This window comes from Anopheles gambiae, chromosome 2 (assembly GCF_943734735.2).
Source record: "Anopheles gambiae chromosome 2, idAnoGambNW_F1_1, whole genome shotgun sequence".
Taxonomy (NCBI): Eukaryota; Metazoa; Arthropoda; class Insecta; order Diptera; family Culicidae; genus Anopheles; species Anopheles gambiae.
The window spans coordinates 101,591,721-101,704,429 of NC_064601.1; the positions used below are offsets into that span (position 1 = coordinate 101,591,721).

At 44.5% G+C, this 112,709-nt stretch overlaps 4 protein-coding genes across 9 annotated transcripts in view; 3 read left to right on the forward strand and 1 right to left on the reverse strand.

The window, feature by feature from the left end:
- Window positions 1-2,562, forward strand: part of LOC1277084 (retinoblastoma-like protein 1) — a 16,883-nt gene extending 14,321 nt beyond the window's left edge. For both annotated transcript variants that reach the window (XM_061642777.1, XM_061642778.1), the window contains one exon: window positions 1-2,562. This exon is cut by the window's left edge and continues 764 nt beyond it. The gene's annotated coding sequence lies outside the window, so the exon portion shown is untranslated.
- Window positions 2,563-9,684: 7,122 nt separating this feature from the next.
- On the forward strand, window positions 9,685-78,964 carry LOC1277085 (synaptic vesicle membrane protein VAT-1 homolog-like). Its single transcript, XM_061648001.1, has 8 exons — window positions 9,685-10,444; window positions 32,588-32,985; window positions 69,276-69,405; window positions 71,306-71,521; window positions 75,715-75,860; window positions 76,020-76,179; window positions 76,281-76,827; window positions 76,930-78,964. The coding sequence occupies exons 2-8, from the start codon at window positions 32,657-32,659 to the stop codon at window positions 76,947-76,949; spliced, it is 1,548 nt and encodes a 515-aa protein (XP_061503985.1). The 5' UTR covers window positions 9,685-10,444; window positions 32,588-32,656; the 3' UTR covers window positions 76,950-78,964.
- Window positions 78,965-85,027: 6,063 nt separating this feature from the next.
- Window positions 85,028-106,003, forward strand: LOC1277086 (unconventional myosin-Va). Of its 4 annotated transcripts, none has more exons than XM_061642915.1 (10): window positions 85,028-86,228; window positions 96,365-97,661; window positions 97,734-98,296; window positions 98,508-98,528; window positions 98,704-98,817; window positions 98,897-99,333; window positions 99,401-100,569; window positions 102,517-103,624; window positions 103,705-104,341; window positions 104,427-106,003. In XM_061642915.1, exons 1-10 carry the CDS (start codon window positions 86,202-86,204, stop codon window positions 104,658-104,660), a joined length of 5,607 nt encoding a protein of 1,868 aa, XP_061498899.1. In that variant the 5' UTR covers window positions 85,028-86,201; the 3' UTR covers window positions 104,661-106,003. The 4 variants fall into 4 exon arrangements, with proteins under 4 accessions (XP_061498899.1, XP_061498903.1, XP_061498902.1 ...); XM_061642919.1 differs by having other exon boundaries at window positions 99,401-100,368; XM_061642918.1 differs by having other exon boundaries at window positions 97,734-98,275.
- Window positions 106,004-107,337: 1,334 nt separating this feature from the next.
- LOC3290175 (homeobox protein Hox-D1) lies at window positions 107,338-109,165 on the reverse strand. 2 transcript variants are annotated; one of them, XM_557160.3, is made up of 3 exons: window positions 109,007-109,165; window positions 107,997-108,246; window positions 107,338-107,925 (listed from the first exon to the last, which is right to left on the reverse strand). In XM_557160.3, the coding sequence occupies exons 1-3, from the start codon at window positions 109,022-109,024 to the stop codon at window positions 107,876-107,878; spliced, it is 318 nt and encodes a 105-aa protein (XP_557160.2). In that variant the 5' UTR covers window positions 109,025-109,165; the 3' UTR covers window positions 107,338-107,875. The 2 variants fall into 2 exon arrangements, with proteins under 2 accessions (XP_557160.2, XP_001688882.1); XM_001688830.2 differs by having other exon boundaries at window positions 107,994-108,246.
- Window positions 109,166-112,709: the final 3,544 nt, after the last annotated feature.

The following is a 112,709-nucleotide window of genomic DNA, read 5'->3' on the forward strand; positions in this document are numbered from 1 at the left end:
TTTATAAAATGAACTACCCTTTAAGTTTTATCCTTTCGCGGTCATCGCGGCATTGGAGGGCGTGTGTGTGTGTATGTGTCTTGTTCCACTGCAATTCAAACGAACAATTACGACCAGATTGAAGGCAGACTAAGACTAATGTGTTTAAAATAACCGCTCCCTGTCTAAGTTAAACGTAGGCATTTGGGTGGCATTTAGCGGAGATTAAAGTAAAGCACCCCTCGGTGTTAATTGCTCGACTTTTTTTGTTAAGCTTAAACATTATTGAACTAAGAAGGCAAATGAGTGGCTTCCCTCCATCTACTGACGTTTGCTTTTCGCTCCCTGCGTCATTCGCGTCCACGCGCAATTCCGTCCAATTCTCATCCATTCCCGGATCCCACACACTGGCGACAAGTTTTGGTGGATCTCAAAGTTCGGTGTCTTTCATGTAATAATGTGATCTTCTTTTATTTCCAATTTAAACAAACAAACAAACAAAAAAAGCGTATTCTCTCGGTTTGGGTTTTGCTTTAAATTAGGTTGTTGCCCTCCTGTTGGTACAAATCGTTTAAACGCACCTTATGTGTGTGTGTCTGTGTGTGTATGTAGGTACACACGTATCCACTGTGTGTATATGTATGTGTATTAGAGTGTGTTTGTGTATTTTTTAATAAGTATATGCGAGCGGGGGACAGTGCACACTTTCCCGAACCACCGCACCTTATACACCAATATCTTGTAGACTTTTAGTAGCAAATCTTTAATAACAGCGAAAACCCCCCGACGACCAACGTATGTGCGTCCACCCCCCCCCCTTTATATCCCCTCTTTAGTGTGTAGTGTGTTTAATGTATATTTATTTAAAACAAAGCAAAAGAAAAACAAACGAAAACCTTCAAACAATTTACCACCGGATGTGTCGTGTGGGGAGCGTTTCTCCTCGCTCCCTCCACCACAACGCAAAGATCTCTTATGTGAACGCACCCGGCTATTATGATGGTGTAGCGGAGGACGGGTCTCTTTTGTTGCGATGATGATAATGATGATGGAAAACGATGATCTGGGGTTACACGTGTTTATTCCACCGGTAGGCTAATAGATGAAAAGCTTTGTATGAAGATATCCGTTCTTGCAACACAAGTTCAGTGCGGCGAAAAGGGAAAAGGAAAGGGGCAGTAGTGTGTCTCACCTTCCCCGACAGCTTGGCGAAGACTGCAGTCGATTTTAATCAGCACAACTACTGCTGGGGAAAAGCTACATTGTTGTAGCTTAACCTTTTTAGTAGAGATCACCATTCAGGGGCTCAGGAGGAAAGTACGGCCCTCCCCTCCACGCCTAGGGAAACGATCCTCGTTACGGATCGCTAGCTTTGCTGGGTGTGGGCGTGTTTGGGTTCGTATTCGTTTTTACTTGGCCTCTTTATTCTTGACACTTGTTTTTGGCATTTGGAACTGTTTGGATTTGGTTATCGGTAGCGAGAAAACAGCGAAATTATCGTGTATGTAGTACGTACCGCCATTACCCAATTAACCGAAAATAGATGCAATCCAGGATGATGAGAGTTGGACACACGTGGACGTTTAAAGAGTTGACCTGCGTAGGGATGGGAATGAAATGTAAAGGCTTTCAAGCGTGAAATACGGCGTGGAATAGAAATTTCCAATTATAATGTGAAAAATTGATCCTCTCTCATTGCAAGTTACCATAGCCACGAACCATCACTTTCCCATTGGATTGATCGTCAAACGTGATCGCGTGATATTGGTCCCCGACACGATTAGAGCGACACGCGACACCGTTTGTTTAATCAAAAAATCTTATCTGATCGTCTGCGAAAGGACATCATACCAGCAAAGTCTTTACAAAGAATGTGCCTCTATGTCGCTATTCCACTATCAGTCTGCACACAGTTTCCCTCCGCCTCGTGACACATGTACTACAACGGACAAACGACACAGCTAAATTAGAAGCTATTGTTTTTATGTAAGGTTTATGTGTCTTGCAAGCAAAAATACACATCCTTGCCCGCCCACCCTTTCTAGCTGTGTAAACAACACACAGCTGCAAACGTTTATTTTTAAGTGCTACTTGCAAGCATAAAACTGATCAACTCATCATTATTTTATTAGCATGATTTAGTGGGACAACACATTTGTTGCACCATTTTTGTTCATTATTCTAAACCCCAAACCTCTCTTTGTCGCCCTCCTTTGTCTGACTAACTGCTGTCCTCATAACGAAACGAAAAAAGGAAGAAATCCCAAATCGTACTCCTCGATACCACCATACGGCTAATTGTGATTTTGTGTTTTTAATGTTAGGCTTTTCGGTTTAAACTCCCTAAAATGCTTTCCCTCACCTCACACCCATACGCACACGGCCCTTCCCCATCCCTCATTAATTTTAGTGTCGTGTGTCTGTGTGTGTGTGAGTGTGTTTCGTTTCCCATGCGTTAATGTGCGTTATTATATGTAGCTTCCTTTCTAATTCTCTTTTTTTTTAAAGGCCAATGTAATAGTCATTTATAACCGTTAAACACTTATTGAGAATAAATATATCTATATTATATACACACACAAATGAAGCATGTAAACAACGGGTGAGCCTTTAAAAAGTTGCTGAAATTTGGTAATGTGTTGCAAAAAAATGAAAGAAAACATAAACAAATTTTAATCGCTTCTTTAAAGTGATCGTGATCGTGTGCTCGATCGTGCCGCAAAAGGACCAATTATTTCTTTGTTTTGTTTTTTTATTATTATGATTACATGCAACCAAATATTTGTAAAGTACACACAGCAAATGCACGAACGCGTGCCACGATTTGAAAAATGCCGGGGACTTGGGGTGGTGGCCGCGTGGTAAATGTTTATATAATTCGAAAAGGCAAAGCAACTGTGTACGTGCGTGTTCCCTTACAAAAGGCACAAAAGTGCAAACATTCTTGAATGGTAAATAGTTGTAAATGTAGCACGCACAGACACACACGCAAGTCATTCAAACGGAGCAAACAAACAAACAAACAAACAGAACCTTCTTGGGAGCTCACTTCTTACTTGCCTTAATATTAGCCTGCACCTTTTGATGTAGAATCGGAGAGAGAGAGTGCACAGAATGCATACAGGCATTTGATGATGCTTTATGCTAGCCCCTTACTCGCTGATCGGTCGGTCCTCATGGACGCCTTGGATTCGTTCCGCATAATTAAGTGCTGCCAGCGTGTTCGGTTGGGACGGTCCGAGCAATAGTAATGAGTCACAGACGTCGCGGCGCACCAGAGTCTATGGTGCAATTGGGGCTGCAGCAGTGGGGGGGCTGCTATACGTGCCTCTCTATGTACCCCTCCCCCCTCCCCCTACGCTGAAAGTCACCCCCTCCCGGGCGGTTGCAATTCTGGTGCGGTGGGTGTGGGTGCATGATGATAAAATGCAGGTCATTCTTTCAGTTTAGAGTCCGATAAAAACCCCGACCCCGACGACAATGGGGGGGTTTGGAGGGTTGTAAGCGGCATTCCTGGGCATTAAATCATTACACTCGATGCATCTCCGATATGACGGCAAGCCGTGGAAACGCCGAAGGAAATGAAATGAAACGTAAAGTACAAAATCATGTTCTGTTCGTGCACACGGCGGGGGTTCGTTGCTTAGTTTGTTTTGTTTTTTGTTTAATTCAATTTCCTTTCCGATTGCAGAGGGATGATGTTTGCCTGCTCTGGGCTGGGAGTTGCACTTCCGGCTGGTGCAACTGCAAACGGGGAAACGATTCCGACGTGCAAGTGCCACAGTTGGGCGCTGAGGGAGGCAAAGCGGAAGAGGAAGAAATGGAGTTAGAAACAGGGAAAAAAAGGAACGGTAAATGTGATAAGAACACAACAAAAAGAAAACAGGAAAGAGTGGCCTGTATGTCCCGGACGTGTGCAATGATATTGAAATTCCAATCATTCCGGTGCAACTTTTCTGGTGTTTATCTTTCGCTTCCAGCTGTTTTATTTGCTCCGAAACCACCGATTTGTAATGTAGAAGCAAAAGGAGATGAAGGATGTGCACAAATTCCTGGTTCGATTACTTCTGTCCCATCCCCCATCTTGACTGACCGTACACAGGAGTCAAGGAGTGCTGTGCATCATTTTCATACTTATTTTTGATGTCACGCTACACTAAAAATGCATGAAAGCCCATCATAGTAGGCATATTCGGTCGCAGGACAGCGAGATACTTTAACATTATCGTAATAGGCGACGGTCCAATGTTTATATTGACAGGGAAGCGTGACACGATTGACAGGTTGTTTTGTAAGTAATTTAGGCCGAAGAAGACGAAAAAAAGAAACGAATTTGACCAACAATCAGCGACCCTTGAATCGTTTTGTCTACCCATTTAACACACACACACACACACACACCCGTGGCCTGGAAAGGAAGAAGAACCTTTTTGTGTTAACCGTAGGTGTAGGCCCTTCCCCATACATATCTGTTTGCATTCCTGCATTCCCTTTCGATATCGCCTTAACAGACAAGAACCGGTCGTGGAAGTGTGTTCTTCCCGTGCGGCACGTGCTCTTCCCTACGCAAGGAAGGGGGTCGCTGCGGGGTTGCTTGAAGCGGAAGTAAACGAAAACCAATTTCGCCTCAACTTCCTGGTGCTGTGTATTGTGTACCGTGTACCGCTTTATCTGGTGTGTGTTATCCGGAAAACAAGTCCAAGTCGTCCCCGGTGAAGAAGTAGGGCAGTCGTGTGTCTGTCGCCACGGAACATTTGTGGGGGTTTGCCGCATATCGTAGGAAATTATTCTTGGGCGAGAGAGCTGGTGAGCTGGAGAAATGATGTTTAATCAAGGATGTGCATGAGCCCTTACAGGGTTTCCCACGATTTATTGGTCAGTTCCCATGATTTTTTGGTGCGTTCCCACGATTTTTTGATCGTATCCCATAGATTTTTGGTTCATTCTCATAACTTATTGGTATTTTCCGATTGCATATCAATACAATTGGACCAAAAAAATCTGAGAATCGACCAAAAAATCGTGAGAACGCACCAAAAAAATATGGGAACCCACCAAAAATTGATGGGAACCAACCAATAAATCGTGGGAAACCCTGTAATCTGGAGCTGAGTTTTACTTACAATTTTGGAGGTGAGTTGGTGTTTTGGTTGTTTGCCGGTCGTACGGTGTCATCCTAATGACGTACAGTGGCGGTCACCGTAAATCTTATAGATCAGATATGAGCTAACTCTCAAACTTCCTGCACACTTCTTTCAACCTCGTATCGAAATACCGTCTTCACGCATCGATAAGGATGCTTAGCGGATATTCTGGTGCAAAAAACCAGCCCGACATCTAAACCAATCATGGAAAACCAAGCATATCCATGTTCTTACTTTTTGGAGCTAAGGTCCTAAATTTAGGTTATCTAATACGCACATGAAGTACCGATGAAACTTACTGACTACCACTAATGAATATCCCAATGACTTCAATTTCAGCACCATGGAATGGAGACTGTCCTTTTTTGACAATCATGCATGGTTTTGCAAGACTTTTTAAGTTATCACCCTGAGGTTTGGTAGGAGCATAGCTAAGCAGTGTCCTCTACCAAGTGCAAAGGCAATGTCCAGAGAAGAGGTCTGAGGAATTCTCCATAAAGTCGCAAAGTCCGAAGATATGGGTTGTTGGAAGATCGGTGGCCGCCACTGTATCTTTAATTACCAAACTGAACGATCTTCTCGAATTAAGTGCTCTGTGTTAAGCCTTTGTTCAATGTTCTTTGTTTCGGTATCCTTTTAGACTTTGTCAGACATGTTTTAGTTCCTCAAGCATCCTGAAATATAGCAAGAATCATTGGAGCAACGTCCTTTATGATACAAGTGTTAGTGGACTAGTAGTGAATCAAGCAGACAGAATCCCTCTCCAATATCCTTATTTCGATGACTATTCACTATCGGTGGCTTCAAACTGGGACTTCCTGGGTGAGTCATATTCTGTGCGGCAATTAACATTTGAGTCATCCTTCGGCCGTCATCGTCGTCGCCAGGGTTGCTGTGAAGCTGGAAAAGCCATTTTTCATGGCCTGCTACTACTGGTGACTGACACATCTGTGTTGGCCTGTTGCCATCCTGTTGCCTGTACGCAGTTGGCAGTCAAAGTGTCACTCGTGTGATAAATATTCCAGTCACTCAAATTAGGCGTAGTACAAGTATCCTCCCAGGATAATGCGTAAGACACCGAAGGGAGAAAGAAATTTACTGAAGTTTCTGTGGACTGGACGGATCATCATCATGATGTGTGCCGGTAGAGGGAGAGGAAGCGGACGCAGAATGTTGACGGGTACATGTTGCTTCCGCTGTTTGCAAGGCTCTGCGACTTCGGAGAGTGTTAACGGGGAAAATCGATAGCGCCGGATGAAAGTTTGCCGGCTTGTTGCTCGCGGACAATTTTGCGGTAAGTTGAGTGGAGACAGGGAGGGGGGGGGGTCACTTTGTCGGTAGAGAACACACAAATACGTGTATAAAATTGCAATCACTTTTCTTCCTTTCTCGTTTCCACATAGGGCTCCCCCCACTACCAGAACGTCCTTCGGCATGACGTTTATGCGTTTTTGCTTCCATTTCATCGCCTACTTCGCTCTTCCACTCCCACCGAACGGGGTGATGTCGCTACCGATTTTTATGGTTGCCTTATTTTCCATCCGCCTACCATCACCACCGTCTCGTGCTTGTTTGGAGGCTCTTCTGCTGCATCTGTGCCATTGCCGATTTGTGTTGTTGTCTCCCCAATCGGATCGGTTTTGTCCACGCGGAACTACATGCAAACCCAACGCGGTAGGCCACACCCAAGCGCACTATTTTCTTTTTTGTTTGTTTCACCCCAAACGGGGGACATATGGTGCCGTGCTCCAACCGCGTGCGTGCGTGTGTTGTCATCGGTATGTGTCGCTTTCGCCTGATTCGAGCATCCCGCACAAACACACGCAGGCGAAACCTCCACTCGAGTCCTTTCGCTCGAAGGGAAAAAGGATCTAAAGGGAAGCGAAGGGTGATGAATAATTCATGGCGCATGATAATATTATAGGGCACGAGAGAGAGAAAGAGAAGAAGAGGGGGGGGGGTTGGAGGTCATTGCTGCCTTCTGCGCCCGCAAAACGGTAGCGCAAAAATGTGGGGAAGTATTCGAAATTCGAGCAAAAAAGCAAGACGCACTGATGACGAAGTGACTTGTTTTTGTGTTTCTTCTTGCAGGCAGAACACATCTCCCGAAGGAGTACTAATCTGGGCTTAAGACGCATTGGAAGCAGCATGGAAAACTTCCCTTGCAAAAAAAGTGACCACGAAATGTCAGTTTCAAGCAAATTTCGGTTTTGCCTCACAGAAGTTGCAAACCGGCAAAACGACCACATGGAAAAACAAAATAAGTATCCCTCACTCCCCCTTGTCGCCTCCAGCAAGGGCCACAAAATGGGATGGTGGGGATGGGGATGAGGAGTGTCCTCTTACCTACACCAACCTGCGATGGCTGGCTTCACTGGCTGGCCACGTGTACAGTCCAGATGGCTGGCTGGGTGTCGGTTTTGCGCCCCTTTTCGCGCGCTGTCGCTCGTACTGCGCAGACTCACACTCTTCTGCCGTCGCCACCGTCGGGGCACGTTGGTCTGTGTGTGTTTCCGGCTTTTCCACGATGCCGGCCGTCGCCGCCGCCCGTTTCGGTGGGGAGGGAGGCTGTCGCGGGATGCGTTTTAGTGACGTGTCTGGACGATCGACCCCGAAGATAAGACCCGCGGGGGATTGGGTCTCTCTCTTTTACGCTTAAAGTAGACTAGCTACTGGGGAATGGGGATGGGATACTTCCAGCACACACCCCTGTCGTCGTTTGTCTGTCTGGTCTGACCCGGGTCTGAGGAGGGGGGTTACGGGTAGCTTGTCTTGTCTGTTCGTTTCTCCAATCGCCCAATTGCATCCGAAAAGGGGTTTGGCACGTGTGGGGAAAGGAGGGTGCAAAATTCAATCCAGAATTAGTGTGAAGTTCAACGGGAAGTACTTGGTAGCGTGTGTGTGTATGCGTGGTGCGTTACTGATGCCTTGCGCAAGCACCTACCAGGAAATGCAACTACTTTCTGGGTAGTGGTGGTGGTGGTGTGTGTGTGTGTGTGTATGTGAGCTGAAATGTGTTTGTTTGTTCACAAGTTTTACATCACATTAAGGTAATAAAAATGAGATGATGAAATTTGCAATTCAAACGACACTCACAGAGACACAGGCACTCCGTGTGCGCGAGGCTGTGTAGTGGAATTGCACTGCGAGGCTACTTTTTTTGGAGAATAATTTCATTTTTTATATTTTTGATATTATTATTAAGTAAGAATTTTTAAACATATTTTTAGATTGTTTTTGCAAAAATAATTTTAATTTTATTTTTTTTCTTTGAATAGTTAATTTTTTGATCTCGTTCGTTTTTGTAATGTTTTTCAATTCGAGCACTTTGATTGCATTGTAAGTTTTCCTTACAGAACATGAAGAAACGTACAGAACGCTTCAAAACGTGTGTAAGTTACGCTTAATGACTAAAATGTTGTTAATTATTTGGGTCAAAATACATTATTCTGTATATTTTCTTGTTCAACGTGTTGCTTTATTTTTTTATATTTTTTTGTCACATTGCGTTATTTAGTGCTTTTGAGGTGCAATTATTTTTCATCGCACAGTTCAATTTCCAATTTTTCAAGTTCCCACTTTTGATCTCATTATAGTCCTGCATCACTTGTATAGAAAAAAGGTGTATTAAATTGTACATTGAATATTGTTTTAATATTGAACACCTATGTAATATGTTCATTAGTTTATTTAGTTATAATTTGTTTTTTCCCATCAATACATTGATTTATTCGCCTCTTACAAATGAATAAATTTTAAAATGCCGACAACGAACGCCTTTCCGCCTTAACATCAGTTTTCGAACACATATTTCGAGCTGTTTTTATCGACTCTGCCCAACGTTCAGCATTATCGCTTGCACTTTGTCCACTGGGCGCTCTTAACTGCGTCTGTGTGCGTTGTACCGGGCAAGCGAACAAAGCCGTACGCGTAAAAGAGAAGGGAGAGACGCTGTACCTCTCATTCCTACCGTCCGTATTTGACAGCCGCGGTCGGTCGAACAAAGCCAAAGCTTGGAGAAGTTAAAAAAACGCTCACAAAAAGGCACTGCAGCGACGAACAACTGTTTGATTCCATATGGCACTTCATCCACAGTTTTGTAATGCCTTTTGGGTGAATCATTTTGTGGCGAAAAATAGTCAAATGTGTGATTGTTTTGATGTCATCATTGAGTTGCCGGCGATTTAAATCCATATGCCCTCTCCCTTCCACTGCACTAGCGACCGTTGGAAGCGAATGGATTGCTCAGTATGGGTGCAACGCTATACACGCACACACACGCACATCTGCAATGCCTTTCTTTTTTTTCACACACTCGCCCCTAGCCAAGCGGCTTCGTTCTCTCTTTCTAGCACTGCGCAGTTGTGTGGTACGCTGTACGTTACGCGCTGCTCTTCGTGTGCGTGTGTGTGCGTATCTCGTGTAAGAAAGAGACACATAGCAAGCATTGCAGCTGGCAGAGGAAAGAAAGAGAGTGCACAGTTCTCTCTCTCCCCTACACGCCTATGTGTATGTGTGTGTGTGTGTGCGCTAGAGCACGTCCGTTCACGTCGTTCGCATTTCGCACCTCACCGTCGGTCTCACTTCTCACGAAACATCCTTAGCGTTCGGTTGTGTGTCCGTGCGTCTCCGGCCATTTTTGTCCCAAGCAAGTAAGCCACACCAAGGCAAAGCAAAGCACAGTGTTCAGTTCACTCCTGCGGCTAGTCGGGTAGAGGTCACAGTCGTCAATTCCAATTGTAGCGGCCGTGTGTCCAGTCCGTTTTTGTTTGTTACGTGTGTGTACACATCTCACCTCGCAAGCAGAACCCGCGCCGTATTCATCCCCGCGGCAGCGCTCACTCGAGAAAGCAACAGAATTAAAAAAATAATCTCAAACCGGTAAGGGATCATCTCGGTTCCTTTGTTCCCCGCGCGGCCAGCCAGTGTGTGCGTCACTCGAGAGTGCGTGTTCTCTTTCTGTGTGCGCGTGTGTGTGTTTAGTCTCCGGTGGAGAAGGCCTGGAAAATTTGTAGTGCGAAGGAATTCAGCTTGGAAACAGTGCTAAAAAGCCAATGCAATTGTGATCACCTGTGTGTGTGCGTGTTAGAAGCTTGGAAAGATCCTCTCAACACATCAGTGTGCACGTGTGTGTGTGTGTTTGTTTGAAGGTACTGAAAGGAAGAGTTCGCCCGTCCCCGTATCCGTAGTTCGGAGCACAAAAAAAACGCACCACAAAACAGGAAGAAAAGCTGCACAAGTGTCCATCTTATTTTGGACCTGGCCATCTTGCTCTGAAGGTATCCCACCCGCTCCCCTGTGCGCAGGATAAAAAAGAACAGGTAGGTTTCGTTGCAAAATTGTGATTTAAAACAAAACCCAAGAAAAAAAACTGGGGAATTAATAGAAAATAGGAAAATGGCACATCCATGCATGTGTGTACTTTGATCGGTGGTGTGTGCGGTGTAACGATAAAATTTGCCGTGCTAACATATTGCAACAACCAAACATGTCCTGACATCCGATTTGCAAAGTGTGAGCGAAAGAGAGAGAGCGAGACACGTCAAAGCAAGCCGGCCGCTTCAGTGAGAGGAGTTTCGAGTGGCTTTTTTGTCGTTGTGAAATTGCTCGTTTTTTAATGAATTTTGCAATTAGAAAAAAAAGTTAAAATCTGATTTGAAAAACGAAAAGCGGACTTTTTATATACCAAATATTCCAATAAGTCTATTTCTCTCAACACGTGTGATGAGACGGAGCCAGCGCAGCTCACAAGAAGGCCCTCACAAAACGGTCGCGGTTTCGCCTCTCTTTCATCTCATTTTAGATACAGAATTAAAGCAAATAAAATGCCATAAATCTAATCAATTTCAAATGTGTCACCCGAGCCACAGCTTAGAAGAAGAAAAATAAAAAGAGGAAGAATACAAACACACACATGGTCCAGAGCACAGCGAAGATTGTTCTCGTTAGTTCTGTTCTGTGCTCTGTTCGTGTCACACACATGGTGGTGGGCCCATTATCTTCACTTTTACTTGCGCGCTTCGGTGGATGATCCGGACGAGTCTGTCTCTAAAAAGATCTCAGAACCGTTCCCAGTCTCTGGCGCACTGCGCGGAGCCGAGAAAGCGAACAAGAAGCACTTGTTCTCTCTCTTTCCGATTCACACTTGCGAGCGGTCTTGGGCTGCTGCGCGACCTCTCTTTTCAATGCTTACTTTTCTTGCGTGTGTCCATCCTTCCGCGCTTCTTCTGCTTCCCACACACACACACACACATTCGCGCAGGACAATCGGGTGGCCCTTCCCCCCACCTCCTTTTCAACTCCCCAACCTCTTGCGATCGGTCAATTGATGGCGTCGATTCAAATCGCTTTTCGAACGGTTTCGCTCTCCTTTTTGACCTTCTTCCTTCTTCTTCTTCTTTAACCCCTTTGCCGTTTTCCCGTGGCACAAATGTGTCAACGCAACACACACACACACACACACGGGAGTCACACGCCGTGTGCATGTGTTATCGGTTGGTCCGTTTTCTTCGCTTCGTCCGATTGCGTGTGTGTGCCCTTCCGCGCCGTGGCCGCTGCCCCACGCATAATCACCGCTTTTTTTAATGGCCGTTACACGTTACGGCGCTTTTCGAAACGAAAGAGCAGTAAAGGAGGATGGGACAACACACGCGCACACGACAGAGAGGGAAGAAATTTGAAAAAAGGGATCAGAAAACGGTCGTTTGGAGTGTTTTTTTTTGTTCGTTCCTTACTAGACGGTTTGAGTGCATGATTGAGAACGAACGGTCGTTATTTTGGATTTTGAAATGGGTAAATGAGAGGGAACGAGACTGCGAGAGAGTGATAGAGAGAGTGAAATCGAGGGAGTGCGAACCCTTTTTGCAAAAGGAAGGGAAACAAGCGCCTCCACGCTTTTAATTGTTTCAAAATGGACAGTTTCGAAACGTTAACGTTTCTTTCTATTCTTCCCCATCCCCATTGCCGTTCCACTCCCGGCTTACCTTCTTTCGCTATTTGATTTGCGCAAATCAATCCGCCAGGGGTGGGTGCACACACACACCCCTGTTGTTTCGCGGGGCATTTTTGTCCTTCTGGGCATGTTTGTATTTGTAATCGAAAGGGTAAAACCCCGTCGAGGGCGAAGGGAAGAAAGGGACACTCGATGCGCGGCATTAGTGTGTGTGTGTGTGTGTGTGTGTGTGTGTTTACCGCATGCACGCAAACCGCGTGTGCGTGTGCCTGCTTAGACGCATCGGAAAGGAGGCGGGTGGGGGGGGGGGGAATAGGCATTGGGAGGGTGTGAAAATGGAACGGATAAACAAAAATGGCTCGAGAAGCGCGCTGAAACGGCAAAGGTGTGTAGTAGGCAGCGGAATGGGGCAAATAATGCACGAAGAAGAAGAAAAAGAAGAAGAGGATCAATTTTTCATACTCCATACGGTGTGCCTTTGTAACCACCTCCCCCCACCCTCCACACCATCCCCCATGCTATGAACCCTTTCGATATCATACGCACACACATACACGCACACACATACATGCTGCTGCTGTTGGTTGTGTAGCGCGCGCGTCTGCTTTGTCGCTCTGCTTGCGCGATGGTGGTGAGTCATAATTATTTCATTCTGAACCACTCTCTTCCCCCTGCCACCACCCCTCTTCCCTCCCATGACGCTTGTTGCCCGGCCCGGCCGCTTTGTAACCCTTTGGCTGTGCTTCTTCGTTCGAGATCTCGAGGGTGGGGTCTGGGAAAGGAAAAGAAGGGTTCAGGCAATCTGTAGGCCTTTAAATGTAAGTGTGTGTGTGTGTGTGTGTGTGTGTGTGTGTGTGTGTGTGTGTGTGTGTGTGTGTGTGTGTGTGTGTGTGTGTGTGTGTGTGTGTGTGTGTGTGTGTGTGTGTGTGTGTGTGTATGTGTGTGTGTGTGTGTGTGGGTGTGTGTGTGTGTGTGTGTGTGTGTGTGTGTGTGTGTGTGTGTGTGTGTGTGTGTGTGTGTGTGTGTGTGTGTGTGTGTGTGTGTGTGTGTGTGTGTGTGTGTGTGTGTGTGTGTGTGTGTGTGTGTGTGTGTGTGTGTGTGTGTGTGTGTGTGTGTATGTGTTTGCGTATATTTGCATTTCTTTTTGTTACTGCTAAAAGTCGATTTTGTTGCGAATGTGTGTGCAATAGTCCGGTGGAAAAGTGAGGTTTTGTTTGTAGCGAATTCACCTTTTACTTGCTTTTCCGATTGGTCCGATTGGATTTTGAAAAGGTTTTTGAGAGGTTGAAAGCCAAGACAGCGTACCATATGGAACGGGCAAATTGGAGACGAAATTAGATAAGATAATTTAAAATTATCGAATAAGAAATTAGATAATTAAAAATTTCTGTTGGAATATAAAGGGGCTTCCATTTCAGTGTCAAAACTCAATTATTCCTGTTCATTTGCGTTAGGGATTATTATGACCTCAAAGAGCTAATTCTGATCATCCAGATCGTTGTGCTGGTGCATCAAGATGATTTTCTTCCTGAACTGAACCCAAAATTTGGCTTATAGAATATTTAACAAAAAAATACAAAAAATAATTTAAATGTCATGTGAACGCGTTCTTCCACTGCAAAACAAGCTCGCTTACAGTAACAAATATTTATTGTTCCACATCTCACCCGCCCTTTAAACTGTCTATTTGTGCTGCGTCATACTGCAGACAAACGACGAAAGTCTTCTTTTGTGCTGGTTTACACATATTTCCCTTCAAACTTCAAGAAAAAGCAAATTTGTCTTCCCTGTCTTCGAGCGCGCGTTATCAGTAAGTTATTACCGGGCTGGTAGGGCCGTGTATATGCGCTTTGCCGCCACCTTTTCGGTTCACCTTTGTTTTTGTTCGTCTTTGGCCTGCGCGTCTGCTGTTTGGCGCAGAATTGTTTGATTTGCTCTGCCTGCTTGTGTGGCGTGGCTTCTAGGTGTTGTTTCGGTTGTTGTTGGCCGTACGTTGTTTTCTCTTTGCTGCAAAAAAAAACACACACACACACATTTCGTTCCATCTCGCTGAACAACAAACACAACAGAGAGATACTTACATGCTTCCAAAACGCTTAATGTGTGCCCGGTGCATACACACACACATATATACATTTAATAAACACAACTCTCACTTCTCTTGTACTATCAACACCGAAAACAAAAACATTTAAAAAAAATGGTTCAATTTCGCCAAACAACAATAATGAAGAAACGTGTTTGTGAGTGTGAGTCGGCACACCAATGTGTGCATTTGTGGAGTTCCCTTTTTCTCTGCCCTTATCATCTGCATCCATTCCAACGAAATTGCCACGAGAACATTCTTTGTTTTTGGGGTTTTTTTTCAAAACGACCACCCAATAATAACAACAAACCACTCCACGTCGTTGCACCCCGAATGACCTTTCAAGGCGTCTTTCTCCGGTGCATTTTTTATCTCTCCGACAGGAGGGAGCGTACAAGCGAAGTTAAGAGGACGCAAGAATAATTTGCACAAGGCGTGTTCTTATCGAGGGAGGCAAACTGTGCTATTTTTCTACTCGCCTTGGATTTCAGAACTTGCCCTGCTTTCCTTCGCTTTGTTTTTTTTTTTATCTTTCCCTTGCACAAGGCCTCAAGAAAGAACGATGTGCGGAGTGGTCGGGTTTTGTTGGTGTGTAAATATATTTTTGTTTTGATTGCTTTGTTTCTTTACGGGCACTGTTGTTGTTTGTGCGAATAATTGTGGCAGCCGCCGCCGACGCCGGGTGATAAGGCCATGTCTCTTCCCCGGGCTTAGCTTGTTTGCATTGCTGAGCCCCCTGACCAAGGCGACTGGAAGTGCAATTTACCCAGTTGCAATGTTGCATTGTAAATTTTGGGCTGTGTTAGATGTGTCTCTCATTGCAACGAAATTGAGGCAATTAAGCAACATTAATCTTAATGTTCGGATATTCCTTTTTTATGACTTGTTGATAATGTCTTCATCATAATCTTCTTAAACTACTTTGTAGTCAGTAACATCGTCACGGCTTAGCTCTACGCAATTCCATTCCATCGCCAGCTTGCATCTATTGCACAACAAACCCCGATGAGATGACCTCGTCGACAACACGCCAGCTGTTCTTCCAGAGCGAACAGGCATCGGGAGAATCTTTCATCATTAACCCGACCGGAAACGGTCAATCGAGTATGAATGAATTCGCACAAGCATGTTTAACAAACACGCTCGCTCGGCGAACGTATAGAACGTACGTGATGAACGACGGGTTTTAAATGCTTCACTTCAAATGCTTGGGTTGATTTTGGACCTATTGCTGGCTTTGTGTTAGCTGTTAAACTCTACCCAAATGCTGTAGAAGAAAGCAGAAGGATCTGTTCTGCGCCCGTGGGCCATTTGGCTGTTGATATTCTTCCCTGCCTCTTGTTGCTATCAATTCGTAACGTTCGATCATTGGTCGTTGTGCAAAAACTAAAGGTTGATCATGTTGGGGATCGTACCACGCGGTTTTTTTTGCAAAGGGTCCCCGTGCGAACCCAAGAAAGCGCGTACTCTTTGCTTCCTCGCAACGCCCTGCAGACGAAGCTGCTTCTCGCGTTGTGTGGTGTCGAGAACAGATAACTTCCGGGCATTAATTTTAATGTCTTCAACCCGTTTTGTCCCGTAAAATAGTGTGGCCAGTCGATCAGAGTACACTCGCCTCGTCGCCTTCTTCGTTCACCGTGCCCCACGATGGGATTTTGCCATTCCACACGGTGGGTTACCCCTTTAGCTCTCTAGCTTTTGTTTCTTTCCTATTCGTTCTCTATTATTTATTTCGCCATTTGTCTTAACCATGCTTTGCGCGCAGGGTCTCTCCACCGTTAGCACTTACCCGTTTTATTCCTATTCCGTGCTCCGTGCCTTTTGCTAGACCATTCGTACCCGGCTTTTTGTTTTGTTTTCATTTTTAAACATTATTCTTTCCTCGCCGGCAACAAATCTTAGATCCTAGATCATATCCCTCGAGGGTCGATTCATTCCGTGTGGAGCTTGTCCGTCTCTTTTTTGACAACCGTTGGGTGTTTCTAAAGCGTTAGAATAACTCTTTTTCACAAGAGTACAATCCGATCACGTGACTCTTGTGGCTAGTGTGTGCCGTAGGGGTTTTTTTATATTGTTATTATACCATCATCACACCGGAAGTGGGAATGTATGTTTCGCCACGCCAACAATATTCTCCAGGGCCGGTGGCGTCACAATTGTTCGATTTGAATGTGATGAGGAAGTACGAGCCATTGCCGGAAGTTGATACCGATTACGGCGCGGACTTGCAAATCGTCGTCTAGGTTACGAAAGATGGATAGGCAGTCAGCATTGTTTGCTGGAACGAACTTCGGAGAGGTGTGGAATTAGGGAATCCGGTGTAAAATTTTACCTAAAACTTAAATGTTCGAATTCGCGATGGGTTTTCTGTTAGTTAGGGTGTGACATTAAAATACACTCACAGATATAAAGATCTTTATAAGAATCTGCTTGAGAGCATCAAAAGAATCTGATGTCTGCAAATAATTCGCGAAATAATCGCAAACAACGCGTTTTTAACGTCATAATGAAATGGGAGCACAATTCTGGCACTAAATTAAGCAATTCCACCTTACTTAGGGAGCTAATTTCCTAAGCCGCCCCCCCTTCGCCCTCGTAACCACTTATCTCAAACGGCAGTCAAATCACATTTCGCAGCTTAATTGGATGTTCACCACGCGTGCAGAGAGATTGGATTACGGCCAAGAACACGAAGCAGAAGCGGTTTGGAAAATGCCGTAACCACCATCACCCCCTCCCCTCCCCCCCGGCCGACTTCTCCCCCACTTTGTGTGCATTTTCGCATGACGATCACTTACAAATTGCTGTGCGGTGTTTATTCTCTCACAGTGGTTTTCTCAGTTCCGTGAAACGTGTTCCCTGCTCCTCTGGTTCTGGTGAGAACACGGACATGGATCAAATTTCGAAATGTAGTTTCCGGTGGGTTTTGTTGGTTCCTGTGTTGCAGACAGGCTTCTCTTTGCTGCTGTGGTACGGTTGCCCCTCGGGAGCTCTACCGCATGCTTCCACCATCCATGGTTTCAGTTGCAGAGAGGCTCCGCGAAGCAAAGCGTTCGTCGTCGTACACGTGACTTTGCTTTCAATTTTTAAAGTCTGCCATTTAAAGTTGGCTTATGGGGGAGAGGGAAACACTAGAGGAAGAAGATGCGAGAGAACGAGTTGTCTCCGGTTCGTTCAACTTCCGGGTGTGTTGCACTGCAGCGAGAGTTGGGCACCATATGGAAGACGTTATGGGTGCAAAACTGTCAATAAGGTTGCAGAGCTTGGTTGCAATGTACAGCGACATATCCCTCCCAAGCTCGTTTATTGGATTTTGCAAAGCAAAACTGCGGAACAACTGTTGTTATAGGAAATATTAAAACGATATTTCTCGAGCAATTTCAGTTACTTCCTGCATTGGATAAAGCCATGCATATGTTGTCCATTATGTATATTTTTTCGTGCGTTTCTCCTCTTGACAAACGGTTGCGCCTGAGCACACACAACTGCAACTGTAGCTCTCTCGATTTTGTGCATCTCATTTCACATTTCACCATCATAAATCAAACCCTGGGTACCATTCTTTTCCCTAGCTTTTGCTCTGTACATTGCATCGTTTCGTGTATACGTGAGTGCGAATGATGTGTCCAGTCGGCAGTTCCCCCAGCAGTAGAGGTCCTACTTTCAGGACCAGGAGAGGACTACGAAAAATGGGTGTGTGCTCTGGTTATTGCATGAGAGTGCTCTCACCCAACACAGTCCGCGCGCGTGTGTGTGTTTGCGCCTGGAAGTAGATTTATGGCGATAGCAAGTGGAAAACAACGTGAACCTCACCTCCTCACGCATTTTCTGGTTTGGTTTGGTTGGGCGGATGGGAAAAGAGGCTGGACGAGGAAGGACTGCACGTTCGCTGCAACGATGATCAATTTTGTCCGCGTGGGAAGTTGACAATCGAAGTTCAAGTGTGTTGTCATGCGCGGCCGGAGTGAATTATTTCATTACCATATTTATTGGAGATAGTTATTCAGAGCATTGAACATTGGGAGACTTCCTTTTTTCATATTTTCACACCGGGAGTTTGAATATCTCCGATGTACTAATGATTATTTCCTGAACATTTGCCTCAAACTTCCTGAAATGTCAACAATTCCAAGCATAAGTCGCAAAACATATGCTCTGCAATTAAATCCTGTGAAACGCAATTCCAAAATTTCAAAAACATGTCCTTGATAGCGCAGTGGCTGGTCAAATTCGCATCAATTACGCCTACACGCCAATCACGCGTGTCCATTCACTTCGTCCAGAGCATCTCCCTGGTCATGTCCGTCGATGGCGCCAATGTTGAGTAGAGCAGCAGCAGATATCAAACAACAAACACCACCAACAGGCTTCTCTTACCTTCAGTAAGAGCTCCAAACCTGTACCATATGGTGTGAGCGGAAGAACCGGGGGTTTTGGGGTTGGGTAGTGCCAGGATGGATCCATCTCGGCGTCCATTTTCGCATCCTAAAAAGCTTGCCCTGTGTGCAAAAGTGGTTGGCAATCGTCGTTGTGCGACTGCGCTGGCTGCTGTCGTCTGGGGGGAGTCCTGTCCAACAGCGGGGGGAAGGCAGGGGAGTTCATTTCATCGCCCACGCTACTGAGAAGGGCACGTGCGCACACATACACACATACAGGAAACGTTGCTGCCCTGTGTCTCTCCAACCTACGCGCGAAATCCTTCGATTGCCATTCGGTGTAGTGTCCGGCCCCTCTCGCTGTCCTCCCAGGCTTGAAAGAGGGAGAGCGAGAGAGATTGATTGGGACCAAGCGCGCCCATGGAACATGGAATTGAAAATTATCCTTCGGGAATAATGCGGTTCAATTAGAGCTGTTGGAGCCGAGCACGGCGGAGCGAAAGAAGTGCAAACGTCAACGGGAAGGGGTAGCAGCAGCATAGCATCAGCGCTCTGCTTGGAATTACCACCGTCCATTAGCTCGGACGTGCAGCAGTCTTGTTTGTTGCTGCCTGTATTGGTATCCGTTGGGCTTGGCACTACGAAAAGACGCCAATCAATCAAAAAGGTGGAGGAGCTCATTGGAGTTAAGTTAAGCAGCAGCTTTCAAGGTAATGGCTGAAGTCAACATATGGTAGGACATTAGTGGTGCGATAGTCAGGCAAAGGAGCTTATCAAATTAGATCATACATATGAAGAGATGTATAGCAATCGTTAAGAAAGGCTTAGATTTTGTTCTCCAAATGTATGTTCTTGGTGAAGATCTTATATTTTAACGCTTGTCTTCGCACTGTGTTTTTCAAACTTAAAGAACATATCATAGATGTCGCTGTTTAATAATACTGGGACATTTATTAGGATCTGGATCCTCTGTTTTATCGTCCATTTATCAAAGCTTTATTAATATGAAGTAAATAAAAAACTAAGATTACGTTTAGACATACATGAAATGTATTCACTGATTAATAGGCTACATAATTTTGTGCTTCTTTTGATTGGTACCGTCGTTGTTCTTCAACCGAGAGCGTCTCTATTGATAAAAGAGCATAATAAGCGTTACACTCGGTTACGGTCGCACAGTGTCATTCGTAAGACACGGTTCATCAACAAGACGGATTAGGGTTGTTGTTCTCAAACGTACCGAGGTGTTTTCATTTGCGCGCTCTGTTTGGGTCATAAAAAAGAAGTTTCCGAGGGTTTTTAAAGTATATTTCTACAATCGATGTTACAATAAACACTTTTTGAAACCAGCTAAAAAAATGTGCTAAAAAAACTAAAAAAAATATTTGAAAAAAGGTTTAGAACTCTTCGTATAACCAGCGAGGGTATGCTTCATAGTATCTGTTGAAGTATATTGTGCTGAATCTCTGTTTGTAGAAGATAGATATCGAATTGAATTTATCTTCAGTTCAATTTAAGATATGTCTTTTGCAAGGTGGCTACCTTTCGTACGGCATTTGATAGAAACTCCCTGGAGATGCCAACCCTTACTCCATCTCTTCCATTCTCTTCATAAAGGTTCCATTTCTTGGATCCAGTGTCACTGGAATGGATATGTGTCGTCGATGAAATATTTTGCGTACGAATGCCATTCCATCCGGCAATAATAATGCAACCAACCCATCATTTGCCCCGAATGTCTTACCATCGGTGGCAGCTTCCATCAGCAGAGCACAATCGATTGCCATTGACGGGGGATGGGATCGCTCGAGCCTCTCCTTGGCTTTCTGCAGTGTGAGAGAGAAGCGATCCCTTTCTATAAGAATGTCCACCGTTGTTTTGTGTGAGCGTCTTCTTCGCTGGCAGTGTGGAACGCAATTGGAAGATTTATCGGTGGTGGCTGTGTGTTTTTTTTTCGCTCTCCTTCTCCTCAACCCCCCCATATAATGGCGAAATATTTAGGTCACTTAAGGCATTAAGAAGACTGAGCTGAACGGGAGAATAAAAACAAAAGAGGCAGCAGCAACTGAAACAACAACAAAAAAAGAGTTGTGCTCCAAAAGCATTCTGTGCTGGAAAATCAATCCCCATGAGAAGTGTTGTGGTGTGCGCGCAGCAAAGAGAAAGAAAGGGAGGGGGGTACTTTCGGGTGGTAAAGGATGATTGAAATTAATATATCGTCCAGACGCGTCCAGACCGATCTCGCAACGGCAGTGGGTTTGGGATTTTTGGATCACACCCTATATCCCCTCTCTCGGGCGTGTTTTTCTGCATCTTGCTGCGGCTGCGGAGTAGTTTAACCCCGAAACAAGTGAACCGTCTGTCTGTGTTCCGCTGGTCCATTTGGTCAGTGCCATCAGAGATCTCACATCCCCATTGGCACTGGAAGATCGTATGTGTTCGGTTTGGGTACGGTTTGCGTTCTTGTGCGCGCGCGCGCCTTACTCTTTGCATTTTTTTGCCCTCTTTAATGACTGCAATAAATTGTATTATATTGCTTTTTATCATCATACGTTGGCGGGGGCTGCTGCTGCAACAGTGCTGAGACGAGTGAAAGTACACAAGTACCAGTAGACGACGATGTGTGAAGCGTTACAATTCGGGGGGGGGGGGGGGGGGGGATGGGACAGATGTCAAGAACGTCTGGAGCCTGTCTTCCCCCTGTCCAGTGGGCGCGCGCATTTGTGGATGATTTTTATTTGGTAGGCAGCAAGTGACATATTATCAAGCGGTGGAAACCGGAGCAGACAATTGTAGTCCAGTGCTTTCTTTTTAATTTTATGCTTTTGGGCAAAAGGAAAGTTTTGTTTGTGTTGTGAAAAAAATGTTAAAATTATTAAATGGATTAAAAAAATTTAATAAAAATTATATAAAATACATAAATAAAGTACATAACTAAAAGAAAATACCTGAAATAGAATTAACTAATGGAATAGAACAGAAATGAATCAAGAAAATGGTAAAATAAACAACGATATAACAAAATAAAACAATAACAATGAAATACGTAACATGAAAATACAATAAAACATATACAAAAGGTACAAATGGAAACAGAAAATGGTACAACTAACATTGCTAACAACATAACTAAGCAGCAACCTCAACGAACCATGCATTAACAATCAAAATTTGTAACCTATCGCTTGTAAATTGCTTGCCGGAAACCTTAATAACAGCAATAAATGGGTGCGAAAATGCGAAAATTTCCATGTGAGAGCATATGCTGATGAGAAGCGAACACATCCTCCCTACAGGCACATCCCTCTTTGCATCCCCTTTTTTCGCTTCCTTTCTCTTTTTTGCTGTTTCGTTGTGCTGTGTATGTGTGTGTTGATTGGTGAAAAATGTGCACTGACACAAACGATCGCGAAGACAGGCGGTTGGGCATGAACGGAAAAACTGAACGAATGATGCTACAAATGGCGTTCCTTCGTTGTGTGTTTCCTGTTTCCTCATAGGGGATTTTCTTTTATTTTTCTTCTGGGAACATATTTCTCAAAACTCCCATGAAGCACCAGCACACACACACCATTGCTGCGTTGCGTTTAATAAATTTCATTAATTCCTGTCGCACTTGCTGTGGCGCTGGCTGGGCCGCCTGCCTCCTCCTGGATGCCTTTTTGCGCTCTTTGGCTTTGGCTCTGGTTGCACTGGTGCTAAAGGGTCTTTCATTCTGCTGCTTCACCCGATTGGTGCTGCAAAATATGTGCAAACGTGCAAGATGAGAAATGAGAAATAGGGTTAAGATTTCATCGCCACTGCACGGAGTAAAAAAGTAAAACTAGTGTGGTAAAAGAAAAGAAGCTTGGAGGCGATGCGTTGGAAGATCTGTTTAATGGTATTTTGCTTTCGTGGTGTGTTCTTGCTCTCGGCTGCTGGACTATCCAAATTAAATGGTGAATAGTGTAGACTGTAGAGTACAGAGTGTGACAAAATTAGACTGAATTAACGCTAAAACTTGTGAGAAAGAAAGAGAAGATAGTTAAAAGATTATACAGAAAATGTGTGGATACAATTATTTTATATTTCTTTCGAATGGTACTGACGTTGTTAAAAAACATTAAATGTTTCTGATGTCCTATCATTTAAATATCTTGGTAGTATCTGCTGCAAATCTACCACATCCTTCTGCCGCCATTTTCATCCTTTCTCCTGCACTTTCGCTACCCGCTGCGCAAACGATTTGTCTTAATTTTCCATTATCATTACTTTGGTCAATAGTTTCAATTAATTTTCACAATAAAAGCACAGCGGACAGCGTCTGGACTTGAACCAACACATTTGTCCGAGCGATTATGGCGATTTGTGTAAAGGGGGAGGCACGCAAAAGAGGGAGCCCAGTGAACGATTTTCTCGGCAGATGTAAGGGGCCAGATCCGTGTCGTGTCCATGGTAAGCGGATGCGCTTGAGAATGGGGCGGCAGGATTGCGCGTGGGAGGTAATCGAGGGTAAACTCCCACTTACCTTGGGCAGGGGGGGGGGGGGGGAGCAAAAGCCGCCGGTGGTACCGAGCGCGCAGACCGAGATCGTGCCCGAAAGCAGTAATAAAGAAATTTTACAATAAAAGTCAGCAATTATCGTCGTTTCCCGCTGTAAAACACATTACACCATTCACCTAAAACCTCTCCACTCTTTCTCTCCCGGGGGTGCACATTGCCGCGAGGCTGCGCTTCTGTTGCTGCTGCAGTTGGCTGCTGCTGCTGCTGCGCTGTTATTGCGCCGCGTACCTCATATCCGGCGCGCGCAAATATCACGAACGACGATCGCGGTAACGTTTTCGCTGTGTTTTGCGCGAGACTTGGGTGCGCGTTGATGGGGGTTTGGAAGGGTCGATCACAGTCCGTGGTGGGAAGGGAACAAGAGAGGGATGCTTTTTCATATTTTTCTCTGTCTTTGCTGGCGTGTTTTTCTTTGCCATTCTCGCCCATGATCTATGAACGCGTGGCTACATGGCGTGGGGTGTTGTGTTGTGCCTCGCGAGAGCAGCACGAGTGTTTATTGGAGGAAATGATAATGTTGTTTGAAGGTGGTAGAAGAGGAATGGTTTGCGAACAACGGAAAAGGAGGCGTGCGTGATCGCGATCTGGCTTTGATCTTGGCATATAGAGGCTTTGGATGTAAATTAAAACGTCATTTTGTTCAGCAAGTAAATTGCAAGACACGGCATACAAAGAATAATCGGTATTGATTTAAGGCAAGACATAAAAATCATGCCAAACTACAAGTCACAACTGTAGTTCATCAAATTTTTCCAGAATTGGTCAATGATGATCAATAACAAACGATTACATTCAAAATCTTAATTCAAATTCGTGTGAATCAATTGGTGACTCAATAGATGATTCTGATTCGATTCCAATCATTACTGTTCAAGTGTTTTATTAATCGATTTATTCCGATAAGAAACAACGTTAGCGACCATAACACGGCACTGTGACTGTGTCATCAGACAGAATTGATAGAAATATTTATTGAGTCAAATGTTTGACCACGATTCGTATGACATCAATGATTCACTCTGGAATTGGTTCCATGAAAATAGAGCTCCCACCATCACATCACCTCCCTTAGTTGGTCAACTGTGAGTCTGAGAAAGATGAGTCGTTTGGTAAATGTGATTCATTAGTCAAATTAAAATAGAATCATAAATTGAACTGAGTGATATGCGAATCGTTTTTAAATATTTACATTTCACTTTATAGCTCCATTACCAACTGCACGACTATCAAACGCATTATTCTGGGAGAATCAAACGACGGCTTGCGCCCTCCCTTTAATAAACCATAACTCTCATTCCGCAAACGAAAATACAGCGATAAAAGCGATAAATTTCGTCTCAATTATGCCTCTATTTGTGCTGCGTTGTCGGTTCGTCTCCTGCACTCGCCTCTCGGTATAATCGCTTGTCCGTAGAATCCTTTCAATGTGTGGTATTCGTAGGCCAGCTCTCCCGAACACCCCCGTGCACGATGCTTCTATCGCTCACGATTCCTGTTTGAACTATTCCCCGTCGTAGGTCCTCCTAGTAGGCAATACAGGGTTTTCCAGGAGTTCTCATAGCTGTGGGACACTTTATTGCTTCTTTCTTACATGAAATGAACTTATTCTATTGGGAATTGGACTCTCTAGCACCCTTTGTTGGACAACTCCTATAGGAATTTCCAACAAGCCTGTCCCGAAAAGGGTGCCATAGCGTTTAATTTCCAACGTATTCACTTCCAAATGGGATAGAGTCTAGGAAGTGTCCCACAACTCTGAGAACCCCTGGAAAACCCTTTAATGGACAGCAAAGGCGCGCACCGTCAAACGGCGACCGCCAGCTGCTCCTTCGTCATCGGATAAAGCAAAAACCGCAAAGCAAATGGAGAATAAATTTAACGTCACTTGTGTCACAGCACAGAGAGAAATGGGCGTTGGTGGTTGGTGGTGCCCAAGAACCTCAAAGGCAATAGAGAGCGAAACGTTTTGGCTGGTTCGGCGTGTGTGGTTGTTGATGCATCAAAAAGGAGCAGAACTTAATTGGTTGTTAATGAATCACTCGTTCGCTCTTAATGGCGTATAATTCAAGGGATCGCGCTCGTTTGGAGGGATGATTTAAGGGTGGCAAAGTTTGTGCTGTCTTATGGATCGTGCAATTCATCCGTAGCTTTTATTTGCATTTAACTCTTGTACAGAAAATTAATTTTTTTGCTTTTCTATATGGAAACACATTTCTCTTTGTACGAGACTCTATTCATTGAAGCCATTTTTTTTTTAAATAATTTCCCGTTAATAATTTGGATACATTTAAACCTGCCAACTGAAACAAAAACCGTCTGCAAAAACCGTTAAAACCCCACAGACAACAGAGGAATTCTCCAACTCGAACGGCCTCAAACATCTGGGCCCCCTCCGCGAGAAAGTGAGCGCGCAGTTTCGTCCCGTTGTGCCCCCCCCCCCCCCTCCAATGAGCATCATTTTCTCGATCGTCGATCTCTTCGCGAATTTCCTTTTTCCTGCTCGAAGCGTGCTTTCTTTCTGCCGATGCTTTGTGCAATTTTCTTTGCGCGAATTAGCGCGCGTTTTGCGGTACCCCCCGTTTCCATGCCGGAGTCAGTCAGTGAGTAGTGTGGTGTGGTATGTTATGCTCTGTGTAGGATAGACATTTTGGAACACATCCTCCACACATGTGGATGGTGTGGATCGAGTCTTGTACCACAATAAAAATAGCAAACATTGAGCTCTTCTTTCTCTCCGGGTTTTTTTGTTTTGCTGCCCTGCCTGCTTGCTTGTTGGTAATTTTGGTAAATTTAAATTGCCTTCACTTCATTCACCGGTTCGCCCTTTTCTTTACTGGATCCGTTTTTTGTGTATGAAAAAAACCCCCCTTTGGTGCACACGTGTGTATGTGAGGGGGCTTGTTAATCATTTTCCCAGTACCAAATTGTGCAAATATGTGCGTGTGTGTGTGTGTGTGTGTGTGCTACCTTTCGACAAGTGTGGTTGACCGTTAGAACCGTCATGTCATGGGCAGGCGTTGCCCGCTTTTTTCCCATGCTCTCAACTGCGAGTTTTGGCTCTGCCCAAGGTGGTTTGATTTTTATGCTCTCGTGAGTTTTCCCACCTTCCACTCCCGCTCTGTGGTCTTTAATCATCCGGTTTTGGGGCTGTGGCGTGCATGTTTTGGCGCATGGGGGGGGGGGGGGATCCTCTGGAGTGGTAGGATGGTCTTGCTGTTGTTTTACGCTGACCTCTTCTCTCATCATACATCGGTGGTGTCTCTGTTTCCCGCTTGGGGCGAGAGTTCATCATCATGATGAACCGTTCTCCCCCTTCCTCTGCTTGTGTGCGGTAAGCGGTGTTTGCTATTTCATATGTACAATGTGATTCTCGTCTCATGGTTTAGCCTTTTTATGCCTTTTCCCTGTCCCTGCGCGCCTGCGTTTATGTTCGATGTGAACGGTTTTGGTGTTTTTTTTCTTTTGTCAAATAGTTGGCAGTTTTTGCTGCCTTTTCCCCCCTCCCCATTCCTTTGCTGTGGCTCGAAACCGAAACCAGAAGAGAAAACCAAAGGATTTTGCGGTTTTGTTGGACTGTCGTTGTTGTGGCTGTGTGATTTTTGTCTTAATTTTTGCTCTACAAATTCTTCAAGCACAACACAACAGGTTAAGAATCCAAAAACTTTCTTGTTTGCTGAAAAGTGCAGAGTGGAGCTTTCTAATGCTTTCCGGTGGTTTTGGACTCTTTCGGGCGTCTTAGATTGTGCTGCTGGGAAAAAGGTAAATGTTTTGCAAAAAACCCCAAAAGTCCCCATCAAAGAGTCATCGAACATAATATGCATGGGAAAAAAATGGAACTGGAAAACCCAATTGATGATCGGTTACATTTTATCGCATGGATCGTCTGTTACGTTTTTTTCTTCCATTTCGTGACGGTTCAATAGATTTGGATGTATATATATTTTTTTCTCCCGTCTCTTTATCATGGATGTGTATCATTAAGCAGGAGGAGCAATTTATTGAAACAGCAAAAAACCATCAACTCTCCCGAGAACATTGTTTTTTGGTGGGAAAAAATTGGACCACAAAAAAACCGCTCTCAAATGCTTCATCGCCTCTCAATCTCCCCTCCCTTCTGTGTTTGATATTGATGAAGCGTACGATCGTCGTCCCCAAGCAACATTAATGGCTTAATTATTTCGATCATATTTTGGGATGATTGATGCGACGACGAACCAACCCCCGATCGAGCATTTCCGACTCTCCTCTGTGTGTGGTTTTTGTTGCTGCTTTTGTAACGTTTTCGTTTTTCACTACAGTAATGGACAATTTTTTGTGAACATGATTACTCTAAACAATTCTCTATTGATTTTTTTAAATACTGAGTTGAACGTTTAATCTTCATTGGAATCTAATGTGTTTCTTATTATGTTGAATTTATTTTAACATTAATTTAAAAATGATCTGGATTTCATGTCATGAAATTCACCGCAGAGAAACTGATGTAAAAATAACTCCAATTTTGACATCGAGAGAACAGTTTTCATACCCCATACCCTAGTGGGATTTTAAAATACAATCACGTTCTCGCAAATTTCAATTCGACTCTCCACGCAAATCAAAGGTGTGTAATGTGTGAGAAATAGTACGACGTGGAATATATTTTCAAAACGTGAGCTCCTTCTTCTCCCTCCCGAGATTGCTCCAATAGACGCACAGCGTAAGGATTACGGATAGGAAAATCGAAAGTTCCTATCCCCAAAAAGGATGGCAAAAATCGCACGCATCGCGCTTTGCATCTATAATAATGCTGTGCCGGAATGTTTAGCACGTTTTACGTAACGGCCAAGATAAGAATGTCGTTTGGAACGGAATGATGAGCAAATATGAGGCAGTGGGGATTTACGTGAGCATTTTTACCAATTTTTGTTCCCTTCTTTTTTTCCGTTGGACTTCCGAAACTTGAAACTTTTTATACCAAACCAGATAATGTTCTATTTTGGCATAAGGAGCTTTAATTAACGAAACCTATGTATAACTATTTAAAAATGATATATGAGAAATACTGTATTAAGACGATACTTTTGTCTCTTAACTTTAAAAGCATCGGAATTAAGCTAAAACGAGAAATTTCCACAGTAACAAAGTTAGGTGAGGCTCAGCTTTCCACCTTCTCGCTCGTTCCAGCTTGCGGTTTGTGGACCATCCGCGGCATGATGCGTGTGCGTGTCGATTTCTTTTTTCCAATTTTCCTGCCCAACTACAAAAAAAAACACTAAAACATTTGCGCCGATTTTCTCTCCCGTACGTTAACAACATTCCAATAGATTCCATCTCGCTGCCATTGCTCGCTCTTGCAGTGGTGTTTTGGTGGTGGTGGTGGTGGTAGTTGGCTTTCCATCATCTACTAGGTAGTAGCTCACTGTTGGAGTACCAAAAACAGACAAAGCAAAGAGCTGCAATTGGTACAAACTAAGTAGATATTTTATTAGTTTTCACTCACCCTGTGGGCTGAGTGGTGGAAAATGTGTGGCACATCACTAGTATCTGTGTTATAGTTTTTGTTAGTAGATTCCTTTTCACCAAAATCTGGTCATGAAGCCAGTTTGTAACTTGTTGTTGTGCAAAAGATTGGAAGCTTTGCCTGTTTTTCAACTTCAGGGTCTTTTTCGACGCAACAGTATTCCAACACGATCGCGTCACCATCACCAACCCTTACTTTACCCGTCCGAGTTGGGATGTTTTTGTTTTCCGGTCCACAACCACCCCCAACACTTGTGGATGTGTGTGTGTCCTTGTATCTTCAATTTTGGAGTGAGAACGCTTTTCCCTGCACTACCTCACGAGAGAGCACACAAGTTTTTACATCACGAACAGCAGCAGTCCCCGTTACAGTTGACGAGCTCCCGAACTGAACCGTGACCGAGATGATAGGCGGGAGGAGGTGAGGTGTGTGTGTGTGATGTGTGTAAAAACAAAAACAAAAGCTTTCGTCGATACGCACCACGCGCCCCCCCGCGCTTATCGACATTGACTTTGAAAATGAAAACGAGTCCATGGCGGGTGCCTCTTCCCTCCCACTTCGTTTCTCCAGCCTTTTGGTGGGGATGGAGCTGTCCGTTGTGTGCCGTTTTCGCTTCGTACTTCCAAGGTATTGTCGAAAAGTTCGTAATATATCTGTGTGTGATACTTTGTGTGTATCTCATCGATAATGCTGCTGTGTGGTGTGTCCGAAACATGTTCCGAAATCACTTGTTCGTTGAGCAGTTTTGTCGGTTGCTTAAACGATTGGACCAACGATACATGAAAATCAATTGGATATCGGAAAAGGTCCTCGATCGAGATGGAGGTGTGGGATCAATTTTCGTGACAGCTTTCAAGTATCAACTTACCTCACAGGAGAGTGTTGTGCAAAGGCTGGAAATGAATTTTCACTCTGAGCATTGGTCGTTGAAAAACAACTTCATCATATTGATAGAGCTTTCCATGAGTTGTTGACAATTTGCGGATGTATTGGAATTGGATCATGAAAGTTGGTTTTTTTATAAATTCAATTGGAAGCTAGAAATCAATTGAGCACTGTTCTCGACAGCTTCTGACAGGTGTGCTTGGGACTATGGCGTCTGACGTGTGGTTTGAGCATTTCAAGTGCTCGTTCGTGTACACCAACAGCAATTCTTTGCCAGGAATTCGTTCTAGTACAAATATGCAATAACTTCCGGAGTTATTTACTGTAAATAACTTATAATAACTTATTGCTGCCTAGAAGAATGTTCCTTAATACAGATTCCAGTAACTATTGGAATTGATTCCAACTGTTGCCTCATCGCACAAGTGTTGTTGTCCGTCGGATGTACTTCTTGGCCACAGTACCCAGATGTTTTAGTAACATCACAAACGCGTGAATAATTGAATTGCTGCAGACAGCGCTAAAACAACTTACCCGTACTACAGCATCCCTGTCTTCAAAGACCAATCCAAAATAACAGGCAAAAAAAGATAAAAAGAACTTTCGTCCCCATTTACCTCAGCAACGGAGAAGCCCCCGCGCAATCCAACAGAGGAATGCCTGAAAGTAAAATAAGTAAAGTGCAAATTTGCATAATTTCGGGAGTGGAGCAGAGCGGCCAATGGTGCGTTAATAACGCCCAAACGTTCAGGACATTCGTTCCGTGCGCCCCTGCGCGTAACTTACCTGCATCCATCTCCTCCTTGGTCATTACTTTGGCCCTACCGATGTCTCTCTCCAGTTGGCTTCGCCCTGCTGCTCAATTACCTTCAAATTACATTGCATTTTAGCCGGACGGGAATGGTGGTACACCATGTTGATATTCCGGGATAGCCTATGGCACGACCGTTTCATGGATGGCACAAAGTTCAGTGCGGGGTTGGTTTGGTGGTACGGTGATGATGGTGATGATTTTGTACAATTTTCTGTACGAACAAGCTTCCATTTTTGGAGTTCGCGGTGTGGCGTTGACGGTGAATGGTGGTTTGTGGTTATCACACACAGAAAGTGCAGCGAAAGAATCTGTCAACTACTCTGTCTTTGGGAGGTTGCCACTGTCGTTATGCCGAAGGTGGTGTACCAGAAGTAGGAAGCCGCTCATTGCGCAAACGTCAATTGCAGAGGACCACACCGGGTGCGTTCTAGCAGCAGACTCTCTGCTCCTTGGTGGCGCTCCTTTCCATCTAAGCATAACGGTAATGACCGGTTGTAGTCCTCGGTCGTGGTCTTCTGGTCCTATCGCAACAAGCGTTCAGGCGGTGGATATTCAATTATCGGTGTGGCACAACCATCACTTTTTCAAGACCGACCGGGGGAAGGTCCTGAAGCGAAAACCCAATTACGTTACATTGTAGTCCTATTACGATCGACTTTGGCGTTTGTTCATTTGCATCGTCTAATGACATTGTGTCAGGATGACATCCGGGGCATGTTTTTGGTAGGAAACATGTGTTGAGATATTTTGGGAAATTGGCATCTTAGGATCATTGCGATGAGTTAAGTTTGGAGTTGATAAAGAAAAGATCTTTGATAGAAGAACAGTGAGGGAATGAAATTATGTTGTCTTCTAAAATGAAAGCTAACAACGAACGTTAGAGGTGCCTATCGCTTTCAAGATGTTGCCAAGCACAGGAATACATCGAAAAGTGTGAAGATGCTGGAATGATGTACATTGAGAAATTGGGAAGTGTACCTTCCAGAATTGATCGATAAAGAAGAGCAATCACCATCAATTTTCTTTACGTGGTGAAGGGACGAGAAGCGACAAATATTTTCGGTAGCTCCCGGACATCACCATTAAAGGAAGAAGTGTCGCGCTTCTCGTGATGTACAGATAGTGATTGTAAGCAGATATTTGCTCGAGATATCTCTCTCTCGCTCTCTTCAAGTCCCTCTTAAACGACACTTTATGGACATAAGAACTTTTTTATTTGGTTCCTTTTTGTTGCTGTTCGTCCTGTGAAATAAAACTTCTCATTTTGTGAACGATGGTGGTACTTTGCTACTGTCTCTTCTTGCTGTTGCTCATGTTCCAAGACACTGCTGCTTTCCCCCCAACAACACTCCTAGCAGGAACAATCACTCCGGCAAAAAAGCAGCAGCAGATCATTTTTAATGAGCTACCGTTTTGCCTTCCGTCTTCCGCCTTTTTTCATGGTGTGTGGTGCATTTGAAGACACCGTGAAAACTTGGTCATAGTTTTCCGTCGTGCTCTTCCCGTACGCTTTGATTGTCTCATTTGGTATTGTGGTGGAGAGTCGTTTTTTTGTGTACGCCTTTAGATGAGGAACGCCAGAACAGCAGGATATAATACATCTTCACATCTACGTGCACGCGCGCGCGCTCTCGCTCGTAAGTTGTACAGGTGCCTGTGCATGATACACAAGATCTGGTAGAAGTGGAAGCAGCGCAACTCCGGCAGCATCTACCGAAGAACGACGGAATCGGTTGCTTTGTCTTGTCGTTTATAAATATTTACATCGGCCGCGGAAAATGTGGAGAAGGGAAGGAAGGCGATGTAGAATACTGAGGTTGTGAGATGTAGCGTCATAGCGAGAGCAGCATCAGCAGCAGCCTCCATTTGGCATCTTTAGGATCTTGTTCGTGGCGTTGTTCATTTCCCATTCCTTCAGAACGTTTCGGTTGCGATGGAATATCTTGGCATCAAATACACACACACACACACACACACCGGAAAATGGACGCACTTTTCCATGTTCCTGGAATACGTTACGAAGTAAATTTTAATTTCCATGTACGCTCACACGTTGATAATATTGGTCTTTGTTGGATGCTTTCTGTATTCTGATATTCTGATGTATTTCTTGGACATAATTTATTGGTTGAAAAGGTTCAAAACTGTCTCCTTGCTGCCTGCCAGGTAGCGCAGCTTTTCCAATCTTAACCATTGATTAATAGACATTAATTAAAATAAGGACGCCATAATAACACAGTGCTCTCTTCCGATACGAGCTCCGCTCTAACCCTTTTTTTTGTCTCGATGCTTCTTTCATTCCACAGCCAAGCAAGCCCCCCCGGCCCACGCGTGTACCTTTTCGCTAAGCTCGCTTTCAACGCATAATCAGCAAGATGACTGAAACCACAGAAGCACCAGTCGTTGCACAGACCGCCGAAACGAAGACCCCGTCGCCCACGAACGAGACGGCCGTCGTCACGCCGGCCGAGAACGGGCATGCCGAGGGTGGAGATGCCAAGACGGCAGTCGCCGGCGAAGAACAGACCAACGGCGGTGCGACCCCGGACGAGAAGGCGAAGGCCGAGGAGAAGAAGGAAGACCCACCGAAGGAGATGCGCGCCGTCGTGCTGACCGGTTTCGGTGGTTTCAAGAACGTGAAGATCCTGAAAAAGCCCGAACCGTCGCCCCAGGCCGGCGAGGTGCTGATCCGCGTCAAGGCATGGTAAGTCACACACAGAGCCCCCAAGCAAGGCAACAATTGAACGAACTGAATCAAAGGGAAGGGATCGTTAATTAAGGACTGGTGTGTGGTGTGGTGTGCTCCGTTAACTGATTCCAATGGATGTTGAGCATATTTTGTGGCCTTTTTTCGAGATGGCCTGCGATGGCGATCCTAAGATCCTAAGGGGTACTATACAGACACGAGGCATTAGAAGTGTGTATAATGTTGTTCAACATGTTTTGGGTTTTCTGGAGCAGAACCCAACCCGAAAAAGCCTCTAATTCCCGAGTGAATTCCAGCATTTTTTTTGCACTTCTTTTGCATTTTTCCTTGGGTGCAAAATTATATACCCAAGGGAATGGGAAATGATGTGCGACACTGCTGCTTCCCTGGTCCCGTTTGCTTGTTTATTGAGACATGATACAGGCCCTGGTTCTAGACACTAAATTGGACATCGGCTTATCGGCCCTATTCTATCTCGACATCGCTGAAGCGTGAATTTGATGATTTTTGAGTGTCGAATTTACGAGCACCGAAGGGTTTCTTTTCCGCATTGTGCTTTGTGTTGTTCCACTTGATCAGTTTTACCCCGATCGCTGACTGATCTAGATGATTGGAAGCACTTGAGGGAGTTGGGTTGGAGATGTTGTGATGATGATGCATTGTGTGGAGAGTTGGTCCGTAACTCGAGCAAATAGTAGTCTGCGGTGGAAGTATCTGTTTGATTTTGTCTGAAGATATGAACAAGCGGGGAAAGATTTGGCAAATGTCTGGAAACATTAATCAAATTTTAGGACTTGATCACCGAACCCAGTATCTAGAAATAGTTACCCAAACTGTCAGAATTTGTATATCCCCAGTAATATTGCTTGGAATGACATGCTTGTGCCAAAAGAAGGCACTCTTCCAATTGCTATGGCTTCCTCCTGGGAAAAGGTTCTCGAGAATTCATAACCCATCTCATCACTGATAGAGTTATCGGATGTCGGGAGGTTTTTTTTGGGTGTGCGTGTATGCTCTCCAAAATTTGTCATACGCACCAAGAATCCATAATCGTAAATCATGTTTTTATCACTTCGGAAACGAAGCGCGCAGGTTGCTTGCGTTGGCCTTTGGGCTGGAGACACACACACGGACAATATTCCCTGCCCTGGATGATATAAACTTTTCGCCAACAAAAAAAAAACCCCTTCATTGCTCGACATCTTGAAGAGCAAGCCGAACAAAAAGGGCACGGCGCGCGGAGCATGTGTGTGCGTCTTTTCTTAGCATCCCTCTTTTACCGCTTCATTTGTGTGCCCTCTGGTACTACCGGTTGGGAGAACGATGTGTGTACGACAACTACGCGAAGAAGTGACAAGCCTCTGATGTGCGCTTGGTTTATGATACAGTTTTCTTTCCTTTCGGGTGTGCAAACATTTATGATTCATGTTTTATGTCGAACGAAAGAAAAAAGGGACACCACGGCAATGCACAACAGCAGGCGGACAAGTAAAAAGTTGGTACGCTTAAGATTTTGAACTCTCTGTGTGACGTTCTGAACTCTGTCTTTGCCTCTGATATTCTTCGGTGGGATGGGAGCAGCGTTTGTGCGTATTGGAAAGGATTCTCTGAACAGGATGTTGGCGGTTAAAACAAGTTGCCCCGAACGGTTGGGCGGTTACATCGACGAACGACAGGGGAGGAAAGAATGTCCAAAGTCTTCCCAAGGGAAAGAAGGCGATAACAAGCAGAAGTAGAACTGATGTGTGTGTGTGCGTACACATACCCTTTTGGCGTGGGGTGGAAAAAGTGTAAACGCAACGCTATCGGCAACACGTGCACTGCACATGTGAGCTTGACTCCGTTGCGGAGGTTTTGAGGTTTTGGGTCTTGCTTGGGAAGGCTCGTTTCCCTTTTTGGTGGTGCTTCTCTTTGCATCTTGTTTGGACGATTTTGGTACGGCCGGCCTGTGCGCCATCTTTAAAAACGAAGTCTTTGGGCGAAAATTTGGGCCGCGAAGAGGAGGAAGGGTTAGGAATTTTGGTGGGAGGAAGAGACGCTTGCAATGTGAAGCATTTTAGCAGACGTTTTATGAGTGACACTGATTTCTCGCGCGCAAATTCAAATGTCTGCAAATGTATAATTATCGTGTTTGGCCGCAGGAATAGTTCCAAAAACTGAACTCTGTCCAACAGTTTTGTTTTGTAGATACCAAAAAAATTGAGATCATTTTGCATGCCTCTCCAGTATGCTCGAAATCGAATTAACGAGTTCGATTTCAAATTGGCCTTAAATAACCGCAATCATTATCAAATTAACGGGCGCGCGTTATTGGTGGGCCCAGAGATACCCCCGCTTTGGCGTGTAAATCGATCCGCCGGTCGAGATATCAAGTGATTTATATCTGTGCCTTAACCTCGCGCGATTGTTGACAAGTGAAGTGATTTCACATCACGAGGTTGATTTCCTCTTTACCCCAGGATAGCCTCGAGCTCAAAAAACACATATCAGAGTATATGAGATCGGAGGGTTGAGATGCATGCATGGGGTTCTCGCTTCACATTCTCAGATGACTGCAGTTCGTCAATTGAGATGATGCGCCTTGCGCCATAATGATAGCTTGCTAGCAAATGCAACAGCAAGTCAGAATCTCATGTGGAAGGCGTTAGCGCTCACAAAGCCAGACAGGCAAGACGACGTTGAATCTGTCAGCTCTGTGTTGTGTGTGACTTGCGGTGGTGGTGGGCAGGTTTTTTTGTTCGTTTCGCGGGACGTTTTCAATTTTTTGACAGCCGAAAACGAAACCAAAAAATGCAACCGACTCGTGTTTGTTGCGGGGGCTGGGTGGGATGGAAACGGAAACGATCTTGATCTTGAGAAAACCGTTTTATTGAATGCAAGAAAAGAACGCACGTACCCCGTCATGCAAAGATGACGGCAACTCGGGGGAGAGCGTTCATTTTCCCTGAATGATTGTTGAGGCTTGGCTGTCGTCTTTTGCTTGTTTGTGTTAGTTTTTGTTTGTTGGTTGTGAGGTTGCGATAGTTGTGAGGGTGTGATAGAAGGGGGGAAAATGTGTGTTATGCATCACAGTGACAGGAAAGAGGTTTCAGTTTCCTCCTCTTTGATATGTTATACTTCAAACTTTCATTTAAGGACACCAATACACCTAAGGACTTGGAGATGTTGGTTTTTTCTTAATTGGAAATGAAGAAATCGATTACTTACACTTAGTCCATCGGGTCTCACTTACCCTTGACGTCCAATTTCTCACTCTTCTCAGGGGAATTGATTTCTCCTCGAAAGGTTCGTGTAGCGATACCATCTATCCCAAAATTGTTTGAAGGTGTTTGTACAGATTTGTAAACGAAGCACCGTATCATTAAACTGAAATGATTCAGTTGAGTTTACCCATGGTGTTTATTGGTTATCAAAATTCATTGGGACACATCCAATAGGGAGTTTACATTTTATACGCCGCATGATTCCTATTTTTTGCTGTTGCTCTTGTTGTAGCTTTTATGTGTTTACTGTGTTCACTTTTATGACCCGTACAAAAATGGTCTTTTTACACATTTGAAATGAAGATTTACTGCTAAACATGACGATCCATTGATGAAAGCTTCTTCTCCGTGAGGTGAAAGTGAAAAATTGATTTATTATGGAAATGTACATACGACAGCTATTTTTGTGTAAGGGCGGGCGCGCTGATGAGTAATGGGAAACGCTCAACCGTACCTTAACGATTGGAAAAAAAACTCTAAAAACGCCTTTTTTTGCTTGTTAAATGGAACCCATTTGACACTGAGGAAAAATAAAATTGTAACGCAATTTACCGTTCACGGCTCTATAACCCGTAGCACAAGTGGTAACGATCGACGGTAACGCGCGCGAGCGGGAAGCCATTATTTCCGGTGATAAAGTCCATCTCGAGCCCCGGGTGATTTCATGGGTACAACTGAAAGCGAACAAAAAAAAAAATATTGAAGCTTTAGCCACGTTTATCATTTACCGGTGCATTATTTCGCTTCCAAGTGGCCTTCTGTGTGTGAATCATTGATTTAGAGACACCACCCGATATGACGCGCCAGCGTTGCTGAACGGTTGTATCTCGCTGCTTCACACCCCACAGGGTGTGTGTTTGTCGTGTTTGGCGTGTCGACGATGCAATTAGGCGTTGCAATATTTCGAGCGCAAGTGTGTGACTGCAACGGATTTCTTCGGTCCTCCAGGGTGAACTGCAAGCTAGCATAGCAGACCCACTTTATAGCCGCGACCGCAGATTGAGTATCGACAAGCAAGTGCAGAGCAAACAATGCCCGCAAGTGCCTCCTATTGTGTTGCGGGAAGGAACATGTCTTTGCAATCCACCAAATAAATCACTGCAGCTGCGGAGTGAGGAGTCGTTAAGGTATTGTGTAATTGAGAACGACAATCGACGGAGGGGGCAACGCGGTGCATACCGAATGCTATGGACGCAGCATTATCGAACGAGTGTCGCGTGCGATTGCTCATCAGCTCAGCTTGAGAAGCTGTCTATATTGTCATCGACAAGCGTTTTAATATTCCACTCATATGCAGGGCGTGCGCGAGCTTCGTTGAGCCTAGCAAGAATTATGGTGGCGACGTTCGGGTAGTAGACAAATGCACACTTGGTTCCGGCGTTGGAATGTTAGGAATGTAGAACTCTTCCTTGTTTGTCAGCCAACGGTAAGGAATGTCGGTTGAAGAGCAGTTTAGGCGGTGGTTGATGATTAATTTAATATTGTGTTTTCGAGGTTTGTGCTATTTTTTTGACGCATGATTAACCTTAAGATACTCTAGAATCCAACTTCAACAATATTATGTATCCAACAAGAATTCCATGGAATGAAGAAGTAACTCTACTGTCATTAGCTAGAAAATCAACTTCCATAAGTTGCAATCTTTTTTTGCACATCACTTACAACGCAGACTGTGTTGTACGGCCAAGGACGCGCCCTAATGGACCGTTACATCGCACGCATAATCAACACACCGCCCCCGGGAGTCTTCACGCTCCTCACCATGCTGTCCATCTTCCGAGAGCTCAGAAGTCGTCGGATCAGATTAGTGTCCGGTGCGCTACATGCAGCCTACTGGGTAAGCTTGCTCTGGGTACGCTTCCTTCTGCACAATGTGATGTCTGGGCAATGCTCTCCTCTTCCCAAGTCGGACACTGGATTAGTCTCGTCCCAAGACATTTACTGGTGCCGTGACCAGGATTGACCGGCAAACTCTTCCCCGGGCGGGGACCGGCTTTGTGTATAATTGAATCAAATCAATCAATTATCACCGACCCGCGGCTCCGATATAGCGGCAGCTGAGATTGGATTACCATCATCATCGTCGTCGTCGTCACAGGGGAGTAGAGGCTGATGTATATGGGATTAAAGTCTTTGTCTCGGGACAAGTGACGAAGCTTACGGTCGGCGGCTCTGGTTCTCTTTTCTGATTACGTTTTGCTCTTGGTGTAAGGGTGTGACCTAGACCTTTAGGGATTTGTTTCGTTAATTGTTTCGTGTTTGCGTTTTTCAATTCGTTTAAGAAACAAAGAAATGCCATGGAAAGTTTTTACTGGCTCTGTTCGGTTTGTTGTACAATAGTTTGAGCGGGTACGGAGCGGCGGTTAGTTCGAAAAGCGATAAGCGCAAAGCGTAATCAAACATTCGTCATGTCCCCTCCTTCCATAGCCGCTGAGCGCGAATGATTCATGGTGGTTCTTGATAAGGAACTTACTCACGTTGTTGCACACACAAAAAATAGCTGCAACGCGTCAGCGGCAATGCACCATTAGCGAGATAAATATAACGTACAACGACTGCGCCACGCTACTGTTTAGAACCTTTCATTGAATGATTCTCGGAATGATCATGAATGAAATGCGACGCAATAGCGTTTTACGCTCAAGAGAGGTCCCAAGCCGCAGGAATTAGACAAATCTGGCATACTGAGCTGGAATGAGCGAGCAGCAACTCACTGAATGTGAGTTAAATCATTTAATCTATTAGACAGGCTAATCTCGACGAGTGATGTAACTCCCAATGCCGCCCTATAGCTCTGTCTGGGTAAATTAAATGATTATTGTGTTAAGTAAATTCTGCGAAAGTTTTATATAGATCAGTTACTTAGCTTTCTACAGCTACCAGTAGCTCCACCCTATGAATCAAACCCATCTTGAGTTCAGGAACTGTTTGAAAAGTTGAAGAATTATTCACATTTAACTCTCTGATATCTCTGATGTCGACTGATATCTGAATCACAGTGAATTAATCATTTCATGAGTTGAATAACTGTTTCAAAAGATAAGCCACGATGATTGTTTTAACTCTTGTCATTATAAATACTGACTAGCAAATCACCTAGAGTAGTTATGCATTCAGCTTATAGAAAATTGGTTGAATATTAAAATTATTCTAGTTCATTTGCTGTAAAACTGACGCTTTGACTTGAGTGGTTATGCTTGTGGTACATCAGCTTCAAATTTCAACGATGTGTTTGTTCCTCCTGCATCATTCTGCACCTCTCGGAGCATTATGAAGCCTCGGCGTACTTAGCCATTGGTGGATGCTTTGCTTTTCCAACAGCCACAAATCTCTCATCAGTTTCTGCGTGTTATTTGAGCCGGGTTTGCTGGGATCTCCTGCTCCCTTAGATCGTTCGTACCTCATCGATGGATTGTGCGGCAAACATGTGCTGTCCTTTTTATTGTGCCTGTGCCACCATTGCCGGGAGTGGATGACTATTTGTCAAACCATACTGGTGTGCCCTCACCGTTGTACGCTTCCGCGTCCTGAAATGCATCGCTCGGATGTGGGTATGGTTTGATTAATTGCCTATCACACAATTGATGATAAACCACCACCGGCGTTTGGCGAACGGCACGCGGGGGCATTCGTTAGAGCCAAAAGCCTCCGTGCACAGGCGTCAGGGAGATGATACCCGCAGTGAGCTATCGGCTGGCCACAAATTTGTTATTAGTCAAAGTTCGGTCCCGCTTTTGCTGGTGGGCACTTCCTCTGCTTGTGATTCCTAGTTCCCCTTGTACGTTTCTTGTTCTTCCATTCTGTCCATCCTCATGTCCCGCTTTTCTCACCCTACACACCCTCCGGTTTTGGTGTGGCGTGAAAATCATTAACCGGATCTGCTTACCAGGCGGAACCAACCATTAGTGCGATTGTGTATGTTGTCCGGACGGAAACGATCGTGCTGCGAAGGAGATGACACTTCTTAATGCCCCTCCATATAGATATAGACACGGGCAACAGAGTCTTCGGGTTTTTAGATGCCGCCTGCGTCCCTGGACCGGAGTGATAATGTTGATCCCGATGAGGAGGGATGATAATAAATAATCGTAATGATGATGGGCTGGTATGAGCTTTCCCGGTTCTTTCTCTTGTAGTAACTGGTAGGCACAGGATTGTGAATAGTTTGTGTGTGGTATGCTTCTTCCATTATGCAACAGTATCCGGAATCTGATTGGATCCTTTACTGTGTGTTCTATTCATTAATAATGTTTGTTCCTAAAAGCGGTGTGTTTGGGAATTTTGAAAGCTGACGACAAATATTGAATTCTTTAACCAAGAAACTTAGTTGTCTGAGTAATTTATCATGTGTTGTAGGTATTATTATACAGTTAGGAATTTATGACTAATGTATAATTGCGATTCATGTTGTTTCAGTTTCATATTTAACTATTAATGTCATTTAGTTACATATTGTACTAAGATTTGTGATGAAGAAAATTGTAAAATTGATGCTTAGTCCATAGTCTTACTAGAACTTTCATTATCAGGCATTAATTAAATGGTTCGAAAGATTGTAGCAGCGAAAAAGAAACAACTGTTGATACATTTTTTTTTGTGCCAGCTCAACTCAGCACAACAATCCTCCAGCGCCAATGTGATGAGTCGTTAACTCATCGCTTTCGTTGTCTTAAGTTTGTTGTTGCCAGTCTGGTGAAAAGGTTAAGGTTATCGTTTCGGCCTCTTCGTAAGCCTGTCATTTAAGATTAACTAATTGGTAGCCAATTTCAAGATGTTTTTGCTTTCTTTTTTTAATAAGTTTGATTTATGAAACGAATGAAACGGACTAGAAAGGGGTACCGGCGTCGCCCTAAAACCTTATCGCGCAGTTGGTATGTGGTTCATTTCGAGGAGTTAATTGTGGTTTTTTGCTTGGTGATATGGGTCATTAAAAAAAAATATATTGCACATTGCTGTAGATTTTTTGTTCATGCTCTGCATTTTCCTACACCCCAATTTAGGCACAAAAGGGTAATGATTTATGTGCAATCTTTTTGAAAAGGTCGATTTTGCGAACTGCTAAGCCCCTTCCTGCAACGGGGTTTGGCGCCTGGAGATTTAGGCCCTCTCCGAGGACTTTGCCCGAAAATTGCAAAGTTGTTCTAATTGTTTTATCCTTCGCGGAACTTTAATGGGATTTTTTGTGGTTGGTATTTCGCGCATCCTATCGCTTTTATTTCGCGTGGATCTGGAAAGCGATTCAAAAAAAAAAAAAAAAGAGGGATAGCATAATATGTTATTGACCACACTTACTTTCTCCACGGTGATTTCTAGCTCTGCGCCCGCTAGGCATCATAAACTTCGGGAAAAAGGTGAGGTTAACAGTCGATTGTTTGTGCGGTCCTTTATTATTAGTTTTTGCGCTCCAGGAAATCCTTGTTTCAGAGCACACGAGTTCCTCGTACCAAAGAACTTGTATTTGTCTTTGTGTTCGGTCTTTGCTGCAAAGCGACTGCGAACAACACAGAAAATAACCCTCATGAAAAACAAAACACACTTTGTCTGGGCTGGCAGAGTAATTTAATTATATCGATCTCTAGAGAGATTTCGGTCCGTTAACTCGAGTATTAGCCGACAACAGGGTGGTGGTGGTGTGAAGCTGTCGGCGTGTGTGTACGGTCGCCGCCCATTCGCTCTACCAATCGTCCGTGACCAACAGCCAGCGCGGAGGAATGGGGCTAACCTAGGGAGGCAGTCGAAGGGACAGAATTGGGAAAATTATTAGATTCTCACTCCAGACGTGATGGGTGTGTGAGGCAGGGGAAAAAATACATTAGGGTCAGGTTCAAGGCCAGTCTGGGTCTGAATCTGATAGGATATAGCATGTAAATTTTCCATTGCGGATGTCGCGCCCGGACGGAGCGAAGGTCTCTCGCAGTGGATACAGTGGTGCAAATATTTATAGCAGTAAGCAAGAAATCCCAGAAAAAAATACAAAGCACAAAATTGCTTTATGCGTGTTCAAATATTAAGGGTTTTCCTTTGGTGTAAGCTACCATGTATAGTGTGGGTCTGCTCCTCGAGCACGGCCACTGAATGGGAGATCAGCAAAACCCCGTTGCGAACGAGAATCCCAAAACGTGCCAGTGTGTTATGTCTAGCGCACCACATATGTCGCCCCAGCAATGATGTGGAACAATTTATTTGTCTCGGTATTTTGGTTGCTATTTTGCCTCTCGTATGTGCAACCTTTTTGGTGTGTGTGTGTGTGTGTGTGTTTGGGTCGTTTGATTTGCAGGACGCACGTACACACAGACCCCGAGGAATCCTTTTTGCGGTACAAGGGGAGGTGTCCCCTGCGCCCTCCCGAAAAGAGAACACAATTTTCCCCAACCAACCTATTCGGGGTCGAGTGTGTGTCGTACCTAATTTTCGCCCTTTGTTTTATTTGGGGGTAATCCTTTCGTGTGGTGTGTGTCGTCGTGGTGTTGGTGGTGGTGGAATGTGTTGATCTTATAATTCGGTCGATTGGGTTTGGAATGGAAAAGCGTATCCAAAAGCAATTTATTTGATGATTTGGGTGTGCGTGTCAGTATGTTGACCTTCCGTTGGGTGGGGAATGATGTACTATTTTGCTATTTCCATGTTGAATGTTGAGGTTATGAGAAGCATTTTTTTAATATGTTTGTTGTTATATTTTGAAACGAAAGAAGTGCATTTGAGTTATTCAACTTTGGATTTGGAAGGAGTGTAGCAGTATAAAGGGCTAATGGGCTAAAGTCCTCAGTTGGTTGGAAATAAAGAATACAATTCGAATTCGGTTGGATTCTGTGAGGGGATTTTAACGTGTGTCATAGTTTTTGATACGACAACCCCATATACTGATCGATTACTACGATATGTTGGTGAGGTTGGACTAAACGTAAGGTGTGCTTGAAGTCATCAAGGTCTTGTCAACTCTTGGTTAATGGCAGCTTAGAATTTTTCACTGTGGGCCAGTGGAATGTTCATCAAACCAGTCGTATTTTCCACATCCAGAATTGACAGTTCCGTTTTGTCCTATTGGATTTTGACATTTGCATTGTCTGATTCAATTTGCCAAATTCCTTATAGTGAAACTAGTTGGTTTTGTAAAATTCCTATCATTGGTTGTAATCACAATAGGCATCAAAACATGCCATTGCTAAATATCGGAGTCATTTAGGACTTATTCATAATTAGAACAGTTTAATTTGATTTTTGTTCTACTCTATATATTGTTATTTGTTGCTAAGATTAAACAAATTTTACTTTCTCTTTACATTGGGTTGAATACTGTCCACAAATGTTCCAAAATTGGCATCCAACTCCTAAAAGCTGAACGCCATGCCTAATGGTCAAGCTACATATGCATTATCAGATAATTTATTTTATCTAATTACTATTTTTATGTTCAAAAACGCGCTCCCCGCACCTGCACCAACCCTTTTTTCCCTCTTGGCGATGTACTTTCCCAACCCCTCGTGCCGCACATTACCGTTCCATGGCTCTTGGCTCTTGTAACACCGCAAAATTTTTCCCCTCGTTAGCGTTGTGTTACGCACGGAAAAGCGCACGAACCATCCGTGCAGCAGAGGAAAACGGTATGAAGGGTGGAAAAAAAGTGTTGGCGCTCTCTGGTGGAGAAATTTTGATAACTAATAACCAAACCAGCCAGCAGCTTCTGCAGTGTGAGGCATGGTGGCAGTGTAGGTAGCGGCTGTTTCGTTCGAGAGAGGTTAGTTTTCACTTTCCGTGTAGCCGCTGCCAAAGGAGGTTGATGAGGCTCGGCACAGAAAAAAACCGCCGTACTATATCGTCTCTGTTCGCGCGTGTGTGTATATTCGCCCTCGTTATTTGGGTTCGGCTCGTTCGCTTGGCGGGCTTGCGGTTTGCTTGCAACACAGAGAGAAATGTTGTGAAATCATCATCCTTCATCTTTTCGTCCGCCAATCTGGCCGTGCGGGGGGGAGCATACGCGAACGAAGAGGAGAAGCCGACTGATTGTAGTTGCGTTTCACTGCAATACCCCCGCCTCATCTCGCTGATAATAGCATCCCCCATAATCCTCTCTCCCTCTTCGCAGCAACAGACACAAAGTCCAACATTTTTCACGCTTCGCCATACAACAGCGTTTTTTCCGTTTTTCCGCTCTACAAATGTACAGCAGCAGGCACTGCAAAAACAAAACGGTGAGGAGTACAGGTGGGGTAAATTGCGATGAGTTTTCGTTGTTTTTTTCGGTTCCAGTTTTTTTTCTCGTCTTCTTATTTGTTATGTGTTTTTTTTTCAATTTTCTGCAATTTTTCGACACGAGTGTGTGAACGAGAGGAACGAAGCCGAGTTGGTGTGTTTTGGTGTGGTTTTGGTGTGGTTTTGGCGTTGCAGCATTTTTGTTTGCTTACTCCTAAAGTAATGCGGGTTTTCCCTTCAACAGAGTCGAGCTTTTCCAATGCTAAGGGGAGGGTTTTGTACGCCTTTACGAGTGCGCTAGTAAATGGTGCACTATGACCGAGCGTTTAGAGGATGAAACCATCCAAACACGGGTGGAATTTAGACAACATTTAGAAGGCGAATTTGCTTCCCATCCCTCATTTTTGCTACGATTTAGAACTGACGGAAACAAAATTGAATGATAATAAATCATGAAATCAATAAATAAATAGTTATTGTATTGATAAAATATTGGAAATTAAATAAATACCTTCCCTAGCTCTTTAAATGTTGATCCAAGCGGTAATTAATAATTCTCAAAATTAATCATCATCTTCTTAACCTATTTTCCCCAATCTATCTGCCGCTACGGATTAGTTTGTGATGGCTTTTAATAATCGGAAACCCTCCCCGAACGGAACCCACCCAAGAAAAGATAGAGAGCGGAAAACTCTAACGCGCCACCGTAGTGGGGCACTATACTATGATAATAAAATTAGATCATCATTAGTGAGCCTGTGTGTGTGTGTGCTCGCTGTGACGATCGGTGCGATAATTGGGCGAATCTTCGCGGCGAGAGGATGGTGTTAAAATTGGGCTTAACTAAATTATGCATTCCCATCTCCTCTAGTGTGCCGAAAATTTGTAAGTCGAAGTAGCGAAGTTGTGCCGTGCCCCACCGGAAAGTTTTTGAGGAGTCCGCCACGGGGTTGTAAAACAAATCGAGCCACTTAGTGTGTGGCGGCTTAGGCTCGTCCCGCTCGAATGTGAATCACGTGCATCATTTTCTCCTCTAGACACCGTCGTTAGATGATGAGTCGTTGTCATAATGTATTCTGTAAGCGCAGCGAGTAGGAAATTTCGCACGTACCGCACAAAGTGATTCAGCAGCCGGCAGTGTGTTTATTACCGGATGATTCAAATGTCACTGGAGGAGGAGGAGGAGGAGAAGGGTACTGTGTAATAAAATATAAAACGTCGGGGACGGTGGCGCCCAACGGATGACGGATTCAATTGGTTAATGATATTCTTTGAATAGAATCGGAAGTATTTGTCACCGTTTGGATGACCAACTCCAAAGCCGATGACACACCAGCTTATCAACAGTTGCCGATGAATACCGTCCGGAAGTTGATGAAACAATATTTTTGGTATGAGTTTGTGTTGATATGATACATATTGAACTATCGAAAAGAGTCATGCTTTAACCGTCATGTCCTCTTCAGAAATAGCTTAGACTCCACCAATCGTCCAGACAAGTCCTACTAATGTCCTTTGCCACCGAACGATGCTTATCTTTCCTTGGAAAAGATTTTGCTTTATGGCGGGCCTCCCTTTATGTTCACGTTTTTATCATTCCCAACCTTGGCACCGTTGATGACTTTCCGCTGTCGTGCCGGTATTGTCCTCGTGACGGATTAATACCAGTTGCGTCTCGAGTTGCCATTTGGGGCCGCCATATCGTCCTAATTCGAGGCATCCGTGATTGGCTGTGTTATTTGGCAGCATGTTTTCCTTTTTGGTCTGAAAAGATTCCTATTGTCCTCTGCAAAAACCGTACATGACACTGGCTTTCTTATGGGTGAAATGTGATACCAGGAGAGCTTCTTTTTTTTTTTTTTTGGTTCGCCCTTGTGGCCAGTTCCATGAAAGCAAAAGCTGAAATGAAACATGTGGGAAAAGTTTTCTTCTATCCCTATCGCTCTTGGATCGCTCGTAGAAGAAAATACGAGTGGGGCCCCCACCTCCAGTGCTTGGTCTGGTGTGCGTGTGCGATGTTTCGTGCATTATGTTCGGCTAAAAGAAAGTAGCGTGTCAGTGCATGTGTGTGTGTGTCTGCCGGGGGTTTCCACGTCAGTTTGCCGTAATTGGTTCGCCACGGTAATAAAGCTAATGCGATACAAGAACGCAATAATGCCGGAAGGATAGGTTTGCTCTCTGCGGTGTGGTGTGTCTCGCACCGAAAGGGGTAGTGGCTTGGGGGACTGGGAGCGGACGAAAACATAACCTTTTGGTATTTAACTTTCCGACACACAGACAAACGTTGACAGGATGGTGTGGTTGGTGGAGGCTCCATTTTCGGTGGCGTTCGCGCTGACTTTGTTCGTTTTTATGATTCAAAGCGTGTTCTGTGTCTTATGAGTGGTTGTGGCGATGGAATGGGCTGTGAAGACGTATTTTTGCAAAGCTAATATCTTTTGTTTTGCTCTGCTTGGAAATGGTGTCTCTAGCGAAAGGAAGCTAATCCTTTTCCACTTATGCTCAGCCATCGGTTATTACGGAAAAACTTAAATACAATACATATAATTCATTGCGGACATAATCCTTCAGATAGCAATACTGCATAATGGGTCTTCTTAGGGCATAATAGCAAATTTTGAACATCGAGTAAAGTTTCTATTTTTCCTGTCTAAATTTAATAATTGAGATCATGGTGCATGGGTACTTGTTTGGAATACTTTTTAATGTAACATGTGAGTTATGAGTATCCAACCATAAAAATCCTGGTGAATTCCCCAAAATTGACTGTTTTTTGCTGATTCTATGACTATGACCACTATTGGAAGATGTCTCTATGCTATACCTAAAAAGACTAGAATATTGAAGTTTATGCAATATCCAAATGCTCTAATCTAAATGCTCTCTCTGCGTGGCGAATTATTCGCCAACAGAAGCAACAGACTTCCTGTAGTTGATTTGCTGCCAGCGTAAAGACAACGTGATCAATCCTACAAGTGGTCCTTCCCAACGTCAAACCCCCTAGTTGCCATCTTCTATTTTCGTTATCTTTCGCAACCGTGTACTCTGGTGGCCGATGTTGTTTGCCACTGGCATGCTTATTAAACGTGAACTTCCGACAGTTCAATCTTCTTGTTTTTTTTCTTCGGTTGCTTCTCTTATTGCTGTGCCTGTGATGATGTCCACAGCTAGCTGCTCCCATATATTCCCTGTGGAATCCCCCCTTGAGAGATGGGACGGAAATGGGCACGAATTGCTTTTGAACCGCATCGGTGTTTGGGTGACCAGGAGCGGAAATCTGTCATCGTCCAGATTACGCGAGGGGGCTAAAGGGCGTGGGACTCTCCAATTGGTCCGGAAGTTGTGTCAAAATCATCGCGGGACCAAACAAAAAACGAAACGTGCCTGTAAGATGGGGAGAGGGGACGGGTGTTCTTGTGATAAGAAAAACCCTAACGTCCCGCGAGTGCTGATAGAAAGAGGGAGTTGCGGGATCGTGAAATCGAACACGTAATGAAAGCTGAAGTCAGGAGAAAAGGAGGAGCGCAATAGGAAGAAGTCGTCGGATCAGATGTTTAGTCCGCCAACGCACTTATTTCCCCTCTGGCCTGATGGAATGGGAAGGACAAAGAGACTAACTTTGTAAAAGCCGGACCACTTCTGGAAGGTGTCCGAGACTCGCTTCCGGGGCTAACTGGCGGACGTATGCTTTCTTTCACTTCCGCCGGATCTCTTAGTGTGTGAGTCGAACCTCTAGAGAAGGCTCTTCTTCTCCTCGGGTCAAACGTATTGCCCCTGAGAGTCGTCTGCGATCCCGGGCAGCAGCTACGGCAGCCGATAGAAAAATGGGAATAATTGAATTAAATTGATTTCTTCCATTGCTTTGGTTTCGTCGCATGTCCGAGATCCGGGTGGCAATAATGACATACCGCCAGGCACTCCTTTCTTCCCGTTGCATGTGTCAGCGATCTCTACAGACGATGGTTGTGTGTGTGTGTGTGTGTGGTGCATTACATTCCTTTTGGCAGATTGGATGTGGAGGCATTAGATGAAAGTGGGTAGGATTTTTCCTGTTGCGCTTCTGGGCTTCTGGGTAGCCAATGGGGGGAAAACAACTAAGCGCACAGTACGTTTCAATGGGATCTGCCGACCCGCGGGCCGTGCTGTGTTCTCCTTTTGAGCTAATAAATCTGAAGATTATATATCCGCCGGTTGGCAGTGACGGCGGCAGCCTCTGGTGTGTGTGCGCTTGCGCCCAACAAAGATGCTGGTGGTGGCGGAATACACTTTAAGCCGAGCTGAGGGACGAAAGGAAAGGCAAAGCGGTCGGCTCGCTGTTCGGATGGAATTAAAGAAATGCTTCAACACATCCCATTTGGGATCCCGCGCAAGTGCTTTTCCCTGCTGTATGTCATAACTGGTCTTTTCAAAGTGATCTTTTAGCATTGCACTAGATTCTGTCCGGGAAGGCACGATTGTGCTGCGCTCTTGAACTTCTCCACTCTATTGACTGGGTAATTCTTTTTTGCAAGCGTTTCATCGTCAGCAGCTGGATGTATAATTTCCAACCTTTATTCAATTTACGTCTGAAGAAGGCTACTAATGGTGCGCTAACAAAGATGTGACGGGCAAGAAGTCGTTGATACTATCGTGGACCTATTAGCGTGGGAATCGCTAATGTACGTTGTCGTTATATGGGGTTTGGTCCGAATGTTCAAAGGAACATATTTTATTCATGCTTTCTTTGTCAATAAATAAAACGGACTTATTAGGACTTTGTTAGCCTATCCAAATTTTGAAATATCTCTATAACAAAACTGAAAGATACTTAACAAAACTCGTTACAGATCTGAAGACGATATTGATTGCCCAATTTCGTGCAAAACGAGATAAATCGAGATTGCATTCTTATTGAATCCGGTTCGAAGGACTAAAATTTTCTTGTGTGCGGTGATGCTAATCAACGAAATGGCCTGAGGTGCATTTAATTTAGATCGATAGAGCGTCCATCAGACCAGTGAAAGATTCCGATAAAGGACTGCCTGTACATCCGCTATCGGTCCCAACAATCAACGCCAATCCCTAGGTTTTGAAAAAAATCTGAAAAAAGGCAAAAAGAAAGATTATATCCCACGTACACGAGACCCAAAATTTAGGATTTCTGTCTGTGTCCTTTTCTTGTTGGTTTTCTTTCTTCTCCCGCCTGTTCAGAAAGCAGGCTACGAAAAAAAGGTTCTTTTCTGGAGGGTGAAGGTTAAATCCGCTTGTTTATGCCCTAAAACTCGTCCACACGACACCTACGGTGGGCCCATCCTGAGATGCAAGATAACGTTACACGGCGCGGCGGGATTGTGTTGTGCCGTCTTCGTATGTCTGGGTAATCGGGGCGATCGTGCCATCGAATGTGAAGCAATGCCGACAAGAAAATAAGCATTTTAGCCCCTTCGGGGGTTCATTGGTGGAACCAGATTCGAACCAGATAGGTTGAAAAGGATGCATAACACTAACACACACAAAAAAACAAAATAGAAAGGAAAGAGAAACTAATCCCCAACATCTAATCCTTCACATGGGCCCATTCGTTTGAAATATCCGGTCAAGTAGAGGATGGACAAAAACAGGGCAAAGTTTCTGAGCTCGTGTGAACTCCATCTTCGTCCACGTCCTGGTGTGGACGTGCGCGTGGGAGTTAGCGTTTTTGACGCAGACCTCGCTGGTAATTATTCCTCTCAGACTCTGTCAGTGCTGGTGTTTCAACTCTTGGTTCTGTCTAATGCTTCTGCAGCAACAAGTAGAATTAATGTGTCCAGTAACTTAGGATGCGAAGGCGTCGTCGGCTGCTCTACCGTCATGTTGAGCCACCGAACGTGTGCTGGATTATTTTCCCAATTTCATCCCCATTGCTGCAATGATGCGTGTGACAGAGCGAACAGTAGCGTGAAGTCGGATATATACACGCTACATTCCGCAGACGTCCAAAATGCGTACGTTTCCGTCTGAGATTTTTTTTCCAGTTCGCCAATGTCAAGAGTGGTCCGAATGAACAAGGACGACGAATGTGCAGACAAAGAGCAGATGGGCAAAAAGGGCCAACATTTGAGATGGGTTTACGCTTTTCATGGTAGTTCCGCCTGATTTGACCGTAACACGCGGGGCTGTATCCGATTTATCTGGATGAATTTTATAGGTATTTTATGCATCGGTACATGTCTCCTCGATATGTGGCGTGGCTGACGGTCGTGCGAGAAATAATGTTTATTTTTGACCGCTTTTTTTCCTTTTTTTATTTTGTTACTGCTGTTCTTAAGCCCCAACCGTCGGGCATTACCTCTCGACCATCATCGTTATCATGAACCATTTTCGATGTGTGTTGCTCGCGCTGCCGCAACCAATTTCGTGAAAAATGTGATTATTCGTCTGCCGCCTTCAGGTGTGTTCGGAATGTGCTATTTCTGACTCTGGCAAGATAAGAAAGATAAATAGCCTATGATACGCACACTATGGTTTTTGGGTGTGCTGTTTGAACCGTGTGAGGGGCAAGGCTTCTCGCGTCCGCGAGAATATGGGTTGATGTTTGTTTAGGACGTTAAAGAGGATTACGACAGTTCTACTGGTTTTCGGGTTATTTTCTTTCGGGCAGATGCAGATGGACGGTTGATGGATTTATGACCATAATGGCGCATTGATATATTTTTGCACGTTTTATATGCGTGGAATGATATTTTTGCACGTTTTATTAAATTGAATATCCGGGATATTAGAAAATATATACAAGGAAACCACTTCAATCGCGTACGTTGCCGCCGCATTGCCCACGCGGTTAAATCAAATTTGGAATTATGCGACAATGATGAGTTTAGGTGTGTCTATAGTTCCGTAGAATGTATTATTAATTTTTGAGAATCGCATTGGTGCTAACGTTCGTGTGGAGATGTTAATGTGAAATAGGATTACATATTGTTACATCACTCCATGTTTACCTTTCAGTGCGAAATTAAATTCTTCGCTCACATATTTGAACTTCCGCGGGGATGATTTTATTCTACGGAAGTGACATTATATCGTTTTGCAGAAATTACGTAACCTTGTTGGAACTTCTTGCTACCGTGGAATGGTTGGTATTTCGTGATGAAATTTTGCTCTTTAAGATGTTTGCTTACATAAGGCACCTTTGCGTTACATGCTTGACGGACCACGTAGCACGCTGAAGCTTCCTGTATTGTAAGATGTTGGTGCTCAAGTAAAGCCAACGAAGAAAAGCCCTTCGTCCTTAACATTGTGCGTGGTGCCATGTGCGTGTCTCGAGTGTGGCGTTTTTGGTAGATGGGCACCACATAAATCATAATGATTATGATGATGATGATGCGGACGTTTACGATGACATCCTGATGGCATCCACAACACTGCGGGATGCGAGCTCTGGCGATAATAGGTGTCTTAGCTCATCACTATGAGCATCGTACTCTACGGATTCTGGCTTTAAATATCAAACACGTTTCACAAAAACGTGACAAATCGAGCGTACGGGGTTAGTGCGTAGGCAGGACATAATCAAGATGCTCCTCTGCGCTGTGAATGGCAAGGAAGCTCCATTCTGGCCCAGCCCTTCAATAATAACACTTTTTTGCACGCAATTTTAATGTTCCCGTACCTCGGGAAAACCACACATATGCGGCGCAGCGACGGCCCTGTGGTTGCTGATGGGTTTCCGTTCCGAGCCTACCTCCCCCCCCCCCCAAGCGTTATCGGGATGAAGTCATCCGTCTGTGAATATTTGACGCACGTAATCGATTTTTTCCTCTTGAACAGACAATTGCCAGCTGGGTTTTCGAGGTTTTGTGATTTTTTCTCCCTCTCGCTCATGGGCTATGTTTTTTTGATGGTAATCTTTTCATATCAGCATGTGTGTCTAACTCCGAAAGAAGGGGATACACAGAAAGTGGTGAAATTTTTTTCTCATTTCATTGAATTGTGCTTCCAACATTTGGTGAACGCCTTTTCTCATATGTATTATATTGAAGTTGCTCCCCCAAAGATTCCTGCTCACATGCTTTACAAATCAAATATTTGATTAGTCAACACGGCTGGTTTTTGGTATGTCGTCATGTGGCGTATGCGGATCTATTGGCACTGCTGATTAAATGTGACACGACACAGCAATGATGGATTAAAGAATGGGAGAATTGAGGAAGAACTCACGTGGGCATTAGTATCGAAAATTGCAAAAATGTCATCAAAGCTACTAACGAAGATACGGGAAACTTCGCCTATTGTTAAGGGATAAAATAATGGTCCTTAATGGAACTTAATGGAAGTAATGGAACCCGATATCTCGAAAAAAGTGGAAAAAGTCCTTTTTCCACAATTACATGTCTCTAATACCTCATTTCTTTTTACAATATCATTAGGGTCTTATGCTCACAATAATTCCTTCTATTACTTAAAACTATTTTCTAATCATGTTTTCTTTTTCTTTCCTTTTAGGTAAGTTTTCCCCAACGGCAAACTATTTTCAGTTGGATATATGAGCAAACCCATCAAGGACCGATGTAACTAAAAACCTGTGCAAGCTCCGAACGCACTGGAACGGAACATAACGAGCAAACACAGTAAAAAGGACCTTCCAACAAACGTCAAGGTGAACGCGTCACGCGTCGGCAATGCCTATGTGACCGCTAGTGGTGGTGTGTGTGTCCTGAGTGTGAAATGTCGAGGCACTTTGTTGAACCCTCAAACGCGCCGCTCACCTTCACCACTGTACGACCCGGGAACCATTTCAGCTGTCAAAAGGTCACTGCCCTCACATTTGTGCTATGTGTGGGTAGGAGAAGAGCGAGAGCGAACACACAGCGGGACCCCCTAGGGCATGTTTCTTTGTTTGCTCGCGGAACCAGCACCGGTAATAGGATGTTTGCGTTTCAAATGGGAATTTAAATGGAAAAAGGACATTCGGCTGCGTCCAGGTGTTGCTGCCGGCGCGGGGTTGCTTGTTTTTGGGCGAACCAATTAGATGCGGGAGGGAGGGTATATTTTATATTTTTCTAAGGACATCAGGTCACGAGGGTGATAGCAAATAGGGGTTGATGCGGACGTGTTGAATTAGACGTGGTTCAGGTTGATGTGGATTTTTTTATGATTGAAGGACACAAATGTTGAAATCATTTATTAATCGATCAAAGGCTATTGAGTTGCGTATTAATAATTACGGATTCCGAGAACTGTTTAATGATCGAATTGGGCAGGGGAAATTGTTTTTGATAACAAATCAAAAGGGCTAAACGCATCAAATTAAATTTGAGCATTTTCTGCTAAAAGTATTACATTTAAATTTAGATTCGCATGTTATCCTACTACTTTTCTTGGCAACATTTTCTTTGGACTAAACTTATCAAACCAACGCAGAAAACTATTTCTAACGTCCTTCAAAAAACATTACTTGCCAAGTCGTTACTTCTCAAAGTCAGCGCGTATCCTTGTCAAAAGCTATAAGCCTTCCAAACACGGCAGACATTCACGACCATTCCAAAGAAGCAAACGAAAGACAGAAGAACGGAGCAACCGTCCCCAGAGATATGCTGTTGAGACGTTTTCCTGCCGAGCCAGTGTTCGCAGGACATTTTACCGACGTCTCCAGTTTTACACTCCCCATCCGAATCGCCACCCCGTTACAAAAGGGTTGTCAAACGAGCAATGTCCGTGTGGCGCACGGGACCGGAAAAAAACTGACAAAAGCTATAAACTCCATTTGTGGTGAATTTTGTCTGCACAGGGCAGAGCCGGCCAGTGCGACGGGCTATGATGCTACGGGCGGAAATGATTTTTGCTACGTTTTCTTCTTCTGGTCCTTGGTTCCGAAAGGATTTGAAGTGTATGGAGGAGGTAGAAATTGCGGGGTTGGTAGAAAACATCTAGCAAGTGCAGACGTTTGCCGGGAAGATTGTTTCTTGCCCAGCGCGCGCGTTGCGACGCTGCTGGGCGCGAGGAGTCTCGTGTTATGGTAAGAATTATACCCCTGGTTGTGTGTGTGTGTGTTTATGGGAAAAGGAAAAAGGGAGGCTAGTTGTCTGTGAAGCGCAGTCTGCAAAAGTGAAATGACTTTTGGCCGTATCCTTTGCGTCTCGGGTTTCGCTATCGATCCGTTTTGGGGCGGCAATTACGGCCCAAAGGAAGACTTTAAAGCGAGTCCGTCACACAACTGTGTTCCTCCAAAATACAGAGTGTCTGGTGAGAACAAATTCGTCTCCCAGGAAGGCTGAAATAGTTTCACAGGTTCGCTTGTGAATGTAGTCCGCGTTGGGGAAAGAAAGTCTCTCATGCTGCATATCTTTGCAGCATTGGAAAACATTGGATCCCTATTTTTGCTTCATGCATTGCAGGCACATCTGTAAAACCTTCCAGCTCGACACAGTTTAGTTCTATTTCTCCAAACATTACCCAGTGGGGAAAGGCGATTTCGTAGCATGAGCTCTCAGACTTCTTCCTGGTAGCCCGGATATCATACTGTGATATCCAACTGCTCGCAAAACGATCTAGTACAACTTTCCTAACATTGTTGTTTAGATGTAATTTAACGTCGCCTGCAAAACGATTGCGAGAACACACCACCGCAACACAATGGTCCCTACCCCGAGACCGTACCCGCAAACTATACCCTAGTTCAAAAGGAACGCGAACGCTTTGGATGTGCCGCGAACCTCGCTCTTTAGCTCTTTAATTGCCGCTGCGCGACTAGTTTGTTGACGATGGGGAGGTAGCGAGCCGCCCGTTCTTCCCCCCCTGCTGGGTGTGTTCGCTTTCCGATTTAACCCCCGGAGTGTGTGTGTGTGTGTGGGGGCCCCGCAACATCCATCGGAAGCAAGGCATTCGCGGTGTCGTGTAAGTAGCCGCCCGAACCAGCAGAAGCAGCAGCAGGATTTCCGGACCGATGCGTCCCGGGGAACGCTGAACGCGCATTAATGATGTTTACTTGGTAATTTTAAAGCACTTTTTATTGGCCGGGTGAAATGCGCTGCTCTTTTGGCTCTCTAATGCTCGCGCGTCCGCGACGTGGTGAACTCTGGAGGCAACATTTTCGCCATCGAGACGCGTTTAAAGGATGCGTGTGCAAGGTGTTGGGGAGAGTTTTTGGACCGTGTGTGCCAATGGGATATGGTGCACATTGCTCCAGGGTGACGCGATTATGATGTTGACTTGTCCGTAAATCCCCAGCCGGAGACGTGTCTTCTCCTTCGAGCGCTGAATACAATGCCCCGGGAGTTGTGCGGGTGTCGGTTGAGGTTTTTTTTTGTTGCGCTGAACGCATTGTCAGTGCGTTTAATGTATTCTGTTTATAGTCGAATAGTAGGGAGGGTGGATAGTTTTGTTTGCTGAACGCAAGAATGCAATGTGTACGTCATTAAATCCTCCCGGTCCAGATGCAAACATACGTGTGTATACGCGGGCAACAATGTTACGGTCACTCGAACGTGTATTTCCAGCACAATGTATGGATCGAGTCGCGTTGGCAAATGTTAGGTTTGGGGTTTAACTGGAGGCTTAAAGTAATAACGGCACTCAATGTGAATTTTAACATTTTTAAATGTTTTGTTCAGTTTTGTAATGTCTTCTGGTACATTTGACACTTTGATGTAGGTACACTATACAAAATGGCAATTTATTCACAAGATATCACACAAATATCCTAAACAATTGTGCCATAAGGCATCACAGCTAGAATATGTTATATTGTTGCACTTTGGAAGTTCATAATAATCATTGGGACATCATCGGGGACTATTGAAAGTTGGGAACTTTTATTAAAATTTAACATTTAACAGCTTGGTAATGTGTTAAGCTTGATTTCAATATTCCTAAATGCCTAAATAACAAAAAAAAAATCAACTATAAAAAGTATTTATAACACACGAATCGGACAGGATGTTTGAATTGTATATTTAATTTACAACCACTTCGTACCAGGTACGGATGTTACCCATTAAAATACTTCATGGAAAATCGACGACCTGCTCCTCCTTGCTCAGCGGACTTGGGTGTCAAAATAACAAACAAAACCAACCCAAGGTCAATAAAGTCACCACAGTGTGAGACGTGGAGGACGTAACAGTAGCGAATTTCTCAGTATTTTGGAAGTATTCCGAGCACTCGCTACCGTTCGGATGATACCGACACCACACACAAAAAAACACATATTTTGGAGTTAGAGGGCAGATAATAAAAGTAAACCTTAACCTCCAGCCGGTGTGGTTTTCCTTGTTTTTCTCGCCTGAGGATGCTGTCTGGCAGACGCGCCCCGGTACATGGGATGATTGCTGTGTGCGTAAATTTGCACCGTGTATCCTGATTCTGATCCTTGCCGCTGGTTCCACGAAGAGCTTCAACCACCGTTCGCTGGCCGGCTGCTACGCCGGCAATGAATTTGTTAGCAGTGGTTTAGTGTGCGCAAAGCGAGCAATCGTTCGAAATGAAGTAAGATAGAATTTTATGTCGTTTAGGCCTTCAGAAAGCGGGGTGGGTGTATCGCATGATGCACAAAAAAGAAGAGCAGGAATGAACAATAAAGTTGAGAAACCGAGAGGATGAGAGGCGCCACCTTTGCGGACTTAATCGGGAGCTGCTCCCAGCTAGGCCAGAGGAGGGTGGGGAAGATAAGGTGAGGGACAGAAAAGTGTTAAGGAAAAATTAATGAGACCATTCCGGGAGTCGTCGTCGTCGGGGTGGAATTGAAATGCGAGAACATAAAGCGAGAAATGCCCATAAAACCCGGTGCAGAGCGCAAATTCAACCGGCACACGAACGCGCCCGCCCGGGGTGTGTAGGCTGGAACATAAAACATGACAGTATGGTAACGGGAGACCCCGGGGGCAACTGGCAGCAGTCGGTGAAGACACAATGCTGCTTCAAAGCTGCACAGGTTCGTTAGATATTTAACTAACCGATAGAGGGCGTCTGTGTGTGCGTTATGGCTCAAAGTTTTTTGGTGGATGTGCCGGTCGATCGAGGTGTTTTGTTTTTTCCTGTTGTTTTTGTCCGCATTTGAGCCGTCAGGGTGGAAGCTATTTTATTTTAAGCTGGAAGTGCTCTATTAAAGAAGACTTCTAAAATCGTGATTAGAGCTTAAAAAGCAAGAACTGATTCTTAAAAAAGGCCTGTTGAAAAGTCCTACTTCTGAAGAACACTTGGACTATTTTAATGCCTACAGAGTTTAAAAGGAACATTTTATCAATGTTTTTTTCTTTCTCTTACTCTGCTACCTTGTTATTCAGCATAACTGATTGGACATCACGAATAATCGTACCATCATTAAATTTCTGAATTAACATTTGCGAACTTGCCTCTGCCATCCGAAAAGTGTGCTCTTCAAACAATGAGCGCAATCAGGCACAGGCTGACAAAACAAAACAGCGAGCAAAAAGCACACGGCGACTCCCTGCTCACGGTACAATATTTATAATTCATTTTTCATTCCCTTGTCCCCTGTCCCCTCTTCCTGTCTGGGAAAATATTACTCCTTTGCGCTGCTACTAGCAGCGAGGAAATACCCATGCAGAAGAGAACCCGTAATCCGGGCGGGTAGCTAGCAACGTGTGTTAAAGTCGTCCTGATGATTGTATCTTGCAATCAGGAGGACGGTTTCAGTCCGTCCGTGCTCCAACCTCCAGCGCGCTCCACCGTTACTCCCGTGGGAAATGCATCCATCCGAATGCACTTGCCGTGAACCGTGAAACCGTAGCGCGCTCACTCTACCTCTAGCGTTCGTCATCTACGGGAAGGAAGGATACGGTGTCTCGAGGACTCGAAGGAAGCGAAAAATCGACAGCGAAAAATTGCACAGCTTCCGGGCTGCTGATCTTTCTCTCTCCTCTCCCCTTCTATTTCTCGCTGTATCGGAGGTCGTGTCTAGCGTCGTTGCGAGAAATAATTGAGTGTAGACTGTGTGTCTGCCTGCACCGATCTCTGGAAATTAAAGATGTCTATCGGGGAGTGGTTGGGAATGTCGTTGACAAGTACTGCACTTCCTTCCGAACTGCTGGAACGTTGAACTCTGTGCATCCTGGCGGTGGATCAGGCTTCAACTCGTTTCAATATAATCCTTCTCTTCCAGGTACGAAACATCGTTCTCGTATTCAGAAATAAGCTCGAACGAAATCGATGCTCCGTTCGGGCTCATTCGTTGTTTAAATTGAATGAAGTTTTGCACTCCAGTTAGCATAAAAAACCTGCTTTAAGCGATTGGTTAAGAGTATTGCTAGTTGCTGCTAGAACGCAACGTTCTGTTGAACGGACAAACAATAGAATGGAACAAGTTGTAGATAAAGTGAAGGATGCAATCTTCTCACTCATCATCTCATCATCTTCGTTCTGGCCGATTGATTGAATCGTTTTACCTCAACTTGGTAATTGAAGTGCTTCTCTCATGAACTAACTGCATAGATACACAAGATACACAGTAAGTATCGTATGCAAATACTTCAACTCGTGCAAGTATCAATTAGTTAATTAATCATAGTTGACCGCCTCCCCATACACAGACGACAGAGGAGCATAATTGAGTGCAACTCTCAAACGGAGCAATGTGTCTCTTGGTTTGTGTTCAATATTCATAGTGCCTCGTTTTTCGCTCTGTGTGTACCTCCCAAGATGCAACCCAATTGATGGAGAATTGATCATGGTACATCGTTTATTATTATTATGATGCGTGCCAACCCAACCCCACCGCATCAATATAGCGTCTGCTTGGGCAATGATTCATCAATAATAAGACACATGACCACTCTTTTGCTTGTACCCGCGGTGCAACATTGTAGCGCAGTTCTTAAACGGCATGAGCTGAAGCGGAAGTTATTGACAGGTTCGCTTCCTTTGCAAATGTCTGTAAAAGTGTTGCAATCACCAATGTTGTAGCAGCATTAAAAGCGTATAAAAGAGTATAAGCAGGTCAGCAAATGTTCGCGCTTGACGTTGATTGGGAATTGGGTTGAGAAAAGAGTTGTTACCATAGCACTGCTGTGTGGGCTGATGGAAACTTATTGAAAAAGGAAAAAGAATGCATTCTATTCTTTCTTCGATTCAAATGACAGCAGTATGGAACATGGTCTGTCAGCTCAAAAGTCGTTGGGAGATAACATAGTTTAGGAGGAGAGAATATTATTTTCATATTTCAAAAGCAAACTCACCTCCTCCCGTCGTTCAGTTTTCTCTCGTCGAAGTCTGTAGAACTGAAGATTTCGCATTTTTTTAGTAATATATTTTTGCGCATATCAGCCATTTTTCTTCCTAGACCCCACCCAGCCCTCGTGTGTTCAATATTCCTCGATTTTTGTTTCATTCAAGGGAGGATGTTTCGTTCTACGTTGTTTTTTTTTATACTGTCGAATGCTCTTATACACTTTGTTATCCTTCAGCCAGGTCCATGTTTGATGGAATGGAGTTGGCAATATTTGTTTCTACAGTCACGCCTCATTCTTCGTTGATTTCCTTTTTGCTTTGCCTCGAGCAAGGAAATATCCTGTTTAGTACTGTTCGAACTCCTCCGCGCCGCAAACTTCGATCACTGATTGAAGGGTCGTCAAAAGGGTCGTGGTGTGAGTGCAATGTAAACTTCCGCAATAGATCTACTACCACCCACAAGTCTTCACGCCCTGTCAGAAGAGCTTCATCTCATATCCCACCCGCAGGAGTTGAAGTTATCTTATTCCATCTTATGATGTGTTCCGCACCAGCACCGCGCCTCATTGACTGGTTGTGGCTAGGAATAACGAGCGTGAGGATTTTCGAGTAGATTCTACGGACTATCTGGAGGTATTGCTCCCCGGTATCATTTCCGGCGGGATTTACCTTGTTTGGGAATCAATCAAACCCAATTCTCGACGTAGGGTTAGAAGTGTCAATAGACTCACAGCACACAACACGATAACAATTTGGTCGGCATTGGTTGGGAGGGCTAAATTTACGGGGCTTGTGTGTTGTTATTTTACGACCAGTTAGGGCAAGAAATTGGTTGTGTGAGAAGTAGAGCGTTACTGTTCGGTTGGAAACTGATGTTTGGAGATGATATTATTGACTTATTGCACATGCTTTAGGTCCGAAAATATGCTACCTTTTATGAAGAATGTATACTGCCACATCGCAAGAAATGGGAATGAAAATAGAACATCAAAGTGTGATCCTTTTAGTAATTGATTATTGCATTCTACAAAAAATGGCAATATCATTAATTCGAAAAGTTTTCGCATTAAGGTTTTATCAGACTTCCAAATAAGTTTGTAGAAAAAAAAACCTAAATAATCTTCGCCGGGATGAGATTCGGTTTTGCGTAGGCAATGCATGGTTAATGGACTTTCCCTCTTTCCCTCTTAGTCGTCTGTCTGTTTAAAAAGTACGTGCTTTTTCGCTAATTGCACTTTCTTTCTTACCCCTCAATATGTTCACTTCCGGTTGCTGGTCCCGAGAGTACCTGTCCATTGGGCTAAAGGCTCCATTTTCCACCTAAAAGAAGTGCCTTTGCCCTCTGGTGCCCTTTTTGCAGGTGGAAAAGGAAAAGAAAAACGATACTTTCGAGAAGTGGGAAAATTGTCCTTCGCCGTTTTGTACCGTGCCGGTGTGTCTCTTCCTTGCCTGTCCCTACTTTCCTCTGCTTTGGGATAACATCTTACGCGGTTTTCTTGCGTCCCCTTGCTGCTCATTTGGGATAGTAACTTCCGTTCGTTGAATGTTCGTCGCTCCCTCGCCTAGCAACAAATGTTCCTTGCGCTAATTAACAGCACTCTGTGTGTGTGTGTGTGTGCGTTGCTCTTATATTGGGTGAAAGAAAATTAATTAAAAACTCTCTTCTTTTTTTATACTAAAAACGATCCAACTGCTGGGGAGACACAGGCTCTCCCACTCCACAGGAGCACCTTCTACAGGGGGGCTTCCCTTTTTGTGACAAATTATCTGCTGGCAATGGAGGTTTCCCCACCATTATTCGTCCCTCAATGCGCGCCGCGAGACAACCGTTCGCGGTGGAGGAAAAACGTCATCGAAAGAGATAAAAGTTTTGCCCTAACAATGCCTAGCGACACCGTAAACGTTCAAATAATGGAGCCCCCCCCATCCTATTAGGCCCCTTCTTCTTGCTGTGTGCGTTGACGCGGCCACTTCCTTGCGTGTCACATTGTGTGACACCGTGACACAAAGTGGGGGAAGAGTGTAGTAGTAGTCGTGCCTAGGAGCCGCGCGCTTTTATTACACGTTTTATGACGCCACACTCCTCCAGTCGGTCGGTGAAGAAGCGACCCACAAGGGGCTCGGCGTGTGCGGCGTCTGCATATCTTGTTGAGTCAAATTTTACGAGCGCTTATTCCTCATCCTTCGCGTCACCCGTAACTGTCAGGGAGGTTTTTTTTTTGTTTTGTTTTGGGAGGCCCAAACACCCATTTCCATTCGAAATTTGCGTCGGGAGTAATCCGCTTCCGGCTACCAGAAAACGCAAGTCGGCTCCACCGATGCCGACGACGACCACCTGTAACTTCCGGCTGGATAATCCTGCCTTCTTTGGGGGTTGGGACGAGTTTTCCTCTGTTTCTGTGTGGCTGTGTGTGCAGTGTGTTTATTTTTATAGCTTTCCCAATTGTGTCATAAAAATCGTGCGCGCCCTCTACCGTCGTCATTGTATTCACCTCCCCACCCCCCGGGGAAATGGAAGTGGGAAAGTCTGCCCTTGTGTCTTCCGCTAGACGCCGGCGTGGAATGAATTTTCCATTCCGGTTCGAAGCCTCGATGGATCAACTAACGTTAATGGGGATATAGATTTTTTCTGCTTCTTTCGCTTGCCACGGCGAATGTCGTAACTATTGATGAGGTCTAGATTTGCTGCAAACAGATCGAATGCTGGAATGCGCTCTTGTGGAAGACGAGAGGAAATTGATAACGATTATAGTTGTTGCTTCGCCGCATCATCAATGGCACACACCGTGGAGTGGGGAAGGGAGGAGTGATGGAAGTAGTTGTCGTCGAGATTGTTTGGCAAATGATTATTGCGAGGAACTATCAGCGTTGGAAGATTATGGCTAGCTTATTTTTATTAAATCGTTTTAGCAAAAAAAAAATGGTAAAAATTGAAGTTTGTATTATAGTTGGTTGTCTGGCGTCTGTTTCACAACATGGTTTTGACACGCCTAGAACTAGAAAGCCTGAGCATTGTTTTTTTTCTTTTCTTAGAAATGCTTGGTTAATTTGGAAGAAATGGAAAAAAATGAAGTTTACAGGGTTTTCCAAGTCATTTTCGAATGTGCACATAATTAATCAATGTCTCTAATATGTTTTCCAACAGCTGTCAAATGGTGTATTTGCCCCATAATGAAATTTCAATTTTTACACATAATTTTCAACACATCACAAATAACTGTCAAACTCAATCCAGTTTGTGATGTGTTGAAAATCATACTGAAGAAATTGAAAATTGTGATGATGGAAATGAAATATCATATTGATGTGGATTAACATCTTGCACGCGGTGAATAACAACGTTTACATTCGAAACTGACTTGGAAAGCCCTGTATTGTTTGCTATCTTACCATTTGTGATTAGTTGTCTGGTGCATTTCTCATTACATGTCTATAACATCGTTTATATATACAGGGTTTACGAGTCAACAACATTTTTCATTGCTTGCGAGATGATTTTCAACAAATGTCATATGTTGTATTGCGTCACAAACATTGTTCAGTTCTTTCGCATGATTTTCAACACGTCACAAGCTGGACTGAGTTTTACAGTTCTTTGTGATGTGTTGAAAATCATGTGGAAGAATTGAAATTATATTGTGATGCAAATGTTACACGCGTGACAGCTATTGAAAAACTGTATCTTGCAAGCGGTGAATAATGCTGTGTACATTGGAGACTTATCTCGGAAAACCCGGTAAGGAATAGGGTCAGATTCTATTATAACTTCGATTTCCTTGAGTCGTTCGTTACCTTACATTTTGTAGATGTAGAATTCCAATTTGAATATGATTTACATAGATAACTTTAATTTGACAACTATGACCATGAGCCCAATGAATCTGCTCGTTATTTTCATTTAAAAAATATTTGTTCACTATAGAATCCTCGCGATACTTAATTCTTGATATTATTGTCTACCAAAGTCCAACGAAACCTTCCCGAGAGTTTTGATTGCTTGATAGAATGTGAACCAGTCATTACCCGAAACCGGAAACAAACAGACGACGCTCAACGAATGGAAATAAGTTCCTGTTTATTCCGTTTTTTGAAAATTGGTCACCGTGTTGTGTATCTCCACAGTTGTTCCTCCAACAAGTTGATGAATAAAATTACTACCTTTTTTGTTTAGTAGTTTTCGGCGAAAACGTTACGCATTTCACCGTTAATTGTATGCAACGTCGCAAAGTCGTTTGCATTAATACACTCGGCAAAACGGTGGAATACATAATTTCTTGCAATTGCTTCTTCTTCTCGTCTTCGATCGTGTCGTTTGGCACCATTTTCCAAAACCTCCTTCTCCCCCTGTTGTGTTCCTTCCTGTTGCAGTGCTGGGCGACAATTTCCTTATCCTGGAGGGGAAACAAAAGGAGGAAATTACGCTTGTACGTTCGTCGCTTGACGCTCCTTTCTTGAACGAGCAGAAGAGGAAGGATTCGTTGAGGTGTGGGAACCTAATCCCTTAAGTAAATATAATTTCTTCCATCGTTCGTTCGTTCGTTCGGTACGCATCGCCTGGTTTGTCCTCCAGCGCGGGGCGACATTTCAGCAAAATATGTAAACGTCTTCCTACTTCTTTCGTCGCTTGTTCAAGCATTTTACTCCTTCCGGGTTTGATGTAGCTCCCTGTGTAGTACGGCCTGTTGTCACCACATTGCTTCAGTTTTTCATTCCACAGTGGTGCAGAGAACTGGAAGGATTTCGAACCATAATGATTCACTGAACGTCGTCGAGTCTGCGCGGGGGAAAGGGAAACAATTAATGAGAGGCAAGCCGAGGCCACGTTCCTGTGCCACGGATAGCAAACTTCCTGGTTGTGGTCCTCTCCATCTGACTGAAGTTTCGTTTGTGCAAGAAATTTCCTGCCCCAGGACGGCTGCCCCCCAGCTCCAGGCAATGTATGCGAACAATGGCATTTTCTTAGTCTCGCCAAGGGTTTTCATCCCCCCTTATTTCTACTACCGGAAGAAAATGGACCGTTGCCAAGTTTTTACCATTGTGTTCAGCTTTATTTCTTCTGAAAGTGAGAGGGGGGGTTCAGTGAATGAAAAAAGTGTGCGTCTGTGTGGTCCCCTTTTTCTTCGATTTGTCAATCGTGTCTGTGAAGGGGGGAAAGGTACAGTTTCGATCACAAAATGAACGGTTCTTTTGTGTGGTGGGTGTGATGGGTTTGGGTAGACAAACTGTGTCACCAACATACCACACTGGAAAGAGAGGGGGGAGAAACCACTTCCCAGTGACTGACATTCGAGTGGTCCTGTGTGTCGTCCTGTCTTCCGAATCTTCCCGGCCGCCTTGATCCTTACTTCTAAAGGGACAAAGTAAATAAGCAGTGGAATCGTTCCGGAGCCGTTTATTGAGGTTAGATGCCTTTTTTTCGTCAGTATGTCTGGAAGTGTTAAGCGTTGATTAAAATTCTATTGGACTACATTCTTGCTGTTAATCGGTTAGGGTCTTCATCGGAGAAAACGAAAATAGACACTTGAGGATAGCGGTGTGGTCCTCCTCCACTCTAAGCTATTTATGTTGAAATTGGTTGGCTTGGAGCGGCCTGGACTTCATTCAAGTTAGATGAAAACGTGTCAAAATGAGTTTCGCACTGATGAGAATCGCGTTCCAGTGGCAGGAGGGTGGAATGTAAATTTGCTTTCACTTCATCCTTGTGCCACCGTGCGAAATGATCCTTGAAATGGATGCTGCACAGTGTTTGTCAGGAGAAAAACTAATATTGGAATAGGTCTGTTTTAGGAATCGTACATCCGAATCGTTTTTCAAACATTTCAGACCAAAAAAATCTTATTTCTTTCTTACTCAACTACTCTGGACTGGAATAAATTTGTGCCACAATCGATTGGCAGCGTTCTGGTAACGCAGTAACGCTTCAAGTACAAAACGCTCCAGACCGGAGTATTTTTACGTACAACACCCAACTCAACTATTATTAGGACGTAATGAAGAGCGAAATTTTATTAATTGGTCCTGCTCTTAATGCCTCAGCCTTCGGAGACGACAACGAATAGTAAAAGAAGTGCTCGAGAGAGGCAGTCCTACTTTACTCGGCATGGAAACACTTCACAACAGCACAAGCGCTTGTTTCGGGGAAATGGCGATAATTGAGCGACATTTTTCATTCCGACTGTTGCTCCGAATCCCAAAAGGATCCGCGCGCGCTTGACTATGGAAATGTGTTCCACTTGTTGGACCGCGCGGGCCCCAAGTACCTATGGTAGCGATGGATGGATGGATCGATGGTTTGTGTCTCTGTTCCTACCAATAAACATGCCTCATCGAACTTCACGGCTGGTAGTGGTGTTACTCTCTGCCAGAGCGAAGGAACTGGGGTCTATTATTTAGTCCGTAATGGAAATGGAACGGAAAATTAATGAGTGTAATTTGAGAAGAAGTTCTTAGATGCGAGTAGTTGAGCTTGGGGGCGAATGGTGTAACGGGAGGCACTGTTGGGTTTTAATGGTTTCGTTTTTTGGAGTAAATACTCCAATGCTTTCTTAATATTTTGTCTTCAAAGCGATTCTGGTTGTTATTTCATTTTTTTGCTGGAGTTTTATGGATTTGGTCGTTTACTCTCAATACACTTATTAAACTTAGCATAATTTTTATGTATTTTTGATTAAAATGTCCTCTTTTTATTTGAGAATGAAAGTTTACGGTGTGTTATCTACATCTACTACAAAACGACCTGAAATATACAATTGATATTCTTATTAGACAAATTATAATTCTGTTGTTAAAATGTAAGCCCCTCGATCGCACTATCGCATCCAGCTTCAATATTTTTACGATAATGGGGGCCTTCACGATTCTAGTTAGTTTTTTGTATGGAGTTTGACAGTTGGAGGCTGAAATCATGTAAACACTCCATACAAAACCACACAAAAAACTAGCCTGCAATTTTCAGTCTAGATTATTCTAGCCTCAAAGCTAGAATTAGATTCGAGTACCTGCTCGAAAATACGGTATTGTTTACATTTATCCCTAGGTGCATTAAAGAGATCAGGTGGTGGAATTTAGAATCAAAGTGTATGTCATAGCATTTTTTTATAACCAAATTTGAACATCAGTTTTTGACAGAACCAGTGGAAACTTTTGCTACAAAGAGCTTTCTGGAGGCTTAACGAAAACTCAAAACACTCTTACAATCTTCATTCAGAAGCAGAAGCGATAAAAATCAGCCTTCTAAATTCATACACCTTGGGATAAGCACACCTGTATATTATACTCACTTAGATAGCTGCTCGAAAATTGCTATACAATGCAAACAGCTGACAGGCTGAAATTTCAGCCTACGAACTTCAAAAGGAAAGGGCCCCAATAATGGTGATCAAACGAATGTTAATTTAAAATATGTCACGGCTTCTTCTTGTGCAGAACACTTAAAATTAAGCCTCACAAATTATGCTGCTATGAAGGTCGTAGATTTATGATAAGCAAAGAGATATTTTTGATATCTCTGCTGACGAGGACATCATCGAGTAGGCACGAGTCATTCTATCCTATTTCAACAGTTTATTTATAGACTATCTTTCCGTCAGTAATCAATGTCAAACTGTGTAAAAAGAAAGGCTTAGCCTTAATACCCTTTCCTTCCTATAAAGATACATACACCCAGAGCATTCGCGTTGAAACTTTTCCGTTGTCACCATCATGTGGTGGTAATGTGTGGTAATTTAGATAGAGCCCAATAAATCCTGCGGTTTTCGGGAACGATCAACATGTGGCGGCAACCACCAGCGCACCACCACCATCAAACACATTAACCGACACTAATCGCGCACGAATAATTACTGGTGCCTATAATTCACCGTCTTAACGAAAGGCGACTTTATCAGCGAACGTTCGGCGTTGTGACCTCCTTCCTCTTCCTCCCGCGCTGTTAAAAGTTAGAACCCCTTTTTCACACCGGGCCGGAACCGTTCTCATCGCGTTAGTTGGAAAAATATAGCACCAGCAGCGAGTGATGTAAACCTTACGATAAAACTCCCTTCCGATGTGGTATGTGTGTGTGTGTATAGGGAAGTGCTGTTTATTGTGTCGACGGCGAAGACTTTTCCAGCAAAGACGTGGAATGCCACGATCACGGCCAGCGCGCAGGTTCAATTGCTTTCCGGGGTCGGGTCTGGTACGTGTCAACGCATTTTCCCTCGCGCACAAACGCGTTCGGTGTGACAGTCTGCCACGGCTGCACTCGATTGATGGGATTTTAGAGACGGTAAAGTCTCTCCACAATATGAGAAACGTGAGGGACGGTTGCGTTGTAAATTTAGCTACGCTCGCGCTCGAGGGAAACATCGACGAAGGGTGCAACACTTGTCAGGCTCAAAATTTCCTCAGACCCGTTTTTTGAAGGGCTCTGGATGAATGAATCGCTGCGCTCTCTGCTCTTAGTGTAGTGTATGTGTTGTGTCGCATAGCTTAATTCTTCAGCGCAACCGGGGCGAAACTACTCCGCCGTAAACTCGGGGTTACGGTGTGAGGGGCAATAAAGGGCCCAAACAAACAAGGGGGACTCTAGAATGGGGAGGGACGAAAGGCAGCATTTATCTACAAACAAACACATCATCGTCCATATTGCCCCCGTGGAAAATCGGTTCTTAATTTAGAGATTTTTCTCATTAGGGAGTAATTGTCCCTTTTTTTCTCGCCTACACAATGCCCATCGGGTTTTCCCGCTGTTTCAACTTGGAAGATGACGTGAGCATGTGGTTTTATGGTGGGGGAATAGTTGCCTCGAAGGAAAGCATGCCTTAGATGTGAGGGGAAAGGTTTATTGTAGTTGGGGTGCAGTCCCACTCAACTGTCTGGAGTAAAGTTCTGAACAGGTTCAGATATTCAAATGCCTTCAGTGTGCGGCAAGAAAGTAATGAATGAGAGGGAAAAGTGTGATTGCATTGCCGCCTTCTTCAATTTAATTCAATTTTATGTACGTTGTGTGGTGCGCTGGTATGTAGAAACACCATACTTCTTCATGCACAGACATCTTTATCGAAACTGTGTTGGGTCCTTGAGCTTAAGTCTAGCTAAATTGTGTTCTTCAGTGTGCCGGAAAAGTTGTGGTAAAAATCAAACAAACAAGACTGCACATCACAAACAGTTCAGTTGTACGATTGTGCATCCTTCTGTAACTTTGTAACATGCATCGCTAGCTTCAGTTTGAGTGGTTTCTTGCGGGATGGGAAATAAACTTCGAGAAGAACACATACCATTGTCCTTGGTGTACCGTTGTCGATACCATTCCTTCCAGTACATTAGTTATCGTAAAGGAGGAATGATTGTTGGGAACAGTAACGATCTACTTGAACTCTTAGCGCAAGATGTTGGGGTTGTAGTTTGTAGTATAAGACTCTGATATTAGGTTATTGAACGCGGGGAGTAATATCCATATTATTCATCACATGACTTCTTTTCGTCAAAAGCTCGTAAAATATTCCTTTACATTTTTGACAATGACATTTCCCAGACGAAAGTTTTACTCACACAATCATCCTCCCTTTTGGAACCGAATGCAGAACCCATAAGGTTAAGCGTATGCTGATCACATTCCCATGCGAAGTAGACAGATTCCAGAAGAATTCGGTTTGACGGCAGCTACTAACGTGTGTGTATGTTTTTTTTCCTGTTTTTTCTCTTTTCCAGTGGACTGAACTTCCAGGATCTGATGGTGCGACTCGGTGCGATCGATTCGCCGCCAAAAACTCCTACCATCCTCGGTTTCGAGTGTGCCGGCGAGATTGAAGCCGTCGGTGAAGAGGTCGAAGGATTCAAGGTAAGTTTCGTGACGGTTATTCCTTCCGTTTCGGGAGGTTGTTTTTTTTTTGTTTGGTTCCAGAGGCTTTGATTGATAGAGAAGGTGGAGGAAGGAGTCTAAAAATTAAATTATTGTTCAGTTCAAACTCCTGCATGGTTATGGTTTTTTTTTTGCAGTTGGAAGAAGGATCAGAAAGTTGTATCTTCGTATGCCACGACGAATGATTTATTTAAATCGGTTTGTTTGGGAAATGTTTTTTTTCCACTTTTTTTGCTTCGTTTGGATTGCTGTTGGAAATTGTTTTCTTTTTTTAAATATCCATTTCGCCTAACTTTGCGTTCGGGAAGGCAGTTTTTACCAATCACCATGTCTGTCTCTGGGCCTGTAAAAATAAAGCTTACTCCCCTAGACGCCGGAAGACCAGGTACAGCAGCAATCCAAACCTATGATTATCCTTCCTCGATGGTGGGTAACCTTCCCTTCTTCTATGCGATCGGTTGGACGTGTTGTGTGCCGGTCGTTAAATCAACTACCGGTCGGTCCGCTCGTGTAGAGCTTTGTACGTGAAAAATAGACCAACCAACCATACACACAAAAGCATGAAGAGAGTAGTACGTGCACATTACTCAACCTACGGATCCGTCCATCGGGCAAAAGTACAAGTGGCAGCAGCAGAAAGTGAATCAGTTGATTACGAATTGTGGTCACGTTTCCACTTCAACTCGGAGAGAAATTCAGGAAAAAACAGCGAAAAAAGAACCGAAGGAATAAGCGGCGTCCTCTCTCACATCCTATCAGTTCGAATTTCCATCATCATCATCATGATCATTGTTGGCGCTACCATGAAATTGAGGAGTGGGAGGTGGCGGAGTCTATCCAGGTGGTCAAAGTATCATTATAATCAACATCCTGAATCTGGTCTCCGTGTGGCCCCCCGGACGTTGCGAGGTGGAAAACTTCAGTCCCAACAACAACCAACCACCGTGAGACGACGACACATGGTGAAAGTTCAGAGACTTCACTTCAGAGCACTTTTCTTTTCGTTTCTTTTCCGGAACTCGGTTCCGTAACTACTGCCAAGAACATACGTGTACGTGCGTCCTAGAGGGCTTCCACGGAACACAGCGAAAAAGCTTTGTTTCTTGCGTTTTTGCTGATCATGTTTGACATCTGCGGAAGAATATGGTTTGTTGGAATTGAATTTCGGAGTTGCATCTGGTTCCGACTTTTCGGGCCAAATGAATTACCGACGATGTTCAATGGTCATCGACCGAATGGGTGTAAATTTTGATGCTTTTCCTATTGGAAGTTCATCTTGTTTACAGCAAAAAAACTTTCGGATCGGAAAATTCCCACCGACAAGTTTGGGATACTTTTGACCCCTCAGAGTCATTTGTGAGCTGATCATGATCATTCGATTATTTCTTCGTATTTTTCCCGCAAACAGAAACCTGCTCCAACTATTTTCAAACCACAAGTTAAATCAAATATCGATTCGATTGGTGGATGTGTGTGTGGAGTGCTCACAGACGGAACGTTTTGCTGTCCGGTGATGTATGGCGGCAACGTTCGGTCTGTTCGGTCAAAGTTCCAACCAATCAATAATACATGTACTTAGTGTTATTGTGGCACTCACTGCGTCATTGTGTGTGAGTGTAAGTAGATGATGAGAAAAAGTTGCAGATGGTTGGAATAATCGTACAAGAAGAGCAAAAGTTTTCGCTCGGGGAAGGATCCTTTCGCTCGGTAGAGCTGCTCAAGACGAGAAGGGCCCATGGGCCAAAGTTGTTGAAAGCATCGCGCTCAATTTTAATAATTTCCATTTGCCATACTTCAATGAGCATTCGTTTGTACCGCTTTCTTTCGACGACTTGTACCTATTCTTATCCTTTTCTATCTCTTCTGTTCACGTTCACAGGTTGGCGATCGTGTGGTGGCCCTGCCGGAATTCCGGGCCTGGTCCGAGCTGGTGGCCGTCCCGACCAAGTACGTCTATCACATTCCGGACGAGATGACATTCCAGGACGCGGCCGCCATCGTGATGAACTATCTGGTCGCCTACATTCTCATCTTCGATCTGGTGTCGCTGCGCGAGGGCAAGTCGATTCTGCTGCATTCCGTCGGCGGTGGTGTGGTAAGTAAAGCATCCCACAAGGATGTGAGAGCACCACCAACATAGGGTGGAAGAATATTTCGTCTTTTCTTAAGCCAAAGTGTATTTTATCGTTCAAGAGAGAAAGAGAAGTAGATGCGGATATATACGGTTGCCTTTGAGGCTACGTCACTACGCCTTAACAGTTCTTATGGTATTGGAGGAGCAGTTTTGCCGATTGTTAAGCTGTTGCTGACCGTCCAGCGGGGGTTGGTTGGTGGTTCAATACAGTTTCCAGCCCAAAAGATATCCATCAGAGGGATGATGGAGCAGAAGGATGGTGCCCACTCGATCCCGAAACTCCCGGGATTTTGGTTGTGTGGGTTTTCGGACACGCATATTAAACAAACGGAACGTGCCCGGAACCGCAACGATTCGGATCAGCCGCCGCGCTGTGTATTTCCGGCTGCTTAATGCGGTGGAAATTGATGGTAGAAAATAAACCATCGTCGTCGGTGCTTTCGGAAATTCGTTTTCACTCCCCCACTATAAACCCGAAACGCCATACCCGTGGGCCAGATCGCGCCTGGGATATTTTACGGTTTCCAACCGCTTTTTTAGCCTCCTTTTTTATATGTTGGAAGGCAACACTGCTGTTAGCGGCTGATGAATAATTGGGTGAGAAGTGCGTCGCCAACACCCCGGTCAGAGGGCCCAGTTTGCTCTCCTGTATGCTGCAAAACGATTCTTTGTTTAGGAGGATTTCATCGATCCTTATTGCTCGTTTTTTTTACGACGACGGTCGTCGATTTGCAAACACTGGGGCGGGTCGGTACCGATATCCTTGGTCCATTATTTACCTGTGGTTGTATCGATTTGCCATTTCAGCACTCTTGCATGCGTGCCTTTTACCAATCGGTTTAATTTACTTTACCTTCCGGAGGTCTTAAAAACACATCTCCGGATGGAAAATAACGCTCCATAAACTCTCATAGGCCCTGAGTTCGTTTTAATAAAAGTGACGATGAATCACACATAAAAGGTTCAAAATTAGATCAAGGATTGTGATGTAAAAAATGGTGCAAAAAAACAAAGATTCGAACTAGAACAGGAAGCCACTGATTCGTGTGTTCAACCAGGGAGAGGTGCTTTACGGGGTTAAAACTTTCACCGTGCTACGGGCGGATATTGTTGAACATGAATGCCGGCGCCGAAGCGTCGTGTTTGGTCGTCCTTTCCCTTCCTTTAATTATACGTCGATGTACGGGGCGGGTGTAAATTGCACCCCGTGCTCCAATATCGGTGCCAATATGGCGAGCCGGTATCGCCGACGACATGGGCCCGAACCCAGCGTGTTGTTGAGCCCATGCAGAATTGTGTCAAGAACGTGTGTCTCGGTGCATTTCCTGGGCAAGGCTGTGGAGAGGTCTCTTGCTAGCGTTGTTGGTTTCTGGCGCCGCTAATTCGCTGCAAAATAGATGTAGCTCCTGTTGGATATTACTGGGGCGAATAGAATTTAATTCGCTTGACGAAGCCTTCGACCACCCTCCATGCTGTGAAGGACGTGAAAAAGGTAGTATCTCACAGTCGTGTCCTGGTCAAACAAAGGGTAGTCAGCCAACAGAAAGGGTAGCTTTCGCCTTCGTTTGTTTGAGGAACTACCGTGTACATTATTAAGCAGCCTTTTTATTGGTTTTGCGCAGCAATTTAAAAATCGAGCACAAGGTCCAAATAGCGTCAAAAGCGCTCGTACGTTTGCTGTTTGCTGCAACGCAAATGTAAAGAAAAGCTGTAACGTTTGGGAGCTGCTTTTCTTTTTCGGGCTGGAGCTCCACGTTGTGGAAGGTTCGGGTTCGTCGTTTCGTGAAAGCTTTTACTCTTTCTCTTCAGGCGGGCGGGAGAATCTTACACGCATTATTACCCTTTCCTATAGGACTCCCGTAATTACCTTTTCTTATAGCAATCACGTAGTGCCAGTGAACCCATTCTACCGCCTTTGCTAATGTTGCTACTAAAACAGGGCTACATGCATGTATTATTGAGCAGGACGAAATCGATCGCACTATGGCGGCCGGCGGCGTGTTTCTCTTTCACGCAGGACGCCGTTTCAATTCCGACCCCTTCGAAATGGTTTAGTTCTTCGTCATCCGAATTCGGGGGGAAATAAATCTTTTTTTTTACAATTGGAATACTTCCGAACGCTCAATTGCTGTGCTGTCTGACTCTCCTGTCTGTAGTACACGTGCGTCTGGGTCTTTCCAATGACCTCCATCACACTGTGGTCTAATAGTGTGTGTTTGGTGTACCGCTGGGGGCCATCAGACCCAGGCACCGGTACCGGTAATTGATCGAGACAGACAGTCGGGCGCCGGCAAGGCAAGGCAAGGAATATAGGAATATAAATATCGCAACTGAAATAAGGAATATGCTGGTAGGGCTGGTAAGTTACACTGTCGCCCAGTGGTCTGGCTAATGGATATTAGTTAGGCCTTTTTGAACAACTCGAGGGTCGGGTTTGGACAATCGCGGAAAGGAGAATGTTGTGTACAATTAATGTTGTACCACTGTGCAAATGCAATTTTCACCCTCCTGGGTTTTTTTTTGGCGTTGCTCGCTATCACCTCCGTTATTATGACTAATGCGGGTACGCCGCTGTTGCATCCGGAACGTTTCCCTACTAGCCTGCTTTCCCCTTGAGTTGGTAATGTTATGTCAGCTAAATGAGATTTACAAATCGCTGATTGGTGTAGCTGCAAACGGTCGGATTGATTGATTTCGAAACACACATACACACGCACATTAGTGGTGTTGTGCGAGTGTGCCAACATCGGAGAGAGGGGTCAGAAAAACAACCCCATGTTATCATCAGTGATCGATGGTCTTATCACTTGGTTGGCATCAAATAAAGCGAAACAAATTTCGATGATTAGTATGGATATGATGCACACGCTAAATATAGGCTGGCGACAGAGCCTCGCTAGAGAGTTGGTTTGGGCAATTTTGGGTAATAAATATTAAACATTCATGAGGCATTTTTAAGCGGTGCGAATGACAGCAGTCTTTTGTGAGTCATGTTTAGAAAGCTCCAACTGCTTTAATGATATTAAATATTAAACGCTTTTGTGATATCTCCTTCTCAGGAGGATGTCATGCAAATAAAGTAAGACATAAAATCGGTATGTCTGCAGAATAATATAATCTATAACGTATGTCGTCTGCGGACAATACATTTCTCTCACCCTGACAATATTGCATTTTTGTCATTTTAAATCATAAGAAATGTGTTTGTGCATCTCCACACTGAGCAAGACTAACCCAAAAGGGCTATAAAACGTTTGCTTGTTCTGATGTCTCTATTTTGAACCAGCTATGACGTCCGCTGTAGATGCGACACACATTATTATCTGGCCCAGCCCCATGGAATGTACGTTCCGTGTAATAATGTCCCCGTTGTTCCACTCCAGATTGTTGCCGGACACTGGGCCTTGGCTTCTTGGTGCGCGCTGTGTCTCCGTCCCCGTGCTATGTGCACAATGGATTGTCTTGAGCTTATCTTCCTTTCTTTGTACCGATGACTTCAGAGGATTTGCCTCTTCACGTGCACTTATTGAATGCTGGACATCGTTAGGGACCGACCTAAGAACAAGCACAAGCATCACGCAAGCATCTGACTCACACACATTGGGTTAATGATGATATGGACCGAGTTATGGAGCCCGTCCCGATGGCAGCAGGGGTCTACACCGTTGTGGCACGTTGTTGTGAAGCTGCCCAGAAGACAGACGTCTAGCATGCCAATAAAAAGGCTCAGGGTGGTCTTGTTCTGCTCCTCTTTGCTTCTCCACTACACTCTAAATTGACTAGACTGTGACAGTGGCACGTCATCGTTGTCATCATTTGTATAACGAGCACGACAATCAAATTATGCACCGAAGAGGAGGTCTGTGAAGGCAAAACTGTGCTGAAGTGCATTCGCAAATATTCGAAAGAGGCTTAGTTGGAGGGAGTAGTTTGTTGATATGGTTGGAGGCAGTTTTCTTAACAATAAATCACGCGCCTCACGATGGTTGTTGCTTTATTGTGGCATTATGCCTCTATATCGACCAATTTCCCCGTTAAGAATTGAGTAAATTTGTGTCTGCTTGTTGTGAAAATATGACACAACCCGCATGGCTTCGTATGGCGAGGGATCGCTTGCTCTAAAACTTGTTTCTTATTTTTCTGCTCTTCCTCAGGGTCAAGCCATCGTACAGCTGGCACGCACCGTGCCGAATGTAACCATTTTCGGTGTTTGCTCAAAGTCGAAGCACGAAGCACTCGAGGCAACCGGTCTGATTGACCATCTGATCGATCGTACCGACTATGTCAACGAGGTCCGGAAGTAAGTAAACGAAAGTGCTTGCTTGTTTGCCAGTTCCTTTGCCGCAGCGATGATGATGGATGGGGGGGATTGTGAAATAGACTGCCAAGTCTACAAAGAACGGTATTTTGATGGTGTGTGTGTGTGTGTGTGTGTTTTTTCCCCTTTTCCGCTTTCCAGGATCACGACCGAAGGCGTTGACATCGTGATGGATTGCCTGTGCGGTGAGGAATGCAACCGCGGCTACGGGCTGCTGAAGCCGATGGGCAAGTACATCCTGTACGGCTCGTCGAACGTTGTCACCGGCGAGACGAAGAGCTTCTTCAGCGTTGCCCGTTCGGTAAGTGCAAACAACGAGACGAAACGAGTGCCGGGAGGGGCAGAGAAACCGTGTGACAGTAAGCCTAACCTACCCTTTTCCCATTTCCCCCCCGGTTGCAGTGGTGGCAGGTGGACAAGGTGTCGCCGATCAAGCTGTTCGACGAGAACAAGAGCCTGGGCGGGTTCAACCTGCGCCATCTGCTGTACCAGCAGGACGGGTCCGAGTACGTGCGCTCGACCGTGGACAAGATCTTCGGGCTGTGGAAGGACGGCAAGGTGAGGCCGGTGGTCGATTCGGCCTGGGCGCTCGAGGACGTGGCGGAGGCGATGCAGAAGATGCACGACCGCAAGAACATCGGCAAGCTGGTGCTGGACCCGTCGATGGAGCCGAAGCCGAAGCCGGCCACGCCCGCCAAGAGCAAGTCGAAGAAGCAGGCCAGCGAGGACAAGGGCAAGAAGGACAAGGAGGACGACAAGAAGTCGGCCGAGAATGGGGGCGGCGACGAGAAGAAGGAGGAGGGCGGCGATGCGGCCGACGAAGCCAAGACGAACGGCGGGGAGGGCGGAGAGGCGGCCCACGTGAACGGGGACGGCGGGGCGGCAGAGCAGAAGGAGGAACCGGCCGCCGCCGCCGCCGCCGCTACCAATGGCGATGCGACGGAGAGTGGTAAGTTGTTGCGGGGGGGGGGAGTGTTTGATTGTCAAACAGAAAAGCAAAAATTGGGCATTTTAAATTAATATCCTTTTTCTTTCTCTTTCTCGCTTACAGAGAAGAAGGAATCGAGTTGAACGGTTAGCGGCACCGCAACCACACACTAGAAGCATTGCAACAAAGCACAACAACTATCCCAAAACCCGCTCCATCATTGAACTTTTTTACTGTTTTTTTTTTACTTCCACAACACACACCCCTGAACACACACACCGCGCGTCCCTGTGTCGCCAAACCAGCCAAACCTGGCTGCTGATCGTGCGCGGGGATCGCGCGTGCGTGCATCTGTCGGTGTTTCGTGTGCCACATTAAACAACAAACAAAACCCGCTCCTCCCTTCCCCACTTCGGCCCAGCTTCATCATCCCCACTGGAGGAATTGCAAAGATAAGAGGAAGAGCAGCAGCGCCGAGCAACTATAAATATATATATTATAAATATATCTAATGGCAAGCAAGCATACGAAAAGTCATACGCGGCAACCGAAATCATCACCCCCGCTAACCACCTAAACCCCCCTCTCAACTGCATCACACACTATGAGAAGCTACTACACTACAGAAAGGCCCGCCACTATAATGAAACATACACAGCAAGCAGTAACAGGACGGGGCGAACAAAACAAATAACACATACATGCGAACATAATCATATGATAATACGTGGGAAATGTTGCTCGTTAAGTGGAAGAACAGCCTGAAACTAGAGAAGCCAACGTTATGAAAAGAGGAAGTGGAGGGAATGTTTAGAAAACTGGCCAGGTATGCAACACGCTCAAACGATCTATACCGAGCGATCCGCCGCAGGAAGAGATCATGCAATTGGGTGGTTTGTGCGAACGTTGATCTCATCTCTCTTCATTCGTTTTCTTTCCTTGTACTTGCAAGTATCTTTGTTCTTTTTTTAAAATCCCCCATTTTGCTGCTTCCCGCTAAAGCCTAAACTATAAACGACAACGTCAAGATTTCAGCGTGTGTGGACATCGATATTCCTTGGCAGGAACGATTCAGAACGATAAATTTTCAGTGCGCGCGTGTGTGTGTGTGGCCTAAGAAGTAATAGCGTCGAACCAGGGCAGGGTTGTAGGGAGCAAACGAAGCAATGAAATCAGAATTGCGCACTAAATGGACATCTTCTCACACACAAGAGCACACAGCAACACACAAGACACACACCCTTACACACACACACACCCGAGCGCGGATACGATGAGGAGTATAATTAGGGGATCGGGATCGTTTCTTCCTTCTTTTTTTTAAATATGTGTCATTTTTTATGTAATATTTAAATATCTAATTGTAATATTTTTTTCATATTGTATTGTTTGCGTCGCCGTCACGGAAAAGCTGCTGCCCATAATGTATCATCATCCAGACCCTGCCTCCCTGTGTTATGATGATGGTGCCTGCAGAGCATAACTAATCGAAATTTATTCATTTTACGTTTTACCGGTATCATCATCGGTTTCGTTTTTCCGTTTTTTATGTAATTAATTACAGTAGGAGAGGTTACTTTCTTGCGCGCACTGAGGGTACGTGGGAAAGTAAATTCCAACAATTATCTGCTAAAATTATATAACACAAAAACGATGAGAAAAAGAACGAAAAAAAAAAAACACACATATATGTTAGCCATGATTTGCTCGTTCGGTTCCGGGTTTTCGGGTGTCCTTGTGAACCGTTTGTTTTTCCCAAATTAATCATCACCCTGAAGCGCGCGCTCCCCACATATATGCATTATTGTTCTTGTTTAAAACTATGGTTTTGTAGGTGTGTGTGTGAGTGTGTGTCATGGGCAACAGGCGGTGTTGTGTTATTGAGAACAAGAAAGGAACGCCCACAATAATGCACACAAATGCATCATCGTCTGCAGGAAGCATGTCAAAAGAGTATAGTAATTATATAAAAATATAATGGGGGTGTGTGCTTTTCGCATTATATCGATTTTTGTATAAATTAACGGAGGCCCCAGAGGAACGCGCGGATATAATTATTATTTTTTTACATTTTTACACAATTCGTCATGTTTTGCGACATAAAATGGAGATGAAAACAAAAAGTGGATAATAATTGTAAAGCCTGAGATTTATAAAAGGGTTTTGTGTTTTGTTTTGTTTTCTTTTTTTCCGAATCCCCCCTCATCATTCTCTTTAGCGTTAGTATTAATACTAATTGTTCACTCTACTGGTATAATTGCTCGCCAAAACTGCTTTACTCTTACTGCATTAAAACTAATCGTAAACCTAATTCACGCATATAATAACGGCATTTGATCCATTACGGCTACGACGGCTACTATAAGAAGCCGTGTTAAACAAAAAACCCCCGCTCTCTAGAGAGAGCTTTCCATGCTGACGGAACGTGATTCTTATACGAAATCTTTATAAATGCTACCCTAAAAGCGTGTAAACGTGTATGTATATGTATGCGGTGTAGGCTTCTTTCCACCCCAAAACCCCCCGGATAGTGGGATGTATATTTTGTTGGCTTTTCATACGATAATGACAATGATAACGATGATGATGCACTCTGTTGGCACTGTTGTTTCTTTGAGCTTCAGCAGATATCGTTAGGGCGGCTGCTCTCTCTCTCTCTCTCAGGGTGGGAAAATCTTCGTTCAAACCGAAGGGAATCCTGCTAAAATGTGCATGAGCAAAGAGTGCTTGAAGGGAGAGAAAGAGAGAGAGAGAGCGTGTTAATCTATTCTTTGCTATCAACTGTATCTGTGTAATATAAAATGCTATGATGATGAGGTGTAGAACGTACTAGTAGAGGAAGAGGTGACGATAAATAGTAGCCATAATTTGTCCCACTGATCACAAAATGCATACATTTATTTGGAAACGGAAACATTTACGCGAGTGGGAAAGGAATAGTGTAGCTAGAATTGAAACAATGCAGGACACACCGACCGGGGACGAGTGGGTTTCACCACTTGTTGCACACTCACAAGAGCCTCATCATTTGAATCTGTAGATCGGGAATTTCTACCCTATAGGCGCATAGCTTCGTACGAACGTTTTGTATGTAACCATTTACAGCTACGTGTGTGTACGCTTCTCGTTTTTCTAACACAGCTCTGCGCTCAGCGGCACACACAACAATGAAAGACTTTAAAATGGAAGCCTTTTTACATGGACAATGCAACCACTTTCTACTTCAAGCAAAAAATACTGCATTTTTTAAAAAATCAAACCCGTATCACCACCGGAAAGATTCACAAGTGAAACAGAAAGGGAAACATTTAGGACCCCCCCATCATGATGGCTCGGATTTTAACAAGAAAGCACAGTTAAACGTTTAGAAAACGGGGTCAGCAAGACTTTGTGAACATCATATTTTTCTATCACCCCCGCATCCACAATTGATCCCGAACACTGCCATACCTGTGGAACTGTGTGTAGATTCCAGGACAAAAGGAGCCTGCAAGAGCGAACAAGAATACCGCAATGCTCATGTAAACCATTTCAAAAATGGGGGAAAAGGTTTCAAATATAATTCAGTAGAGTAGTGACGACATATTTCCAACAAAAAAGCTTTTAGATGCTAACTAATAGCTAGTGCAACAACACATCGCTGTGCGCTGCTTGTGAGACTGTAATTTTTGGCTAGGTGGATTTTTAACGGTTGCGTACGCAGTCGCCTTTCGCATATGAGATACATTTCTTACTGATATCCTTTTACCGAAAAGTGTAGGCCTTTTTTGGCACAGATAAAGTCAATCCGTACTGGAGCTTAGATAGCATAACGGAAGTTCGTTCTCCTGATTGTACACATATCCAATGCACACTTTTTGGGCACTCAGTGATGATCATCCCCATCGTTTGGTAAACCAGATCTTTCTCGATGCTGCTTAATTAGGGAGATATTTGTCTACATACACAAAGCTTTTTGAGTATATCTAGCGCCTATTGCTCTGCGCGCGCGCGCGTCTATTAGAGACGCCAGTTCCGAAGTGTCTATTGCTTGCCGGAGAAGAGACCATTCTTTTTATAGGGTCTTTACTTTCTTTTTTGGAAACGTTTATATCTACACCTTTTGCCAGTTTTTACACAATAATTATCACAGATTGGACCATGATCTCTGGAGATGGTTGGGCCGTTTCTTTTTCGGAAGATAGATCAATGAAAATAGAAAGGATCAGGCAGTCTTTCTGCATTCGCTTGTATTTCCCTTGCTTTTTTGCAGATTTGTCATTGATAAAACTTAAAAGTTATTATAATACAACAGTGGAAAAACACGTAAAAGAAGCTTTGTTACCGAACTTTTGCTTCTTTGTATTGCTCTATCGCTCTCTCTCTCTCTATATCATCTCTATCACAGAACTTTCTTACGAGGTAGGTGAGAGTGAAATATGAGCATCGAACGCTGAAAATGGAAACGCGAAGGGATCAAGGATTGTATCGCAAAAGAGGGAGCGAGCGAGTACGGTAGGCGAGAAAAAGGAGGATAGATATTTAAGAAGCCACAAAATGAAAAATCTGTAAAGTTGGTGTGTGTAATGAAGAGAAAAGAGAGAGAGAGAGAGAAAGTTGGAAACGAAGAAGAAAGCAAGTGAATGGAAAAATAATGGAGAAAACATATAAAAGAATCAAAACTATAATAACGAACAACACAAAAATCCACTGAAGAAATATGTAATGATCAAAACAACTATATAAATATGTATATTCGTATAATATTGTGTACAACCTCCCCCGTCTGCAGGGGGCAGTGTGGGATATGGGAGTGTGGCTAGAGGGAAAGAAGAGGGCATCAGGGATGGCTATTAGTATTCTCAGATACCGAGGGTACACGATAGGAAGGAGACACGGTGATCCAGATTTTAATCGCCAGTTCCGGAGCACGTCTTTTGGTATCAGATTGCAGCTGAAGAAACGCTACTAGCACAGTGCTACCCATTGCTATATTAGAGAGAGAGAGAGATTATCGCTCCCTCCCCCAATCCCCTCATCCTCATCAATATTGTATTGGAAGAACAATTTACACATATTTATATACACACATTCTAACACACAACACATTCACATATATATTTTTCTCCCTCCCGGATATGGGATGCGTTGCCGTGTCTCTGAGGCTGGCGGGATGTGTCCCAACGTCTCCATCAGAGAGTTTTGTATCCTAACGGTGGTGGCGCACTGCACAACATTCTTCGGTGCGTCCATTGCAGAGCACAATAACACGCGGAGCGATCGGTCGTTTTGGGATGCATGATGTTTAACGGAAAAAGGGGAGATATATTGCGAACGGGATGTATGGGAGATAACGCCCTCCCAGGAATTCCGATGAATGTGTAATAGTGGCTGATTGGAACAATAAAACCGATGGAACTGTACGTTGTAATTAGGTGGAATGGTTTTTTTTGTGTTTGACTTTACACCAGTAATTAGGATGATCCGAAATAGAGATCGCACGAGTCCTAGACGATCTTCATAAGAGATCAGGACGAGAAGATCAAACGAAGAAGCTAATGGATGGTTCGTGCTGCTGGGTGAGTATTAAAAAAACATCAATACCACCACGCGGCTTCTCGAAACGCCTAAAGTTATGCAACTTCTAGATTTAGTACCGCTAATCGCCTATAGTTATGTAACGTCATAATTTAGTTTCACTTTTGGTTGAAGTAAACATTTTTCTTTGAAGATTTTAATGCCTCATTGTGTGATAGTATAAATATGTGTTTAGCTAGTATTGGTAAAGCATTATATCGAAATAATTGCAATCATGCAATGAAAAAAGAAGAATGATATCATAATTTTAGTTTAAGTTTTTTAGTTTAGTTTTTAGTTTAGGCTTAGGGATGAATTGTATTTTTGGTAATTGATTTTCTCATGAACTGTGCAATTTACTTAAGAACTTACATTTTCCTAAAACTAATAATATTTCGAACCTATCAAAAAATAATGAATCCGGACAAATTAACAAAAGCAGAAGAAATAGTAACAATCACCTTCAAACATACTGAGCAAGATTTTCGTGGATTAATATTTTATTAAATCTTTGTTAGGGTGATAGAAATTATAAAAAAAAACTATTGAAAAAGTCTTCAAGCGGTTTTTTTTTAACTAAAAATGATTCTACCTCGCTTGCGTTCGTTACGTGCCTCACTGTAATAGATAGTACAAGTGCATTTTCATAGAGGGCGCTACCGATTTGATTTGAATTTGACATAGCTCATGCGGCGGCTGATTTTCTATGTGTGTTGGTGCATATAGCTCGCGGTGCAGGGTTAGCTATACCAGTGTATCGTTGTACACTAAACATTCAGCGAATTATTTTTGATGAAAATTTCAACATTATTTTCTAAACATACAGTTGTAATATCCTGGAGATTTGACCCCTGATAAGACCATAGTGCCCAATATACCGGATCGAAATATGACCATCACCGCGACAACTGTGCGATAATCTGAATGTCAAAATAAAGATCATTCGTTTACGGATCGTTGTACTGACAACACCTTCAGCCTTCTGTTAATTCTTCTGCCTTGCGATTTTGTGCCTTTGTTATAACTTGAACGTTTAATTCAAATTGGTAAAATTCGAGGTTTTACATCTCAGAAGTGGGATACGTCTTATCGCCTGCACCTGCTTTGCTGTCCAATCCAGCACGGCACAAGATTGTGTATCGAAGAGTTTGTTTGTTTGTGTGTGAGATGACGCTACCATCTGCCATTGCAATGCGCAAAAACGAGAAGCTTCTGTGTGTGCTTGCCGGTATAGGCAGCCAATTCGATGTTTAGGCAACGATTTGCCTCATGGCTAGACCAGATTACGCCAGATTCACCAGCCACAACGATATCGATCCCTGCAACCCCAAAGACACCAGCCTTGCATTTAGTGTGGCCGCCATCTTGTTCATCTTGCACGACAATGACGACACAGCCATTTAGTATGAATACGGCCGTTGGCTATTCTTTTATCATCGCTCCTACTTGGAATACTGGAAAAGCTTCGCGCATCACTTCTGTTATTGCATGTGCACAGCACGCCGTGTTGTCATCGCCTCCGATTCATCGTGTGTATTGCCTTCCGCCACTTTATGGATTGACCCCGCTACCACCCTCTACCGCCGCGTCATGTTCGAGTGCTGTGGCATCAGTTGTAGCATGCTGAGCTGTTGAACAACAATCATCGTGGTGTCGTTCAGTATTCAGGTTCATCCTGATCGACATTGTCCTTATGCTTGGCTGTAACTTCTGTAAACGTCAGCAAGACTTCTGGAGGAGATGCCGATCAGCGGCAGCAGTACTTACACCTACTATGAGATTGATTCAACCGCACGCATCACATGACGACATCATTCAGGATCAGTTCTTTTCGATATCAGCATCGTCCTCATGCTTGGCTGTAACTTCCGTAAACTTCAGCAAGACTTCCGGAGGAGATGTTGGTCAGAAAAGCAGCTGTGATTGAAATTGACACCCACCTTGAAATTGACCCAACTTTACGCATCATATGACGACATCATTCAGGATCAACACCTTTCGATATCATCATCGTCCTTATGCTTGGCTGTAACTTCCGTAAACTTCAGCAAGACTTCCGGAGGAGATGTTGGTCAGAAAAGCAGTTGTGATTGAAAGTATGTGAGTTATTCTCATGCCAGCTCTGTTCAATAAGTATTGAAGATTTCTACAGTAAAGCCGCTCAAATTGAGGTCAATTTGTTTGTCAGGATAGCCGAGCTGTAATATCCTGGAGATTTGACCCCTGATAAGACCATAGTGCCCAATATACCGGATCGAAATATGACCATCACCGCGACAACTGTGCGATAATCTGAATGTCAAAATAAAGATCATTCGTTTACGGATCGTTGTACTGACAACACCTTCAGCCTTCTGTTAATTCTTCTGCCTTGCGATTTTGTGCCTTTGTTATAACTTGAACGTTTAATTCAAATTGGTAAAATTCGAGGTTTTACACAGTATTATAATATTATATTGTCAAACAAATGCATCACAGGATTAAAAGAAGCAAAACTATAAAATTATCCACTGAAAATCGGATGTACGACGTTAAGCTTTCTAAAACCCCTGCATCGCTCGCTTCCCACGCACACACCCGTCCGCGAAAGCGTGTACGTACACGCACCGCGGGGCTTCGAACTGTCAACTCTTGTTGTTCATTATTCTTCCCCTCCCTTCGAACGTGATTCCGATTGCACAGGAGGGCACACACAGTGCAGGGCGAAGAACCTGTTTGTTTGTTCTCTCTCGCCTTCCGTAGCGCGCGGACGTACATCGTTCGTTTACAGGCGGCTGATCGACCCCCACCGTCGTCGTCGTCGTCGTCGGCTTTAAGTTCTACCGCATTTAAGAAAGTGTGCTCCGCGTGTTTGGTGGCAACGAAGCAAACGGGAACGAGAGTTTGAAATTAAAGTGTCTTTTATTGCGCTGAAGCTGCACATTTAAAGTTCGTTGCTGGGCTCGCTGTGCGTTTGTGTGCGTGTATAGCTCCGCTGCAGAGCCATGCGGTGAGAAAGGTTATGCCCAAACAAAGAGTGTGTGCCCCCCTCACCGATCGCAGGTGCCCTTCCCCGCCGTCCTCGTGCCGCTCCATGTGCATCGAGCGGGTAAACGTGTGTAGTAAAGGTGGCTCGAAGGCTGGGCGATAAAAAAAAATACCACCCCCTTTTGGAACCCATTTTCCACCCCTCCCAATCACCCCCTTTGTGTAAACCACCGCATTCACTATCGATCTCAGCCAACCGTTGTGACCCAGTGAGAAAAAGCACGTGAAAAGCGAACGCGCCTTCCGTCTGTTTGCATGTTAGTGTGCGTGCGTGTGTGCTTGCATTAGTACAGGTGCGTTTGTGGAAAGGGGGGCAGGGTGCAGAGGGAAGCGGGGATATGTGAGGCTTCCTCGCCGAAAGCCACCAAACGCATTTATCGCAATTTTCGCACGACGTAAGCAAAGCTGGAGAAAGAGATCCAACTCTGTGTGTGTATGTGGCGTGACCCGCGTGAGATACAGATTGTTTGATGGTGGTGGAGGTTCCAGGTAACGAGTGCGTGAGAGTGAATTGTGTTACTGTTGTTGTTATTGCTGTCAAAGATGGCTATGGAAAGGAAGCGTTGCCAAGATGTTGTTCACTGCTGTGACGTCACACGACGACGCACGGCGGCCGTAGCATAAGCGTTAGAATCGAGCGTTAGACCCCCTCTTCAAACACACACATACGTACGTGGAGGTGGTGGTGCTGGTGGAATTAGGGTCGAGTATTGGAACTTCGCACCTTTTGGAAGCCGAAATCGGAGCAAAAGCCTCCCTCCACGGATAGAACAAAAGCTCACAGAGCAGAGCTAGAGCAACACAAACTCGCCATGTCGTCGATGGAGTTGTACGTAAAGGTAAGCGCTGTCGAACTCGCCCGCCGAACTCGCTGTACTGCATTATTAACTATTAATTCTTCATTTGGGTGCGTTTGTTTAGGTAGGTACGGTGGAGCCCAAGAAACCCGACCCAATCGGTCGCGCGCTTGTAGGGTTTCGTCGCGTTCTTTACGCGTTCGCAATGCCGCGGCCCTTGGTGGGGCTTTTCCTTCCTGAGGTGTGTACCTTGTTATGTGCGCCTCTTTCGGGCCGGTAGAATGATGGTCCAAGTGTGCACTGGAGGCAACCATTTCGCCTCCAGTTCGTCGTCGTTTGGTCGTAACGTTACTGCGAAAGAGAGGAAACGGCGAGAAAACGGTCCAATGACACATCCGGAAAACGGTGCTTTTTTTCGTCTCGTATTCGACTCGGCGCGCGCGTGTGTGTGTGGTGAACACCGCCACCGCCAGCAGTTTCTTGGCCGTACGTGGCCCAAGTGTCTTGGAAATGTTTTTTTTTTTGTGCTGACTATTTTGTCTAGCGGTCTAGTCGCTGAAGACGATTGAGAGGTAATGTGTCATTGCCCCGAGTATCTGAAGGGTTAGTGGATATCTAATGATTGAGGAAAGGGGAAAATCGCTAGCTCGGCATTCTTGGATTGATCGATTGTATTAGTTTCTAAATTATACTCTTATTAGAGTCTTAATTATACTTTCAGCATCCAATTGGATCCATTTGCTCTTGATCAATCACTGCCGATTAGTCAATGCTCGAAGTTAAAATTTAAGTCAAAATGAAAATACAGCTTCTTCTTCTTGTTCCGAGACTTATTAGTACAACGTTTGACTGTTGATTAGACCATCAACAACATTTGGGGAAGCTATGACGAATTTTATCTATCTTCTTCAAGCAAGGTGATAGTAAATGATTGATAACCAGTCCGTTAACTGTCTGCCGAACCAACTCGAACCAATTGTCCCTAATTTGTTTGTATGTAAAAGTATGCATAAATCAGGGCTTTCAATTTTGGGTAAGCATTTCATACAAATGATCATAAATCGCCGATTGGCTTTAAATTGATCATCAGATCGTGCAGCATTACAACATATTATTATGTTTTGATTACCAAATCTTTGAAATTTGAATTTTTTAAATGTTTCTTGCGTTATAGAACATTATACAGTCAGAATTCAATAGTTGAACGCTTTTTAGTTGGCATGCTTTTTAGTTGAACGCTCGATAGTTGGCTGACAGTTCAATTAAAAAGCATGCGTTTGTATAGGAAAACCGGGTTTTGAAAATTTTTCAAAAATCTCATGGCATGCCGAGAAAAATTTCAATTTTTTTATGGAAAAACGTGTAAACTAAAAAGCACTTATTCAATAGTTGGCAGGGAATCGAACTTCAACCAGTGAGTTCGAACTGTATATTGAAAGTCCATAATCTCCTTAAGGTGCAACATGGACCAGCCTCTAACATATCAAACTAGACGGCTTCTTCTAGGTTTGCAGTCCTTAGAGAGTCGTAGGGAGGTAGCACAATCAGTTTTTGTAGCTAAGTTAATAATAGGCGAAATTGATGTTCCCGAGCTTCTTCTTAAGATCAATTTGTACGCTCCTGTCCACGCACTACGTCCTCGGAATTTTCTGATCAAAATAGACCGGGCCCGTACTTACAGAGGAGCTCATGATCCAATTATCTCAATGAGTAAAGCTTTCAATAAGTCCCACTGCTTTTTTGACTTCAATATTACCGTTGCCACGTTTAAATATTTATGTCTGTATTCAGATATATAGCAAGTAAGGTTATCTTAAGTTTTATTTTATTTTTAATATTGCTATGTTGTTGTATGTTGTTATTAGTATGGTTTAGAGAGGCTTTGGCTCCTGCGGAGTTCTTTCGCCTCTTTGCAAATATTTTTATATTGATCTTCAATAAACGATCTCAACCGGTTCTGTCGATTTTTAGAAAATAAAATGGCAACCTGCAGTTGGGCAAATTACATTTTTAGTATCAAAACTGCTTCAGCTGCAGCAACCTGATACATATATAGTCCCCGAGGTACACGGTACCAGATGTTTGATAGACTCCTAGATAGGCAATTTTCCTAATTTGAAAGTTCTTGGAGCAAATTATACTGAGTGTCTAATGCAAAATGAATTGCTTTTTGTATTTTATTAAAATGTAAAATTGTGGACGAATACTACAGTGATAATCTCGCAATAAAATACATCATTATGCAGTTATAGCCACTTCCACTTCAATGAAAATGACACTCATTTTATGGTTGTAAAATAGTGAAAAGTAACCTACGTGGATATTCGAGTTACACGATATCTTCAAAGCCAATCGTTAATGGTGTATCCCGGGAACAGCCTGTAGTTGTTACTGCCATCAAGAACTAAGATATCTTTTCTCTAGTATTATTTGAAGCAGATTTTGATCCCTTCACTAGTTTGTAACTGCCAATATAAAACAAAGAAATTGCGACTTGGAAATTAAATTGGTAGCAAAACGCACATAGCTGCTAGCCGAACCTTGACACCTTCGAGCAGCAATAAATTGCTATATTTCGTGTGAAAACGATAACGCGGTCCACCCATCCGCCTCCCCCCCAAAAAAAAACCCCGTGCCGACCCTTAACCTAGTTTCTACATTTGATAATAAGACACCCTGCGTGAAATGTGGCTTGGATTCGGGCCTTCCCTACACACCAAATGTCTGTATTTGGAGCAGCAACTGGCAACTGGAGTATAATTGGCCCTTTTGGAAGGCCCAAGTCTGTTATCGAAGGCCACACAGCTGGTTGTTCGTTCCATTAATGTACCCATTTATTGCCCAGAAGTTCCCGCTTCCCATTTTTCTTTCACGCCGCATCTTCTGGCGCATTGTATCGCTCACACGATCGTTAACGGGGTATTAGAATCGAAGTAAATTAGAAAGCAAAAAAAAAACATGAAGGAAAAAGATGAAGTGGAAGCCAATTATCACCTGGAAAGAATTGGCAATGAACTTCTCCGTCAAGCGATTCGGCTGTCTCTCTCTCTCTCTCTCCCTTGTAAGCTCTTGAGTGACACTTTCGTGAAGGCTTCACTGTGTCTCGTGTTAATACAGTCTGTTAGTATGGTACGGGTTGTTTTATCAGTTACCAAGATGCTTGCGTGGCGTGTGAGCGATGATTAACCGCCTGCTCGCCGTCGGCTGATAACTGATTCGAAATGTAAGTGCCTGTGCCGCGCAAGCAAAGCAAAGTGTCAAGTGGAACGAATGGACTGTTCTGCTGGGAATGGTCGTTTGTAGGTGGGTTGAAGTGCATGGCTCAGTAATTAGTTCCATCAATAATTGCTTTGCCGTTTTGGAGGCACAAGTGTAGTGTACTTTACAGGTGTTTATTTTTACATTTATTTTAATTTAATTTAATTGTTTAGGCACTTTATTTTAAAGTTGTTTGAAGTTGAATATTTTAAGAGAAATATACAACCAACTTATTGTTGGTAAAAAGGGGTAATTTCCTTAAAGAGGGAAATTTTTGTAGATTTGACATATTTTGATAACTTCAAACAATATATTGATTATTTTTCACATGGAGGTTTATGCTCGGCAGTGAGCTAAATAATATAAATTGTTCAAGTAGCTCATTTCTTTGCCGCATTTATAAGGTTCTGTTTTGTAACTTTGTATGTTTTACGATTTCATCCGACTGAAAGTCTGTTAACTTTCTTAACAAAATTACACGGCGTAGTTGTAAATTGTGATCTATTTTGGTAAATTATTAGGTAAAAAACTGTTTAAGTTACTAAATTTCTAAGGTTTTTGTTGAAATTTAATGCTGAAAATGTAATGTTAAAACACGTTTGTTTATTGATAAATATTTGTTAATGTCAGTTGTAAAAATCTTTTATAATTTTTTCTCTAATTATCGCAAAAGCTTTTTAAGTAATTTAACAATAATTTTATGATTAACGTCTGATCTGAGCAAATCACTCAAAACACAGCATTGGTTAAGCTTCATTAGTAACGGGTTTCATTTTCCGAAACAGTGATGGGAAACAACAATTAATAAATTGTACACTTCCTCGCACTTCCGTGCCCAGATGGGTTTAACCTTCACTGCGAGCTGAGCTAGCAGTGGGTAACCCTAACCCTTATCAAATCTTCACGGTCGCGACACCACAGGTAACGACGACCCCTCAGCTCAGCCCATCGTGGCAGTAAAAGCAGGTCACTCCAGCCAGCCTAGAATGTGAGAAGCACTGTGACCCACTTACTTCGGATTCGGTGCTGTGTTTATACCACAACAAACTGCACAAAGGTGGGTGGATGGTGAGACTTTGTTGAGAGAGAGAAAAAAAGGTCCACCTTAAGCCCAATTTATGCACCCAATGGAGAACTTTCTTCCAGAAATGATCGCCGCATTCGGTTTGGGGTTGTTACGAGCATGTTCCGATCATTTGATCGTGAATGGAAAGTACACGACGGTTGCGGCTTTTAAAGAGCTCTCTACTGTCTTGGGGAGGGCTGGAGAAAGAAATGACTCTTCACAACCTTTCCACGATTTAAAGTACCCTCCCACTGAGCGGAGAAAGAAGAGACTCTTAAAGTGGGGTGCAGAGGCTCCAGACGTTTGTGTGCGTGAAACGATCGGCCTTTGTTCCGGCAGAACGACAGTGGAGCCTCCGCCACTGTCGCAATCGCATGTACGGTGGCAAAAGACCGGCGATTGCACGAGAGGGTGGAATAATAGATGGAAAACGACCAACGCCACAAGACACAACAAACGGGTGCTGGGGTCAAATTGCTGTTGGTGGGGAGATAGTAGTAGCACGATCGTGAAATCGTTCTGCAATCATCGCTGGAAGGTGTGTTGAGCCTTTCGAGTGCAACGACCATAACCCATAACCCCGATCTGTGTCTGCTGCTGCTGCTGCTGCTGCTCCGCGACCTGTCCTTGGCTTTGCTTCGGTTGGACGGCGAGGCGATTGCAGGCCGGATTGCATGATAATGCACCCCCGGGTGGCTCTCCGGTATGGGAAAGGTATGTGCAATATCTAGCCTCCACCACTAGCAGCAGCATCATCTTCACTAGAGAGAGAGAGAGCGTCTCAAAATAGTGCAAATGCTTCGACAGTGTTTCAACATTGTTTGGTGTGTTTGTTTCGTTGCAGAAATATGTGGATGAGCTGTCTGTTGATTATCTTAAATACTTCATCACGTTTACCATTTTTATGTTCGGTGTGGAATTGGGGGAATGAAAAAGAAAATGAAAAATGGAATAATTTACAGTGTTGTTGTGCCAACACAATGTTGTTTTTGATGTCAACCATGTAGTAGTGTAGCGATTATGAGCGCTGAGCAAATGAGCCTAAGCACAAGTAGGGAATATTTGTATCTTTGATGAAGATTTGTTTGGAAAGATTGAATATCTAATACATACGGATAACTCTGAGAATAAAGATACACAATGAAAGTAAATAATATCTTCATATTAAACTAAATAAATAAAGGAAAAAAGAAAAGAAAATAAGGAAAAAATACAATGCGTAAATCGTAATTCGTAAACTCTTACTTCAACAAAATACAATAACATATAACTAGACTAACACATCAATCTAAATGATTTGCTTAGACACTAGTGAAGCAACTGAACAAAATCATCAAAAACAGTAATGAGTTAGAGAAAAACAACAAAACATGAACAAAACAAAAAATAAACAGAAAACAACAAGAATAACGGAAATTAATTTGTGAAATTAGTATAGTAAGTACTATTTTCATTGTTTTGTTATTAGAAATTGGCATTATCACTTAATAAACGAACAAGAAAAATTCGTTATACAGAGAATGTGAGTGCGTCAAACAACAATGTTTTCCTTTCTATTCAAATTATATATACATTTACGCTTGTGTATTTTATAGCTATTGTTGTTGTTGTTCGCATGAGAAGTTGGACTTGTAGGGGCCTCTTTCATCTTTATTTTTATCGCAATTGCCAGAATTTATGTGATTTTATCCCTTTTACATCTGTTATTTCGCTAAAAAAAACCTTCCTGACAGTCCTGTGGAACCTTATAACAGTGTCCAAGCTTTTCTAATTAGACATTTAATTGAATACTGAACCTCTAGTTGGAATTATTTTTTCGTTTGAAGAACATAAACGAATGAAGGAACTATGCAAGTCTGCTAATAGAATAGAACGAGTATCTATCGTTATTCTGCACCGGTCATATGTACAGTCTGTTCCCGAGGCAGTAGTCTAATTTTCTGTACGCTGTTTGTTCGTCCATTTGCTGAATCTGAACGAACTGTTTTGTTCTTGTTCGCTCTTCCCGTTCCCGCTCTAAGAATACAAGTAGAATTTAATGTGAATTATTGGAATGTGAAATGTATTTTCTGCAGTTTATTGTAATTGCAGAATGTTCTTTTAGTCTCTCAATAATTTAACGTTCTCTTTTGAAGCTCTAAACTCATTCAATTTACACCTGCCTGCAGTACACTATAGGCCCCTATATTTTTACACTCAAAAAGACATTCTTATCGCACCGAAAACCATATGTGCGATGCTCGTGTACACAAACATCTCACCTGCTGTGTGTTGCTGCTGCCTTGTTGGGCCATCCACGGTATCATACACTTTTTTTCTCTCCATTTTTATCAGCACTACATACACATGAGATGAGTAAAGCTCTACTACTCCGGCTGCAGCACACACGTCTGACGTAACGATTGCACGCTATCAGTGAGTAAATAGCAGGTACACTCACTACAACCCACTGCCCACTGGGGGTGGGAGATGGGTGAGTTGTACTTGGAGGCTTTGAAGTAAGGTGATTGCTGTGCTGTCGTGGCAGATGGATGCCTTTTTAGAAGTGTAAATAAGGAACAACAACCCTACATTTACACAGGGTCTTGAGGGTCATAGGGTAAACGATATTTGGGAAGGGATAAGGAAAACGAAATCAGAAGGAGTGAGGCAAGATAATCAACCCACTTTTATTGGACGTATTTTTCCCATCCAATCGCGCTAAAGCCTGTTTGGTAGGTGGTTTAAAATTTAATCTCTATACCATCCACTTTTATTGATGTTGGCTTTTTTTATTTTCGCGCTTCATATCCCCATCGGCTGGATGGAGGATGGAGACGTCACAGGGTGCCACGGTGCGTCATCATTAATGGATTGGCCATGAACTTGACATTGGGATCTCTCGCATTCTCTCCCATTTGAACGGCTGCTGAGATAAATCGATATCATCGAGGTTAGCGTGTTATCCTTTCGAGGATGCAACGCGTGTTTGTTCTCGGTTTGCTCTCAGGGCCTCGTCCTTTGCCCCTGCTGAGAGTGAATGTTCAGTGAGAGTGAATTTCCTCCCATTTTCCCATTGCGATATTGTGAGAGGCAATGCACTTCCACTGAATTCCAATAGACTGCAAGGCGCTGGCGCAAGGTTTTGTTGTTCTCTCTTCCAATGGGGAAAACACAACCATATGTTTTCCAATAATCGGTTAATGAGGCTTTGAATTTTACTGCTTTGGATATATTAAAAGCAATGTTGTAATGCCATAATGTTTCTTTTTGGAGTTTATGTACAGGAATGTATTAAAGTATTAGTCTGTATGATGAAATCTAGTTCAATATTTGAAATATTAGGCAAATAATCTATCAAAACATTCATTATTTGTAGAAAAATGTATTGCCATACGTAAAAACTTCTAACGTTACTTGTTTATTTCCCATTTAAAAACAGTAATGACCTATAAGAAGTAACATTTACGGGCAATTTTGGTTATCGATTCGCACTAAAACTGACATTAGCCGGTGTCCAGTGTACAGCAGCGGCAGCAGTACATCGCCTCCCTGAAACGACGTAATCCATACTGGTACGGCTTGGGTGCTTCTCTCTGTGTGGTATGAAAGCCCATTGTCCACACTTTTCCTTGCCTTATGATATATGTCAGGGCGTTGGTGAAATTCAATCCCTCTCTCTCTCAAGCAGGGGCCGAGAATTAGTGCCCTTACCTTGTTGGGGTTCTTTACGAGATTCTTTACGCTTAGTACACACTGCTGCGAGGCGGAGCGGGGACAGTAAAGTAGCATTTGTAATCGGAGCTTCAAAGCAGCATTTGCACAGTTCACCGAATCCATCGACTGTTTTCGATCCAGCAAAAGCAGTTTGTTCCGTTGGTCATCAACGCGGGGTGGATGAGGTGGATAGGGTAATTATATACACTTATACTTCCATTTCTTTCTTTCCACAATTTTTTTTTGACCGGTTTCGACCGGTAGAAGAAAAAGGTTAGAACAGTAGCGGGGAAAGCCTGTACACTGCCATGTTTTTTTTACACTGCAGTCTCTCTGCTGCACGCCAGACGTGACAAATTCCTCGCGCGGACGCCGTTTTGGAGACGCCGTTCGTGAGGCGTAGTTCTCGCTAGTTGTTTTTGCATCGGCTGGCACGACCACGTCCGTGGACTAATTCTCCGGACACTGGATATTAGTCAAGCATGGCGAAGGCAACGGCACAGTAAGTGGACGGACGGACGGACGCCCTGTGGCTGCTGCATCTGCTAGCCAGACCTTTCAGCGAAGGGCATATACGGGCAACGGATCAATGATTTCGAGCTTCACGGTGATTATGACCGTCGCCCGGGAAAACTGATACCGATAGGACCGGAGTCGTGGTAGCGTATTTCAACGTGAAAAAGCTTATAGACAGATTTGCCATCGAGTATGTTTATTGAAATTCGGTCTTCTTCAATTTTGATATATGTCGTCTGCTTTTTTATGAGCTGTTTGAAGAAAGATTGACAAGACTACAACACTAAATAGACCAAGAACGAGTCATTAGAGTTTTTAGATCCTTCCAAATTATTGTTATATTCTCTCTACACGTAATGTTAGTATATAAACGGATATTTTGGGATTTTTCATGTGGAGACAATCTGTTTTATGATCTTCAGTATTATATCGATCGTCCCAGTCGGTCCCATGGTATTGTCGTCTTCTCTTACGACTGAATAACATTCCTGTCATGGGTTCAAGCCTTATATGGACCGTCGTCCCGTAGCAAAGGACTAACTATCTGGCTGCGTGGTATTGAATAAGTATCGAAAGCCTATATAGTCCGGCATGATCGGGAGGTCACAACGCCAAATAGAAGGTGTATCATGTGGGTTAAGCATTTAAGGTATATTTGTTAAACCTAAAATAGTTTTGGAATCGCTCAGATGCCTGGTGATGGCCTATTCTTCTGGTTGCCTTTTCCGGAGTCTTAGTGGGAACGTAGTAAGAATGATACAGTTAGAGAGATCTACAGATAACGATCATTGATCGTACGAACTCTTCGCGTAGGACCTCGTAGCAAAGTCCAGTGTTTCCTCAATGACCTCGTATAGTGCTCTACTTACACACTTACTTATCATGCGTTATATCTGCTTCGAGGTAAGGCCTGCTCCAGGAGTATCCATTGATACTTCTGCCATTGTTCATTGTTAACCTGGTCATTGCGGCTAGCGTTGCACATCACTTTGGCACCTTAAATTGGGCCCTCTACTCTACCTCTATTGTTGCGGACAGTCTTATTTTATCCACTTAGCTGTATATTAGATAGCTTATACTACGACGGGAGCTTTTGGATGAGGAACAACAAACTTCCTTACTTTGCAGGAGCCAATTTGTTTACCGTTAGAATTTCGGGTCGCAGCGATCTCAAACATAATGTTTACATTGCATCTTTTTTTAGTTGTCCGTGAAATCCTATTACAATATTGTCGATTATTTGTCTAATAAGGTAGTCCAATTATCCAGCGATAGAACATTTCTACGATCATTTGTCATTTGTTGTCGATATTTTTTTCTGGGATATTTCCCCGATACAGTCACGATCTGACACGTCTTGTTCACCATATGATCTCATCTTTATGAACGGTGTGGTTACAAATCAGTTACGATTGGCCAAGTCCATAAAATGATTAAGCAATGCCTAGAACTTTAATAGTTGTTGTGCCGAAGTTCAGAATTGTGTAAAACAAACTGTACTACGACACTACGCGATCGACAGCGCCATCTATTGGAAAGTGTGTCAAACACGCATGAAAGTTACCCTGAATGATACCAATACATCAAAGAATTGCAGCAGATTTAACATTCTTTCTTTTCTTCTATTTACCACTTTCTCCAGGATGCCCGGGTGTGGATACCTCACCCGGAGACGGTTTGGGAAGGCGCCGTCGTCGCCCAGGACTACAAGCAGGACGACAAACAGCTCAAGCTAGTCACCGACCGCGGGGTAGAGCACACGGTACCACTGAAAACCCCGGCCGATCTGCCTCCGCTCCGCAACCCTACCATCCTGATCGGGCAGAATGATCTCACCGCCCTGTCCTACCTGCACGAGCCGGACGTGCTGTACAATCTCGAGGTGCGGTTCTGTGACCGGCAGGCGATCTACACCTACTGCGGCATCGTGCTCGTTGCGATCAACCCGTACGCCGAGCTGCCGCTGTACGGGCCCGACCTGATCCGCGCCTACCGGGGCCACGCGATGGGCGAGCTGGAGCCGCACATCTTCGCCGTGTCGGAGGAAGCGTACGCCAAGCTGGAGCGGGAAAAGTGTGACATCAGCATCATCGTGAGTGGCGAGTCCGGTGCGGGCAAGACGGTTTCAGCGAAGTACGCGATGCGCTACTTTGCCGCCGTCGGTGGCAGCGAGTCGGAGACGCAGATCGAGAAGAAAGTGCTGGCGAGCAGCCCGATCATGGAGGCGATCGGTAATGCGAAGACGACGCGCAACGACAACAGCTCCCGGTTCGGGAAGTTCACCAAGCTGCTGTTCCTGAACAACCATTCGATGGCGCTGACGGGCGGTACGATGCAGACGTATCTGTTGGAGAAGTCGCGCGTCTGCTTTCAGGCACCGGGCGAACGGAACTACCACATCTTCTACCAGCTGTGTGCTGGGCGGGAGCAGTGGCCCGAGCTGATGCTGGACCATCAGGACAAGTTTCACTTCCTCAACCAGGGCCAGTCGCCGAACATTAGCAAGCTGTCGGATAGGGATCAGTTTGAGGATACGCTGGGGGCGCTCAAGACGCTCGGGTTTGATGATGCGGAGATTGGGGACATTATGAAGGTGGTCGCGTCGGTACTGCATCTGGGGAATGTGGTGTTTAACCACCGGCAGAAGAGCCAAACATCGGAGGTGGACAGTGAGGCGTGCTCGATTGCGAGCAACGATTTGCATCTGAACGTTGCCTGCGACATCCTGCAGTTGGATAGGGGCGAGCTGCGCAAGTGGCTTGTGACGCGCCAGATCGAGTCGATGAACGACAGCGTGCTGATACCGATGAACAAGCAGACGGCCGAGGCGACGCGGGACGCACTGGCGAAGCACATCTACGCGGAGCTGTTTCAGCACATTGTGCAGAAGATTAATCGCAATTTGGCGGGCAGCAAGAAGCAAAACTGTTGCTTCATAGGTGAGCTGGGTTGGGTGGGCGATTAGACCCGGAAGGAGAGCACACTTAACACATCTTCCATCCATTTTGCAGGTGTGCTCGACATCTACGGCTTCGAAACGTTCGACATCAACTCGTTCGAGCAGTTTTGCATCAACTACGCGAACGAGAAGCTGCAGCAGCAGTTCAACCAGCACGTGTTTAAGCTCGAGCAGGAGCAGTACCTGCGCGAGGGCATCGAGTGGAAGATGATTGACTTCTACGACAACCAGCCGTGCATCGATCTGATCGAGTCGAAGCTCGGCATACTGGACCTGCTGGACGAGGAGTGCCGGATGCCGCGGGGCAGCGACGACTCGTGGGTCGGCAAGCTGATGGAAAAGTGCGGCAAGTATCCGCACTTCGACCGGCCCCGGTTCGGCACGAGCGCGTTCCTGATCAAACACTTCTCCGACACGGTGCAGTACGAGTCGCGCGGCTTCCTCGAGAAGAACCGGGACACGGTTTCGCGGGAGCTGGTGAGCGTGCTGAAAGCGTCCGGGATGCGGCTCTGCCAGCGGTTGATGGTAGCGCAGGAGGAGGGCGGTGGCGATGGGGATGCGAAGACCGCACCGGCGGCTGGGGTGAAGATTATGGTTAGTGCGGCAAGAACGCAGGTAAGGTGTCCGGAATGGTTGGAGCTTGTGTTTGATTTGGTTTGTTTTTTTTTTTGTTTCGTTTCATGCTTTTTGCCATACATTTCATTGCTTTATGTTGTATTTTGTGTAATTGTTGTACAATGTCGTCTTGTGTGACACACACACGCAACACACTCTAATGCGCTTGTCTTTCCCCTCGCTTGTTGTCGTCCCGTGCTGAACGTGGCAGTCGGTGGATAAGAAGAAAAAGGTTAGTTTCTGTTGGAAGTATGTCTCGAGTCGAGTATTGCTCTAACTGTGTGGCGTCGATTCATCATGTCATTTAAGAGTTGAAGCGATTGGTAAAACAATCAAAATGGTGGAGAGAGAACTGAGGTAAAATTTAATTTCATTTTTGTCTAACACACTTTGCTCCCTACATGCAGCCGATGACTCAGAAGCAGCAACGAAAAACGGTCGGTTCACAGTTCCGCGAGAGCTTGACACAGCTGATAACGACACTGCACAACACGACGCCCCACTACGTGCGCTGTATTAAGGTAGGAGCAGTCCCGTAGGTCTTTCAATGCTCCAATCTTCAATCACTTCTAAACATAAATTTTCGTCTCGCTTTTCCAGCCCAACGACGACAAAGCACCGTTCAAATGGGAAGCACCCAAGATCGTGCAGCAGCTGCGCGCTTGCGGCGTGCTCGAAACGGTCCGCATATCGGCCGCCGGCTTCCCGTCCCGCTGGAAGTACGAGGACTTTTACGAGCGCTACCGGCTGCTGTGCAAGCGGGCCCAGATCGTGGACTGGCACGTGAAGGCCACCTGCACGAACATCGTGCGCAACTGGCTGCTGGACGAGGACAAGTACCGGCTGGGCAATACGCAGATCTTTTTCCGTGCCGGGCAGGTCGCCTATCTGGAGCAGGTGCGCAGCGACACGCGCAAGAAGCACATCATCGTGGTGCAGTCGCTGATCCGGCGGTTCGTCTGTCGGCGCCGGTACCTGCGGCTAAAGCAGACGGCACTGGGGCTGCAGCGACACGCGCGCGGAATGCTGGCCAGAAAGTATGAGCGTTTTGATTTCATTTCAATGTGTTGTGTTTTAATGCACGTTTGTTTGCCTTTGTTTTAGACGCGCGGACAATCTGCGCAAAAACCGTGCCGCCATCATCATCCAGCGGTACACGCGCGGCTGGCTGCAGCGCAAGAGGTATGTGCAGATTCGCACAGCCGTACTGGGGCTGCAAACGCGTGCCCGCGGCTTTATGGCCCGGCGCAAGTTTCGCGCAGCGCTCGACAACTACAAGGCGACCGAGGTGCAGCGCTTCTGCCGCGGCTATCTGGCCCGCCGACGGTACCGGGCACGGTTGGACCACATTATCAAGTGTCAGGCCGCGGTGCGGCGGTTCCTGGCCCGGCGTGCGTTCAAGAAGCTGAAGGCGGAGGCGCGCACCGTCGCCCACATCCAGAAGATGTACAAGGGGCTGGAGAACAAGATCATCGAGCTGCAGCAGCGGCACGACGTGCTGTCGAAGGAGAACGCTGCGCTGAAGAAGCAAAACGTGGAGGTGGTCGAGATGCGCCAGAAGCTGGACGGCATGAAGCGGCTGGAGGGTGAGCTGAAGCTGCTGCAGCTGCAGCTGGTGCAGAAGGACGAAAAGCTGATGCTGTCGATCCGCCAGCTGGAGGGTGAGCGGGACGAGAAGATGCAGCTGCTCGAGGAGAAGCAGCGCGAGGAGGAGGAACGGGCCCGGGAGCGGGACGCGTTCGAGCAGGAGCTGGCGAAGGTGCGGCGCGAGGTTACCGAGATCACGGCCGTCACGCAGATCGAACAGGCGCGGTTGGTGTCGCAGGCGGACACGGAGGAGATTCATGCCGCCTACCAGCGCACGGTGAAGGATAAGGACGTGCTGGAGAACGAGAATGTCGCGCTGCGGCAGGAGGTGCGCCGGCTGCAGCGCATTATGGCGGACTCGCATGAGCTGAAAACTCATTCACGCTCCGTCAGCAATGCGTCCAGCACGAACGAGGAGGACTACGGCTACACGTCCGGGCGGAACACGCTGGACATTCGGCGTGCCTCGCCCCATCCATACGAAGGTGACGCAGGTGGCGCTGGTGGGGGAAGCGCTGGTCGGGGGAGTCACCGCAGCGGCGGTGGTTCTGTTGGTAGTAATTATAGCGTTAGTAGTACAATTGTCGCTAGTCATGGTGAGTCACGCAGGGAGGAGAAAAGACATCCGTTCGTGGATTACGAGCGGGTGTACCGGACGCCGCCCGATGCGATCGGTATGCTGAAAGGTGAGAATGCCGGAGGGAGGCCGTTGTGGTGGAACTGGTGGTACCGGTTGGAGGCTGCTGCTAATCCATACTAATCGCACGCAATGGAAGGAGAACGTTGCACTGGAATTAACACCCTTTTTTTGGTCAACTAGCTAAGCAATGCATGCAGACACACACACACAATCGCACATCACGCTGAGTGCTTAACGGCAAAGTTCATTTCCATTTAATTGATTGAACATTTCGTCCTGGACATCATCAAGGAACTTTAATTTTAGTTCAATTTTACCATTTCAAATTTAAATGTTTTAGTAATCAGAATAAGACTAAGCTTGAGGAGCAATTTCAGGTTCTAAAAAATACTTCCCTTTACATTCGGTTTGAAACCGTTTGTTTGTTATATCGTCTATTTTAAAATGGTTTCTCACTTTATCTGTTGATCGTAACATAATGACTGACAAAGGTTAAAATAGGAAAAGCACTCGAGATATCGTATTTAACATGGATTCGGCACACGGTTTCGCTGGAGATAAAGCTATCCCTCATTAATAATCCAATAAAGGTAATCAAAGTGGATCCAATTGGATTGTCAGATTAGCGTGTCCAAGAAAGGTGTTATAGAATCTAACTCTCTTCACATAGAGCTAACTAATGTAACTTCTTTATCAACAGCGCAACAAAAGATGAACTTTCCATACAGAATGTTCATATGTCAACAGTATGAAAAACGCTGAAACCCCCTATATCAATTGCTCCATAAAAAAACTTAATTTGGAAGATCGATAAGGATTAGTGTTGGGTTTCATGAATCTTTTTAGTTTAAATTCATTCATATGAATCTTCAGCAATAAGAGATTCGAATCTCGAATCGAATATTCTTATGTATTGTATTTGCGCGATTCCATAGTAAAGTGGTTAACTCGCACGACGCATCGATCGTCTCTCTGTAGCGAAACAAATTATCCGGCAGCGTGGTACTTGCCAAGAAGTCTCGAAAGCCTGTATAGCCTGGTATAGCCCACGTAGGTTGTAAAGCCAAGAACAAGAGTAATAAGAAGATCAAGCTCTACGAATCTTTGGAGATGCAAGAATTCCTAGAAATTAATGAATCTTTCGAGATATATAAATCTTTGAGATTCATGAATCTTTCTTACCGAGATTCAGATTCAATGAATCATTTCAAAGATTCATTCAAATTCATTAATCTGAATCAAATACACTCAACACCAGTATAGATATTAAATTTTATGAAAACAGTTCAAATAATCCTATTGTTTTTAAATTTCGGCAAAAAAATCAGATTAGAAAATGAATTCCAATGGCGTATTGAAGAAATTTCAATCATCAAATGTCAAACTCTATGTTTAAAACACTAGTTTATATCATAAAACTTGCCAATTCTATCTTATTTTTGAACTAGCAACGAGCATGTTAGGGATCATCATATTACCATACAATAGCAAAACATTTTTCTCTTAAATGTCATTCGTCTATTGTGTACTTGCACTTTATGACAATTTGGGTAGCTTTTAGAGCTAAAACTATTGCAAGCTCATTTATTATGACGACGATGATGCGTTTTTAGAGAAATTTGTGCAGCAATTTATCCATTTTCACGTGATAAATATATTTTTATCGCGATTAATATTAACAATCCCGACAATACTGTTAACAAGCAATCTAATACTGGTATGAGTATGTATTTTTGTCCATAAGAAGAACCGTTATGGCCTTAACTAAGCGTAAGCTGTAATTCACTTATTAACCCACTTATCAGAGTTACTACATCTAATTTGTCTTTTTTAATATACAAAACTGTAAGAATACTAATAGTACTAGCAGTCACTTACTGTTATCTATATCCTACTAACGCTATTAATTGCACTAACTTACCTTTAAATCAAGAAGAACATTCCTTATTAAATTTTTGCTTTCTTTCCCTCCCCTTTTTTCCAACCCCTGCAGACCCTTCGGATTCGACTGTAGGCGAGTCGCCCGAGAAGGACCAAACGGCCATCATACTGCGCATGCGCAAGCTGTTCGAGGAGGAAAAGTCCAAGAGCGAGCAGCTGCGGAAGGAGCTCGCCCGGCTGAAGAAATCCTCCACCTTCAGCACGGAAGACTCGATCCGTGCGTCCGAGCTGGAGGTTGAGAACGAGAAGCTGCGCCAGGACTACAACCTGCTGCGCAACAGCATCAAGCGTGGCGTCGAGTCGCGCGAGATGGACGCCCAGTACGGGGCGCTGCAGGAGGAGCTGAAGCGCCGCCGGGAGGAGTGCATCTCGCTGAAGGCCGTCCTGGCGCAGCAGAGCCAATCGCTGCGCTCGCTCGGCCAAACGGCAAACGGGGCGGAAACGAGCCTGCGGATACACGACGAGGGCGAGCTGATGGAAGCGTTCCAGGCGCAGAAGCTGGTCAACCGGCAGCTCGAGTCGGAGCTGCGCGCCATCACGGACGCGAACAATGAAACGCTCGTCGAGAACAATCGCATCATCGACGGGTTGCGGACGGAGAACGGGGAGCTGCAGGCGATACTGCAGCAGCACGTGGAGCAGGTCGGGGAGGAGGTGGACCTGGAGACGGTGCGGCAGAATGAGCAGTATCTGCGGCACGAGCTGAGGAAGTCGACGGCGGCGTACGTGGAGCTGCAGGAGCAGCTGAACGAGCTGCTGGCGAAGAACAATGAGCTGCTGAAGAAGAACAACATCCTGTCGAATCGGTTGCGCGACCACGGGCTGAACGATTCCATCCTGATGAACGACGAGTTCCACAGCATGGTGGCGGTGGTGAAGAAGCAGACGCAGTCGTCCCAGGGCATACTGAAGTACCGGCAGGAGGACGAGAGCAAGATAATGCAGCGGCTGGTGACGGACCTGAAGCCGCGGGTCGCTGTGACGCTAGCGCCGAGCCTGCCCGCGTACGTAGTGTTTATGTGCATCCGGTACACGGATCTAGTCAACATGGATCAGCTCGTGCGGTCGCTGCTGACGCGGTTCGTGCAGATGATCAAGCGGCTGTACCGGGGCGCGAACTCGGTGGAGGTGCGCGTCATGTGGCTCGCAAATACGCTCACGTAAGTGTCGTTCTACCTAAGAATAGTCTTTTCAACTCAATTTCCTTAAATAATCCCTTTTCAAACCTTCCATTTTGCAGGCTACACAATCTAATGAAACAGTTCGGCGGCTACAAAGACTACATGAAGTACAACACGGACGTGCAGAACGCGCAGCAGCTGAAAAACTTTGACCTGGCCGAGTATCGGCAGGTCATCCACGAAACGATCATCTCGATGCACAGTGTGCTGATCCGGCAGGTGCAGGACAGCCTGAAGCAGTACATTGTGCCCGCCATACTGCACCACGACGAGACGGCACGGGGCAAGAGCCGGCGCACGATGTCGCTGGACATTTCGCCCGAGCAGGGCCGATCGGAGCCGGAGCTGCTGGTGCAGCAGCTCGGCTGTGTGTACAACCATCTGAGCAGCTTCGGGCTGGAGGGATGCTACATCGAGCAGATCTTCAAGCAGCTGATGCACTACATCTGCGCCGTGTCGGTGAACAATCTGATGCTGCGCGGCGACCTGTGCATGTGGAAGACGGGCATGAAGCTGCGGTACAATATGGGCTGCCTGGACGACTGGGTGCGCAAGATGAAGATGGGCCCGGACGTGATGAAACCGTTCCTGCCGCTCAACCAGATCTCGTCGATACTGCAGGCCCGCAAGACGGAGGAGGACGTGCACACGCTGCTGGAGCTTAGCACGGCCCTGTCGACCGCGCAGGTGTTGAAGGTAAGGAGGATCGAGCGATCGAGCATTGATGTGAGGCTATTGTGGGCATGTTTTTGATCGCTTTGTTGCGCACTTATCATTGTAGATCATCAAATCGTACAAGACAGACGATTGCGAGAACCAGATCCGGCCGGCATTCATTGAGAAGCTCACGCAGCAGCTGAACCTGCGCTCGGAGCAGCGCGAATCTGACACGTACATGATGGACGAGGAGCTCGTCAGCCCGCTGGTCGTGCTGTTCAAGTACAGCGAAATCAACCTGGAGGAGATTGACTTGCCGCCGGAGCTGAATCTGGAGGGTTTGGTTACCAAGATCTAGACTTAATTGCGCAAAAGCGACTACTTACTGTTAGAAAAAAGGGGAGCTCCTTTGCTCTAATGGAACTCATGTTTTGCTACGCTTAAGTTAAGGTTGTTAGGAAGTGTGTGTGTGCGTTTGTTGTTTTTCGAACGGTTTTTCCTTTGGCTTGTTTTTTTTTCACCTCAAAACCCCGGTGAATAGTGGCTGCGTGCAAAACAAGACACCACTACCATACCTGAAGAGAAAGTGCAATTGGAAATTACTTCCGCAAACGAAATCCAATCAATCATTCCCATTGACGGACGACTTGTTTTTCTTATTAGCATCGAATCACGAGCGATAGTTAAGCGCGTAAGTTGTTTTCGTTAAGTTTATAAAACTGTCGAACTTTAAGGGGGGGGGGGGGGGGGGGGGACGCGTTTGTGGTGTTGTGTGGGTGGGGAGAAAATGGGAACGTAAACTGACTGAACTCGATTGGACTTTACTGTGAAACGTGTGTGCCTACTCTAACTCCGTAAGGCCGCTTGGCCCCCGTTTGGGAAAGCTGCTGCGATGGAACCGATACACGGATCATTGTCCCGGTTGTTGTGCACGGGGTGCAGCAGTTGATCGGTATCGGTTTAAGTTACTTTTCCAATTGTGAGATTTATTCTTGTTGTTGTTATTGTTGAACTAATTGGATGGGAAAAGCAGGGAAGAAATGAACGTCTAAAAAAACTGTACGCTTGCAAAGCATTTCAATAACTTAACATAGACACACGCCTGCGCTTTTTGTTATCGTCCGTTATCGACAGACGAAGTGGCAACTCGCATATTAGTCAAACGGTGGAGTTCTATAGTAAACGGGATCGGGGGAGAAATAAGCATTATATTTACATCAATGTACATCCAGCAAGCTGTGTAGCGTAGGCTTTAGCAGTAGTCTATTATCCACAGTAAAGGATGGATTAAAACCATAGCAGATATAACATACTTACATATTACATCTGAACTAGAACGAGAACTTAGTAGCGTTAGCGTGTCTTAGGCGAAGTGTCGCGATCGCGCATGATCGTGCAGAATGATAAAAAAAACAATAATAAAACGTTGAATGAATTGTATTGAAATTCGGAGGGGTTTATAAAGCGAATCCTCTACAATCTGGAAGGCGTAGATCATTATACTTATCTGAACTATCTAGACCGACCAATATAGGAAAGCTGCCGTATGAAAACGGTGGACGAGCGTGTGTGTGTGGCAGAGAGAAGTGCACAACCATGTTACCACCAGTCGTGCACTCTTCTCTGCACTCGCTCCGTTGTAGTAAATAAATCGTTAGCGTTTCATGAAAACCCACGAGCAAATATACGTAACGGCAACGACTTTGGACTGTTCTTTACTGATGACTTATTTAGTGATTGATTTTTGTTTACTTTATTCACCATTTATCGATGTATTAAATGAGTAGCTTTAGTAGAAATGTCAATATTCTAATTACTTTCTTCTGCCTAGATCAATACGTTTTCGAAATTATCGTCACGACGAGCCAAGCTGCTCGATTATGTGTGATAATCATGCTAAAAGTTTCAAGGTAATTTTAAATTTAACCCTTTTCTAAGTACATTTATTAATTTATTTCTTTCTTAAATATTTCAGCACAAACTTGACCTCACTTTGGACCGAACTTGACCGCGCGCCAATAACGGTCAACACGGCAGGTTAGCTGCAACGATTGCGCTGCCCTTCCGATTAGGTAACAAGCTTCTCACACAGCAAACAAAAAAGTCATATGCACCTGGCATGGAACGCAGAGCGCTCGTCGAATTAGACGCCTTAATTAGTACAACTAGCAAACACGGTGACCATGCGTAAGGCGCATTAGCGTGATGGGTGTAGAATTGGTAATGAATTGTTCACTATCGGGCCACTCTTGCACTCCCCGCTCCTACCTGACAATGTTGTATGTAAATGATGATGCCCCGTTTGGTGGTGGGGGTACGATTTGTGCAGGGTGCGTCACAACCGTGCGTTAAAGCGGATGCAAATGCCACGCGTCGCTTTTACACATACCGAGACAAATTGTATCGACACTTGCTGGTAGCAAATTTTAAATCGTAATACGAACGAATTATAAGGAGTTTGTTAAAATTTTCCGAATGTTTTGTGCTAGTGGTGAATGTGCACTTTAAGTGCTCGCTTTTACGACAGCATCTTACGGTTTGGCGGCCAATTACGGAGTGTGTGCAATTAGGGCAAATTGCGGGAGAGTGTGCGTGGAAAACTCTCGGTAAATGGGTACGAGAGGCACGAAAATTGACTCAACAAATTGTGGTTGCATTTTTGCACGGAGCAACGGTTCTGGTGTTTTTACCCGTTCCACGTAATCAAGCGGACGATCAGTTCGGTGATCGTTCTAAAGGGATGCTGGCTGCTGTTTGGCACGTATGTTTTCCGTTAGCTGGAAGCTGTTTTTCCCTTGCTAGAGTAGAGTGTAATTAGACGAGTTCCGTTACGTTTAATTGGGCTGCTTGGGATGAGCATTTGGATCTGTTGGGGGGAGAGAATTTTTAAATGATGGTTGAGGAAATGCTTTGAATGCAATGGAAATATATGTTAACGATCCATGATAACCGGTCTAAAAATTGTGATATTATCAATGTTTTTTTTAGTTTATTATATAGGTTGAAGATTACTGTAATAATTCAAACACTGTGGGTACTGTTTATGCTCTTTTTATTAGAAAAAAGGATAACCATTATATACAAAAGTTTCCAGTTTTTTTTGCTTTGTTGTTTTGCTTTGCTTGTTTCGTTAATCGAACGGCAGCGTTTTGGTTTTTTTGTGTTTGCTTTGCTTTGCTTCATAAATAGAACGATAGAACACAGAAAAGATGAACTACGTGTACCGAAACGACGGAACGGCTTACCGCCCACGGAAACGGTATTTGGGCAAATTGTTGAAAAAAAACCCTGGACACAGTAGCGTCCAGAACAAAACAGGAAAAAAAGAAGTGGAAAACTATTTGCTATTGCTTAAATAAAGTGTTTGAGTCAAGTTTGTGATCGGAAGAACGGCGGGGAAAGGGGGGAAGATCAGTGATGGAAGGGTTCAGGTGGACGATGATCCTACAGACTAAAGGTTTGATGTTTTGCCGGTGAGACAGAAGTTCCATGCGTTGCGTTCGCTTATCCGGGTGCGTATGATGGCAATGGGCTAACTAGAGGGTGGGGGGGCAAGCTCTGGGCTAGCACACTCTAGTACCAGTATCCACCGTACAGTCCTCCGTAGCGGTAGTACGGGTAGCCTGTTGGGAGAGCAAAAAGAGTCAACGTTAATACGATCCCGCCGCCGACACTGTGTCCGGTAACTCACGACCCCATCCATAGCTGTAGGAGTAGCCGGGATAGCCGTATCCGTAGTATCCCGGGTAGCCGCCGTAGTAGCCGTAGCCGAAGGAGGAAGCCCCCTTCAGGTCCTTGTCGTCGGCGCCGGCCTCCAGCTCGTCCGCTGCTTCTGCGGCCGCTGCAGGACGCGGCTCAATCGGTTGCCGGGCTGCGGCCGGTTGCTGCGGGGCAGGGATGGCCGACACGATCGCAACGAGGGCGACGAGGGCGAAGAACAGGGTCTGTGGGTGGGTGGAAGGCATAAATGAGCGGTTTGATAGTTTTTTTGGTAAAATATGTGTGATTTTTTTTTACTTTGATTTGTGAAAGAAAAGAGAGAAAAATGCAATTTGAATGCGAAGCAATCGATTTAAAACAATGCTCTTGCCTTTTAAATGATAAATTACTGAAAAAAACTTGTTTGCATTAAGTTTAAGACGAAAGACTTCAATGCGGTGAGATGCAAAAGGAAGCAACGAACCTCATCAGCAGCAATTTTACTAGGGATTTAGTTTGAAAATGAGAACATCTACACTTAAAGGGGCTTATTTTATGGGGTGTGAGGCTCAGAAGAACAATTTTTATATAGAAAGCACTTTTGCTTATAAAAACTATCTTAGTTTTACAATCATCTGAGTGATCGTAACGATTGATCAGTCTAATTATTTATAGTTCTTAAAACGATTATTTGTGATTTGGAGACGTTAAGATTATGCCAACACATCTTCTTTTACGCTTATTACACTTTAAAGCATTTGAAAAACTCGCTAATGGCAAAATTAGCAGAATATGGAAAAATTCCGCACAAAAGACTTCAACGACCCAACAAGCTCGTTGGTAAAGCAGTAAGCGACGAACCCTTGTCACAATCAAACACAATTCTGTTCGTATACCCAAAACTATTGCTATCTTTTATATTGTTCTGAATAACTTCTATTCACTCTTTAAAGCATTTCTATACACACAAAACAACACTTGCACACTTCACGGCAAAAAACTTACTACTTTGAACGATGCCATTGTAGAATAAGATAAGGTGCTTTGGTTTGTTTTTGGATCGCAACAGAAACGAAGCGTTAGATCACTTCCACGAGTGGCTTTGCTTGGCCGGCTGTACTGAAGGCGTTTGAGAACTGACTGACGATCAACGGTTATCCGGTGTGCTTATATACGCGCATGCACAGATGCAGCATTATTCTTAGCAGGAGGGGGGTGGCGGCTTAGCGTTATCGCACCCGCGATGTCACTCCCTCTGTTTGGCGCGGTAGTGGGGATGCGTACCGAGTAATGTACAGTCAGTCGTACAGTACAGTATAGGTGAAGGAAGCGGACGCATGGTGTTTTTCGGTTGATTCAATGTGTGGCACCATGTGTGTCCTCTCCACAACCCCCCTTTTTCTCTGCGCACCGTGGATAATGAAAGGGAAGGTGGAGGTGAATGATTTGATAGGTCGGCGCTGTGGCGGCTCAAAGTGATCATTACTGGCAGTAGACGAGTAGGAGACGAACCCTTAACTATCGTGAAACCTTCTTTTCGCGGTCTTCCACAAACGACGCGACGCGGGGTGGGGTTGGTGGGTGGTGTGCAATTTTCCAACAGTTTATTACAAAGTAACAAACAAAAAAATAGCCGTCGATGCTGCTGTGTCCATTCTTTTGACGGACAGCTATCGATGCGTTTGCCTTTCCCATCCGCCTGCATTGCTGCTGTGCGCGCGCATAGCCGTTGGTGAGATTTTCCATAAACGCATATTAACGCAAGTGTGTACGCACATGCATACACGTGACGCTTTGGCCACAATTGGCCACAGCGTCATTTTCCGCCAGCACACGGTTGCTGATGATCGTGCGTACACATTAATGCATTTTGGGAGTTTATACTGTTGCCGCATCATGTCGATGATAATAATAATGATGATGATGCGTGAGCGGCGTGGTTGGGTAGCTTCTTTATTGGTGGGTGCAGTGTTGCAGCTGCACTTATGCTGGCAAGTTAATGAGGGGCGACCAATGGGTGGCGGCGGCTGTTGCAGTGGTTCTGCATTGTTCTTGCAACACGGCGTGCGTTTGTGGCTAGGCCAATGACAAATTTGATGTGCGTTTAGTGAGGGAAATAGTGAACCACCCGGCGAGGAGAAGAGAGTGTTTTCTCATGCTCGTGCCAGTTTGTGGTTGGCACTGAGGCGAATGGTGGTAAAGTGTGTACTACTCGATGGAGAGAAAATCATATGCTGGCAGAATGTTGGACATGGTCGCTTATTAATTAATATTTATTATTGTTTTTTTTGCGCTCCTCCTCCTCCTAATCGAACAGTAGTACACACACACACGCTTACTACATCGTAGCACATTATTGATGCTTTCTTCCCATCCCATCCACTGATGGAGTAAGACCCGGGCACAACCTTGAGGTACGCAACCGAGTCGCCTATTTTTTTTTGTTGCCAAACGATTTGCATACCGCCGATGGGTCAGCGGTTTTCTCTCTCTATGCAGGCCGTACCTATTTCCCTGCCACCGCGTGGCCCTTGGCCAATGTAATCCCACGCATCTGAGCAAACATTTTGCATTGGTAGGCTGCATTGGACAAACGGCGCGGGGTTTTCGTGTGTGTGTGTGTACGTGTGAGTGCGGTTTGCCCTTAAAGAGTGGAAGGTGTGCTCCGAAGGGTGCCGAAGTGACCATGACTTCCTAATCAGGTGTGGTGCATTTGTTTGTTTGTTTGGCCGAGGGAATAGGGGGGGAGGGGAAGCATTGGGTGTGGGAGGGTACACGAAATGGCACACTTTCGGGGTGGTGTTTGTGAACTATTAGTTGGAAATTAATATTTGCTGCATAATTATGGTTTAGCGCGTTTTTATTACACGTTTTAGGTTGTGTTGTTAGAAATATTTAATATTATTAATATTTATCTTTTTTTTCTCTTTTAAATTTAATTTTTGTGGCATTTTCAAACACCGGAAACGCACAAACATATTTAATTCTACAGCCGAACTACAAACAACCAGCTAGAAAGCAAATTTAAACAAAAGTCTTCGATGGCCGACAAGTTCAGAACGAAAACCAAGCGACGAACCCATTGGCGTTTTGTTTCTACACACTTTCTCATTTTCGCATAATTTTTTCTCATTTATAGTTAATTTACAAATGCTTTCCTTTTCTAATTGACAGCTTTTCCCTTTTTTTACTAAAAAAGTGTTATGACGCCTTATTTTTCATATCATTAATATTTTTATAATTAATTTTAATGATCTTTTTTTTATAAATAACATATGTTAATGTCGAAAAATAATCAATCACTCGTGGGCCAATGTTCGCAAGTACACAACGGATGGCATTTTCTTACATATATAATGCTAAAATAGAATTGGGCTAAAATTTGGAACCTTGGCGTGTGATTTTATTTCGAGTATTGGCATAATGTTAGCTGTCAAATGTCAAAATTCAAACAATTTTTGTCCAAACTGTGAAATATTGTGATAAAACACTGAGGAAGTGAGGTAAATTTTTTATTCAAGATGAAAATCCTATCATTATTATTATAGATTAATTTGTACATGATTTTTCATGTCATTTGATTAAATTTACACTATTTTAAGGCATTTTTCATTCCTAATACCCCAACAACTCTAATCACATTGAAGTAACACATTTGACTCATCCCCTTCAGCTTTAATCACCCTGCTTGCAGTGGATGTATGTTTTCTATGCTACTTCCTCAAGCGTCACAAACGCCGGCCCGGGCTGTTTTGAATGGATTTGCCCGGTTTGCCGATAAACATCAGCATATCCCATCCCCAACTCAGCCAGCACGGGATGCCATCACGTCCACCGTTTGATCGGCGGCAACAGGTGCCTGCGGTCTATTATTTTAATTCAATTAATCGCCTCCACTCGATCGGATCTACTTGCACATCTACATCTCGTGAGAAGCAGGAATTGAGCCGTTAGCGACAACTTCAATCCCACACGACACGGACGAACGGACGGGGAGGGGGTGAACACGATATTTATTGGAATAATTGTATCACGTTCTTGCTCGGGACGGGAATGAGAATGAATGCCCCTGCAGAGGGCTGGTTGGATCGATTGCGCAACCAGTAGCCGGGGACCGGGGACCTGCATCCGGCTTTCCGTTGGCGATACTACTTTCCCTTTCGCAGCAGATGAGCAGCTCGGGTCGCTTATGCGGGATGAGCCCACAACGGTAAATGTTGACTCATTGTTTCGGCACTGGTGTGACGGTTCGTGTGGACCTTGAAAAATTGTATCGGAACCGCCAGAAGGAGCTCGATCTGGCCGCGCTTAAACGCGGCGATGCGCATTTATAATTACCGACCGACCGCCAAGCGGCTTGCGCGGTGCACGTTTTTTCGCCGCGTTTGACGTCCCGCTTCGTTTGTCAATCCTGGCAGCATCAATTGGGTTTGCGACAAAAGGGGAGACACACACAACAACAACAGCAGTGAAAAATGTGCCGCTTGAATGGTACCTTGTGGCCGTGTAATGCAATAATGAGTCTTTGGGATGTACTTCCCGATACCGTTGGATCGGTTAGTACGCTGAAGGTAAAACTGTTTAGTGCAATTAGGCAAAAATGTGCGTCGTTTTATGCTGTGTGTCGCATCGAATGTTTGTTCGTTTTATTTCGTCCAACTGCGCTTTTAGCGCTACGCACCTTCTTTAGTTCGCCGCGGAGTAGGTG

What these genes read in the sequence shown, in the direction of transcription:
- LOC1277085 (XM_061648001.1), top strand. Translation starts at nt 32,657, where the DNA reads ATGACTGAAACCACAGAAGCACCAGTCGTTGCACAGACCGCCGAAACG. An exon ending in CTGATCCGCGTCAAGGCATG is followed by an intron (nt 32,986 to 69,275) that starts GTAAGTCACACA and finishes TCTCTTTTCCAG; the next exon opens with TGGACTGAACTTCCAGGATC. An exon ending in ATTCCGTCGGCGGTGGTGTG is followed by an intron (nt 71,522 to 75,714) that starts GTAAGTAAAGCA and finishes GCTCTTCCTCAG; the next exon opens with GGTCAAGCCATCGTACAGCT.
- LOC1277086 (XM_061642915.1), top strand. Translation starts at nt 86,202, where the DNA reads ATGTCGTCGATGGAGTTGTACGTAAAG. An exon ending in TGCGATCGGTATGCTGAAAG is followed by an intron (nt 100,570 to 102,516) that starts GTGAGAATGCCG and finishes CAACCCCTGCAG; the next exon opens with ACCCTTCGGATTCGACTGTA. An exon ending in TGGCTCGCAAATACGCTCAC is followed by an intron (nt 103,625 to 103,704) that starts GTAAGTGTCGTT and finishes TCCATTTTGCAG; the next exon opens with GCTACACAATCTAATGAAAC.
- LOC3290175 (XM_001688830.2), bottom strand. An exon ending in CTACAGCTATGGATGGGGTC is followed by an intron (nt 107,926 to 107,993) that starts GTGAGTTACCGG and finishes CTCTCCCAACAG; the next exon opens with GCTACCCGTACTACCGCTAC.